The 142,717-nt window shown below is 43.0% G+C and overlaps 3 protein-coding genes across 13 annotated transcripts; 2 read left to right on the forward strand and 1 right to left on the reverse strand.

Moving 5' to 3' along the window:
• Nucleotides 1-355: 355 nt before the first annotated feature.
• USP40 (ubiquitin specific peptidase 40) lies at nucleotides 356-71,105 on the reverse strand. 10 transcript variants are annotated; one of them, XM_084819951.1, is made up of 32 exons: nucleotides 70,595-70,880; nucleotides 68,765-68,980; nucleotides 66,710-66,777; nucleotides 65,822-65,935; nucleotides 64,848-65,012; nucleotides 57,648-57,794; nucleotides 55,431-55,574; nucleotides 52,859-52,987; nucleotides 51,511-51,612; nucleotides 50,872-50,979; nucleotides 49,226-49,532; nucleotides 48,719-48,800; nucleotides 47,217-47,388; nucleotides 46,475-46,559; nucleotides 40,093-40,163; nucleotides 38,530-38,849; nucleotides 29,771-29,897; nucleotides 28,104-28,161; nucleotides 26,986-27,039; nucleotides 25,231-25,319; nucleotides 22,712-22,798; nucleotides 20,937-20,973; nucleotides 20,339-20,403; nucleotides 19,139-19,213; nucleotides 17,917-18,043; nucleotides 14,976-15,070; nucleotides 13,889-14,007; nucleotides 13,342-13,407; nucleotides 12,948-13,158; nucleotides 7,276-7,371; nucleotides 5,983-6,074; nucleotides 356-2,794 (listed from the first exon to the last, which is right to left on the reverse strand). In XM_084819951.1, exons 1-32 carry the CDS (start codon nucleotides 70,686-70,688, stop codon nucleotides 2,689-2,691), a joined length of 3,828 nt encoding a protein of 1,275 aa, XP_084676077.1. In that variant the 5' UTR covers nucleotides 70,689-70,880; the 3' UTR covers nucleotides 356-2,688. The 10 variants fall into 10 exon arrangements, 9 of the variants coding, with proteins under 9 accessions (XP_084676077.1, XP_084676113.1, XP_084676087.1 ...); XM_084819961.1 differs by lacking the exons at nucleotides 356-2,794; nucleotides 70,595-70,880 and adding exons at nucleotides 4,643-4,835; nucleotides 71,079-71,105; XM_084819968.1 differs by lacking the exons at nucleotides 356-2,794; nucleotides 70,595-70,880 and adding exons at nucleotides 4,643-4,835; nucleotides 71,049-71,105.
• A 14,194-nt stretch (nucleotides 71,106-85,299) lies between these two features.
• LOC146358784 (UDP-glucuronosyltransferase 1A1-like) lies at nucleotides 85,300-122,416 on the forward strand. Of its 2 annotated transcripts, none has more exons than XM_084820089.1 (5): nucleotides 85,300-86,176; nucleotides 112,273-112,404; nucleotides 115,839-115,926; nucleotides 118,438-118,657; nucleotides 120,418-122,416. In XM_084820089.1, exons 1-5 carry the CDS (start codon nucleotides 85,316-85,318, stop codon nucleotides 120,713-120,715), a joined length of 1,599 nt encoding a protein of 532 aa, XP_084676215.1. In that variant the 5' UTR covers nucleotides 85,300-85,315; the 3' UTR covers nucleotides 120,716-122,416. The 2 variants fall into 2 exon arrangements, with proteins under 2 accessions (XP_084676215.1, XP_084676225.1); XM_084820099.1 differs by lacking the exon at nucleotides 85,300-86,176 and adding an exon at nucleotides 110,256-111,119.
• Nucleotides 90,219-91,855, forward strand: LOC146358785 (UDP-glucuronosyltransferase 1A1-like). The gene is made up of 2 exons (XM_084829609.1): nucleotides 90,219-91,083; nucleotides 91,788-91,855. The coding sequence occupies exons 1-2, from the start codon at nucleotides 90,219-90,221 to the stop codon at nucleotides 91,853-91,855; spliced, it is 933 nt and encodes a 310-aa protein (XP_084685735.1).
• Nucleotides 122,417-142,717: the final 20,301 nt, after the last annotated feature.

The following is a 142,717-nucleotide window of genomic DNA, read 5'->3' on the forward strand; positions in this document are numbered from 1 at the left end:
CAAGGAGGTCCTTCCATTTTTCCTATGGCTTTATTTTCCCAATTTCTATCCCATTGACTATTCAAAATGTGTTGGTGATCAATAAAATAGTTCAGTGCACCTGGAGTTCTCCTGCCTTGTATTTGGTGCTCTCCTACCTTTCTTTTTCTTCCCCACTGACTGCATCACTAGTCCTTCTGCTAGCTGCATATAGTCCCATCCCCTTTCACAGTTAAGACCAGGGCTTAGGTTTGCTGCATGATTGTCTATGACAGGCAGAGCCCCCAATCCAGACTGGGAGTATGTCACACTGAGGGGGGAAATTTGCCCCTCCTCTGACCCCACTCTCCGCTGCTAATTTGTGAGAATACAAACAGACATTTAAATTCTTTATTCTATTTGGCAGTACAAGAAAGATCAGACTTATTAAAGACCAGACTTAATAAAAATTAAATATAAAAAAATTATTTGCTTTGCAGAACTGTGGGACCCAGAACATCCATTTCAAAGGTACTTTTAACAAAATTTTCCATTATACAGACTGTCCCATAAGTTTGTAACAAAATAAATCAAGCCACCTTCAGAAACAACCTGGTTTTGAATTGCTGCGGCCACTGTTGTATTGTTTTATTAAAGGCACATACTTTTTGAATAGAAAAAATTCTGAGCCACAGATCAAATAACTTCATTATTCCAAAAGCAAAACAAAACCTACAGGTTTTCTTTGTAAGGGCTACTTCCAGATTCTTTAACTAGTAGCCTTTTCTGACATGGATATATCTTTCTTTATGGGAGATATTGGGATTCCATAGTAGGGAATGAATACTGAACAGCTGAAACTTGCTTGAACGCCAAGTGATCACTACATCAGGAAGGAATTTTATCCTAGGGGCAATTCTACTATTTGGCTCTATTAAACTTGTTTGTATTCTCTAGTAGAGCAATATATCGAGTTCCCTTCTTGGGACACAGTATATTGTCTATTATGTGAATCACTTAAAACTAATCTTCTGTTTTGCATAGTATTTGGCTAGATGATAAAATTCCTTCCAAGTAATATGCTTTGGTTAATAACACAAACAGCAAAATGGCCAAAAAATCCCATGCACAGGAATAACTTACAAACAGTTACCACTTTCTCTCCATTAGTATACTGAAATCTTGGTAATCAATTTTGCTTGTACTAACACTTGTCTTTTCCTGCCATTCTGTTGCCCCCCCCCCAATCATCCGTTACTTCTCTCTTCCATTTACACACACTCTGTATCCTCCTTTAATGGCCCATTTATGCAAAGTATTCATCCCAATACCCACTGTAAGGTTAGACCCTCTATTCACTGGAGTTCATATTACAGCATAAATAATCTAAATGTACTGTATGTGTTGGGATAAATATTTTTGTGAAATGGCCAGGGAGAGAGGGAGCTAGTGACACAAAACCATTTGCTGGAACAGTTAAAAGAATGTTCCCTTTGCTAAGCCACTTCAAAATGAACAGTAGGTACATCTTATCCAAGACTGTGGGGGGATTCCGAAAAATTTCTACAACGTTCAGTAAGCTATGCACAAAAACAATGTTTTATGGTGGCTTTTGTTCATTCAGGATAATGTAGAAATATTAGGAAGCTTATGCTGCCTCAAAGACATTTCTGCAATTACATAAACAAAATGCATGTATTGACTTATGAGACATATAGGCTAGCTGCTTCTTAAGAAATGATATGCAAATGTCAGTAGGCATTCTGATACTAACTACTCTAATTTTCTGTTTCCAAGTTTTCCATCTCCATTTGTTCACTTTGGTAACATAGCACTTTTCTCAATGTTATGGGATAGATGCAGAGTTGTATGAACAGATGATATTCTCTTCCAATCCCTATCCTATCTGTGGGGAAGAGTAAAAGAACATCTTCCCCCATTGTCCACCCAATGCACCTACCCTACCTCTGATGCCCACTGTTTGAACAGGGTATACACGCATAAAATCCAACATGCCTAGGCCCAGACCATGCTGTCAATTCCCAGATTTTATCTGGAGTGTCGATAGCACTCTGCAGGCCTATCTATACAATCCATATTCAAACACTGCACCCACACATAAATATGGGACAGGCATGACTGGGTCAGGGAGACAAAAAGGCATGACCTCACCACCCACTGCACATAGCAAATTATCGAGTACTGCCTGAACCAAATGTATGGTAATCAAGAATGAGAGAACACATACCTAAGAACACATAGGGATGTGTGTCATTAATTCCCCTCTCTCATCTCAAAAAATGGCTGTAGACAGCAGGGCACCTTATAAAGCATCATTTTCCAGGGACATTCCCATATTCAAAATGTAATACAAAAAGTAGCCCCCCAATTCTTTCCAGTGTACATATATCTAGGAGGGAGAAAACCTTATAGCACAAAGATTAAAACACATGACTATTACAAAATAATGGTTGAGAGATTAAGCTATTCATATGTGTTCTCATTAATAAAGTGCTGATACCCACCCTGAGAGTAAGTGCTGAAACTATAACAGAACTAAAGTACTTCCCCACAATATAGGGAGACCCAAACCACCTTCAGTCATTGCCCAATGTCGCATCAAATATGCAGGTGCACGTATCAGGGAAGACGATTCCTTGGCTAGTTCAACTGAGGCAACTCCATTATAGTTCAGTAAGATACTGGTGAGGTTTGTCCAGCCCTAGTAAGTCAGCTGAAAGCTCCTACGCTGATGGACAGTGCTGCTTCGGGTTTATGATGCTTGGTCATCTTTTTTCCATGGAAACAGTCATTCTGCATACAGTCAGTTTGCTGACTATCAGAAAACAAAAACAGATACACTATTAAGTTACAATTTCCAGAGGTAGCAGCATTAGTCCGTTGCACACTTGCAGCAAAAACACTGAAGAGTCTGGTGGCACCTTAAAGACTAACAAATGTATTCTGGCATAAGCTTTCGTGGACACTCCACTTCAACAGATGCAGGAAGTGTTAACCTCAAATTCGCAGATTTCTATACACATGCTGGGGGCCACCTTAAGGTAACTGACAAGAGTGTCCTGGGCAGCTGAAATGTACCCCCGCTGGTTTCTGAACATTGCCATTCCAGATGTCAGATTGGTCTCCATTTATTATTTTGCATAGAGATTGGCCTGTTTGTCCTATGTAGAATGCAGTTGGGCATTGCTGGCAAATGATGCTGTATATCATGATGGAAATGAACAGGTGTATGAACCTTTGATATTGTGGATGGCATTATTAGGTTCTAATGGCCATTACTGAACAAAGGAATTTCAAAGACAGATATCAGTGTGAAATTACTGAAGGTTAATCACATTGCAGTGTAGTGTGGCTCATCATTGCAATGATGTCTATGTAATCACCCAATGTTTTGTGAATGGCAACTGTTAATTATCACAGTCTGTACTTTCTGCATTCAATTCCCTTCTGACAACCCAGTTTACATCTCCCTCCATTCTAGTATGTGTATATAAATCTGCCAATTTAAGGTTAACACTTCATCTACCTGATGAAGTAGACAGTGTCCATAAAAGCTTATTCCAGAATAAATGTGTTAATCTTTAAGGTGCCAGAAGACTCTTCATTGTTTTTACTATTAAGTTAGTCAGCTCAACTATTAGAAATCTATGCAAGGCAGATTTGAATTCGTGACATAAATTTCTTTGAGCAAATGTCAAAACATTACAGCAACTGGTATCCAATTGCAGAATAGCTGTCCCATATATGAATAAATACCACCATACAGCCTTATCAAATGCCTTGTTACAGTGGTTCATGGCCTTTAGGATGCAATCCGATGCGCACTTACTTGGGAGTAAGTTCCACTGAAATCAAATGAGGTTTATATCTGAGTAGACCTGTATAGGATTGCAATGTTAGAGACAGTCCCACCTTGAGAAGTGGAACAGTTAAGACTAGAGTGTCTATCGCATCTCTGCATTTGGTCAAGACTTTCCAAACAGAACTTATTTAAAAGAATGAAATTTGGAAATCAGCAAATAGATACAAACATCATGTACCAGCCTGACTTCAGAATATGTTTGGCAGAGTTTCTGATGTATTTGTGAAATATCAAAACATAGGTAAATTTGCCCATATTTGACAGGAATACAATTCTGCGCAAGGCTATTAGAAAAATATCCTGTCTTCTTTAAATATATTGTTCAATATGAAATTGCACGTACCATTTTGGTAACCAGGTGAAAAGAGAGCACAAATAATTTGTTGCCAGCAAATTGGTGCTGAGCAAGCTTTTATTGACTAAGGTCTAGAAATACATACAATTACCAGAACATGATATTTGGAAATGTTAAATGTAGAATACAATATCGATGAACACATTAACTGCATGTAAATACCTCTGGAGACATAAAACCTAATGCAAATGAGAAATTTCTGCAGGATTGGAACTCGTTTGTAGGCATGTGTTTTCCTTTTTCTTCTTTATTGCATATTTGCATTATGCAATCATTATAGTATCTCATAATAAAAAATAGAAGAATTGTAGGGCAATTGTAGCACAAACCTATGCATGTCTATTCAGAAGCAAGGCCCATTAAGCTCAGTGGGACAGGTAAGTCTCAGGTAAGTGGTATAGGATTGCAGCCTTAGGCACACTTACTTGGGAGTGAGTCCCCCTGATCAGTGGAACTTACTTGTGAGTAGCTGGTCTCCTAAATGTGGTGTAAAAGCTATACATTTGATTACTGCTGAACACATTTGAAGATTAGGTAGAATTGCAGCATATCATAGTAGATAGTTTCCATAGTTGGTTTCCAAAAAGGAAAGGGTTCCGTAGATCAAAATATCCCATTCTGCTCACTGAAGGATCCCTTCTGGTCACAAAAGACTTATTTCATGAATAGAATCTCCCTCAGCTTACGTAACAGAACATTTAGAGCCAATCAAATACTTTGTCCTATACCATCTAATACTCAAATACATACAAACAATAGGGTTTTTGTGGCATTAGTTAATGTTAGTCATGATTAACATTAACATGGTGGTTTCTATTAAACTCAGATTTCATTTTAAAATAGGATTTGTTTTTTAAGTTATTTATTATAATTTATATTTTTTAAAATCCAATATAAATTTTAAAATCTCATTTTAACACATTGATATTTATCTACCTTGCCACAGATAAAATGTACAAACAAGCTCAAATCTTTGAGATTATGACTTTAAAATAAAAAATAATAATTTGTTCTGCCTCTAAAAGCTTACTTTGGTGTGGACTATTAAACCTTTTGTTTGACTCACTGTGCATCATGTAAAAGTACTGCTGACTATTCTTCTCCTTAATGTGCATATATTTTCACAATTACCTTTTACTTGGTGCCAAATCAAAGTTATTGCCCAGCAATTTAAGGAGGTAGATGCTTTACAGCTGCAGTGGGCAACACATGGCCTCTGCTGCCCCAATGCTGCTGAAATTTGTAGAAGCAAAACACAATGTTTTGCTGCTGAATTTTGGTAGCAAACCACTACACAAAAATAAAAGGAACATTTTAGCCTAAAAGTTGGCAACAGTGGGAATGCAGCCTATGTGTGTGTGTGTTTGTATAATCAGAAATGGTCCCCAGACCCACCAACGTTGCCTATCCCTGCTTTACAATAGCCATCTGCAACCATAAACACTCTGGCTTACATTTACTGCTGACTTCAATAATATGTATTTATGAGTGTGTAGATTAAAACTGGAAATATACTATTAAAGATGTATCTGTAACAGCTAGCCTGTAAAAACATTAAATACTCCTATATTACAGGGGCTTCTTCAGTGGAATTTTAAAACAAGTCTCTCTTTTCTGAATACTTTATATATAACTCTTCTGTTAGGTACTCGACATACTTGCAACATTTGAGGACACAGCTGGATTCATTATGCTGCTTTATTTTGTTATTACTTAATTGTTTTATGGGCTTCTCAGTGAAGGAAAGGTATGGTATAAATTCTATAAATAAGTAACATATATTTACCTTGTTTTTTCCACAGCAAATTGCTTCTGCATTTGTTTTCCAATGTCATCTTTTATGGTACTGAAGTCCTTACTTCCATCAAGCAGGAGATTCTGTTGCCAGAAGTATTGAAATTATTATGAAAACAATTCCTAACAGTTTTCCACTTACAAGGGAGAGAAATTTTACCAGTGACCTTTTATTAATGGTATTAAACTTTAATAACAAGATTCATTTACTATTTTCATATTCTTTTGGTTATATTAATACAGTAAAATATTTATTTCCTAACTTTATTCACAGTAACATTTTATTCTGGAATAATTTGAGCTCTGCAAATTTCACATGACAAAATTCTTGCATGAGCTCTCTGCCCAATACAGAATTGGGAATCAGAGTGAAGTCATGTTATAATATTTATTTAAAAAATCTAACATTCTAAAATCAGGCCACAGCCTTTAGCAGCTAACAGAATAATTATAAGAAAACAGGCAAGAATGGCACTGAAAAGAGCCAGAATAGTTAAGGGGTTGAGGGGAGAGACGGGGAGCTTGATCTTTAACAGAGGAATCTTGTATCGTAATTCAAATCAAAAGCAAGGCAAGTATAAATGATGTGACCTCACCCATAGCTATAAGGTACACAGAGACATTTCAACGAAAGAAATTTTCAAAACCTGCTCAAAAGGATTGCAGTTTCTGCACACACACGGACACAACTGATTTCATCATTCACAACTAATTAATAAAAGGTTCCAGAGTTCTTATAAACACAGATATATAAACCAAGTAGAAAAGCTAGTAAGAGAATATGGACCACAATATGCAAATATTTTGAAAACGTATATCCTACAAGTGCAAGTGATTTAAGCTCCAATTCTATACCCACTTCCTGTGAGGAAGCCCCACAGAAGTAAATGGAACTTTCTTTGGGATAGATATGTATACGAATGTTCTGCTATATCATAAGCTCAAAGGAATTCCATTAAGAAACTCATCCAGGTAACCTCTATGCCTCTCCAGCCCTACCATTTGCTTTCCTCCAACTCTCTCCAGGAGAGCTACCACCTGCAAAACTCATGCCCTCCACTCATTACAGGTTTTGTTCTGACCCAATTCATCTTTCTATCAGGGAGCTGTTTTCACAAAACTCATATCCTATCCTGTCATGAGAGGTTGTGGCAGAACATGTTTGTATACCTTTCCTACTTGGGCGTGTGTGTGTGTGTAATTCTGCTATCACTGTGATAAAGTACATCAAAACCCTCTTGTTAATAACACGCTGTAACAGTGAATAAATCAATTAATTACTCACCTTCACACCAATAATATCTCCATCCTTCAGACTGTAAGGGTTCAACTGTAAGCTGTCACTTTTCTTCTTCCTTTTCTTCTTTGAAACTTGCTGTGTCTGAATAAATTAAGAACTGACATGACAAAAGCACCATAAACTAGCAGAGATTATTGTGCAGAAAGTGGGAGCATTTTACAGTCCCAAGTAAAAATGTATTATGTATTTTTATGCTTGAAAAGTAATTAGTAATTTTAAAAATAAAAACTCGTAAGAAGTTACATTATTGAGGGCTGTCTCCACATCTCAACCTGAATATTATGTTTTATGGACTTGCTCAAAGAAGACCTCAATGCAGCCATTTTCAGATGTATGTCTACAATATTCCATGAAATAAATGTAAGTATGCAGAAATTAGGACTACATCAAAAAGAGGCCTTGCTGGCCATTCTGTGACCAAAAGAATGTTACCATGTAGTATCTTGAAGGCAAGCCTCCTTGGTGGTGGCACCCATCCCCTGGAACACCTTCCCCCATGCAGTTTAGGAGGCAGAAAATGTGGTATGTTTTAAAGCCTCCTAAAAATGCACTTGTTCACCCAGTCTTTCTCTGGCTTGTAATTAATTGCTGCCCCATAAAGAACTATATCCCCTTCATGGATCACTGCCTTGTTGTGGCGAAGGGGCTTGTGTAACTCAGTGAAGCCATAAGCTATGCCGTGCAGGTCCACCCAAGACGGACAGGTCATGGCAGAGAGTTCTGACAAAATGTGGTCCACTGGAGAAGGAAATGGCAACCCACTCCAGTATTCTTGCCAAGAAAACCCCATGGAACGTATCACAAAGCTAAAAGATATGACGCCGGAAGATGAGCCCCTCAGGTCGGAAGGTGTCCAATATGCTACTGGGGAAGAGCAGAGGGTATTTCCAAGTAGCGCCAGAAAGAGTGAAGCGGCTGGGCCAAAGCCGAAAGGACACTCAGCTGTGGATGTGTCTGGTGGTGAAAAGAAAATCCGATGCTGTAAAGAACAATATTGTTTAGGAACCTGGAATGTCAGATCAATGAATCAAGGTAAACTGGAGGTGGTCAAACATGAGATGGCAAGATTGAACATCGACATCTTGGGAATCAGCGAACTAAAATGGACAGGCATGGGCGAATTTAATTCAGGTGACCATCATATCTACTATTGTGGGCAAGAATCCCTTAGAAGAAATGGAGTAGCACTCATAGTCAACAAAAGGGTGGGAAAAGCAGTACTGGGGTACAATCTTAAAAATGATAGAATGATCTCAGTACGAATCCAAGGCAAACCATTCAACATCACAGTAATTCAAGTCTATGCCCCAACCACTGAGGCCGAAGAAGCTGAGGTTGATCGGTTCTATGAAGACCTACAACACCTTCTAGAACTAACACCAAAAAAAGATGTCCTCTTCATCATAGGGGATTGGAATGCTAAAGTAGGAAGTCAAGAAATCACCGGGATAACAGGCAGGCATGGCCTTGGTGTACAAAATGAAGCAGGACAAAAGCTAATAGAGTTTTGCCAAGAGAACACGCTGATCATAGCAAACACTCTTTTCCAACAGCACAAGAGGCGACTCTACACATGGACGTCACCAGATGGTCAATATCGAAATCAGATTGATTATGTCCTTTGCAGCCAAAGATGGAGAAGCTCCATACAGTCAGTAAAAACAAGACCTGGAGCTGACTGTGGCTCAGATCATGAGCTGCTTCTTGCAAAATTTCGGCTTAAATTGAAGAACGTCGGGAAAACCACTAAACCGTTCAGGTATGACCTAAATCATATCCCTGATGAATATACAGTGGAGGTGAGGAATAGATTTCAGGGATTAGACCTGATAGACAGAGTGCCTGAGGAACTATGGACGGAGGTCCGTAACATTGTTCAGGAGGCAGCAACGAAATCCATCCCAAAGAAAAAGAAATGCAAGAAAGCAAAGTGGCTGTCTGATGAGGCTTTACAAGTAGCTCACGAAAGAAGGGAAGCGAAAAGCAAGGGAGAAAGGGGAAGATATACCCAACTGAATGCAGAGTTCCAGAGAATAGCAAGGAGAGACAAGAAGGCCTTCTTAAATGAACAATGCAAAGAAATCGAGGAAAACAACAGAATGGGAAAGACTAGAGATCTCTTCAAGAAAATTGGAGATCTCAAGGGAACGTTTTGTGCAAAGACGGGCATGATAAAGGACAAAGAAGGCAGGGACCTAACAGAAGCAGATGAGATTAAGAAGAGGTGGCAAGAATACACAGAAGAACTATACAGGAAAGATCTGAATGTCCCTGATAGCCCTGATAGCCATGATAGTGCGGTCACTGAACTTGCGCCGGACATCCTAGAGAGTGAAGTCAAGTGGGCCTTAGGAAGCATTAGTAACAACAAAGCTAGCGGAGATGACAGTATTCCAGCCGAGCTATTTAAAATCCTAAAAGATGATGCTGTTAAAGTGCTGCATTCAATATGCCAACAAATCTGGAACACTCAACAGTGGCCACAAGACTGGAAAAGGTCAGTTTACATTCCAATTCCAAAGAAGGGCAACGCCAAAGAGTGTTCAAACTACCGCACAATTGTGCTCATTTCACATGCCAGCAAGGTGATGCTCAAAATCCTACAAGCTAGGCTTCAGCAGTATGCGAACCGAGAACTACCGGAAGTACAAGCTGGGTTTCGAAGAGGCAGAGGAACTAGAGATCAAATCGCCAACATTCGCTGCATCATGGAGAAAGCAAGAGAATTCCAGAAAAACGTCTATTTCTGCTTCATTGACTACGCTAAAGCCTTTGATTGTGTGGATCACAACAAACTGTGGCAAATTCTTAAAGTGATGGGAGTACCAGACCACCTTACCTGTCTCCTGAGAAACCTGTACGAAGGTCAAGAAGCAACAGTCAGAACCAGACATGGAACAACCGATTGGTTCAAAATTGGGAAAGGAGTACGACAAGGCTGCATATTGTCACCCTGCTTATTTAACTTATATGCAGAGTACATCATGAGAAATGCCGGGTTGGATGAATCAGAGGTCGGAATTAAGATTGCTGGGAGAATTATCAACAACCTCCGATATGCAGATGATACCACCCTAATGGCAGAAAGCGAAGAGGATCTAAAGAGCCTCTTGTTGAGGGTGAAAGAGGAGAGTGCAAAAGCTGGTTTGAAACTCAACATTAAAAAAACGAAGATCATGGCATCTGGCCCCATCACTTCCTGGCATATAGAAGGGGAAGAAATGGAAGCAGTGACAGATTTTACTTTCTTGGGCTCCAAGATCACCGCAGACGGTGACTGTAGCCATGAAATTAAAAGACGCTTGCTCCTTGGGAGGAAAGCTATGGCCAACCTAGACAGCATAGTAAGAAGCAGAGACATCACCTTGCCGACAAAGGTCCGTCTAATCAAAGCTATGGTTTTCCCAGTAGTAATGTATGGCTGTGAGAGCTGGACTATAAGGAAGGCTGAGCGCCGAAGAATTGATGCTTTCGAACTGTGGTGCTGGAGAAGACTCTTACGAGTCCCCTGGACTGCAAGGAGGTCAAATCAGTCCATCCTAAAGGAAATCAACCCTGAGTGCTCATTGGAAGGACAGATAATGAAGCTGAAGCTCCAATATTTTGGCCACCTAATGCGAAGAGAAAACTCCCTGGAAAAGACCCTGATGCTGGGAAAGACTGAAGGCAAAAGGAGAAGGGGATGGCAGAGGATGAGATGGCTAGATAGCATCACGGATGCAATGAATATGAACTTGAGCACGCTCCGGGAGAGAGCGCAGGATAGGAAGGCCTGGCGTGCTATGGTCCATGGGGTCACGAAGAGTCGGACACGACTGAACGACTGAACAACAACAACAAAGAACTATATAGAAATCCAGGATTTTAGTGTAGCTGGGATTGGGCAGTAGTCCATCTATCCAAAAACAAAGGATAGTAGCAAAGACAGGAGTTCATACTCTTTCTAACTCAAGTCTTATTAAAAATTGTGATTTTTCCCCGAGTTTGTAAGCATTAAGAAAATTGCTCTGTCAGTGCATACAGATAGCCTATGATTACTATACCCCACTGCTACCTCTACACAGAGTATTCACCAATGTTTCCAAGATGAAGAAAATAATTCTTTAACATGGACATTGCATTCCTGATAAGTTATGTGATATTTTGGCAAAGGCAGAGATGCCAGAAAATCTGGATCATTTGTATGTGCACATACCAACAGTACCCTCAATCCACAGGACACGTATGAAGTGCTCTGGCCAAGTACTTGATAGCGTTGTGGTGAGTATGTGTTGGGTAAAATTCAGGGAAAGGATTTTACTGTCCAGGGCTTAGATAAGGCACAGTTATCTTTGTTCTGTCATACTTAACCGTTTGGGTTTAGGATGTAAGACAGCAGGCTCAGGCTTGGGCCTGGCTGACACTGTATCACTGTTGCCTCAGTGGGCCATTTGCGGCGTGGACCGATCTGGAGCTGAGGAACAAACAGGGGCTAACTGTATATTTAGTCATTTAATGCACCACATTTGGCTAACTAATTTCCTACCTAAGAGGCGTGCAACCTCTTAAGCCAGGATTGTTAGTTTGGGGCTCTTATCTAAGAGGCGTGCAACCTCTTGAGCTTCAGAGAGCCTGAAACTCTTTGAGATTTCTTTGTAACTAAGTTCGTACCTGAGAGGCGTGTAACCTCTTCAGCCTCAGAGAGCGTGCAACTCTCTGGGGAGGTTCTACTTTTGCTTATTTCTTTTATTTCAATAAATCTCCTTTTCTTTCATCTACACTGGTTGTGTGCATGTTCTTCTCCACCTCATAAGATCCCAGACTTCTCAGCCTGATCAACTGGTGGTCCTGGGTAAACTGAAATCCATATTTCACAGTATTCTTAACAGGGTCTTCTCTACTGTGTTTATTATTTACTTATTTTTAATTTATATATTTAAAGAACTTATTCCTCACTCTTCAGCTGGAGTTTATGCATCTGTTCTTTTCCTCTCTTGTTATTACGGTGCAATCCTACACATGGTTACACAGAAAAGAGTCCTACAATTCCCAGCATGGCTGGCTTGAGGAATGTTGATAGTTCCGGACTTTTTTCTGTCGAAACATGCATAGGATTGCACCCTTAGTTTCTTTTTATATATCCCCCACAACAAATACATTTTTTTGTTAAAGTTCATGACGCCTCTTGTGTGAATAAACTTGAATAAAACACTTTTCTGCATTAGTGCTGTCAAATTCCCAGCATCTTCTGCTGGCTTAGGTTTCTAAATGTCATGAAGTGTGAGTCTAAGCAACAAAGTATGTGCACACACACAAGGAAAATGTACAGGCGTATTGAAGCAGTATTTCCTATGCATGCAAATTACAATAACGTATCACTGTGCACTTAAATTTTTTCCTTTAAAACATGTCCGTGTGTGTGTATGTGTGTGTGTCTTATCCCACCCACCCCAGAAAACATTTCTGCAGGCACCCACGGTAAAGGGGAGGTCATGAAATTTCGCTCATTCCTGCACCCTTGCCCTCTCTACCCCCAACATTTTAATCGGTAAACATTTGGCATAGGTTTAGTATTCATAATCTTTTGTCTGGATAATGTGAAATGTTCTTTTGTTGAAGGAACTGTTGACAATATTATTTCATGTCCGACATATTTCCCCTGTCATCTCTTAGCTTACCCAACTGCATATTGGCATCCATTCAAACTTCTCAGGAGAATATTTAGCAATTTCGATTTTCTCCACTGGTAAGGAATAGTATGCAGCAATTCTTTGTCTCAATGCAGATGCTGTACACTCTTTGGAGATATCCCATGCCAAATCCACAGGGTGGTCATAGTCTCTCTTCCCTGGTATGCGCATCAGCATCCGCAGAAGCAAATCCTTCGGTCTGTGATCAGAAATACACACAATGCAATTCTTATTCTCAAAATACATGCCTACATAAACTTCACAGAGGCTCCATAAATTTCCTGGTCTTTTAAAGAAAGATTCTACAGGGAAAACCTAGAATATGATGATTGAAAATTCTCTTTTAAAATGTGTTTTGATGAGTAGTGGCTGTATATCTTACCCAAGATTCTCTTCCTTACATAAAGGCTCTATACAAATGTCCACTCTGTTTCCTAGTTTGAGTTTACTAGAAAAAATAGATAATATAAATTCAGTACTAAATATTGTATTAGGCGGGATTTAATTATTTTAAATTAAATTAAGAAATAAGTAAATAAATGAAGTTAGACTTTTAAATGCTGGGTATTTTAAAATCACAGATTGCCAGCATAAGTGTTGTCAAAAGTTTCAAATGCATGGATAGAGCTTTAATAGCAAGAAATCTCTATAGAAGAAATAAAATGCTTTCCTGAAACGTAAAAAAACACAAAAATTGGCCTATGCAGCAATCAATGACACTTTTTAAAAACATTATCAAACAAGCCTGTGATAGAAGAACTGAAAGAACACTTAAAGATAGTGGTAACGTACATTGTATTAACATTTAAGTTAACTTACATGAAATCCTATATGTCTACTCAGAAGTAAGCCCCACTAAATTCAATGGGACTTACTCCCTGGTAAGTGATTATAGGATTGCAGCTTTAATGTTGTAGTTAGGAACCTACTAGAGTTGCTCCTTGTTGTTTCTTAAAATCTTGTACGGGCGCTTATCTTCCATTGCCCAAACTCGGAGAAACCGAGGTAATGGAATACTGAACTCTTGAAAGGATGGCAAAGTCATCACCTGAAAAGGAAAGTGCTTTGCTAGCATTTTTAGAATAAATAATAGCTGAAAAACATAAAACTCCAATCCATGTTTGAGATGTATTTTCTCACTTACAGAGCTACAAACGTAAGCATCATTTTAACCACCTGTTCACATCACAATTTTTTTTTAACATATGTAATATTTTTCCAACATGCTTGAACCACAAACATGCCAGACAATCCAAAGTATTGTTCTTGTTTTTAAAATCTAAGAATGTATATCCTAGGGCCTCTTCAGAAAATACGTCCTTCCCATGCTGCCACCTATATGCAATGCGAGCATCCCATATAAAATGCAAAGATCGTGCAAGAGCTCAGCCTGGAGACCTTGGGAGAGCTACTCCCATTTGAAGCAAGAGAATTCTGGGCTAGATGGACCAATGGTCCAATTCAGGATAAGGCATTCCTATGTTAATTATAGAATGGTTTTTTTCGCCCCCACTTGAAAGCTTTCCCTGTTTGCTAAGTGTTGACAATCTATCCCAAAATTTCACAAATATTGCCACCAACCCCTTATATCCCATATATGAAAGACATCCCTTACCCCTTAATCAAGGAACAATGTGAAAATGCAACATGATTCTTCTCAACACCAAATATATTACTTTTGCATATAGCAAGATGAGAAAGTCCTGCAATCCCTAAGCAACTTTTCTGATCAAAGTGCAACATGACTCTTTCAGCCAGGACCACATGAAAAGAATGATGGCATACCACAGGAAGTTAATAGTATATCACAGAATAGTAGGGTTGGAAGGGGCCTATAAGACCATCGAGTCCAACAATCCCAAAGGTCCCGGTTTATACTTACCACTGAAAATGGCATCTAAGCAAATGCCATATCAGAACATACTGGAGATAGAGGAAAGGAAATAAAAATATATATTAATAGAACGTATTTAAAGAAAAGATGGTGGCACTCATTAAGAAAAGATAACGTCTAACCTGCATCTTCAGGTCTTCCAGGAAAGCTTCTCTTGAGATTTCTATATCACCCACATAACATAGGTCAACTTCACTTTGTAGAAATGTTGGCAAATCTTTAAAGGACATCAAGAGTCACAATTGAAAGAAATTTTGAGTTCTTAACTTACACAATTAGCAAAACAAGAGTTTAGTGATCGATCATTGAACTGTTTCAATCAGTCTACTGTTAAAACAAGTTCAGATGGGTCCCTTCATAATATCTAAGAAACAGCTTTACTCTTTGATCAATCCTCCAAGAAAATTTTGATGATACGCAGAGCTGAAAATAATTCAAACTAGATTTGTCGTCATTTTTCCTGAAAGTGGCCTGATTCATACGTAACAGCAAACACATTCCAAACTTGGAAAATTATGGTCATTAGTTACCAAACAAGGATATCAAACCTCGATCGGATCCTGGATTGTTTTTAAAACAAGTTTTTTGAGTTTATATATAATGAGAAACTGCAGGTTATTGAAAAAAGAAAGGTGAAGCTTTTAATCTGAAGAAGGAGAGGAAGTGAAGGAGGGAAGAAGCACTCCTTCCACACATGAAGGAGGAGAGGAATGGGAAGGGAGGGAATAGCATGCGAGTCCACAGGCCAGTTCGCACATAACCCATGGGCTGTTAGAGACTAGCAGGACAGAGCAGACACCCAGCCACTTCCACTTTTAATCAACAACCTATGATCAGCCATTAAGTCACTGAGTAAAAGTGGAAGTGAAGAGTGTGTGGGAAGCATAACAGTCCATGGGTTGTTTACACCATGGCCTATTGCTACGTCTGAATCAGGTCAGCAGCTCACTGTAGCATATTCTTGTAACAACAAAGAAGGGTCTGACCACGTCTGAATGGACCAATGAGTGTGTCCTTAACGAAACATTCCTTGCCCCTCCCTGGTCTTGAAATTCTTGCCTTATGTTCAGTTTTCTACTGAACATAAGGCAAGGGATAACATTCTATCCCACTCCCTTGTTCTTAGGTTTTTAAGGGCACACTCCCACACATGTTTAGATAGAAAGAAATCTTACAACATGTATGGCTGGCTGGGGAATGCTGGGAATTGTAGGACTATTTTCTGTCTAATCATGCACAGAATTGCACCCTTAATTAATTATGTGTAGAAAGGAGTTATGTATTAAACTCTTTTAGTGTACTTTTAGTCTTCTTTTGTAAAAAAGAAAACAAAAACATTTCAATAAAATATAAATAAAAAACCAGCTGCACAACATGCAAAAAATTCAACAGATCTTTTTGACATATCTGTTGAGTTAATCTGACATGTCACTCTTTTAAAGCCACGGAGCCTCTGTCAGGAAAATAGGTGGCGATCCTAATCCACACACCCATAGTAATATTTTAGGTCATGATAAGGAGGTTTTACAGGGATTTAATACTACTTGTAGACAATGAAATTGAACTGATGGAATTGTCTGAATCCAAATGCACACGCCCTGAAGTGTTCAAATTCCTTTACCCCTAATTATTATTTAAAATAGTTCTTGGTCAGCTTTCAAGGCAAGACACCCACCCAAGGCAACGTAAAGCATCAAGTACAAATTAAAGAGAAAGATACTTCAGAAGAGTTGTGTTTTGTGACTTGGGAGGAAATTCCCTCCCCTCTCTTTTGCCAACAATTTCTATTCCCATCACAGTGCCAGACGGGGCTCCTTCCCTCCTTTGAAAGCTGTCTACGTAAACAAAAACATTGTTTTTGTTTCTAAGTGGTATGCTCTTTCCTTTCCAGAGGTAAAGTATGTACAACCCAACTAAAGGGGGTGGGGCGAACCCTCTCCCAGTGCCTTACAGAGCTGCCTCTAGCAGTTGCACTGACTGCAAGCAGCTGCTGTTTCTCCTAGCAACATTTCTAGTGTTTTGTGAACCCCTGCCCACTCTCTACAGTTCCTTACATCTCAAAGCCCTCAAAGAAGAGTGCCTTGTTTTTCTACCTTTCAAATGATGCCCAGACCAGTAACAGTTTCCCTTAAAGCTACTCTTTTACCAATTCCCCAGCTTAGAGATTCTGTGGCTTCTGAAAGGGAAACTCTAAAAACAGAAAGCTCATGTCTTCTGTGAGCATCATCTTATTTTTACATATCAACAGTTTAGTTTTTACCCAGCTGAGGAGGTCAATAATTTCTCTATAGGTATATAAAACGGCTGTGTTTGAACATCACGCTAGAACATCACGCTTCCCTAACCTGGTGCCCTCCAGATGTTTTGGGCTAAAACTCCCAGCATCCCTAACAATAAGCTACGCTGGCTGGGACTGATGGGCACCAGGTTGGGGAATGCTATGCTAACCAACAGTTTAACGTGACATGAACAAGGCTCTTCCTGACCTCATGTGCTTCCCTCATCCTCCCGAAAGCTGAGTTTGGAAGCGTTCACTTCCATTTTTGGTTAACACCTCTTCCTGCATTGTTTATACTGGGAACTGTGGTTAACAGTTAACATTAACAATGGTTAGTTTCAACAAACCAGCTTCAGAAGCCACAATTTGAAGATGGACTGTTTGAAACTAATCATAGTTAATGTTAACCATAGTTTATTGGTCCGGATGACTCAGTAAGCCATGCTTAACTAAAAGTGAAAGCAAAAGCTTTCAAACTCCTCCTCCTTGGCCATGCAGGAAGAGGAGGGGGAGTGCACAAACCCAAGACTCACTGCAGTTGGTTGCTGTTTATACACATTGTGCTAAACCATGGTTTAGCATGTTATGCAAACACAATTAATAGCCTGCAAACCACAAAGTATGTGTTAGTCCAAGAAATGATTATTTATACTGACCTTCAAAAATGTGTTCAAATGAAAACCTGCTGCTGACATGGTGATATTGGGATGACCGGATAGCTATTTCCAGTGCTGAAAAATTCTTACAGTCTTTTTACCCTTTATGCTTGAGTATTTATAGCTTACCTCCAGATGCAGAGAGCCCCAAAGCTCCCACTTTTTTGCTAATGCAGTTCACTTGGTCTGGAATGTTCCTTCTGCACCTCAGTTGAGAAAAAGGTTTATAGCACCAGACAGGCACTTTCAAGAATCCCTTTGGAAATTAATGAAAAGTGTTATACAATGTACCACTACCAACGAACAAAATGTAATGGCTTTAGAACAGATACTAGCTCTAATACATCTGAACAGAAGATTAAACAAAAACATGCAGAGAGTGCATTGCTATAACAAGTTCATTTACTCAGCTACTGGCCTTTTTCCTGATTCCCCTGAGACATCCCAACACTTCAAACAGTTTTTCTCTACCTCTTTTATCCATCTTGGATGTGTCCATTGACATCTTTGGTTCACTTCAATGCTTCTATCCTTGCTGGTTCTTCTCTTAACTATACCTCCAATACTTCTCCTCCTATATCTGTCTGGCCCTTCCCCTTATATAGGTCTACTGTCTTGCCCACTAGGTCATAAATGAATAATCTACTCATGGTTCTTCAAGCCAACTCACCTTCCATCTCACAAATGAGCAATTTCACCAACAGGATCGCCTCACCTTTGTCCTTCCTTGTTTTGTGGATCACTGTACCATTGTCACAGTGTTCACCACTCTACTATTCAGCTATCTTTCTATGTTAGGCAAGCCCCATGCCAGGTCCGAGACACTTTTATTTAATAAATCAGTTTATTAAGCCAGTGTCAGGCCCACACACTCCCCTACTCCTCAAACACCATCTTTAGCACTTTGATACTAGTCTCTTTAAACCACAGTTCCTCATTATGCCCGAAATGAGGAACTGTCATTTAATGTCAGTTCACTAACCAGGATCTTAAACCATGGTTTGATCCTGGTTAGTAAACTGATATGAAACCACAGTTCCATGTTTGGAAATAACAGGGAACTGTGGTTTAAAGAGACCAGGTAACAAAGTACCAAAGCACCAAAGCCAGCATGTAGGAGGGGCAAATACACAGGCTTGAAGCTCATTCCTGGCTCATTAAACAATGGTTTATTAAACCAGGTATTACATCCAAACTGGCTCATAATGGCATAACTGAGGATAAGCATAATTCTACAGATTAAACTGTTTTTCTTTTCTATCCCCATGGTAACATCATTGCTATGCTGGAACCAAACCTAAGGGGCTAGCTTTCTAAATAGTACAGTTTAACAAAAAACTTATTATGTTACCTTTGGTGGAAGCTTCCCCTTGGCAACATTCAAGGTCTCTCCACTGCAGATATTAAGTTCTTTTAATGTGGCACTCTTGAGGAAACAAAGGTAATACAAAGAGCATTACACCTAATCAAATGTCAAACAAGCCAATTTTTTTAAAAAGAAAAAAGTATCTAAGCAGTAGAGCCATAGGACCTGTCTGCTTATAGCAGAGCCCCCAATAGCAGATTTCCTATTTGTAAAGACTAGCGCTGGGCTGAAAACAACAGAATGACATTTAATAGGGATAAATGCCCAGTTCTGCACCTAGGAAAAAGAAACCAAATGCACAGTTACAAGATGGGGGATACGTGCCTCAACAACACGATAAGCGAGAAGGATCTTGGAATTGTTGCTGATCACAAGCTGAATATGAGCCAACAAAGTGATGTGGCTGCAAAAAAGGCCAATGCTCTTTTGGGCTGCATTAACAGAAGCATAGCTTCCAAATCCCGGGAAGTACTAGTTCCCCTCTACTCAGCACTGGTTAGGCCTCATCTGGAGTACTGTGTCCAGTTCTGGGCACCACACTTTAAGAAAGATGCAGACAAGCTGGAGAGGGTTCAGAGGAGGGCAACAAGATGATCAGGGCACTGGAAACAAAGCCCTATGAAGAGAGCCTGAAAGAACTGGGCATGTTTAGCCTTGAGAAGAGAAGACTGAAGGGAGATATGATAGTGCTCTTCAAGTCCTTGAAAGGTTGTCACAGAGAGGAAGGCCAGGATCTCTTCTCGATCATCCCAGAGTGCAGGACACGGAAGAATGGGCTCAAGTTACAAGAAGCCAGATTCCAGATGAACATCAGGAAAAACATCCTGACAGTTAGAGCAATACGACAATGGAGCCAACTGCCTAGGGAGGTGGTGGGCTCTCCCATGCTGGAGGCATTCAAGATGAGGCTGGACAGCCATCTGTCAGGGATTCTCTGACTTCCTGCATTGAGCAGGGGGTTGGACTCGATGGCCTTGTAGGCCCCTTCCAACCCTACTATTCTATGATTCTATGAATACTAAAAATACTGTGAACTGAAGTAGTAATGGGTTTATAGAAATGTGCTATAGTTGCTCATACATTTTGGATCAACACATGTTTACTGCAACTAAAAGCTCATTATTTACTTAGTACTTTAAATGTAATATCAACTGTAGTACTTGTGTAAAAAAATAGCATTTTTACTTCCTCATTTAATGCTTCCCCAACTTCATAACACCAATCAATCTTTCTCAAATGCCAGCTGTCCCCTGCAAAAAATGCAGAATATGTGAAGTCACTTCATAAATATAATTCCTATACATTTATCAGTTTATAAAATACTTATACAGAAGGTCTTAGATAGCTTCAGTTGTCTACTTCTAATAATATACCCAATCTGCAAAGAAGAATTAGATGTGGGGGATTCTGAATTACATAACCTCCAGATTCCTGCCACAGCTTGCTTAAAACTGCCACCAATATTTTCTCATCATAAAAATCTGAGTATAGCACAACTGTTTGTTTACTTCAGAAATGTCACTTTATTCATCTTTAACAACATGCAGTATGCAAATAAATTATGAAGAACTGCAAATCTCTGAAGTCTCACTGTAAACACTCAAGATTCTTGTAACCTTTGAGCAACACCTGAAGGACATCATTATTATTCTTCAAATGTATCCAATCTTTCCCCAAGCAAAAGTGACAGACATAAATTATCAATGCATGGATGGAGAGATCAGGAAAGAAATCTTCTTCCACCCAAAAAACTAATACAAAATACTAATATTCTTATACTAACCTGCTAGGCCAGATTTCTTTAGCATTAAGTTTAGACACTGAAAAAAAACACATCATACGAAGTTAGTACAATTTAAGTACTGGCAAACAGCAGAATTGTCTTATCTAAAAAAGAACATACTTACACTTGCAACACTCAAGTCAGAGCATATCATGGCAATAAAATATGCACACACTTGAACCCTAGGATAGAAAACCATCTGTTTTTCATTTTTAACATGAAATTGGAAAACGTGTGTTATCCACTCTGCGCACTTAAGGCAGTGTTGACAGTGACTATGGAATTCCTTTCCAGTAGAGATTCAGCTATCCCCCACACTGTTGTCATTCAGGTAACAGTTAACGATGTATTTATTTGTTCAAGGGAACTGTTTTCTGGTGTTGTAGTGATAGTTTTATTGTATTATGTACTTGTAATTTTAGAGTTATGATTTCATCAGTTCATGTATTCTATTGATTTTATATGGATCATTAGCAGACTTCTTGCAAGGATAGGTGGGATATAAATATAAATAAATACATAAATATTATTATTCTAAACTAGTCAAGTGCCCACCACTTTAATGGGGTGAATAGTGGTCAGGCTGCTCCCGTTATAGTGGAAATGTGCAATGGCAGTAGATTTACAACTGACAGGGCTCACAAGAGTTATCCCCACTGCCTGACAGGAGTGATGCCACTACCACTGCAAGAAGAGAGAGGGGAAAAGATGGAGAAGACAATCTCTTCCAGCCCCTCACCCCCTGGCCAGGCAATGCATCAGATTCCAGAGAACCACTGCTTCCCCTCTTCTGAACACATGATGGATTTCCTATATGCTGGACAAGAGGTTGTATGAATGACATGGGAGGTCCAGCATGATGACAAGAGGAAGGCCAAGACTTTTATAAAATACAAATTATGGATTGCCAATCACATATCTTAGTTGATTAACCAACTGATTGTTTAATTAACTGATTACATTTAAATAGGTTTGCATATTATAAAAACCTCAATATAGGTGCTTTTTAGACATATACATATGTCAGTAAGATTAATAAAAAACCTAATACTTGGGCATTAAAAAGGCTATGCCTGGATTCAGACTTTGCTTCCACTGGTGGAAAAGGAGGAGTGACTTTTGCCGATACCCCTACAGGCCCTCACACCCTTCAAAAGTCTGCTCTGGAGGGTTGAGACACCTTCTGGAACAATGTGGGAAGTCGAGCTGGGGGCTGTAGAGAGAGGGGGGAAACTGGCAGAACTTGCCTCCACCCCTTCTGCTGATGGGTTTCTTCCACTGGATCAAAAGATTTCCATGGGTGGAAGGAGTCTCCCATTTGTGGGATCCAACCCAATGTTTAGTATTTTGTTTTTTATTCCTGATTACAACACCACACCAAAAAGAAATAGCCTCAAACAATAAATACTTGTGCCCTTGAATCATGGCCTCATTTTATTTTATTTATGAAGTTAGGGCCAAGCCCACACAGGACAGTTTAGAAAATAAAACAATATGACTAATACAATAAATATGAAAACTAATACCCCCTCTCCAATTAATCAACTAAAACTTAAGTTGACTGTGCTTTAATTAGACAGACTAAAGTGTGTTGCCCTAATAATCTACTTATTTTAAAAGGATAATTTGTTTCTCCAGACTTGGACATTCTATTTTAAACCACAGTGTACTGTAGCACCAGAGTAACACAACACAGTAACATAGTAGCCATACAACAATTCTGAAATGTTCATACAGCAGATGTTTTGCATGGAATGTATAGCTCCTGTATTTACCTCTCTTACAGTAGTCATCTCCTCCACCACTATCTCCATCTCTGGACTAGACTGAAGATCATGGCCCACAATAAAATGCAAGAAAAGCTAGGAGAAAGATAGCATACAGCTTCAATTAGCTTAAAATGCTCTACACCAGGAGTTGGGGAACCTGTAGGTGGGGGTTACTCCGACGCAAGTGTGTATAGGATTGCACACTTAATCTGAAAATATAGCAGAGGTTTGCAACCTGTGGTCTTCCAGATGTTGGAATCCAACTCCCATCTGCCCCAGCCAGCATGATTAGGGATGATGGGAGTTAGGAGTCCCATAACATTTGGAAGGCCACAGGTTGCAAACCCCTGCTATGCTTGCAGATTATGGAAGCAATCCTATACACATTCACCTGGGAGTAAGCTCCACCAAACCAAATGGTGTGTACTTCTGAGTAGGCATGCATAGGATTGCTCAGTAATGTTTTTTATGTACCAATAATTCAACATGTAACCTTGCAGATAAATCCAAGAGAATTACTAGCTCATTTGATAAACTATTTATGACACCTCAGTGGCCCAGAACGAAAACAAAACAGAAAAATAACAGTTTTCCAATTTTAAAAAAGCTTCCTTGCCTGGTCATCTGAGGAAGAATCTTACTCAGCCCAGATCAGGCAAAGATTTATTTAAACATCTGAAATATGTATATGTAGCTCTACCTCTCATTCAAATCTTCACCAAGGTTGGCCGTAGAATCCCTGTCCAAATGTCTGGAGACGGTGAGTGGCTGGATGGGGAGGAATAAGCTGAACCCTGACAAGACCGAGGTACTTTTGGTGGGAGACAAGAGGAGGCTGGGGGATGATGACCTGGTGTTGAATGGGGTACGGCTACCCTTGAAAGACCAGGTCCGCAGCCTGGGGGTCATTTTGGACTCCCAGCTGTCCATGGAGGCTCAGGTGTCAGCTGTGAGCTGGACAGCGCTGTATCAACTCCATCTGATACGGCGGCTGCGCCCCTACCTTCCCGACCATCTGCTCCCATCGGTAGTACATGCCCCGGTCTCCTCTCGTTTAGACTACTGTAATGTGCTCTACGTGGGGTTACCCTTGAAGACGGTTTGGAAGCTGCAGCTGGTACAGAACGCGGCGGCTCGCCTGATTAAAGGCAGCCACCGGCGAGATCACATCACTCCAGTGCTGAAGGAGTTGCACTGGTTACCAGTTGTTTTCCGGGCCAAATTCAAGGTGTTGGTTTTGACCTTTAAAACCCTATATGATTCCGGCCCAGCCTATCTTAAGGAGCGCCTCCAGCAACACCAGACAGGCCGCTTAACAAGATCAGCCTCGGATGGCCTTCTCTCTGTCCCATCAGCCAGGACAGCTAGACTGGTGGGGACGAGAGAGAGGGCCTTTTCTGTGGTGGCCCCCACTCTGTGGAACTCCCTCCCTAGGGAACTCCGTCATGCCCCCTCTTTAATGAGCTTCCGTCGTGCATTAAAAACGTGGTTGTTCAGGCAGGCATTTGGGGTGGGTTAGGGTATTTTAAAAAAAAAATTATGGTAGAGAATTTTATTGTTTTAAATTGTTTTATGGTGTGTTGTACATCGCCCAGAGTAGCTGGGTGACCAGCCAGATGGGCGATTAATAAATTTAATAATAAATAATAAATAAATAATAAATAATAAATATGAATACTTGCATTTAAGTATTTGTAAGGTGCCTTGAATTAAGATTTAAAATTGAAAATAAGTTTAAATTTAATTTTGCTACTGTATTCTTACAGACTGAGAGGCCATAGCTTAGAGGTGGAGCAGAGACTTTGCATGCAAACAGTTCCAGGTTCAAAGTCTGGCATCTTTACTTAAAGCAGGGATAGGCAATCTGTGGCCCTAAGATGTTTTGGTCCACAACTCCTATCAGCCCTAGCTAGCACAGCCAGTGATAAGGGCCAATGAGAGTTGTAGGGCAAAACATCTGGAGGACCTCAAGTTGTTCACCCGAGATAAAGGATTTCAGGTAGCAGGTTAGGAGTAATTTTTCTCTTCCCAAGACCATGGGGGAGTTGATGCCCATCAGAGTTTACAATACTGACAGTAAAAGGCAGCTTCATTTATTCTTATGTTCAACAACCAGTAAGCAATGGATAAACCCAACACTATAAAATTATGTAACTCTTATAAGAAAGACCACAGATCTTATAAGATCTTAAACCGACTAACTTCAGTTCAATGGGATTTCTGATTTCAGAAATGAGATTTCTAAGAAGGTTTGGTTGGGGGTGGGATTTAAAAGGATTAGTTATAACAGGACAAGCACTGTTACTTATGAATCTGAAAAGGAAGTATTATTTAGCATAACAGCTGTGAGCCAACACAGTCCAAGTGCATTAAAAACAGTGTACTAAACGTTTAGCATGACTTCGATGAGATGTGGACTTCAACCAAGGGAACATTAATTCTATTCTGTCACTTTCAATACTAACAAAATGATAAGAATAGTTACAAATGTTTAAAAAATAACACTGTGAAAAAGCTTATTTTACCTGAGTGGCTGTTGGAGCTTTTCCAGAGCACAGTCCTAGCAAGCTTCCCATTTTCAGCTCTGCTTCTTTAACAGTATAATCCTCAGGCACTTAAGGAGTCCAGAACAGGAGCGCACAAAGTTTAGTTTATTAAAGCAATAATATTTAAGCAGAAAATCTCCAAAATGCATTGCAACAGTATTAAACAGGAACCCCTCAAATGCATTGCAACACATATAAATTACAAATATTGGATCACTGGACACTTCATTGTTAATTCATTGCTAATTAGAACTTACATGGCCCAGTCGTTTTATGTGCTGGATATATACTTATTTATGGCCCGTTCCAAGATTGGAAACCGAGACTGAACTCCTTCTATTGCCCTGGCATCATTTAAACTATTTTACACTATTTTAGAGTTTTCCTATTTCTTCTTGCAGTCGTTCTCCATATATAGAATACACCAATCCATTTTGCCTACTAAAACATGTGTGTGTGTGTTGGGGGGGGGGTGTTGCTGTATAGATTTTCTGAATGTACGCAAGCACTGAGGTTCCCTCAAGCCTACTAATACCTCCCTCTTGTGTGTGGATAGCATTGTTTTGGCTACATCAGCACTTACACCTGAACATCAGAAATGGAGGTTATGATGATGCTGGACTACAGTTTTAAGCCAAACTCAGTAAAAGCTTGCCAGTGTATACTTCAGATATTAACAATACTGAGAAGCATGCATTAAGTATTAGATAGGAAAGCTTCCACTTTCATTTTGTCTGCAGAGAGGAAGCCTACACGCAAATAGCTGTGCACACATAGGCTTCCTCCCTGGAGATGTCCACACCAACACATGGACATCCGGGGGGTGGGCTAATGGTGTGCCTGATCCCAGGACTAACAGCACAGTTTATATGTTAGTAAGGAAACTAAGGCATATCCAACCTGTGTTTCCTCACAATACATGCAGAAGGGAGGAAGGGGTGGGTAGGTGGGTGGGTGAGGCACTTTCAAGGAAGAACTGGTGGGAAAGCAGGGTATGCTTTACCATTATCCTGCCCACCAGTTCTCCCTGCAAGTGACCTGTAAACTCGCCCCTAGTTTTTTTAAATGATTTTTTTCTCCACCTGGGCTCTGAAATCTGGCTGGTGGGGAAAAAACCAAGGGGGACTGGGCATTTGCAGGGGTGAATGAAGGTATGTGACAGGGATTAAGCCCACTGATCCTCCCCTACAGTGCTCCCTCCTCTCCTATAACTTATAAAATGTGGGGTTGGGACCACATATTTGTTCATATAATGTCTAATTCTGCTGGAAGACAGCAGTCCTCAAACACACCTACTCTGGAGTGCCTTACTATTTTTAGTGGGATTAAGAGGAAAAAGATGTGACCTGTTTGCAGGGTTGTTAAATATGTGGTGTGGGCTGGAGTCCATTGGATGACTTTGAGGTCCTTTTTAAGGGAATCTTCATACATCACATGTTTCTACATGACAACAATCCAATGCTACTTTCATCAGCTCTCTAAACTGTGTACTTTCAACAGGAAAAGTACATGTGCCACAATAGTCATATTTTCCAAAAGAGATTCTTTCCATTCTGAAAAATATAATATGCAATGCAACCCTAAGCCTAAAGAGAGAGGAAGATGCAATTAACATAGATAAAACAAATGGTTGGCTGACCACACAAAGCTACTTTGATCAGGGGGTGGGAGACAGAACATACATGTCATGTATCTGTATTAAATTTTACTTGGATGATAACTACATGACCTTACCCGGACAGAGAAGTTTTCCATTTTTGCTAATGGGTCTGAGACAGCTATTGTTCACTGTAACATGAGAAAAGGGACAACAATGGAATAAACGCAGCTATATGCAGTTTCATTTACCTTAGGATTAGCATAGACTTTTGTCCTCTACAGTAACAAGCCGACACACACACCCATCCCAAGACATACACACACTGATGCCCCGCACACACACTCACACAGTTTCCTCTCCCCACAATCCTGATCTCAGTGGGGAGAGGGCAAAGTTATAACCTCCCTTGCCACCCACAGTGATATGGGTGCATCAGGATCACTGAAGGGGGCAAGGTTAAAGCCCCCCCTGCCCCCAGTCGAGACCCTGATCAGGATTGCTGTTTCCCTGCTAGTTACAGCACCCGAACAGTTGTCTATTCCCCACGGTCCACCTGATAGTTGATCAACTGGGCAGTGGGGGAAAGTGGATGGGGCTCCGCAGGCTGCACCGAGAGTGGCCAAGTGCCACATGTACCAATGGCCTGCCCACCTATGGTGTAGGTTCTCTGTAACAAATTTCAGCTGGTTGGGACAGACTTTGACTTTATATTGAATAGAATATTTAGGCATTTAAACAGTAGAAGATTTGATCCCTGTATCTTAATCATACCGGTGCTCAATACAGGTGCCTGTACAATAACAGAAATTAAGAATTTCTTCTGTGCACACAAAACGTTTCCCTTTAATCATTTTTGTGCAATACTAATCTGTGCAGTAGACTAATAAATTATCTTTAAAAATGATAGAAACTGCCATGTCTTAATATTTTATCTACCATTAAAGAAAGGGGTAAGTGGGCAGGATTTAGCAGTGTTCTTCTCAGTGGAACGGCATTCACAGAATGTTCATGCTGGAGGAAACTGCTCTGGAACAATGTGGGAGGTGGCATGGGGGCTGCAAGCAGAAGGGGGGATTGGTAAAAATCACCTTCTGCCTTCCTCCACCGGGAGCCTCTACTAGACCTCTGAATCCACTCTGGATTGAACCCATTAACTTTTATCCTACCCCACTCTTTTATATTACTTAAAGTCTTCAACAACTTTGAAATAACAATTCAACTAAATAAAACAAAAGACGTAAACCTAATTTACCTAGCTCCTTGTCCAACTGCATTTCCTCTATTGCTTTAATTCTGATATCTGCCATCACCTAAAGGAATAATGCAGAGCAAGAAGTGATATAGCAAAGGAACACAGACTCTAGGTTGTATTCTATGGTTACAGGGGCAGAAAGCAGCTCGCACAATTAATCTTTCTCTTCCCCTTCCCCTTGCAGTCCCCTGAAAACCCTCTCCAGAGGGTCATGGGGCCCACCTGTACAGTGTGGGCTACACGGAACTGCAGTAAGAGCAGGGATCACCCAAAACTAGGCAGAGAAATCTTGCCCTAGGTTTTCAGAGGGAACATGGAGCTATAGAAGGGAGGAGGGGTTAGAGAAAGAACAGTTCTGTGAGATACCTTTCACTCACCCAACCACTGGATACAACCCCTACAACCCCTTTGCAGTTATTTATATACTCACCTCTCTCAATAGATGATAGAAAAATGTTAAAGCTATTAGCAGCCAAGAATTTCATTTTTGGCTGAGAAAACCTCTCTAATATATGTTACAATAAATAAGCCAAACAAAGAATGAGATTGTACTGAGGAAGATGAGAGGGAGAGCAAGGCCATTCTACCAGCCGTGCTGAAGAGCTCCCTCAGGAGGGCTCCTCCTCCCTCAACTGTCTCCACCAGCAGCCATTCCAGCATGCTGCGCTGAGGGAGATAAGAGGGTGAAAGACTTTATTTTTCCTCTTCCCTCCCTATTCCTTTTTCTTTGTGTGCCACATCTTTTAAATTGTAAGCCTGTCAGGAGACACTGCCTTCTTTTAATGATATGTAAGCTGCTCCAGGAGCCTTTTTGGCTGAGGAACGGGATACAAATACTCTAAATAAATATATAAATATATAGAAAAGCTTGGTATATCAAAAGAATACATATTTAAGTGTTTCCCTCACTCACACACAGCAACTATTTATATATCTTTTAAAAATCATCTCACATCTTATTTTTCTCCATAAGCTAATGAGTAGTTACTGAAACCATTTTTAACTTGCCCAGGGTTTTTTTGTGTCAAGCAATAGGTACCCAGTCATTTTTAATTGTACTTTAGTCCTTAAAAATGGTTTGGTGTCCCAAGATTATAGCTCACTTCCTATGTTTTATTTCCCAACTTGCACGCTAAAGATGCATGTAGGGAAACTGCTGGAATATACCCAATAACACATGCCTTGGTAATATGCAAAGAGTCAGCTGCAAATATGAAACATACTTGTGGCAAGCCTTCCTGAAGACTGTCATGTGTCCAAGTATAAAAAGTAAACACAGAAACACATGTGTACTGCAGAGAACCCAGCCATTTAACTATACACCCACCACTCAGAACAGACTGTACCACACACATATTCGCACTTTAAACTGGGGTATTTATTTGTATCCTACTTGAAAAATTGAGGTGTGAATCAGCCCTCAGACTCACAGCTGACAATATGCATGTTACAAACACATGCAGTCTTCAGGTAATTTCCTACTTCCCTATAACCATCTAAAAATACAAGCAGAACAAAGTAACAAAGGAAGCAGCTTTCTATAACTGGACAAGTTAGAAAGTAAAATAAAACAAAATAGCTGAGCTAGGCTGGGCTGAATGGAAGGAAATGAATCATAGGAGATGATGTCTCTCAGAGCCATGCACAATCACAATTCCTTTACTTACTGTTTCAATAGTTGCAGTAATTTTAACTTGCATCTCTTCAGCCTCCAAACTACAGAAATTTTTTACTTGTAACCAGCTGATATCATGCGTAAAAGCAGTCAAATTGCCGCCTGCCACATTCACCATGCTGCAAACAACACATGCTTAGAATGCATAATTGTGCACCACGTGTAAGACAGACTGCAGGAAAATGTGTTCTGAACAATTGTACTTATGTAAATAACTAAATGCCCAGCAAGATAGGTTCTTGTTCTTATACAATGAACTTTTCTTGCAAATATCAGTCACATATTTCATATTTCAGTCTTGCTCATGAAGACAACACTGTGATAGGCAGTGTATATGCGTCACAAATCACACCATCACATTTTAAATCTGGTTTTAGTCAATATCACATTCTTACCAGATTTTTTTCTTTTTTCCTTCTCTTCCTCTTGTTATTTAATTAATTATTAATCAATCAGATACTATGAAACAAGTTTATGTTTGAAGGAGATTTGGGCTTTGGGAGAATGATATATATTGAAGGGTGGTTGCACACAGACTTATTTTTATATACTTTAATCTTTGATTTTTTTTACCATTGCCTCAGGCAGTCATTGAGTGGAGGGGCAATCCAAAACTATTCTAAATTAAAAAATAAAATACACTTAAGACAAATTCCTACAACCCTTTCATCCCATAGGCCAGAATCCAAAGAACTTCACAAATAGTTCTGTAAGTTAAGCCCAAGGAATCTTTGTGTTTGAGATTGTTTGAACAGTATACTCCAGGGCCCCAGCCATACTACATAGCAATCTGTGTTGAAACGGCTGAGACAGCAATTTCTGATATGTTCAAAGGAAGGAGGTCAAAATCCCACTAAGCGTGCCCAAGTCCTTGAGTGAATCTAAAGTAGCTCTTCGGCGCCCAGCTATGGTTCCTTGTCCTTAAGTCAGTCTGTGGTGACTTTTAGCTCTACTGCTGTTGGTTGAGCTCACTGTGTGATTAATGCCACCGCTGGATTTGGGGCATCTGTTCTATTGGAGCTATGTGCTGAAAGCTAATGTGTACCATTCTTCAGCATATGATGCTGACACTCAGTCCATAGCTGATTAAATTAGCACAGTTGAGCATGTGTTAGTTTGTACAGTGGGACAGTTGCCAAGAGATATTTCTGAAAGCAGACCCCAGGAATACCAACTCCAGAGAAATCCATTCAGATGACTTAAATTCCAGTATGACTCTACATGATCCAAGAATCAGATCCAGTTAAAGACAGCTGTCATCATCTGTATGGATACTAATGCAAAGAGAGCCAACAAAGAAGCTCTAGCACTGAAGATATGCATTCCCATATCACACTCCATTTGTACTGTCAAGAGAAATGAAACTATAAAACTATTTTTAAAATGACACATAAGAACTGGGAACAAGAATGATTAAATATAGGTTTTCTCACAGAAGCAGATCTATGAGGCAAAACCTGACAGCAAAAATGGGGCATAAATTAAGCATCTTAGGAGAGAGCTCCAGCACTAAAGGGTCCAAAGGAAACATTGGAAAAGGAAACCAGATTCTTAACAGTCTGTTTCCCACCTCTCAGCTGAGCAGAGCAGAGCACAGCAGAGCAGAGCAAGCTGCTCCAGCTGGTCCAGGGACTACAGAAGCAAGCAAGCTCCCAGAGAGCGAGTGACCAGAGCAAGCCAACAGGGGGAGCAAACAGGAGTTGGCCAGGGGAGTTTGGCAGGGGAGTTCAAGGGGGAGGCCCCAAACTTTTTTTTTCTTTTCTTTTTTAACAAACTTTTTTCCATTTATTTGTCTTGTAACACACACTTCCACACCAGTGGGACACTGCTTTTAACCTCTAGTGAGTAGAGGAGCAGGCACAGGCTAGTCTAGAACAATCACAAAGCTAGACACAAAAACGGAAAAGAGGCTATGGAAGGACAAGACTCTCCAGTGGTGGTGACCTGCAAGGTGTGTGCAATGTTTGTTTTCTTGCCTGAGAACAACAAGGCCTACATCTGCAACAATTGCAAGTTGAACACGCTGCTGGAAGAAAAAGTAAGTGGACTGGAGCGGCGACTGTCGACCCTCCGGGGAATGAGAGAACATGAAGAGTTCTTGGACAGAATGGGGGAACTACAGCAGCAAAGGGAAGACGAGAAGCTTGAAGAGCAACAGCAAGAGGAGGCAGTGGGAAATGCTGAGGTGAAGAAAAATGGAGTAGAGGATACTCCTTGGAAAAAGGTGACAGTTAGGAGAAGAAGAACTAGACGACACTCTGTGCCAGTGGAAGCAGTGGAGCTGTGGAACCGATTCCAGGTACTTGCGGATGGGACTGGAGGACAGCCTGCAGAGGAAGAATCACAGGGGAACCTACATGAGAGTGAGCAAGAGGCTGAAGGTCAGTCAAACAGAGGCGATGAAACCCAGGCCTACAACAACAACAAGAAGAGAAGAGTGGTAGTAGTGGGAGACTCCTTGCTGCATGGGATCGAGAACCAAGTATGTCGCGAAGACCCGTGGACTCGCCAGGTATGTTGTCTCCCGGGAGGACAAATTAGAGACGTAACTGAAAGGTTGCCTACACTCATAAAGCCCACTGACAGGTATCCCTTTCTTCTCATTCATGTGGGAACAAATGATACCGCCAAGCGGAGCTACGAAGAAATCACATCAGACTTTGAAGCTTTGGGAAGGAAACTCATGATCTTTGGGACCCACAAAGTTTTCTCATCCATCCTTCCAGTAGTTAGAAGAGGGATAGAAAGGGAGTGAAAAATACTCCGGGTGAATGACTGGCTACAAAGGTGGTGCCGACGAGAGAGATTTGGATTCTGGGACCACGGGCTATACTTCATAGAAGATGGGCAATTGGCAAGGGACGGGTTGCGCCTCACAAAGGATGGGAAGAATGTGTTTGGCCACAGCATGAGGAACTTCATCAGGAGGGCTTTAAACTGAATCCTACGGGGAAGGGAGATATAATGTTGGGAGTAACAATGGACGTAGGTGCATGCACCGCAACAGAGAGAACAGCTCTGATAGCGCTCAATAATAGTCTTCAGACACATATAGGAGGAAAGCCAGACTATGAAGCACATGGTCTTCGATGTCTATATACTAATGCCCAGAGTATGGGAAACAGACAGAACGAACTTGAACTCTTAATACAGGAGGGAAATTATGACTTGATAAGTATAACTGAGACTTGGTGGGATGACTCTCATGACTGGAATACAGCAATTGAAGGATAGAACTTGTTCAAAAAGAACAGGAGGAACAGAAAGGGAGGTGGGGTTGCACTGTATGTGAAAAATACATATCTCTGCACAGAAATACAGGAGGATGAGCTTGGTAGCCCCATCGAGAGCATCTGGGTTTAAATAAATGGAGCAAAGAATAAAAGGAACTTGGTGGTCGGAGTCTACTACCGGCCACCCAACCAAAGAGAAGACGAGGATGAAACTTTTGAAAAGCAAATAGCCAACGTTTTAAGGAAGCATGATGTAGTAGCAATGGGGGACTTCAATTTCCCCGATATTTGTTGGGAGACAAATTCTGCAAAACATGGCCCCTCCAGGAAATTCCTGACTTGTGTGGCAGATAACTTCCTCCTACAGGAAGTAGAGGAAGGAACTAGAGGATCGGCTATCCTTGACTTGATCCTAACCAACAGAGATGACTTAGTGGATCAAGTAGCAGTTACAGGAACTCTGGGGGAAAGCAACCATATTGTACTTGAGTTCTTGGTTCTAAGGGAAGCAAAAGCCAAGTGTAGTCAAACGCGTACCCTGGATTTTAGGAAAGCTGATTTTAATTAACTCAGAACAATGATCAGCAAGGTCCCATGGCAAGCGACGCTAATGAGAAAAGGAGTCCAAGATGGGTGGGAGCTTTTAAAAAAGGAAATTCTCAAGGCACAATCACAAACAATTCCAACAAGAAGAAAAGGTGGAAGACAACAGAAGAAGCCAATGTGGCTTCACAAAAAGCTTAGGGATGACCTGAAAACAAAAAAGGACACATATAGGAAGTGGAAAGAAGGCCAAGTAACAAAGGAAGTGTACAGGCAGGTAGCACAGAACTACAGGGATGGCATCAGGAAGGCTAAAGCTGAGAACGAGCTGAGGTTAGCGTGGGATGCTAAAAACAACAAAAAGGCTTTCTTCAGCTACGTGCATAGTAAAAGGCAGAGAAAAGACATGGTTGTTCAGCTATTAAATAAGGATGGCAAAATGATAACAGATGACAAAGAAAAGGCAGAGGTGCTCAATTCCTGCTTTGGCTCAGTCTTCTCCCAAAAGACGGTCTATGACCCCCCTGGCAAAGGCAAAGTACAGGCTGAAGGGGCAGGATTGCAGCTTGGGATCGATAGGCATATGGTCAAGGAACACCTAATTACTTTGAATGAGTTCCAATCTCCAGGGCCAGATGAACTGCATCCTAGAGTAATAAAGGAACTGGCAGAAGAACTCTCAGAACCGCTGTCTATTCTCTTTGAGAAATCATGGAGGACGGGGGAAGTGCCAGATGACTGGAGGAGGGCTAATGTTGTCCCTATCTTCAAAAAGGGTAAAAAGGAGGAACCTGGGAACTACAGACCAACTACAGTCTGACATCAATCCTGGGGAAAATTCTGGAGCAGATGATAAAGCAATCCAACTGGAAGCACCTTGAAAACAATGCAGTGATTACTCGAAGCCAACATGGATTTGTCAAAAACAAGTCCTGCCAGACAAATCTGATCTCATTTTTTGATCAAGTAACCTCCCTTGTGGACCGTGGGAATGCTGTGGACATCATATACCTCAACTTCAGCAAAGCTTTCAACAAAGTGCCCCATGATATCCTGATGAGCAAACTAGCTCAAAGTGGGCTAGATGAAACAACGATCAGGTAGATCCACAGTTGGCTACAGAATCGGACTCAAAGAGTGCTTATCAATGGGACCTTCTCAAACTGGGGACAGGTAACGAGCGGGGTACCACAGGGCTCTTTCCTGGGCCCAGTGCTTGTCAACATTTTTATTAATGACTTGGAGGAGGAGGTGCAGGGAATGCTGATCAGATTTGAAGATGACACAAAATTGGGCGGGATAGCTAATACTTTGGAAGACAGAAACAAAATTCAAAGTGATCTGGATAGACTGGAGCACTGGGCAGAAAACAACAGAATGCCATTTAATAGGGATAAATGCCAAGTTCTGCACCAAGGAAAAAGAAACCAAATGCACAGTTACAAGATGGGGGATACGTGCCTCAACAACACGACAAGCGAGAAGGATCTTGGAATTGTTGCTGATCACAAGCTGAATATGAGCCAACAATGTGATGTGGCTGCAAAAAACGCAAATGCTCTTTTGGGCTGCATTAATATAAGCATAGCTTCCAAATCCCGGGAAGTACTAGTTCCCCTCTACTCAGCACTGGTTAGGCCTCATCTGGAGTACTGTGTCCAATTCTGGGCACCACACTTTAAAAAGATGCAGACAAACTGGAGAGGGTTCAGAGGAGGGCAACAAAGATGATCAGGGGACTGGAAACAAAGCCCTATGAAGAGAGACTGAAATAACTGGGCATGTTTAGCCTTGAGAAGAGAAGACTGAGGGGAGATATGATGGCGCTCTTCAAGTACTTGAAAGATTGTCACAGAGAGGAAGGCCAGGATCTCTTCTCAATCATCCCAGAGTGCAGGACACGGAATAATGGGCTCAAGTGACAGGAAGCCAGATTCTGGCTGAACATCAGGAAAAACTTCCAGACTGTTAGAGCAATACGACAATGGAACCAATTACCTGGGGAGGTGGTGGGCTCTCCCACACTGGAGGCGTTCAAGATGAGGCTGGACAGCCATCTGTTAGGGATGCTCTGACTTGGATTCCTGCATTGAGCAGGGGGTTGGACTCAATGGCCTTGTAGGCCCCTTCCAACCCTACTATTCTATGCTTCTATTCTATGAACTACATATTTTAGCCTTGTTCAGAGTTGTACACCATTTTTTTTATTTATTTTATTTACAATGTTTATATACTGCTCCACATCAAAGATTTCAGTCAAGTCCTTACACACCCCTTGTTCACATAACTTGTTTCTCAGAAGCAGAGATGTAAAATTTCCAGAAATTTTGAGGCCATGGGGGAAAGATACAGTTTTTTTTCCAGGGGGGGTGTCAGAAAAATTGGAAATTTTGGAAAAACTGAAAAATAAGCAGTACTTCTTTTTTAGAGGTATTTAGAAATCTAAAGTCACTTTGTCGCTTTAAGCCAGCCTTCCCCAACCTGGTGCCTTCCAGATATTTTGGACTTCAGCTCCCATCAGCCTCAGGCAGCACAGCCAATGGTCGGGAATGCTGGGCACTGTAGTCTACAACATGCAGAGGGCAGCAGGTTGGGGAGCGCTGCTTTAGGAACATAAAGGAGCCTTTCTGTTCCTAGAGTTATTTTATGTATGATTTAGAGTTTGCTCATAGAAATATTATTATATTTATAACTTTTAAAAGTAAACTCAGTTAGTACATTTGTAGTTAATGTCTGAATAAAATAGAACTATATTAAATAACTGCTATAGCATCAGAAACACAGGACTCTATAGAACTAAACCCAAGCTGTCAAGAATGTACATTTACCATCAAGAATGCACAACGGTGACTCTACTCGCATACTGGGAAATAAGCATAATGTCTGTCAGTAAAATATACTTTAGATCAATAATTTGATTAAGGAATGAAAGAACTACCTATGCTGGGAATCTTACAGAGAGCATTAAAAAAACATTTTCCCCAAGGCGTAATTATTTCCTGACATTTTACGTCTCTGGTCTTTCTATAAAAGTGTTATTACATAGTTTTTTAGAAATCATTTTTGTGGGAGTAAAGACTGGGTAACAATATATAAGCACTTTGTTGGAAGGAGCAATCCTATGGCCACTAGACACTGTCTAGAGGGCCACAGGATATGCTCTTTTCCGGGAACCGACCTCGGAGCCCACACTCCGAGGTTGGTTCCCAGAAAACTGACTTTCCTTTTTGTCCGCGCTGCCTCCGAGGCAGCGCAGACAAGCCCCATCCTCCACGCTCGTAAGAGGAGTGCAGAGTGACTGAAAAGGGGCGTTCCAGGGTGGGGAGAGTGGGGCTGCACGTACGACACATCCAATGTGTCGTACGGCAGTTTCCACTCCTGGTTGGGCCCCCCACCGCTAGACAGCTGAAAACAGATGTCTAGCAAAAAACAGCAAGGCAGAAGAGACGCGGAGAGAACGATCCCCCCATGCCTCTCCTGCCTTGCTTTGGACAGGCGGCCGCCTCTGAGGTTGGAGGTGGCCACTTACCTAGTTAGGATCGAGCCCTTAAAGTCTAAAAGAAAGTATTTTATACTCTAAAGCTGTTCAATTTTCCCAATTTTTTGGAAAAAAGACAAAAACGGTCCTCAGGGGGGAAAAAAGGGGTCTTCCTGAATTTTTCCAGGTTTTTTTTCCAGGTCTTCGCATCTCTACTCAGGCATACTACCTTTTAACTCATACCCAAACTAACATTTTCCGACTGCATCTACTTCGCCATATCTTCTCTCCCATAGATCAACATAGGTTAGTCATGCTCTGGAGCCAAGAGCAAGCTGGGAATGGAAAGAGAGGATAGAGGATGTCATTGACCCCTATACTATATTTGCCGGAGGATGGACCTTGCCATGTCTTTTTATGTTTCTGCTTGGAAATTATCATTACCAACTCTGAGCTCTTCAGATAGCAGGATAAAAGATCCCCACTTGACTTATGTGGACAGGTTTAGGGGGGAAATTAGGGGCTTTAGGGGGCTTCAAACACTGTTCAAGGTTCACTGGGGGAGTGGAGGGAAGGAAAGTGAGATGGGGGGAGAAAGGAAAAAAGGACATCTTTTCTTTCCTACTCTCCTGAAATCTTCCTTCTCTGCACTATATAGTGCTAAAGGGCTAGGTGTCAACCCTGAGCTTTATTGCTATATAGCAGGCCCAAGAAAAATGTTTCTGGGGAGTAGGAAAGGAAACCTACCCCACTGAACCAATGAAGCCTTCCTATATAATGCATGAAAAGGGAGATTTAAACCTCAAGGCACAGTCCCCCCACAACCTGAATCCCTCGTCGAGACACTTCAAGATACTTGAAGCTTCAGCAGACCAATCACTCCCTTTTTCTCCCTCTCTTCCCCCAGCTGATGCTCAACTGCCCTCAACATTCCTGGAAGCTATTGATCATGCTTAGTCCTCATTGGGCTGGTTTTGGTGTGCCCCTCTTTTCTTTTAAAGTTACAGCTTAACATGTTTCTGCATACCTGGCTCATCAACAAATATATGGGACCCACTACCTTGTTCGTGGGTGGCCCTATTTTGCTGCCAAACTAATAAGTATTGGACCACCAAGTTTAGTTTTGAAAGGAATTATGATTATGATACGAAGAAGCAGCTACTTTTATTTGTAGCAGGCTGAGGTTGTTCGGAAAAACCCTGTAGGGATATCACAAAAGAAGCAGACTGCCTAGGCAACTTGTGGAATCAGCTCAGATTTGTAGAGGTTTAATAATCTATCAAGAATGGTGTACATCTGCTGCCAGAGTTTAGGAGGTTGTCTCTGATGGCTCTCAAGGAACTTTAAAGGTTAAGACTCTATGAATTAAAGTACACATCAGTTTAAAAAACATACAAAAAAGAAAGGACTTACCAAATAGCCTTCCCGAACTGAATTACACAATAAAATCAGAAAGGAGAATTGCTATTTAATAGGAAACCAAGCTGCAACATTTACCTTTGGTCATGGCTATCTAAAACCAGTACTGAGCTTCCATTGGTCAGGCCAACATTTCTGAGAGTCTTCTTCATATCTTCTTCAGGGATGACTTTCCAGTTCTCAGCCTCTTTATTAGACCCTGAATGATTCTTTAAGATGATCCCTTTGGGTGACATTAAGGCTTCACGAACAATTCCAAGGCTTGAACTACAAGAAAATACATGCTGGGATTCCATAAATTGTTGTCCTTTCCGCCCTTCATTATGTCCAGCTAAACGAAGAACATTTATGAGAACAGGTTCATGGTCAATGCCAGTCTGAACCTCCACTCCATTCACCTACGGGAACAAAACAGAATTATTTGAAAACAGATTATGGGAGCACATTTCAGGAAATTAACTCTTCAACTGCAGAACTTGGTCACTGGTGAACTATGATCTTTCTTGTATACTGCATGGAGCACACTATGATCCAGTTTTCTAACTAATATATTATTTTTAATGAATATTCTGAAACTTTGTGTGGTGGTAGTAAAATGAGCAAGTCATAACCAATGAGCAGCTGACAACTCTGTCTGCCAAAAATATTAACCAATTTCAAAGCCAGGAAAGTCACATTTCAGATTACTGATGATTTCAGCAATCTCAGTTTAGCAACATAAGGGTTGCTTATGTTTCCCTTCATTTTGCTTTATTTCCTTCATTAAATGGAACTCTCACAGAACATGCAAAGCACAAAATCTGCAAGTCAAATGTTGGTGTACACACATATGCAATAGTTTTGAAAAACATAACTAAGGAAACCAAAAAAGTACTTATTTTCTGTCAGAGAAAAAAATTTACAAAGCTAATATTATATATTATTAAGACATACTGATGTGAAGCAGATGTTTTAATGCACTTCCTTTTTCTTTGGCTATTTGCCATTGGCATTTTAAGAATTTCATTTCGGGAAAAATCCTTCCTATCAGAAGAGCCCCGCTTCTCTTCTTCCTCTCCACTGGAGTGCACAGAGGTAGTTCAATAGGGACATCTGGGAAACTGGAGGTCTGTGACCGTCTCCTATATCCCCATCAAGTCCTCCCTCTCTGTGTGCTGCAGCTTACTCAAGATCCAGATTTCAAGTAAACTGCACTGTGCAGAAGGAGAAGGTGGGATAGGAATATGGGAAATGCACAGAGATCTCCAATTTTCTGGATTGCCCTGGTGTACTGCCACCACACCTGCCAGGGGAAGAGAAGTAGGTTCATGGGGATCCAGGTGTGGGTGCTGCCTTCTTGTGTGGGGAACTACTGTGGTCATCATTTAAGTTTTGAGCTCTGTGGAAATGGAAAGAATACATATTCAGTGGGCATAGTTTTTGCAAACGCCTATGCCACCAAGAAAAATAAATGACCCAGGAATGATTGAGGCAGAACAATGAGATCCTGCCACAAGGAAATAAAATTAGCACTTCCCATATGAATAATTAGATTCTAACTATTAACTGGCGTGGGGTATGTAATTTAACAGAAGGTTTAAATAAATTTTTAAAACCTGACAAAAATACATTTTCCCCATTTACAAGACCGAGGATTTTTACCTCCTTTCCATTCCACACAAATATATCCGCTCCATCAAAAAGTCCAATACTGCTCAAGGTAGAATCATCACCTGACAAGAACAAAAGAATTTTTAATCTCACAAAATATATCCCGAAAGTGAAAAGGCCCTTTAAAATTGCATCAGCCAATTACAGTATAAAAATCATCAGTAGCATTTGATTTGATTTCTAATATCAGAAAGTAGGACTGTATTAGTCAAGCCTGAATTATCCATGCTATTTGTTCATCTAAATACAGTGGCTTGGACTCAACGAAGGGGGGGTTGCCTATCTTGCCTCCAGCCTCAAAAAATTGGATCCAGAGAGTCAGGAAATCCTCCAGAATGCTATTTTGGGAGCAGCAGGACTGCAGATTGGGAGGTGGGAGGGAACTCTCCATGAGTGGAAGTGTTCATGTGGTCAGATCTTTCAACCCAAACTGTTTTCTCTCTGAAACTGAGAAATTCTGCTCTACAAAAATCCTGAACGACACAAAGACAAAACTATGCATGTGGAACAAGCAGTACAAATCAGGCAAAGTTACAACACTTAATTAGTGTATTTGTATTCTTCAGTTTGATTGCATAATTTGTTCTGGGATAGTTATTGTGCCTGAATTTGTTTTTTGTTTGTCAAATCCTTTTGCTACTTAAGAATGTTACAACCATCTTTACCCATTCAGGATTTAGGAAACAAGAGACAAATGTCTTCATCATGTCTTAAATCTTCAACGCTCTCCACACTGCTTAATATCCTAAGAAAAAGTGCCTCTCCTAGCAAATTCTTGCTCCTCAACTAGTTTTCCTTCTCTCCAATCAATCCTACCTCATTTCCATAAGTTTCAAATCCTGATACACTCAAAAATCAGTGCTGCTAGGAATCCCCATCCAGCAGATACAGTCAGATTGAGGAAACAGACAAGCAGCAACCTAGAGTAATAAAGGAACTGGCAGAAGAACTCTTAGAGCCACTGTCTATTCTCTTTGAGAAATCATGGAGGACGGGTGAAGTGCCAAATGACTGGAGGAGGGCTAATGTTGTCCCTGTCTTCAAAAAGGGCTAAAAGGAGGACCCTGGGAACTACAGACCAGACAGACATCAATCCCTGGGAAAATTCGGGAGCAGATGATAAAGCAATCCATCTGGAAGAACCTTGAAAACAATGCAGTGATTGCTCAAAGCCAACATGGATTTGTCAAGAACAAATCCTGCCAGATGAATCTGATCTCATTTTTGATTAGGTAACCTCCTTTGTGGACTGTGGGAATGCTGTGGACATCATATACCTCGACTTCAGCAAAGCTTTCGACAAAGTGCCCCATGATATCCTGATGAGCAAACTAGCTCAAAGTGGGCTAGATGAAACAGCTACCAGGTGGATCCACAGTTGGCTACAGAATCAGACTCAAAGTGTGCTTATCAATGGGACCTTCTCAAACTGGGGAGAAGTAACTAGTGGGGTACCGCAGGGCTCAGTCCTGGACCCAGTGCTCTTCAGCATTTTTATTAATGACTTGGAGGAAGAGGTGCAGGGAATGCTGATCAAATTTGCAGATGACACAAAATTGGGCGGGATAGCTAATACCCTGGAAGACAGAAATAGAATGATAGGCTGGAGTGCTGGGCAGAAAACAGAATGACATTTAATAGGGATAAAAGCCAAGTTCTGCACCAAGGAAAAAGAAACCAAATGCACAGTTACAAGATGGGGGATACTTGGCTCAACCAGACTGCAAGCGAGAAGGATCTTGGAATTGTTGCTAATCACAAGCTGAATATGAGCCAACAATGTGATGTGGCTGCAAAAAGGCAAATGATATTTGGGGCTGCATTAATGGAAGTATGGCTTCCAAATCACATGAAGTACTAGTTCCCCTCTACTCAGCACTGGTTAAGCCTCACCTGGAGTACTGTGTCCAGTTCTGGGTGCCACACTTTAAGGATGCAGACAAACTGGAGAGGGTTCAGAGGAGGGCAACAAAGATGATCAGGGGACTGGAAACAAAGCCCTATGAGGAGGGACTGAAAAAATTAGGCATATTTAGCCTTGAGAAGAGAAGACTGAGGGGAGATACAATAGCGCTTCTCAAGTACTTGAAAGGTTGTTACAGAGAGGAAGGTCAGGGTCTCTTCTCAATCATCCCAGAGTGCAGGATATGGAATAATGAGCTCAAGTTACAGGAAGCTGGATTCCGGCTGATCATCAGGAAAAATGTCCTGACTGTTAGAGCAATACGACAATGGAACCAAGTCCCTAGGGAGGTGGTGGGCTCTCCCACGCTGGAGGCATTCAAGATGAAGCTGGTCAGCCATCTGTCAGGGATGCTCTTAGATTCCTGCATTGAGCAGGGGGTTGGACTTGATGGTCTTATAGGCCCCTTTCAACCCTACTATTCTATGTTTCTATGATATCTGCTGCACTAGGTAGGCAAAGAACATGCACCTCAAGGGAGAACACTCCGCCTCCACCAGCTAGTATACCCCATCGGTATTTTCACATTACACTCTTTTCACAAACTTGCATCCTAGACACTCTTTTTTCTATCTTTTCCTGTCACACAGTTCTCCCAACCCATTCTAAGCATGAGTAACAGGACTAGTTCATACAAAAAGCAAATTTTAGGATGCAAGTGAAGGACTCTTATGACTGACTGCTCTTTCAGATTAAGAACTGCACATAAAAAATTAGAATTCAGTGAGAAGAACTCTAGCCTAATTTTCTCTGTGCTATATAAAACCTTTGGGCAGAATCTAATGGGGCACTTATGCCCCTACTGGTTCCCTTCTACAAGTGGTGGGTTCTGACAATTCTGTAACACAAGCAGGACCCAGCATGTACGCAAGGGAGATTTAGCGCTTCCTAGGGAAAGCCCCAAAACGAGCAGAAGCACTCATTCCTGGAAGGAGGCAGGTTGGCAGAGGTCCCTTATGCTAGTGCTACCGATATGCCTCCTTCCAGAAACGAGCGTTTCCACTCATTACAGGTTGCCCTGGAAGCGCTAAATTGCTATTATGCAAGTGGTGGGGGCTGCTTGCGCAAAGGAATTGGCGGGGCATAAGAGGACCAGTGGGGCCCTAAATGCCCCATTGGATTCTGCACAGGGAAATTTTTCATAAGAAAAGCTCTTAAAGGAGAATTATCCCTCAATGAATTTTCATGGCTCCCTGATTGAGGACACTGATGGATTGGTAGCTGAAAGTTTACAGTGTAATACTTTCTGCTTTAATGGTGAATATTGCAAAGAAACATGTCTTAGCAATGAGAAATCAACATGAGATGAAAGAAGCCATGCAACTTGATTGGTCGTTTAACACCGGTGCTGACTGTTAATTATTGTTACTCTCTGAGGCTTGTTTCTGGTCTCTTCCTGATTATTTTAGCTCCATTTATAAGTAGTATTATAAAATACTCTCATTTGTGATTGAAGCTAACATTTTATACTGAAACGTTTCAAATTCTAAATGCTTGTTTATTAAAAAAATAAAAATTATAAACTGTATGTGCGATTGCTGGTTATTCATTGTGGTCTGGAGTGTAATGTATATCACATCACCTATGTATTATTATTATTATTATTTATTATTTATTAAATTTATTAATCGCCCATCTGACTGGTCACCCAGCCACTCTGGGCGATGTACAACCCACCATAAACAATTTAAAACAATAAAATTTTACCATACATTTTTTTTTAAAAAAATACCTTAACCCACCCCAAATGCCTGCATGAACAACCACGTTTTTAATGCACGACGGAAGCTCATTAAAGAGGGGGCATGACGGAGTTCCCTAGGGAGGGAGTTCCACAGAGTGGGGGCCACCACAGAGAAGGCCCTCTCCCTCGTCCCCACCAGTCTAGCTGTCCTGGCTGATGGGACAGAGAGAAGGCCATCCGAGGCTGATCTTGTTAAGCGGCCTGTCTGGTGTTGCTGGAGGCGCTCCTTAAGATAGGCTGGGCCGGAACCATATAGGGTTTTAAAGGTCAAAACCAACACCTTGAATTTGGCCCGGAAAACAACTGGTAACCAGTGCAACTCCTTCAGCACTGGAGTGATGTGATCTCGCTGGCGGCTGCCTTTAATCAGGCGAGCCGCCACGTTCTGTACCAGCTGCAGTTTCCGAACCGTCTTCAAGGGTAACCCCACGTAGAGCGCATTACAGTAGTCTAAACGAGAGGAGACCAGGGCATGTACTACCGATGGGAGCAGATGGTCGGGAAGGTAGGGGCGCAGCCGCCGTATCAGATGGAGTTGATACAGCGCTGTCCAGCTCACAGCTGACACCTGAGCCTCCATGGACAGCTGGGAGTCCAAAATGACCCCCAGGCTGCGGACCTGGTCTTTCAAGGGTAGCTGTACCCCATTCAACACCAGGTCAACATCCCCCAGCTTCCTCTTGTCTCCCACCAAAAGTACCTCGGTCTTGTCAGGGTTCAGCTTCAGCTTATTCCTCCCCATCCAGCCACTCACGGTCTCCAGACATTTGGACAGGGATTCTACGGCCAACCTTGGTGAAGATTTGAATGAGAGGTAGAGCTGAGTGTCATCCGCATATTGATGACACTGCACCCCAAACCTCCTGATGATAGCCCCCAGTGGCTTCACATAGATGTTAAATAGCATCGGGGAGAGGATGGAACCCTGTGGCACCCCACAAGTAAGTGGCCATGGGTCCGAAACCTCCTCTCCCAGTGCTACCCTCTGGTACCTGCCAGAGAGGAAGGACTGGAACCACCGCAATACAGTGTTTCCAATGCCCAACCCCTCCAGGCGGTCCAGGAGGATACTGTGGTCAACGGTATCAAAAGCCGCTGAGAGGTCGAGGAGAACAAGGAAGGAGCATTCACCCCTATCCAGAGCCCTCCTCATATCATCCACCAAGGCGACCAAGGCCGTTTCTGTCCCATGCCCAGGCCTGAAGCCCGACTGAAATGGGTCTAGATAATCAGTTTCTTCCAAGTGTGCCTTCAACTGCACTGCCACCACCCGCTCAATCACCTTGCCCAAAAATGGCAGATTTGAGACTGGGCGAAAGTTGTTCAGAACTTGAGGATCCAAGGAGGGCTTCTTTAAGAGCGGTCTTATCACTGCCTCCTTGAGGGCTGATGGCATCACTCATCACTCCTCAAGGGAGGCGTTCACCACCGCCTTGATCCCCTCACCCAGTCTCTCTCTGCAGCTCATAATGAGCCAAGATGGGCAAGGATCAAGTAAGCAGGTGGTTGGCCTTACAGATGAAAGCACCTTGTCCACTTCATCAGGAGGAAGAAGCTGGAACCGATCCCACAAAACCGGTTTGCCACAGGCCGCCTCTTGCTCACTAACTGTATCCACAGTGTGCAGAGTAACACACCTAGTCTGATCAATTTTATCTGCAAAGTGCCTTGCCAAAGCCTCACAGGAGGCCTTAGAATGCTCCAGTGGTTCCGGAGCCACAGGACCGACCAGGCTCCGGACCACTTGGAACAGCCTCCTGGGGCAGCACTCTGCAGACGCGATGGAGGCAGCATAATATTCCTTTTTTGCTGCCTTCACCGCCACGTGATAGGCTGAAGATATAGCTCTAGCCCGTGTCTGATCGTCTTTGGAGCGAGACTTCCGCCACCGGCGCTCTAGCCGTCTCACCTCCTGTTTCAGAGCTCGTAACCGCGGATTGAACCATGGTGCAGTCCGAGCCCTGTTCAGGGGGAGAGGGCGTTTCGGAGCCACCTGATCTAATGCCCCAGTGATTGCGGCATTCCAGCCACCCACCAGGGTCTCGACCGAGTATCAGCTTATTCATAAGAAAAATATTCAACAAAGTGATAACCCATCCGCAATCTAGTCCAGGAACACTTATCTTGGGAAGTATCCAATACTGCCCTTGTGCTAGCAAGAATGACCACTAGTGCAACAGGAAGCTAACGCTTAATAGAACTGGAAACTAGTCAGACTATGGCTGCTGGAATGAAACAAGTCATCAGAGTTTGCGGAAGGGTGCACTAGCATGATTGGCAGTGATGGACTACCAGCACTGGATACTGCCCATTATCTCCTGCTGTTCATCTGAATTAGGCCTTGATCACTACGTTAGGCATACATTCACCAGCACATTAGATGATGTAATTATTATTTTAAAAGGTAGAGCTAATAGTGAATATTAGAAAAGCATCAAATAGAAGATTTTAAGTAAAACCTTAAAGTTGCTGAAATTAGTGAAGTTGACTACCACAGCAGTCAAGATTTTCCTTGATGCCTAAAGAGCTTTAAAGAAGGATTACCTGGTCACTTCCACAAAATCCAATAAATCTGTATTTTTCCTTCAAATATTCTGGATTAGATTTATAAGGTGATATTCTATGATACGTATATAATTTTAATCCCTGTTTCAGACATTTCTTACCCTCAAGTACTTGGTATATATGCAGTCCAGCTGGAAGAGATTTTGCAAGGCTGAGAACCAGGTCTTCTTCCCAAAATTCCAACATCTATTTGTGAAAAGTTGAAATATTCAAAAGTGCATATATGACTATTTTAATGGTAATTAAAAGTTACTGACATTCTTTATTTGCATCTAGAAGCTCAATTCTTCTTGTGGAATTTTACCTACCAAAGTATGAAATTCATTGCAGGCACAATGCCTGCAAAGAGAGAAAGAAATCTCTCTATCTAGTTTCTTTTTTTCTTTTTTTTAATGACCTTGTAAGCTAGTTGCTGCAGGACAGGAAGGCCTGGCATGCTATGGTCCATGGGGTCATGAAGAGTCGGACACGACTGAACAACAACAACAACAAAGCTAGTTGCTGAAACAAATTGCCTTGTTTTAAACACATTAACCACAGTTTGTTGGTTCACACAACATGACAAGCTGTGGTTCAGCAAACGCTTCCAAACAGCTTCTCACACCAGAAAGAAGTGGGGAAGTGTGCAAGCCCAAAGTTCATTCATTTCACACTAAACTGTGGTTTAGAATGACGTCCAAATACACCCATGACACTAATCCACTCTACAAGTTTCCAAAGTACTTAACATGAATAACACATATGTAACCAATCTAGTTTGTTGTGCACGGCATGCTAAAACCCCTTTTATTTTGAGAAAAGAACTCCAAGCCCAACAAGTTTGAAAAATATAATAGCCAATACCTGGAATAATGACTGTTGAAGATTTCCCAGCGTTTTTCTCTTATCAATGGTAAGATGCAGAACACTTTCTTTCAAGGAAAGTAACGGATGTAGAGCCCCATTGTAAAATTTATAGTGAGAATATACATGGAGATGCAATTCAATATTATTATCTGCCAAGTCACAATCTGCCCTTTAAAAAGTATAACAGAAAAAATATCTTAAGTATAAAGTCAGAGCACAAGTGAACAAAAATCTTACCTTCTCTTAGTACACATCTTCACAAACTTCCCACAGTAAAAGTGTGTTCTCATTTGTATTTTATTTTAGGAAATGTTATTCAAGCCTTTCATTGTTGACTGATCATGCACACTGTATTTTGCAGGATTTTTATAAGGTTTGTTATAAGGAATTTTATATATTCTTATGTGTATATATTTAGTGCTTATTTTCATACGTGTATACTATTTTGTAATTTGTTTTTTCACATATAAAGTTAGAGAGATCTTGAAACTTACTTCCTCTTACAGGCATAAAGACAGAAAATTCAAAACTCCAGACGCTAGCATGCTGATTGCAAATGAAGGGCAGTATCTACTGCTGTTACAGCACTAGCACTAATGATGTTGCTCCGACACAGGGAAGTGCTGCAACCAATCCAGCCCACAGAGGGTTAAGCACTCTCTGTGGAACCCACCCCCTGCCCTCTCCAAGCCCTGCCCCCTCCAAAGCCAAGCCCCTTGCAGAGAGAGGAATCCCAGTGGAGGGTGAGCAGCACACAGGAGAATCTCTTTCTTATCCCTCTAATTGGAGATAAGCTGGGAATTCCCCCACACCACTTAGGTCCTGCCCCTTTGATGTCATGCAGCCTACCAGCTTCATCCGGAGGTGTAAAGTGATTGCCTTCCCCTGCTCTTGCATAAATCAACCCCAGTGCAATGCTAGGCAAAGGGAAAAAGCAGTGATTTTCAACCTTATTTTGGTGGTGTGGTTTGCCACCGATTTTTAGCTGCAATCACCATTTTTTCCCCTTTGTGTAGCAAGTGCTAATAACATTGTGCTACCACTGGTTTGCGCTAATGCAACATCATTAGTACTAGTGCTGTGACAGCATTGGATGATGTTCAATATCCTCAATCAGTACACATTCAACACTGATCTTCTTAGCTGCATCCTTCGAAGTAGATATGAATGATGAAAGGCAATGTTCTTTCTCGCAGGAAAAATGCTTACCAAAGCATGACCTAGTATTACTGTTAAAGTATCATTTTAATTGAAAGAATTCCTTCAAAAAATTATTAATTTGCATATAAAAGTATGGGAAAGGCCACTGTAAGTGCCAGTGTACATCCTTGGACGGAGAGCCAGTTCTATACTTGGCTTTGCTGCCAACCTGCTATATAACTGCTAGTTATGACATTCTACCCAATACAGAATTTCCAAGTCTGCAAGATGATTGTATGAGCTTTGCATTCTGCTTTACAAAAACTACAGACTACATATTTGAGCTGAACGTAACTAACCTCTTCTTCTGCAGTTTGATGTTAGCAGTGTCCATTTCATTCAAGAGGTGGCTGGGGACCCGGTATCTTGGATTTCCTCGAGCTGTGTTCAGAAGAAGCTGATTAATTGAGCATCAACTGAAAAACAATTATATAAAAATGACTAGGAAGTGTTAGCTCAGGGCTCCTTGTATATCCTTTTGATTTCACTAGGGAAGTCTGGACTCTTCCCTTAGGTAACAGTATATTAAACTATACACTAAAAGAAATGCACTCGGTTTCTGGTAATCGCTGTTCTTTGAAAGAGATCTTAATTATTTCCTTGCTCAGATCAGAATGTCTGCTTTGTTAAGGTGGAAGTCTTCGTAACACTCACTGGGACGTTTTGCTGCTGAAGTCAGCGGACTACGCTGATCTAAGTTATTTCAACAATTGTCTCCTACATTATTTCTTTGTAAGCTTTTTGCAAACAGGTACTTCATGACCAATTAATAAAATAAGAAGCTATACACAGTGTACTTTTCATACCTTCAGAAGGTCGTGTCATTTGGGATTTTCGATAGAACAACATATAGGCACTTTCATTACCGTGAAACTGCTTCTCAATCTCTCTCTCTCTGATCGGCTGAACTTTGGAGTCATTCAAATCAAACCAATGAGATTCAGAAGAATGTTCCTTTAAGCCTGTTGATATTTTTTCCAATGGTATCTTCACATCTTTCTGAACGTGGCTTCGGGATGCTGATCCAAAATAATGCTTATGGCTTTGATCATTCAGCCTAACCTTGCTTTCATCAGAACTGAGAAGAAATGCTTGAGAATGACTCTGCAAATACTAAAGAGCAAAAGGGAAATGGGGTGGATAAACCAAACAGATGTTTTTAAGTCCAATTTAAAATGTGAGACTATTATCCATTCATTATACTCCCTTTTGATATGAAGGGATTTTTTTCTGCATTTGGCTGTGTCACACTAATGATAACCACTAGCATTAGGAGAATGACCTTCCCTCTCCTCCTCCAGTGCATCCGCAAAGAGGAATTCAGAAGGTTCTGCTTCCATTTTGATGAACCACATTTAAGCACTACATCTGAACCCTAAGCTCAGGCTAGTCTTAATGATATGATTTGCTAAAACAAGCCAGCCTCATAAAGCATGGTTTGAAGTTGGCTTGTTTTAGCAAACCGCAGTTAAGGCAATTTGTCCAAGTCTGGATGTAAGGCTAAAATGTGCTAATTCAAAAATGGAACTGAAAGCTTCTAAAATCCTCTTTATGGATATGCTGGAGGAAGGGGGAGTGCATAGACTTAGGCTTCTCCTCAAAACACTAAACCATGGTTTAGTATTAATGCGAATTTGGCCAAATTTGGATAGTTATAACTTAGCTTCCTGTCAGAACTGGGAATCTATGGTTAACAGCCTCAGAACAAAGTAGAATATGAAGCTATAGCATGAAACTAGCTTAATATCCTGGATTGTTCCAAAGTCGTTAACTATAGTTAACCAGTTTGGACATAACAGGAGGATATAGTTAATTGAAGGGTTCCTAGTTTGCTCGCTCCTGGCATGAAGGAAGGAGCAAAGGAACTGTGTGTATGTCAACAAGGTTGGTTCATATCTTGGCTTATTAAGTTGATATGTGATCATCCAAACCAACCCTTTTTCTGTAAACACCCAGCTGTTGCCATTCAAGTATTACCTGAAATAAAAGCTCTTTGTTCCCAAACACCATGCATTCATCATAATTTATTATGTCATCCTCCAACCATTTCCAGGATTTAGGAGGTAATATGGGAAGGTATATAGTATATTACTATATACTTTCATTTAGGTCTTCTAGCATAAAAATATATACTGCTACCAGCTATTAAAAATATTTATGCAATAGAATAGAACTGACAGCACTCGTAATCTATTTACAGATTAGAATTTCTTGTCACTTTCCTTAGGATTTATCTTTTACCATTAATGCCCCAATGATTGGCAAATGTGCAAATAGTAGGATAACCTAGAATAAAAAAGGCTCCTCATGTCAGGAGAAAAGCATTACAAACTCAAGTCATATGGTAGACAGGACAAGACACCCTTTGTATACTGAATTGTATAAAAGATGTTGTATACCTCAAAAGGAGTAAATCAAGTAGAAATAAAAGGGGAGTCGCTTCAGATAATACCTTCCGTATTGGTCCATACAGCTTACGGTATTTCTTGTTCCAGGACACACTTTTTTTCTCCAAAAATTTCTGTGCCAACCGATCCACAGCAATTTCCTCAGATTCTTCCTACAAGATCAGGTAATTACTAACTAAACCGCAGAAAATAAAGCTATCATTATCCAAAAACAGAACAGGCAAATGATTGCCCAGGGGCTCAATCAGGTCCCAAGCATACACTTCCCTTCATTATGCACATCAGCCACTCATTCTAAGACACACACAGCTCTTGAACCCTCTCCTCCCCAGTGTGAACAGCAAAAGTGGCTTTGACAGAGTTACCTCTTTATGCCCCTCAGTTCTGTCTCTTAATTCATGTATGAGAGTCAGCAGTAGATGGGCATATATGGAAAACTGTCAAAGACAGAAATCTTTGGTTTTGCTAATTTTTCTAATGAAGAAAATTATTGCAATAAATCTTCATAAAGACCCAGTGAATCTTGCTTGACATTTAACATTTAAAAACAAAAATCTGAAATGTTCCATTGCAGAGCTGCATTGAGATGTGGTTTCAATTTTGCACTTAAAATTGTAGTGCTGAAATATATAACAGTTAAAAATATTATGAAACAGCATTAGATATATTCTGACATACTCTACCTCTGATAAGATGTTCTTCAGTATTGTTAAAGGATTTTCCTTCTCTTTGGCATTCTCAGTATCTTTCAAATTCTTTTCTTCTTCATTCAGGTTGTCTTCCTCCTCCAAGAAAACAAAAACACCACCTTATTTAAAAGCTACAAAGACAGAACTGTACATTCTATTATGTTAAACCAGGGATAGGCAATTTGTGGCCCTCCAGATGTTTTGGCCTACAGCTCCCATCATTCAACGCCTTTGGCTATGCTGGCTAGGGCTGTTGGGAGTTGAAGGCCAAAGTATCTGGAGGGCTACATGTCACCTACCCCGTGCTACAGGATGATTAGCATTTTTTACATGTTTGCCTGTCTGCCTTCCAATAAAGAAAAAGGTATTCCTACAACATAGGATATGCACAGGACATAGGATATTTTGGACTTCAACTCACATCAGCCCCAGTCAGCATGGCCAATGGGCAAGAATGTTGGGGGTTAAAGTCTAAAACCAGGTTGGGGAAGGCTGCATTATGGGCTACATTCAATGTCATGTGAATGAATTTCTACTTCTCTCCTTCCCCCTGTCCTCCCCACAGATCTGGGGGCATTCAGGGAGCTATAGAGGGAAGGGGAATCAGTTCTACCTGCAATGTTTATTCTGCTGACAGAAGGACACCACTAGAAACAATGGATATGTTCACAAATTTTATTATGTATTTTCTATTGGTTATTAATTTATACCAATCCCAACTTTTACCATTCCCCTCCCTCTGCCATTTTATCACTCAGCTCTACTATGTAATGTATATCAGATGGCAGGATGCAGAAATGATGCTTTGGTGCTGAGGTTGTGTAAAACCTGTTGCACAGCTTCAGTATCCTATCAAAGGGCTCTGCTTGAAGTCATCTTTGCCTATCTAAATAATTTCATATGAGATAGATGCCTTATGTGGGAAGTAAATAATCAAATCAAAATATATGTCAAAGAACAAATCCTGACTCCAATTTGGAGACAAACTGGAAATTTGTTTGGATTAATCTCTTCATATGAACTGAGTACCTGAGAAATATGGCAAAGGGGAAACTCATATAGATACCATGACAGGAACTACATCCAACAGTCTTTCTGCATAGTTGTCTTCTCAATGATATTAAAGCTATGAAAGTATAATGGGATAACCTCATATATGCTGCCCTAAGCCCCTTCAGGGAAATGTGTGTGTGTGTGTGTGTGTGTGTGTGTGTGTGTGTACCCATACATACCCACACACACGAGATAAACAGATGCTTCACTCCCCTGTGTGTGTCCATTTTTTTGCAAACTATACTCATAAAGCAGAAATAAGAATCAGATGGAAATTAACTACACTTACTAGCACCTGCCAGTTTCCCAGTTCATCAATATCTCTGATATAAACATGATAATGTCCTCCATAGCAGCCGCCTTTGTGTATTATAACAGAAAAGAGCTCATACATATATTCCAAATCATCCAACTGAGTCTAAAAAGAACAATAAAAATGTACACACAGTCAAAGTCAACACAACTGAGGAAAACACATACCAGGACTGAGAAAGAAAAAAAGAATACATTGAACTAAAAGTGGCCAAGTACTGGCCATCACATGGATATTCCCAGGTTAGGGTAACACCTGACTGCACCCAGGCTATCTTTGAGAACTTGAGGCATGTTTTTCTAGACAAAAGCCAATTAAATAAGAAATATAAGAAACCAATCAACTAAGAAACCAGAGAACTATGTGCAACCATAGGACCTTTGCAGCTCTAAAAGGTTTGGGGCCAGGTTACCTGAAGGACTGCCTTCACCCACACAAACCTGCCTATACACTGAGTTCAGCTTTGGAGGCCCTGCTCACAGGCCCACTATGGAAACTATTAGATCCTTAGGCATGGGAGATGCCCATGTTTGTGGAACTCCTCCCATGTGTTATGCAAATTGCCCCTTCAATACAGTTGTTAAACAGGCCTTAAATAACCACTTATTTCAGCTTGCATTTTCTTAAAAGATTTATCATGTTGCTGCTTGAAATGGTTTTAAATTGCTTTTAGCTCAATCATAAAGGTGTACTGTTGGTACAACACCTGTATATTGTTTTAGACTGCTGCTTTTTAATGGTTGTTTTAAAGTGATTATTTTCTTTAAACGCGAGTTTGTATTTAGGCTAGCTATGTACACTGTGCTCGCTAAAACAGAAAAAAAACACCCCTATTTAGAACAATAATAAGCAAGAGAAATGAAAGAGGCGGTAATTAGATCACTCCTGAAAACGCCTAAACTGGACCCAGAGGATGTTAATAATTATAGGCCAGTGGCCAACATCCCCTTCCTGGGCAAGGTGCTTGAGTGGGTGGTTGTAGGACAGCTCCAGGCACTGTTGAATGAAACCGATTATCTAGATCCATTTCAATCGGGCTTCAGGCCTGGTTTTGGAACAGAAACTGCCTTGGTCGCCCTGTGGGATGACCTCTGCCGGGAGAGGGACAGGGGGAGAGCGACCCTGTTGATTCTTCTGGACCTCTCAGCGGCTTTCGATACCATCGACCATGGTATCCTTCTGGATAGGTTGTCTGGGTTGGGAGTTGGAGGCACTGCACTACAGTGGTTCCGCTCCTACTTGGATGGCTGATTCCAGAAGGTAGTGCTGGGGGATTATTGCTCTGTGCCATGGCAATTGTGCCATGAGGTTCCACAGGGCTCTATTTTATCCCCTATGTTGTTTAACATCTACATGAAACTGCTGGGAGAGGTTATCCGGAGGTGTGGGCTGAGGTGCCATCAATATGCGGATGACACCCAGCTCTACCTCTCTTTCTCATCAAGGTGAGGCAGTGGCTGTTCTGAATCAGTGCCTGGGCACGGTAATGGACTGGATGAGGGCCAATGAACTGAAACTCAATCCAGACAAGACAGAGGTACTGTTAGTGGGTGTTTCGTCTGCCCGGCTAGGTGATATTCAACCTGCTCTGGAGGGGGTTGCACTCCCCCTAAAGGAGATCTTCAGCTATTGGGCGGTATAGAAATGAATGAATAAATAAATAAATAAATAAATGAAGGATTGTAACTAAAATTAGAACAAAAACTTACAGAACAATCCTATACTTGAGTTCATGCAGTTGAGGGTTTGGTGAAAGCCCTGCCATGTCAATGGAATGCCAGATATGCCACAACCATTTAAAATATATATTATTTCATTTATTAAATTATAGCATGCCTTTCCACTTATCCCTTCCTTTCCCAGGCTTTGGTTTAGGATATGGTGGCCTTTCTACCAGTGTAGCAATGGCATAGCTCTACCCCCTACATAACTATTGCTCGGTCAGGATTTTGAAAAACACTTTGAAACTATCACAAAAAAGAGAGGCTTTTAGTAATTAATTTGTAATTGATTAAAATGGTGCTGTGATTAAAAAGGCAGCAATCTTTATTAAAAAACAGCAGCAGTGCTCCTTGGTTCAGTGTGTCGTTCTTGGTTCAGAAATACTGTAAGAAAATTTAATCAGATTCCAACCCCACAAAAAAATTGAGCACAATTTGGCTTATGATAACTAGATGCAAGCCTCACTGATTTCAGAATAATTTATTTCCAATTATATATGTTTACATATATGTATATATGCTTAACATCAGGATGAAATATATGAACTGGAAAAAAGCTCTCTTAAACTATTTGGGCATAGTGCTCTAAGGGACATTGTTGTAAAGTCTGTACCTATTTTAACCTTTGCACTAAAACTGGATATGGGCCCCTAAATCAGTCCAGGACATAGGATTTAGTGATGATTGTACTAGCAAACATAAGAATAGGTTGTGCAATTGCCCAGAAATTATCCAGCACAAACATTGATAATACAATGCAATGCAATTTGGAGATAGTTGTATGAACGAGCATGAAAAGTTCAGACACCAAAAAAAAAAAGTTCAACCTGCTCACAAAAAGGCTGGAGGTTTATCCTGATTGGGAACGTATAGCAGCTTGTCTCCTTGTATCTTTCACACTTCTCAAAATTGAAGTTAAATCTCAAGAGGGAGACCGTGAGAAATGGAGGCAACTTGCGTAGTTTTGCAGACTGTAAAATGATCAAAATGTTTTTAAGAAGGTGTTCATATTTTAAAGACACAGTAATATATGTATTTTTTTTGCTACCCGATTTGGCTTCAAATTGACTTTTGTTACCTAGAATGGCATGAAAAATGATCTCCTGCTTTGTTAATATAAAGACTGCTTAATTTCTCTATGTGATCCACCAGAAAATGGAGCCCGTGTGCTTTGATCAGAATAGAAAACCCTTCTGAGAGTAGCTGGACTTTAGGGACAGAATCCAACAGGTCTCTTACGCCTCTGCCAATTCTCTTGCACCCCACTAATTCTGTTGTGCAAGCGGTGAGTCCCACTGATTCCTTTGTGTGAGTAGGACCCACCATTTGCGCAACAGTGCTTTAGCACTTCCTGGAAGAAACCCTGAAATAAGCAGAAATGCTAGTTTCTCGATTGGAACAGGTCAACAGAGCTCCCTTATGCGAGCTCTGCTGACCTGCCCCATTCCAGAAATTAGCATTTTTGCTCATTTAGAGTTGCCCTGGAAGCACTAAAACTGTCTTCCGCAAGCGGTGGGTCCCACTAGTGGACAGGAAATGGCAGGGCATAAAGGAATCAACAGAGGAATAACTGCCCTGTTGGAGTCTGCCATAGATTCTTCCAAATGGAGGATACAATATTTCCCTCCACCCCGATCCTTCGTCACACCGTAACCAGGGGCAGCAGGTTGAGCCTAATTTGAATATCTGTAGATGTCTCCTCCCACACTATACCTTGCAACTAATCTGAACTTGCAGAAAATGTGACTTCAACATCTAGTGACTTTTTTTCTCTCCTTGTCCCACCTGCCTTTTATAACATCTTGCCTGATGAAGATTGGGGATTCCAATCTTTTGGTCGGCCAAATACAGGTATTTCAGCAACATAGATTTTGCAAGTAATATATTTGTTTTTCTGCTATTTATTTTGTATTTTATTGCTGTTTTATATTTGCATTTTAATGCTGTTAGCCAGCTCCAAAACCATTTGGTGGAAAGGTAGGATACTAGGAATAAGACAGAATGCACAGCAAAAATAGCAAAAGAGAAATCAGCCTAACATGCATTTTGCAACACACAAGTAGAAATAAACAAGCAAACTCTATAAACCAAAACTAACAGATTTTGTTTCCAATCATCAAAAATACTTTGTAAGAGAACATCTTTAGAATGTACTGGATATATCAAGTTAAAATCAAACCATATTTTTACAACCAGGTAAAGCCTCATTGAAAATAATAGTTTAAAGCAGGCCAAAACAGCCTGTACTGTGTTACTAAACAAAGTCTGCAGGAAGGTTAAAGTTCACTTGTAATTTACCTCATGCAGCTCCTTTAAGGATCTGCAAACATCAAGAGGACTTTCACAAGTGCACTACAGTACTTGCTCCTCCCATGATCTATATGCAGGCTGGGAGAAAGCTGTATGGCTCAGAACATAGTTATAAGGCACTGCTAAGGGCACAGAAGTACTTCTCCACAGGAGAAGGAAGTCACTTACCTGAAGGCAGTGAGAACGTTTTAGGGAAATAAAGTTTTGGAGCACAGGCTACACAAATAAAAAGAAAGCAGTAACATCTGCCCTTGATTTACAGAAGGGTGGGAAAGCCCAGGCAAAACAACTGGCTGTGTTGCCATTTTTAGGATTAAGTACATATACTCCACACCCTCCAACGAAGAGAGATAAATAATTAATGCTACCCTCAGATGCAGAAGGTTAGATTTTTTTCTTTTTCTTAGAAGAACAGAGTCGCACACAGCAATTAAGAAAAAATAATCTTACACTGATGAGAGGAAAGACCTTAGATTACATATCACAATAGTTTCCATAAAAGAAATAGCATCCCACTACTGAGTTTCGATATTATAGCTTGTTGCCTCACGGACATTTTTTCCACTATAGCAAGGAAGAGTTTCAATCATCTAGTGTGCAACAACCTGATGCTGTAACACAATGAACCGATTCCACACTTAAATGAATTTTGCACAGAACAAACCTAAATGGCCTTATTTTAAGATGCTGTACTATAAAGTACACTTGTGGAGATGATACATGAAAAATAGTACCTTTGTGGCTTCAACCAATTTATCGCATGCTCCACATCGATACAGGTTCTCTCTCTCAAAATGTTCTTCTTCCACATACATATTCCACAAGGCTTCCTCCAAGCCAGATACATCCTTGACAGCAACTGTTAGGTCCAAGAAATCTTCCTACAAAGTGGCAGGGGAGGGGAGAGAGACCTCATTTAAAATATTCCCCCCCCATCTTTTATTGTGAATGTTTACAAAACAAAACAAACTGAAAAAATAGCAAAACCTAAAAAAAAGAACAAAATAAAAATAAAAATACCACAACATGTTCAAAAATCCTCAGTTTCAAATATTACAATATTTGAGAAAGAAAACAAAAGGAAAAAAATAGGTTACACATACACATCAGTAAAAGCAGACCAAATATCCACACAGAAGTCCATCTGCAAGTTACGCCTATATACCACTCTTTCAAATGTTGCAAGTGTTGTTTAGTCTTCAGTCCATTGCATTATAGGTGGTGCACTTTTATCCTTCTAATATTGTAGTATCAGTCTTTTAGCAAACAAAAGGGCGCGAAAAATCCATTTACGCTGACCATGTGTTACATTCCAAGAAGCAGGTAAATAATTTAAAAGAACATTTACATCAGTAAATATTAAAGAGCTTTCCAATACAAAATTTATCCATACAATAACTTCCTCCCAAAAAGAGGCAACCATTGAGCATTCCCAAAACATATGAATAAGAGAAGCATTGACTGCATTACGCTGCCAATAATTAGCCATATTTGAAAAGCCTTTACTAAAAACACGTTGTGGTGCTTTTTTTCCTCTCCTTCTTTTGCTTTCCTCCCCCCCCCCCCCAGAATACTGTAATGTTGTGAACTGAAGATTTTGACTATGTTGTTGGTATTGTTTATTTCACTTATAAAAAATAAAATAAATATAGATTCAAAAAAGGAAGAACAACAAAAACTCATCATCAACCCCCACTAACTGATCTAGAGTAAAGATCATTTTATCTGTCCAGGTCCGCCATAAAAACATTTTCTTGCCAATTCTTAAATCTGGATTTCCCCATAAAGTCAATTTAGCATGGGAAAATGGATCAAACTGTAACTGATGTGACATTATCCGCCAAATTTCCAGAACTGTCACAGGTGAACTCAGTGGCACGGAGCACTTTTTATCAGCTTAGGCTAGTATACCAACTACGCCCTTATCTGGACAGAGATAGCCTAGCTACAGTTATCCATGCTCTGATAACTTCTCGTCTGGATTACTGCAATGCGTTATACGTGGGGCTGCCTTTGAAAACGGTCCGGAAACTTCAGCTGGTCCAAAATAGGGCACCAAGAATGTTAACAGGGACTGGCCTGCGAGCTCATATTACGCCAGTACTTTTTCAGCTGCATTGGCTACCAGTCCATTTCCAGGCCCGATTCAAAGTGCTGGTATTAACATTTAAAGCCCTTAACAGCTTGGGGCCAGGTTATCTGAAGGATCGCCTCCTCCCATATGTGCCTGCCCAGACCTTAAGATCATCGTCACCAGCCCTTCTCCGTGAGCCCCTGACAAAGGAAGTGAGGCGGGTGGCTACTAGGAGGAGGGCTTTTTCTGCTGTGGCACCCCGGCTCTGGAATGAGCTCCCTAGTGAGGTTCGCCTGGCACCTACATTGTATTCTTTTCGGCGCCATGTGAAGACCTTTTTATTTTCCCAGGCATTTTAGCATTTTAGCTTTCTAAACTTTTAGCTCTGCTGTTTTAAATTTGTATTTTAAACTCCTGCACTGCTGCTAAGTTTTATTGTGGTTGTATTGTTATATTGTGGTTTTAATGTTCTATATATTTTAAATTGTTTTATTGTGTGCTGTTTGGCTTTAATTTTTGTGAACCACCCAGAGAGCCTCGGCTATTGGGTGGTATAGAAATGAAATGAAATGAATAAATAAATAAATAACTGCCAAAATTATGGGAGGAGCTCTGTCTACCTTAATATGCCGAGAACCTAACACCATCCATTTAAAGAGAGGCTCCAGACAAGAAGATTCCAATACTGACCAAGGCAGAAAATCTAATTTGAGTGGAAAAGACCAAAATTTAGTAGAGGTCAGCAAATAGGCCCGATGGTACATAGCTATATCCGGAAAACCAAACCCACCTTCATTAATTGGAAGTTGCACCCTTTTTAAAGATATTCTTGGTGGAAAGGAACCCCAAAAGAATTTACGGAACAAAGCATTGAGTTCTTGGAAGTATTTGCCAGGTGTAAGTATAGGGATCCCACATATAACATAAATAATTCGAGGTATGGTATTCATCTTAAGTGTATTCACCTTACCCCATACACTCAACTTTAAAGATGCCCATCTATCTATACCTTGTGAAATATCATTAATCAACTTGTTTAAATTTAAACTAATCATTTGAGATATCTCTCTAAGATTAATTACTCCCAAGTAAGTAATGAACTTTGGGCACCGTCGAAATTGCCAACTGGCTAATACTCTATAGCCACGGTCCCCAACCTTTTTGGCGCCAGGGACTGGTCCAATTTTTCACGACCGGGGGGGGGGTCCCGCTGGCGGCCGGAAGTCCACTAGCGGCCGCAGTCGGCCAGCAGCTCCGCGGACTTGCCGCGGAGCAGAGCTGGCCAGGCCGGTGAGGATTCCAGGGGGGAGGGAGGGACGGATCACCTCCCCCCCACGGACCCCCCGCGGACCCAAGGTGAGGGGGTTTCGCACACCCCTGTGGCCCGGTTGCTGACAGGCCACGGACCGGGACCGGTCCGTGGCCCAGGGTTGGGGACCCCTGCACTGTAGTATATCCTATCTCCAATCAGCATTATTTCCAACTTTGATCAATTGATTGAATAGCCGGATTCACTTAAAATATATTTTGAAGAAATATTATATGCAGACATATGGCTCATAAAAACAATGTCAATATTAAGATGTTATCAGCCAGAGCCTATGCAGTGCCAAGAGACTTTGGTCCAGGTGCATAAACCTGAGTCTCTCATAGGAAGAGGCCTCAATGCAATACTTGATCTCAGATGCTAGAACTGGGGTCAGAGGTGGAAGTGGTAAACAGCTACTTTAAAAACAAAACAAGCCTTCTCCTTAAAGTGTTTTAAATATTTGTTTTAGAATGTTTTATTATAAAACAACAGCACATTACAGTAGCTATTAAGATTCCCACACAGTTGTGCAGACACTATGCTCAAGTACTGACAACTCTAACATTTATTTTATGTTACATTTATGTCCTGCCAAGCGGCCTTAAGATTGTCAACTGCAGCTGAATTAATTAAGAATGCAATCCTGTGGATTGTGCTCCTGATAGACAGAGGGCGTCACCCATCCTATGTCATACCAGCAAGTCAGGCAGGGAGAGAGGAGGACAGAGGCGAGTTTGCCTCCATTTCTCCATTCAAAACACAAAAAAGCAGCTAGCCAGGCCTCTGAGCCCATCTAGCTGACTTACCTTCCGGTAATATGATACTGCAATTCTTGGTCTCTCCTCTTCCCACCCAGCAGCACGCCCCTTTTTCTCCCTCTCCAACTTCTCTTATGACCTTGTAAGAGAAGCTTTCCACCAGACCTGGGAGGGGGTGGGGAAGGGAAGATCCACAGGCGAATCTCCTTCTCTATGCTCGTGGCTCTGGCTACAGGCATAGAGGAGGAGATATCCAGGACCTTAGGGCACCCCAGACACTGTCTAGGGGCCATAGGATCACTCTCTAATTTGCTGAAAAACATTTAAACAAATGTAGCTGCTATTTTGGAATTAGGACAAACCATTTCCAGAGACTTAATTCTAATTAAATGTTAAAATAAGATGTGAAAGAGTCACTGCATTTTTCTGAGCACATAAAAACAGTCTGCGGGCATCCAGAAATTTAAGAATACAAAATAGCTTTATGCCTACACTAACCTGCTCTTCAGCCCACTAAAGTGACAATCGGAAGGCTGAAAAGAAGGCTGACTTATAGTGCAGTCTCAAAGATTCAGTCATCTTTGTGAACAGCAAATTCACAATGCTTTCTCTTATCGACTACATCAGGCAGTTCCCATTTCATCAACTATAAATGAAACTGACTACAATTGCAAAATAGAATAGATAAGGGAGAAATTTTAAGATACCCCGCCTTAGCTCCTTCAACTTTCAGCCTGCTAAGCTGGTCACCAGATAAATTTTTAAAGTTGGAAGCACAAAAACATGTAAAGAAATGGGAACATGGTCCTGTTAAAAAACACAGAGCAAATTTTAGCCCTCTTTAAATTTATCCATACAGCTATCTGTTCTTCAAAATTGCATGTGAGCATAAGAACTGATATTTTTAAATACTGTATTATCCAATGATTGTGTGAGCAGAAGGCCGCTCATGTAAACCGATCTTAAAATCCTTCCGCCCAATTCTGGGAAATTTCCCCTTGTACTGGAGTCCTGTATGACAAACTGTTTAGGATGCCCCGCCATAGATCCTCTAGAGAGATCTTTCAGTGGTACGGGGGAAAAGAGAAACTTGGTTGCATGAGCTGCCTTCTGTTCATGCAACCACTGGATATGATCCTAAGCATGAGACACTAAATATAACCTTAGAAACTATAGTCCAGTTTTCTTCATAACAGTTCCGCAAGTGAACAAACCTATCAATACTTTCCAAACGTTCAAGAATTTACTGGGGGACTGTTATTGTTCAATTTTCATGAGTCTCCACAAAAAATTACCTTATGCGTCTGGCAAGGGAACGAGGTGAGCTCCGGTGGGGACCAGCAAATGACAAGATTATGCTCTTTCATGATTATACTAAAGAAATTGCTGACAGAAGAAGGCAATTTGCCAAGGCAAGAAGTCTGGCAAAGCAAATTAACCTGCAATATCACATTAAACATCCGGCTACATTTTGTGTTCTTTCTGAAGATCAGATGAAGAGATTCTTGGATCCTGACACTGCAGAAACATTTTTAATTGGTATTAGAATTAAATCCAGGGAACCAAATCTCTCAGCCTCTGGAGTTGGAACTTACTAGCTGATATACCCGGCGTTGCCCGGGATGTAATTTTGTCATAGGCACTATTTGTTAGAAACACATTAAGATAGGTTTACGTTTCTCAGAAAGGCCCCATAAGGAAGGTGAAAAGTTGAATCCACCAGACTTGATTAAAAAAGCACAACAATTATAATGAGCAGATTGAATTAAAAAAACAATATAATCCAGACTGAATCTCATACCACTATTAAAATGTTCAACAGAGGCTTCCTTGCTGGATATTGCAGGATATTGCAGGAACAGGGGAGAGAAACTAAATGCTCTCCACAGTCAGAAAAGAAACCATGAGTAAAGGGGAGGGAACAAACGGCAGCCAGCCAATCCAAGGTGAAGGAAGTCAGACTGAATGGGAGAAAGACCAATAGAATGAAAGATGGCCAATAGGATGACTGGTAGCTGAAATCAGAAACCTGGCCTGTACCATGATTGAGAGTGTGTACTTGTTAGTAAGGGAAAGTATAAACAAAGAAATAATGTAACCCAGTGACTCCTGTCATACACTCCAGAAAGTGAGAACGTGAACTAAAAGCGGCAGGAACTCCAGGGCCCAAATGGCAGGCTCAGTGGCCCCTGCGGTGTGATTAGGCCCAGGGCAGCTCCCCCTTATGCCCTGTCTTACAGATGGCCCTGCAGCCAGCTACAAACACACAAACCCAAAAATCTTCAATTCAGCTACGCATAAAACTCCACTATTTTGCCCTTCATTTTGCAATTGCCTTCTCAATTCCCCCCAGTTCACTCTTTTATGAATAAAGCCCCAAGCCTCCACTCCACTGTGTCATCCCAGCCCCTCAGACAGCCGAGCACACACCGCACCACATTTCAGATTAGTGTTAATCACACACTACTAACAGATACATCTGGCATTGAAAGGGGTAAAGATATTTAACACTAACTTGCTTGCTCGCTGGATATTGCAGGAAGAGGGGAGAGAAACTAAATGAGCTGCACAGTCAGAAAAAAACCATGAGTAAAGGGGAGGGAACAAACTGCGGCCAGCCAATCCAAGGTGAAGGAAGTCAAGAGTGAATGGGAGAGAGACCAATAGAGTGAAAGATGGCCATAGTTGAAATCAGAAACCTGGCCTGTACCATGATTGAGAGGGTGTACTTGTTAATAAGGGAAAGTATAAACAAAGTAATAATGTAACCCAGTGACTCCTGTCATACACTCTGGCAAGTGAGAATGTGAAGTAAAAGCGGCAGGAACTCCAGGGCCCAAATGACAGGCTCAGTGGGCCCCTACAGTGTGATTACACCCAGGGCAGCTCCCCCTTATTCCCTGAGTTACAGACGGCCCTGCAGCCAGCCACAAACACACAAACCCACACACAATTTTTTACTTTTATATAGAATATTGTAATACGGTGCATATTGGTGTGTATGTGTGAGTACACATATAAATCTATTTTTAGATATACTACCTAATATATACAAATTATTTGTTCCTGTTTTTGTCTTTCTCTTAAACTTCTCTTTTTTCCCTATTATTATTATTATTATTATTAATATCACTATGGGATTATTGTTGTTGCTGTTCCTTGCTGGCTAAACCTTTCATGTTTATTAATACATATTAACTCAATAGTAATTTATGGCTAATGGAAATGGATTGTTTGCTTCTATTTCTGTGCTATAAGGCTGTTTGGATATTTGGTTTGTTCTTATTGAAGTTTAATATAATTCTGTTTTTTCTTTTTCTTTTTTCTCTTCCTTCTTTTGCTATCCTCCCTTTCTTTTCTTTTCTTTTTTTTTTTAGAATACTGTAATGTTGGAAACTGAAGATTTTGATTATATTGTTGGTAGTGTTTATTTTAACTTGAGCACGCTCCGGGAGAGAGCGCAGGACAGGAAGGCCTGGCGTGCTATGGTCCATGGGGTCACGAAGAGTCGGACACGACTGAACGACTGAACAACAAAGTGTTTATTTTATTTGTAAAAACAAAATAAAAATAGATTTAAAAAAAAAGAGCATACTGGTCCTAGGTCAGAAAAGCTGCCTCATTTTGACAGAGCAACTACTTAGATAGTCTTAGATCAGACCTTTGAAAATCCTCCATGGTTAGGCATCACATGTAATTCAATTAAAAGAGGCAGCATAGTATATTCAGGGAGTCATTGGTTACTTCTGTATCATAGAGGGAACACAGTTCTGGAATTTGCCTATGGATTTACCTGTCTCTCACTGACATTCTTGCACTCTTTACAGACAACCTGATTAACAACAGTCCCATGGTATAGCTGGTTTATAAGGTTATGGCCAGAAGTCCCCACAAGGGAGGTTTCTAAAGCACTGAATAGAATCCGATTTAACTCCTGGACATCATGTTGCCTCATTTCCTGAAAGATATCAGACACAAACAAAACTTAACACTGCATTGCTTTAAAAAAGTTGAAAATGTTTTAAAATGAAGGCTTTTCCTCTTCATTTTAAAAGACAATACATGTTACAAGACAGGCATCTGCGACACAGCCTACTGAACACGTTGTTTTCAAAAGTAACATCTGCCTCTTGACAAATGATTCATTTAAATGTAACTGACCTGGTGGCTTTGATCAGTTAGCAATATAACAGATGCCTGCCCATCACAGTGCTTCCATTTAGGGAGTAATGAGGAAGGGTTAAAAGTCACACTGTTATATAATGATTCAGACTATATACAAGATGCTAGGAAACAGAATGAAATGTGGCAGATATCTACAGGTACTTTGAAGCCTGGCTACAAAATCATATATGCACGGAATTTTTTCAAGACAGGCCTTAAGACACCTGGACTCTAAGACAGTGCTCCTCACTCATAGATACCATTGCTATGTCTACTCTGCAGAGCCTTGTGACACGTCTGCATTTAACACTGTCTTGTAATTGTCATGTGCCATGCCATACAGCTTCCTCTCAGGTTGCACACACATCATGGGAGGAGCAATTACTGTAGTGCACTTGTGGAATTCCCCATCTTGATGCTTGCAGATCTTTAACAAACAATCTTTGCCAAAAATTATTTCTTAATTGTAAAAGAAACATTTATGAAATAATACAATGGTGTCAAGTCGGCAATTTTAATTTTCTTTTCTTAAAAGAAAAACACAGAAAAAAACATGTTATGAACTACGCTATATACTATATAGCATTGAATACTATATTGTACCTCATTACTATTCCATCCAAAACTATCAGTGAGGTCTGTTGTGGATGCAGCATGTTGATCTAAGAGTAAAAGCTGGGCAAATAACCGTTGCAGCTGTAATGGGATTATTCGAACCTAAACAAAAATGACAATATACTTTAAGAAGCTACTTTAATTATTAAAACCTACCTATTAATTAGCATTTAGCGCTGAAATGGAAACAAAACAACCTCCCCAAAACATGAATAAGCCAATGTTCAACACTTTCATGTCACATCGGGCAGAATCCAACATCACACAAGTGGTGTGTGACACATCGGAGGCGACCGCCTATCCAATGCAGGGCAGAAGCATGGAGCAGATTGTCCCCTCCATACTTCAGCCACCCTGCATTTGTGGCTAGACAGCCGATTTCGGCTGTCTAGCTGCAGGAATTCGGAGCGGGGGAAGCAGTGGCCGGACAACACATTGAATGTGTCGTACCAGCATTTCCAAGTTCCCCGCCCCGGCATGCCCCGAGGAATGCTCTGTTTTTGCCGCTCTGCACTTCTCTTCAGAGCCCGGGGCTCTTCAACGCTGCCTGCGAGGCAGCGGGGGAGGGGATGAAGGTTGGTTCTCAGGGAACCAACCTATCCTATGGCCATCTAGCCGCTGACTAGCAGCCATAGGATTACGCCCTAATAGAACAGAAAAATGTAAATGCATCACTGTAAATTCTTTTGATACTCCAGAGCTGGTTCTAAAAACTACGTTGAAAACAATGCACCAGAACCATACTGCAAGATCCTTGCTCTGTGGCTTAGATGAGCACATGAAGTAAAATGCATATCACATGCTTTCTGTAATAAAAACATACTTATTATTTATGAATTGATTAAGGCTGAGAATAATTCAAGTAGAACTGAACACCTTTGACTCAGGCTTACTGCTGTCCTCCAAAGAACCAAGTTCTTCAGGGCCTATGGAAAACAGTGCTTCTGTAATGAAAAAGAGAAATAGCAAGATTGTTTTTCATATAAACATTTATGCACAATTGCACAAATGATACAATTTTGGGGAAAACACACAATGCATTAATTTTTCTGTATAAATCAGGAAACGTGTCTCTCTCTCTCTCTCTCTCACACACACACACACACACACACACACACACTTTGGATACCATATTCTCCCTGGTCTAAATGGGATAACCGTATTAAGAACTACGCCTGATTGGAACCATATTGTTAAACAAAGGAGGAAAAATTGAAAAAAATGCTACTCTAAAATTTCAGTAGGCATATTTGTCAATATCTAGATATGTAGGACTTAGCTACACCACTAACTGATAATGAATCAGTATCCAAATTTAAAAATCTCGGAAGCTATGTGCACAGCAGGCGCACACGTGGACATGGTTCAAACTGTACCATTCCAATGAGGGACAAGTCTCCTAGCAATAACACAATAAAAAACATGTAAACAGAAATATTGTGTCAAATCTCTGGATTATACAAGAGCTGTTGCATATAAGCTGAACCTGTCTTTGTGCCTTACTTTTTGTCATGCTGCTTTTGTCCATTCCCCATGGCACAAAAGATGCTTATAATCAAGCAAGCCTATTTCCCCATCTGATAAGTGGCTTTTGTTGTTGTTGCCCCTTGCACAATTTGGTGGGGTTTCTTTTTAAATATGAATATGTTCTAACTGTGATACTGTATGGTAAGAATGCAAAATTTCCTGTTTCTTCTAAGAGATTTGAAAGAAAATGAAAAGAACAATTTTTTAAGAGTGGAAAACAAGCAAACCCTGCTCATGCATCTGTAGAGAAATATGAGAAGTTTTAACATAACCCTGAGGTCCACAGACATGAAAGAGAACGTTCTGCCAAGGCTAAGGTGCTGATGACCAACTGCACATTATGGGGCAAGAGCTCACACCAAAGCAGAATGAATTGCCATAGCCTGCGATACACACATGCCTTTATTGCTTGTAGATCTTTGCACTACTTTATCTATTTTGTGCTCCTGCTGGTTTTTATATGGTATTTATATGACTTGTTTTATTGTCTTATAGTTATTTTGTATTTTCATGTTTTTAATTTGTATACCCAGAGAATGTAAGTGAATGGGTGATTTCAAAATATATCAATAAATAAACATTGCGTCAATACTTGGCCATTTAAGAGAGCAATCTTATGGTCCCTGAGCAAGTGTTCCAGGGACCATAGGATGGTTTGGAAAATCCCTCCTAGGTTGGAGACAGTACTCAGTACTCTGACCTTGGAAGGGGGAGTCAGAGATCTGACTCTAGGCCCCTGCCCCTCACAGCCAGCGCACAGAGAACTGTACCAGCGACCTCAGAGGAGGAAAAAGAGGTTCCAGTGGGTGAGGAGGGGAGGAGACTGGAGAAGCCAGGATACAATTTATCCTGAGCTTTTCTAGCCCCTTCCTTCCCTTTCCCAAGTACTCTCAGTAAATGGGCTAAAAAGCCCGTCTAGCAAAAATTACCCAAGACAGACAACAGGGAGGTGAAGATCAGCCTGGCAGGGCATAGGAAACTCAGAAGCCTCTGAGTTCAGGTGCTTCGAAGTGACAAGGGTGCAATCGATAGGACTGCACGCTAAATATCTAAGCCAAGAAAGAACTGATGATGCAAATACACATACCATCTCAGAATGTTTTCAGACTATACATTTGTTAGCCTTTGTTGTACAACCAGGATTCTTTTTGTTGTTTTCAAATCAAGGCCTTTGTACCTTTCATTTTGGTAAAGTTACAATCCTTAGACTCCCTGGTCCACAATCCATTCCAAACAGAAAAAAAACAATACACAAAACACAACATAGGAATTCTGAAACAGATTTTTCTTTATTAGTTAATGAGTTCAATAACTAGGAAGGTAAGATAGATTACTGTGTGTGAAATAACAAACACCTGGCATTTAGTTAAGTATATTTTTACAGTTAATTTTAAAACACTGTACCTCTAAATTCTGGTGTGAAGAGCAAGGTTTGAAGAAGTGAATTAAGATAGCAGGTTCCACCCTGATTTTTTATTCCACTTAAATTGGTGTTTTCCCGAGGAGCTGGTGGCTCAACATCTTTCAGTTTCGACTTGGGCTTCCCACATTGATTGTTTGACAAAAAGGAGAAGTCTTCATCAAATAAGTCCCCAAACATTGTGAATTTACAACACAGCCCTTTAAAGAATAAAATATTTGTTTAAAAAAACACTTTTACTACAGTACCTTGTATTTCCATAAATTATGTCATGTTAGTGCTGTCTAAAAATTAAAACCACAGGAGAGACACTTATGCAATATATGCCAATTGAAAGTACTCAATGATAAAATTAGATATCTAGAAATGAATACATGTCTTTGTTAATCCGCTTGTTAATGACCAATGGACATTATTACCATTATCTCTGATTGGAAGACATCAACCTCCTATCAGACATTGCCAAGAGACTCTCTATCTTTCTGACACTTTTTACACACATAAAAAAATCTTCCAAAAATTTCAATTAGACTTACACAGTAGTTATTTAAGATAAAAATTAGCAACAACAAATAGTCAGTGAACAAACCATTTAAGAGAGGTGATTTGGCAACACCATATTTAAGCTGTATTGGAATACTATGAATCAGAGCAAGTTCAGGCATAAAAAAAACCCACCAGCATTCATATGTGGCATGCAGATGGTGTTTCAGAAACATGTTTCCTATTACAAAGTTTAGCAATGTATGGTTCCACAAAACAGGGCCACTCTGTGCAACAAGCCTCTTACATGATGGCAATTACACAGAGCCCCCACCATGTAGAAGCAAACGGATTGGTAAATATTGTTGTTGTTGTTCTTTTAACAAGTGGTAACTTACAAAGGTGTACTTGGTAAATTAATCACCTGTAACATTCCACAAAATGGCAAGAATTGTACTGCTATCATCCTCAATAGATTAACTGCAGATGCAAGTCCCTTATTTATCTGCTTATTTGTAAGACATTACATATAGCAATTATCACAAGGTAATTAGCTGTCTGGAAAGCCATCGGTATTCACACTATGAAGTAGCCATTTAGCAGGCAGGCAAGCTAAACGGGGCAAAGAACTAGGCCAAAGACAAGATACTGAGCCAGTTCACATGAAATGACAGCTCATGGGTTAAACAACCTATGGACTGTTGTACACAAGGGAGCGGATGTGCTGCCTATAGCATCCTCACCACTTCTGCTTTTACTGAGCAACCCACAATTAGCTCCTTCATAGGTCGTTGAGTGTATCACCTGAACCCAGAGCACTATATTGTTTAGGGGCTAAACAACCCAGTGGCTAAGCCAATAACAAATCCTATGCAGATGTGAGGTAGGGGAACAATAAGCAAAGGCGAAGCACTTGTTCATATACATATTCTGCATTCTCTCATCACATATAAGCATGCTTCTCACATGAGGTGCAAGTATTTGTGTCAAATTAACAAAGAAAGTGCCGGAGAGAAAACTGGGGTGCTAAAAGAAATCTAAAAAGCTGACCATTTTAACCCAGAGAAACTATATTCTGCCTCTGTTGTCACTGAGTTGGCCAATACGTGCTGGGCTGTATCATTTCAGACTGAAGGTGGGTGTGCACATGATTGAATGCTACTCCAGACACACACAAATCTTCCACACAGAAAACTAGATGGCACGGAAAAGGCGTGGGGCAGAATTCTCCTCGTTAACGTGCCAGCTTTATGAGCCCCGCTACCAGGCTACAGGGTATTTCGCTATAGCATATATAAAAAAGTAGCATCACCGACGCAATGAATACGGACTTGAGCGCGCTCGGGGGAGAGCGCAGGGCAGGAAGGCCCGGCGTGCTGTGGCCCGTGGGGTCACGAAGGGTCGGACGCGGCTGAACGAATACATGAAACAGAGCCAAATCTCTGAACATACGAAACGCTGCCAGGGAAAGGGTGAGGCCAAGAGCCCCCTCCTGACACGCCACTTTTCCACGCGAAGGGGAGCGCCTCCTCAGGAGGGCGCCCAGCCACACGAGCCCCGCGCCCAGCGTGAGGCCCTGGGACGGACTGCGCGCGCAGCGGCCCCCAGTCTCCGTCCACGTGCCCGCGAGGGGGGGAGGGAATCACTCTCCGGGCCCCGCCCGCCCCGCTCCCTGGGCGGGCTGCGGGGACAAGGGACGCCCGAGGCGGCCATCCACCCACGTCCCATCGCGCCCCTCGGCGCCGCCGGCTCTCGGGCCGCCCTCCTTGTTCCTCTCGCACTCACTGTCGGCAGCGCTTCAAAAACAAAACCCACCAGAAGGCCGCTTTGCTTCCTCCGGCCGCCCTCGCCTAGAGAGGGTGCTGGGAATTGTGGTCCTTCGTCGAGCGCAGTCAAGCCATTGGCTTTGCTCCGGCCCGCCTCGGCTCGGGCGACGGCTGATCGCAATGGCTTGTGGGAATTGCAGTTCTTTCGACTCTCACAAAGTTACCTGCGCCGCACATCGAGAAGGGCTTTACGGGCGCAATTGTTTCCACAGAAAAAAAAAAGTCCTACAGCTCCCAGCATTCCCCAGATAGCGTGGCAGGCAGGGGAATGCTGAGAGTTGTGGGCCTTTTTTCTGCCTAAACATGCATAAGATTGCGCCCTTAGCAGTGGTGATGATGAAGGAGAGGATGATGCAGATACAGAAAATACTCCCTCTTCCCCGGTACCTGCCTTTGTTGTTGTTCAGTCGTTCAGTCGTGTCCGACTCTTCGTGACCCCATGGACCACAGCATGCCAGGCCTTCCTGTCCTGCGCTCTCTCCCGGAGCGTGCTCAAGTTCATATTCATTGCATCCGTGATGCTATCTAGAAATCAACCTGCCTTTACCTCCTGCTTTGTTTGTCCCTTTTTCTTTCTTTGCTCTTCATATATATTACAACTCCAGGCAAATAACTAAATGTGTAAGCTGTACAAATAAATGAATAAATTAACAATTACTTTATAATATATTACAATAAACATAGTATTGTACACTATTAAGCCCTTTCAAACAATTTCAGAATTGTTATGGGATCATGCACAGCTTTAAATCCTTTCTTTTCTATTCAAAGTATCCTCTCTTCGGCAGTTAATCTTCCTCACCCTACCTTCATTTGCTTAAATCAATAAATGCTTCACTTTTTAGTTTTATTTGCCTCCTTCAAGGACTGCTCTGGATGGAGCCTTGCAACTGGACCTAAATGGGGTGTTCTCTTGGGCTGTGCTAACTGGGGAAGCTCAAGTAGCTGTGGTGCCTAGGAGAGCTTTTTACCAGCTTTGGCTGGTACATCAACTGTGACTGTCTGGAGAGGATGGACTTTGATTCAGTTATCCATGCTCTAGTACTATCCAAGCTGGATTACTGCAATGCACTTTATATGGGGCTGCCTTTAAAGATGGTTCAGAAACATCCTAGGTGGCCAGATCATAGGGTACCTATATTATACCAGCTGCACTGGTTGTCAGTGTGTTTCCAGACCCAATTTAAAGGCTAAGAGGGCTGCAGTGGCTTAGTGGTTAAGACGCTGAACTGCAGACTGGAAGGTCGGCAGGTCAACAGTTCAAGACCCGAGTGTTGCCTGACGGAGTGAGCTCCAGTCTTCAGTCCCAGCTCCTGCCAACCTAGCAGTTTGAAAGCAAGAAATTGCAAGTAGATAAATAGGTACCGCCTCGGCGGGAAAGGTGACAGCATTTCGTGCACCTCGGTGTTCAGTCATGCCGGCCACATGACCACGGAAGCGTCTTCGGACAGTGCTGGCTCTTCGGCTTAGAAACGGGGATGAGCACCGCACCCTAGAATCGGACACGACTGGTTGGGGACACCTTTACCTTTTTTTTAATTGGCCTTTAAAGCCCAAAATGGTTTGGGTACAGGTTAGTTGAAGGGCTTCCTCCTGCCTATGCATAACCGACCACACTTGGAGATCAGCATCAGAGACCCTACTTGTGCGTCCACCTGTAAGAGCAATTAGGCTGGCAGGCACAAGGGACGAGGCATTGCTGGTAGTAGCCCCCACTTGTGGAACTCTGTTCCAGCTGATGTTCACCAAGCCCCGTTGTTATAGGTCTTCAAGAAGGCCCTAAAGACTCACCTGTTTACCTTGCCCCATAATTGAATTAGGATTCTACTAGGGCCATTATGTATATGGTGCTATCTGAGTCTAACTTTCAGTTTTGATGTTACCGTTGTTCTTCTTATTGTTTTGTTTTGTTTGTTTATTTCTTTCATTTCTATACTGCCCAATAGCCGGAGCTCTCTGGGCGGTTAACAAAAATTAAACGACAAAGTACAATATAAACATGAAAGCTTAAAATGACAACATAAAAGTACAACCAGAATAAAACCTAGCAGCAATGCAGAAATTTAAAATACAAATTTAAAACAGCAGAACAAAAAGACTAGAGTGCTAAAATGATGGGAAAATAAAAAGGTCTTTACCTGGCACTGAAAGGAGTACAACGTCGATGCCAGGTGAACCTCTCTAAGGAGCTCATTCCACAGCTCGGGTGCCACAGCAGAAAAGGCCCTCTTCCGGATAGCCAACCACCTCACTTCCTTTGGCAGGGGCTCCTGGAGAAGGACCCCCGAGGATTAACTTAGAGACCGGGCAGGTACATATGGTACATTATTATGATCTTGTCCAGGAAGGTACATTATTATGTTTTATGGTTGTATACCACTTAGTATAAAGCTTATAAATAAGTAGATACATAAATAGCTATGCTAGTCAGTCAATTAAAGGTTTTATTGTTTCAAAGCTCACCCGTGAAGGGCAAAAATTTAATGTGGAAATAAAATATATTTAAACAAGGGATCAGGATTATATACAATTATTTGCAAAGCAAGGAACAGGTATCTCCCTCATCATCTTGCTTCTAAGATTCTCAGATTTAGCAAATAGTACAATTCTACATGTTATATACACATCTATGTCTTCAAGAAGATAGCACATGTTCTGGATCTCTGCAAAGCCTAGTCATTTAATTATGAGATCTAGGATGAATTCCTGTCATATCTGTGTGCTTAATGTGTAGCTCTTTGCAGTACAATCCTATACATGTTTATTCTGAAGAAAGTTTTATTGTATTTACCGGGATTCCTCCTAAGTAACTGTGCATCAGGGCCAGCCCTAACATTAGCCAGAGTGAGGTGACTGCTTCAGGCAACAGATGCTGGGGGGCAGTGGCAGCAGTTCCCTCGGCTATTGCTCCTGAGCCCCTGGCTGTTCCCCTCTCTTGGAGGACAGAGCTCTGTATGCCATACAGCCTGTACTGGGGCCCCTAAACAAGCTTGCTGCCCTCTGGTGTAGAGAAAGATACTAGCCCACTACCAATATTGCAGTAAGATTGAACTGCCAGACCAGCTGGCTTCTGTACATGGAATGGGGAGTGGGCACCATCTTGTCCTTTGCCTCAGGCAGCAAAATGTCTTGGACTGGCCCTGTACCAGGGATGCCATTAGGAAGGGGCACCTGGGCACAGTTCCAAATCTTTTGAGCTATGCCCCGGATCTTTTGAGCTGACCAAATTGCCATTTTTTAACATTTTCCCATTGACTTGCATTGGAAAACAGAAATGGCCATAACATTTTTAGTGTGTATGAAAAATACATGGCGTTTGGAGAACTGATAGCCTCCATGGATCTGATTAAACCTGTCCAATTTTAGAGAGTTGGGTCCAGTGGCTTTTGTGCTAGTCACAGGTAAAATTTGCAGTTTTCAAGAAAATCTGTCAAAGCAAAGAGCAATACTTTTTTTGTTCTTCCACATAAGTGCATGGAATTTGGGGGCCTGACAGCCCCCACGGAGCAGATTGAACCTGCATGGCTCTTCTTATGTTCTTAAATGGAAAGTGCCTCTAAGTATATGCAGAATGCTTTTCTTTCACCATTGAGCACTTACATTCTCCCCCTACCAATTCTATTCCCCTCCATGCAACCATCCCTCCTCATCCTACCATCCTCCAGCAACTCTTCATCAAAACAGATGTCTTGTTTTGTGCAACTCTCCTCTACCTCCTTCTTGTTATGCACAAGCTCTCATTGTATCTTCCTCCCCATACCTTAATTTGTGCCAAGACTTCACCAGGATTCAGCCAATGAGTCTGTTTTCAAAACTACGGTTAAGTTATGAAGAAACCCTGAGCGTGTACTAAATGCCTTTCCCTCACCACTGAAGCTAGAGTTCATGCAAAATAACACACACACACACAAAACATTTGTTTTGGCAGCTGACATGTAATGGCATTAGTATTTACTGTGTTTGGTAGTTGACATGTAATAGTTTTTGCTGATCACCTAAAAGCTTTCAGGGTTGGACCCAGTCTAACTTCTTTCAGGAGGGAAGTCTATAGTCAGGACTATAGAGCAGGGAAAGATTCATCTGTCAGTTTCGCCTTCTCTTGCATTCAGGTTTTTTTAAATCCCAAGTTCTTTCCCTCGTGATTATGAAGAAATGTATGAATTTGGGTAAATTCTTAACAAAAATGAACTGAAACTAAATTCTCACCCATCCTCACTGGCCAGATTCAGTAAATACAAACATTCCCAGCATGGAGAGGACCATGTTGTGCCTGCCTGCCTGCCATACAGCTGTCAGATATGAGGAGCCTGTAAAAAAAAGAGAGCGCTCTCAGACCTAATCCAACACTAACATGGCTGAATACAAAGGGATTCAAACGCAGACTTTTAAGAGTTAGGCACTTAAAGCCCAAGGCCTGGATGGACAAATTTGTCCATTTTCGTTTCTCCCGCATTCAAATTTTTAAATCTCAAGTTCTTTCTGTGCCATTAATGAAGAAATTTGTGAATGTGGATAAGTTCTTATCAAAAAGGAACTGAACAAAATCCTCACCAATTCATACTACAGAGAACACCTTGTTCCATGTTCCCACTATTTGAGCTTCTTTTGGTGGTTGGACATAAAGCACAGCCTCAGAAGATGACCACAACTTATGGACAGGTTCATATGGGAGGAGGAGGTCTTTCAGGTATCCTTGTCCCAAGCCATTTAGGGCTTTGTGGATGAGAAACTGCACCTTGAACTGGGCCTGAAAACCAGTCAGAGGCCAGTGCAATTGATATGGTCTGAGAAATGCACAACAGAAACATGCTGGCTGTAACATTTTGCACCAGCTACATTTTCTGAACATCCTTCAAGGGAAGCTCCAGGTAGTAATCTAATCAGCAGCCTAATCTGGAAGTGCCCAAGACATATGTCACTGTGGCCAGGACAGTCTTCTTCAGGAAGGGGCGCAGGTGGCACACCAGCCAAAGCTGAGCAAAGGCACCCCGGGCCACAGCACCCACATGGGCATCCAGGAGCAACACTGGATCCAGGAGCGCTCCCACGCTACGAGCTTGATTCTTCAGAGGGAATGCAACCCCATCCAGAACAGGCCGCACTCCCAACCCTGAATCAGCTTCTCTACTGACCAGCAGTACTTCTGTCTTGTCTGGATTGAGCTTCAGTTTGCTAGTCTACATGCAGACAACAGCTCAGCACTCCCACAGCCTCCTTGGCACCAGCTGAAAAGGAGAGACAGAGCTGGGTGTTGTCAGCATGTTGACAGCAGCCGGAGCCAAACCCCAGATGACGTCTCCCAGCAGCTTTGTGTAGGTGTTTAAAAGCATAGGGAATAAAAGAGTCCTGAGGACCCCACGGGCCAACAGCCAAGGGCAGAGCAATAATCCCCCAGCACTACGTTCTGTGAACACTCAGCCAAACAGATCCAGAACCACTGGAAAACAGTCCCCTCCTCCAATCTATAGCAGCCCAATGTCCCAAGAGGTCCAGAAGAACCAGCAGAAATGCATCCTCCTGTCTAGTTCTCAGCATAGGTCATCCACCAATGTGGCTAAGGCTGTTTCAATCCCAAATCTAGGCCTGAAGCCAGCTTGCAAAGGCAAGCCATAGGATGTCTCTACATTAAAGGAAATTCCACAGCCTTACCAGGCATTTGGCTTCCATTCCCTTGGCGCAATGAGGGTGTGCTCTTTCACAAGGCAGAAGTGAAAACACCACTTCCCAGCGGCTGTTCTGGGGTTCCCATTGTTTGTAATGGAACAGTGCCATCTAGTGGCTGCCAATTCCCTTTCTTTTAAACTTCCAGCTTATTTCTGTTTTTTTTTTAATGGCATGATTACCCAGGGAAGGAGCGGGAAACATCATGGAGGTTGACAACATCATGTAATGGACCTCAAACTTCTGTGAGCGGCCAATCACAAGCACTCAATAAACGGCCATAGTCAAGAGCTGCTTGTCTGTTTAGCACTGTAGTTTCTAGGCGAGCTATAGTTTCTACAGTGAACTAACAGTCAAAACTATGGTTTGTCAATTCAGACATCACATGCAATCATAGTTAACAAAAACTATGGTTTAAAAACTCACTTCAAATGATGGGTTCTGATGTTTCCAATCACAACTGATTCCGCCGCCCCCCATTCAGACACCACACCAAACCACAACATAATTTTTGTGAACCGTCCAGAGAGCTTCAGCTATTGGGTGGTATAGAAATGAAATTGGTCAATTAACTAAATAATAGTTATGCTTCTGTAGCTACATTCTGGTGTGGTATCTGTATTGTGGTTTTTATCTCATCCAGAAGTGCAGCTCTCTCTGTATGCACCTTAAATTAGCCTTTTCACTTTCCTGATCCTCTCTAGTTAGCTGTTGCATTATTGCAGTAGCTCATCATTCAGTGCTCTTTCTCCTGATGTTAGTTTGGCAAGGCAAACAATATCATGGGGCTGTTCTGGCTCCCGGAATCACACCAGATCAGGATTAACAAATGATTAACAAGAACTTGGGATCAAAGACCAGAAAGATAGCACAAGTTCTGCTTCACATTCTGTATTTCAAAGAAAACGGCGCAAACACAAGGCACATAAGGGGTTCCTTGCATTGATGACATTTTTCTGAACAGAGCAATGGCGTTTGTTTTTCATCAGCCTGACAGCTTGATCGCATGGCTTGTCTCTTTGCTCGCCATCTTCATCTTTGCTGAAAGTGAGAAACTCCTAGTGATACCTCAAGATGGAAGTCACTGGCTGAGCATGTATGATGTTGTGGAGAAGCTCAGTGAAAAAGGTCATGAGATAACAGTGGTGGCACCAGAAATTAATTTGCTCTTAAAAGGGGCAAAGCATTACAAGCGGAAAACATACGCAGTGCCATACACACAGGAGGATCTTGATGCTGAATTTCAGAAGTTTGCAACAAACCTATTCCATAAGGTTCCTTTTCTTTACACAGCTCTTCAAGAGTATCATAACAACATGTATGTAATAAATATGTTTTTTGACAATTGTGACAGCCTTCTGAAGAACAAAAAAATCATAAGGTACCTGGAAGAGAGCCAATTTGATGCACTTTTTACAGATCCAGCTTTGCCATGTGGAGTCATCCTAGCTGAATATCTTTCCATCCCTTCTGTGTACTTCTTTCGTGGATTCCCATGCAGTTTAGAGCACGCAATCTGTAAGTCTCCAAACCCCATTTCCTATGTCCCAAGATGCTATACCAGGTACACAGACCAAATGACTTTCATGCAACGCGTGGTTAATCTATTTGTTAATTCTTTAGAGACATCGCTTTTTAAGACTCTATATAACAAGTATGAAGATATTGCTTCAGAGTTTCTACAGCGAGATGTTCATCTACCAACACTTTACAGAAATGGTTCAATCTGGCTTTTGCGTTATGACTTTGTTTTGGAGTATCCCAGGCCTCTGATGCCCAACATGGCCTTGATAGGAGGCATAAATTGTGAAGAAGGAAAAGTCCTGCCACTGGTATGTCCATTAATTTTCATTGTAAAAATTTCATTAAACATGGAAAGGAAGTGCTACATCTGAATTATCATCATAATGACTGTAACATCATCCAAATAATATTACAAAACACATTAACAGATTTAGAATAAGAGCTTTGGCCATTGCGCGGTATAGAAATGAAATAAATAAATAAATAAACCAACTGGAAGACACCACTGTTAGGTGGCCAAAATATTGCCAGGTGATGAATTGTCTCTTTGTGGGACTAAACAGGTCAAAGTCTGGATGGGAGACCACATGGAAACCAATCCACATTGCTCTATGTGCCTTAGGTTGCAATCTGATATCCACTTAATTAGGAGTAAGCCCCATTTAACTCAATGGGAGTTCATGGGAGTAATTTAAAACTCCATGGGACTAGCCATGTATAGCAGTATATATGCTGGAGTGAGAACAGGATGTAAACATACATTTTGCTTGTATAAAATACAGCTAAATTCAATAGATGCATATATGTCAAGCTTCAGTAATGGTTCTACTTGTCCATTTCCAGTGCCCTTGGAGGTGCCTCCATGAGCGACTTACTCCGAGCTGGCTGCATTTGGATGTCATAAGGGATACATGACACCATGGCCATCTCGCAGCCATTCCAGAGTTTTGTGCTGAAAAAATGGTTTTTCTGAGACTACTTTTAGTCCGATTGTTTTCCTTAATTCGGCTTGTCCTCACTTCTGTTGTGGTGTGCACCACGCTCCGCATTTACTCCAGCATGATAGCCCTGCCTGGGGGTGTATCTTTCACCTCACTGACCCCAGTCAAGGGGTGTTTCCCCAGTGTTTTCCCCGCCTGTGTTTCCCCGCTGTTTCTGCCATTTCAGGGCTGGCCATCAGAGTTCTGCGCTACCTCATGGCATTTACTTCACCTTGCCTACCACTAATCTCTGGTGGCCATCCCCACAAAGTATAGGTGTGCTCTGACCAGCCTCTAGCTTTTTTTTTTTAAATTAAAGAATTAAACCGAAATAGTGCTTTTGTCAGCAGTATCTACACTTCCCCCTGTTTTTGCTATCTCATTTTGTCACTATCTCACATTTGTCCAGCAATAACTATACCCCCTATCTCACTCCCTCTGGGACAAATGCGTGATAGTGACCTACTTACATTAAAAAAAAACCTTTTGTAGCTGTGATTTTTTTAACCTTTTCTGGATGGGTGATTTCTTTCATGTCTCTATGCCTCTATCATGCATTTGCTCTATCACACAGGTGCTCTATCGTGCTATTGTGCAATTGCGGTGTCATGCCAATCCCTTGAAATCCCTTGAGAAGCACTTCCTTCTCCTTCCCCTTCCCTTGCCTAAAGACAATCAAATGTAGCTCTGGGCAGTCAGAGAGGGAGGGAGAGGGGGCAGCTGTAGGCATTCCCACCATCATTTACTGACAGGTCCCAGACTCCACAGTAGGAAAAGGATGCTATACACTTTGCCCACTGGAACAGAAGGCACCTTAGGGGCCTATACTTTGGTGGAATTGGGGGCAGGCACAGCATCAGTTTTCCCACTGGGGATTGGGACTCCCAATCATAGCGTGTTGAGTTGGGCAAGTGTGGGGATCCCCGCTTATCCATGACCATGTTCTTGTGTAGAAATCGCATGTATTTTACTTATGTAAATCACAATTTCTGCAAAATTGAGCCGTTAATAGCCCTATTTATACAAAGTAACAGGCATAAATTAGACCATTTACAACTGTAATCTTGCGTAAATGGGACTATGTACGACCACCATTTTGTAGAAATCACAGTTTACATAAGTAGCTTACTCACAATTTCTATGCAAAGTGCTGGCTTGCAGGACGAAGAGGGGCCACTCACTGACCGCCCACAGATCATCAGGCAGCTCGCCCAGCGCACTGAACAGGGGCAGGTAAGTGGTTGGGGTCCATGAGCGGTATGCAGGGCAGGCATGGGGGGGGGTGCCCATCCCTACCTCCTCTTCACCTCGTTCTCTACTGTCATCAGATTCAGGAGCATTTGCTTCCTCCTTGGACTCCGCCACTTCCTCTTTGTCAGGTTCAAGGGCCTTGTTCTTTGGTTGCACCTCATTGTGCTGTTTCAGGTCTTCATCTTGGTCCATATTTGCTGCCACCCCTTCTGTAGGTAGAGTTTCTGGCATGACCTTTTTCAAGCTGGCTGGACTCAGGCTGCTGTCTGCAGGGCACTTGTCACAGTGCACACTGCAGCTTATCAGCACTTGGCCTCTCTTGAGGTGGGGCTGATCTCCACTGCGCCCGCCATCGCAATGAATTCGGTGTCCCGTCGAGTTAAACGCTCTCGCATTAAAATGTGATGATTCACACTCACCCATTTTCCCCGTTGCAGTGCTTCATCGAATGCACAAGTTCGGTTCACACTCAAGCGCTGTGCTGTTTTCCTGCTGTTTTCCTGCGCGTGCTTGTCTGATCTCGGATGCTAAGTGGGGTCGGCCCTGGTCAGTAGTTGGATGGGCGACCGCCTGGGAATCAGGCTTCCTGCATTGAGCAGGGGGTTGTTGTATCCCCTCAAATGAGGCTAAGTTTTATCTCCTCCTATCCCCCGCTCCAGATGTTTTTTTAAAAATTCAGGCGTTATCCTCGCAGATTTGGGGCTTCTCCATGATGTTTTTTTTTCTAATTGAGGCATGATCTTCGAAGCTTCAAAGTTGTGAAGCATGTCTTCTTGTCTTCTTCCGGCTAGTTTCACAACTTCGAAGCTTCGAAGATCATGCCTCAATTAGAAAAAAAACATCATGGAGAAGCCCCAATTCTGGGGTAAAACTTAATCTCATTTGAAGGGATACAACAGCCCCCTGCTCAGTAAATTCCAGGCGGAATCCCTCTCCCATCCAAGCACTGACCGGGACCGACCCTGCTTAGCTTCCGAGATCAGACAAGCGCGCGCACATCCAGCCCTTTGCTTGTTCTGAGGAAATGGGGGCTGCTGAGGTAGCTATGTGATCAGTAGCCAGAAGAAGACATGGGGCCATCGAGAGCTGTGATTGGACAGGAGGGAAATACGAACACCGCTGCATATGGACAGGCGGGGGAGGGGACTATGACTGGATATTGTAGTGAAGGCGGAAAATCGGAGCACATCAAGGGGAAATACCAGGATATTAAGGTATTGAAAGCGGGAGCACGGAAGTGGGAAATTCCAGTTCCAATTCGAGGCGGCTACTGCATAGTGTGAAAGGTAGGCGGTGAAATCTCATTGGAAGCGAAAAAGGGTGGTATGTGTAGATCCGAGCGTGGAGAGTGCCGTAGCCTTTGATCTGGCCACTGTATCCCACCAACACTCCTTCCATTGCTCTGTCCCCCAGTTTTGACCTTTTCTCACCTGGAATGTGTGCATAGGCTTTGCACCCGAAGACTTGCAGGTGACTCACGCTGGGCTTCACACCATGCCATTTCTCGTATGGCATGACCTTGATTGCCTTTGATGGCACTCTGTTTTGCAGGTAGGTGGCTGTCATGATTACCTCTCCCCAGTACTTGTTTGGAAGACTGGAATCCATGATCATGCACTTTGCCATTTCCACGAAGTGCTATGGCGCTGTGGTCTGATGCTAAATACCTTGTTGTATCAGATAAGCTTCAGCCTTTATGTTAACGTTAAGTGGAAAGGGTCTAAACAATTGGTATTCGGAATTCCTACTGGGGGTTGCAAATAGAAGGGAGCAGGGGACTGCAACTAGCCTATCGGCCTTATGTTGTCTAGGCCTGACTTAAAGATAGATCCAGTCCCTGAGTCAAGAGATTTGGCTAAAGGATGCCTTTGAGATGTTTCCAGCTCTTTGTTCAAGGGTGGCTGTCCCAGGTGATATGGTCCATATTCCTTTGACAAGAATAGTTGTGGACAGGATTTTTGCTTTAGGTAAGGGGTAGAACAGTTGGATGATAGCTCAAGGGATTTTTTCCCATGGGCATCTGCAGGAAGGGGGCAAGGATAGTGGATAACCTGCCATTAAATCTGCATTTTACCTATGTCACTGGGACAAGCAAAATAATGGGGTCAGAACTGGTTAATCAGCAACCTCATATTTAATGCTAACCATTAACAAAGGCTGGGTGCGAGAACCAGAAGGTTACATCATGGAACCATGACCTGTTCTTCAGCTTTTTAGAAGAAGCAATACATTTATGTGTAGCAAAGAGATATATTCTGCCCTTGGAGATGGATTCTTCCTTTCGGCCTTTCCTCACCTTCACTGGTTTGCTGTATGTGTTTTCTTCGTATCTACTTCGAAAAGGGGAGGAGGCTGTTAGTGATACCTCAAGATGGAAGTCACTGGCTCAGCATGCATGTGGAGAAGCTCAGCAAAAGAGGTCATGAGGTAGTTGTGATGGCCCCAGAAATTAATTTGCTCTTTAAAGAATCAAAGTATTACACCAGGAAAACATATGCAGTGCCATATACACCAGAGAATCTTGCCCACATTTCCCACTTGTTTGGTAACCATCCTTTTGATGAAGTCTTTTTTCCTGCCTTGATTAAAGGAATATATATGAGCATGATGCATCTACTTGAGATGTTTTTCACTAATTGCAAAGGCCTTCTGAAGAACAGAGCAACCGTGCAGTACCTGGAAGGGAATCAGTTTGATGCACTTTTCACAGATCCAGCTTTGCCCTGTGGCAAAGATATCCTTGCTGAATATCTTTCCATCCCTTCTGTGTACTTCTTTTGTGGATTCCCATGCAATTTAGAGTATGCAATCAGCAAGTGCCCAGACCCAGTTTCTTGAGTCCTAAGATGCTATAGCAGTCTCAAAGATCATACAACATTTGCTCAGCGATGGTTTAACCTGTTCATGGGCTTCCTGGAGACACCACTTTTTATGGTTCTGTACGCTCAGTACCAAGAGCTTGCTTCAGAACTTCTTCAGAGAGAAGTACACTTACCAACACTTTACAGAAATGGTTCTGTTTGGCTTTTATGATATGACTTTGTGTTTGATACCAGACCTGTGATGCCAAATATAGTCTTCATTGGAGGAATAAACTGTGAGGTAGGGAAAATCCTGCCACAGGTAGGTGCTATATATCAGCAGTTTTAATCTTAGTTTTCTACTGCTATGCTCCTTGCTACTAACAAAGAAATGCTTGAAGATTTGTAGCAGTGAAGCTCTAATATCCATAGGGTCACAGGACAGAACGCTTTTGGCTATAGACAGGCAGTTATGGTACATTTTACTTAATGAAATCTGCCTGGTACCGTTGTTCTGTGTTTTTGGAACATGATGATCTTTTATTACAAGTGTGTGGCAGAATGTGTGTTGATTCTTGTTGTTGAAGGCTACTGTATGCAGTATGGCTACTGCTTTCGGATTCTTTTGTTGTGATTTTACATTTTTATTTTTTTTAATTGTTATTATATACTTTATTAGGGTATATAACCTGGCTGGCTTTGGTACTATGCACCATGACTTGGGGAGGGGACACCATATGCTGCTCCACCTCAGGCAACCACATGTCTTGGGGCAGGTGATAAGGGTCCAGCACTCAGTCCAGTGAGCTTTACAAGTGCTCAAGAGCTTCTAGCCACAGCCCTACCCGGCTGGTCTGGCCGGGCCTGAGGCGTATTGCTGCCTCATGCTGGTGCTGGTGCCATGGTTCTACTGGGTAGTAGTGACTATGGTGGGTGGGCAGGCAGGGGCTTCCCCTTCCCCTCCACGGGGAGTATCCAAACAGGGCTGTGAGCATGCTGTCTGGCACTGGTGCACCCGTGCACAGTCCCCATTTGGACTACCCCCCCACCTGCTCACTGGCCAACCAGGCGGCCAGCTGCTCCCACCTTGTGCCCAAGCTGCAGGGCTCCTGCAAGAGTTGGCCAAAATATTGCAAGAGGTCCTGTTGTGATATTTTGGCTGATTCTTGCAGGAGCCCCTTGGCTGGGGCACAAGGTGGGAGTGGCAAATAGGAGGGAGGGAGGGAGGAAGGAGGAGGAGCGGCTCCCCCCCACCTGGGATGGATCCACATGGGGTGCTGAGCACACTCTCCGGCACTGGTGCACCCATGCTCAGCGCCCGTTTGGATACTATCCCTCCTCCCCACCTACCTGCTCGCTGGCTGACCAGCTGCTCCTAAGCCCCATCCACAAGGCTCCTGCCAGTCGGCCAAAATATCGCAGGCAAATAGGAGGGAGGGACGAGGAGGCAGCAGCACCAGCTACAGCAGCGGCGCAGGTCCTTTGGGTGGGGAGAGCAGCCAATTTGCCACTCTTCCCACTCCGCCACCTGATGTGGGCGCATCATGGTAGGGCTGGCCCTGCTGCCTGCCCCTATACTAGGTCTTGGCTTAGGGAGACCAAACTTAATAGTTGCTCATCTACATAGCAGATATTTGAATTTAGTGTTATTCACTGTATTTTTCATAGCTTACATTTCCTTTTAAACAAAAATGCTGCCCTGGAAGTAACAAAACGTGCAGTCAGTAAACATTCTGTCCCCAACAAAGTATAAGCAGGTCTCATACATCATTCTAGGGAGGCCTGACTCTCACTGGCAACAGCTCTCCCCTCGGGCCAAGATCTGTCCTGGCCCCTCTACCTGGGATCCTTTAAGTGGAGAAACTGCAGATTGGACAAGGAACTTTCTGCATGCAAAGTACACGCTCGGGGCTCCAGCCCCTCCCTAAAGTTAATGATTCAGGATATAAGGGGTTGAGATAAGTATATAGCTGCTAGAACATGCTCCATCTGCAGAGAGAGACGGAGAGATGGCTCTTACGTTCCACTCCCGGGAGTATGTTGCAGTGCGCATTCTTCTCCTGTCTTTGAACGCTGTTTCTGGCGGGAAACTCCTGGTGGTACCCATGGATGGAAGCCATTGGCTTAGCATGCAATCAGTCCTGAACCAGCTCAAGGAGAATGGACATGAGATCGTTGTTGCTGCACCGGACGTAAATGTGCACATAAAACCGTCAGATAATACTTATACCTTGAAGTCATATCCAGTGCCCATCACCAAGGAAGAAATGGATAAACATCTTCAAGATTTTGCAAATGGTGTTTTTCAAGAACTTCCTTTTCTCGTTAGATTTTTTAGAACATTTGAAAGACTGAGGAAGACATCAGCTATCTTTCTATCTGATTGTGCACACTTATTACACAATCAAGAGCTGATGGATTCTCTTAAGCAGAGCAAATTTGATGCTCTTTTTACAGATCCTGCAATACCTTGTGGCCAGATAGTTGCTGAGTATCTTGGCATCCCCTCTGTATTTTTCTTGCAAGGAATTCCATGTGGTTTAGACACTGAGGCTACGCAGTGTCCAAAGCCACTCTCTTATGTCCCAAGACTGTTTACAGCACATGCAGATTGTATGACATTTGCCCAACGTGTGAAAAATCTTCTGTTCCACATGTCAGAGTTCTTCCTCTGTAGTTTTTTCTACTCTGCTTATTCAAGTCTTGCTTCAGAGGTCCTGCAAAGAGATATGACTGTCACTGAACTTTTGAGTCATGGATCTGTTTGGCTGATGAAAACAGACTTTGTGGTTGATTACCCCAGACCGCTAATGCCTAATATGATTGCAATTGGAGGGATCAACTGTGGTTGGAAGAAGCAATTATCTCAGGTTTGTAACTCTTGCTATTTTGGGGGGAGGGGGGCAATCACGATAGCAGTCAGAATTCTAGGAAGTTTTTTTATAATGGGGAGAATGATGATTTAAAGGCTTTCGAGTCAATGACTACAGTTCAATGCAGTTATGTTTATTTAAATCCTAGGGAAATCAGCAGAGATTACCTTTTCTAAGGTGGATTGCAGACATTTTCTATGAAGCTTTTCAGGAATGTTGTTTCCAGTATTTTAATAGTTGAAGGACAATTCAGATTTCAAAGTTTGTCATTTAGTAATAGATGGGAATGATATAAAAGGTTTTCCAATCACAGAAAAGTGAACTCATGGAAACAAAAAAAGAAATAACTGCACACCAACTTCATAACACACTCTCCATATCCTTTGAATTGATGTTACTTTTAAAAATAGTAATAATACTTAGCATTTATGTAGTGAGAACAAAAATATAGATTCGATAAGAGCAAAAATATACAGAATCCTTCTCTTGGATTACTTGACCTAGCACCGTCTCTTCCAAGTCTGTATTCTTTTATGATGAAAGAGTAAGAGGCCTTTTTGAATGAAACCTAAGATAGACATTAGGGCTGTGCACAGGCACACACCCCCAATCTGCTTCAGATGCCGCTTTGGATCATCTGAAGTGACCTTGGTCAGCCTCAGACCGATGCGGAGCCCTTCCAGTCCAACTCGGATCCGAATCCGAAACAAGATTCGGATACCTGGATTGTGCAGTTTTGGTGTTTTCCCCTTGACTTGCATGGGAAAACACAAATGGTCATAACTTTTCCAGGGTTTAGAATACAGGCATGAAATTTGGGGGGCTCTCTATCCCCCTGGAAAGGAGGCCACCTACACAATTTTAGACAGTTTGGCCCAGTGGTTTTTGTGCTAGGCAGAGTTAAAATCTGAGGTTTTCCAAAGAAACTCTCCAAGGAAAGCGCTGTAACTTCTCCTTGTTTCCCCAGATGTGTGTGATACCTGGGCCTCTCCCAGCCCCCCTCCGGGGTATTGCACCACTCAAAGCCCAGGCAGTTTGGCCCACTGGCGTTTGTGCAAAGTGCTGGTGAAATCTGAGGTTTTCCAAAGAAACTCTCCAAGCAAATAGCTGTAACTTCTCCCTGATTCCACACACGCACGCGACACCTTGGCCTCTCCCAGCCCCCCTTGAGGGCATCGTTCCCCCAAAGCCCAGGCAGTTTGGCCCAACGGCTTGCATGCTAGGCGCAGGTGAAATTTGAGTTTTTCCAGGAAAACTCCCAAAGCCAAGAGCTGTAAGTTCTCCCTGTTTCCATGCATGCATGTGATATCTGGGACCCTCCCAGCCCCCCTCGAGGGTATCCCATGCACCAGAGTTCAGGCACTTTGGCTCACTGGCTTTTGTGCAAGGCGCTGGTGAAATTTGAGGTTTTCCAAAGAAACTCAGAAAGCAAAGAGCCGTAACGTCTCCCTGTTTCCACTGATGTGTGTGAAACCTGGGCCCCTCCCAGCCCCCCTTGAGGGCAACCCACTTGCCAAATTCCAGGCACTTTGGCTCACTGGCTTGTGTGCAAGGCACAGGTGAAATTTGATCTTTTTTCCCGGAAAATTCCCAAAGCAAAGAGCTGTAACTTCTCCCCACCTCTGCCGCTGCAAACACCCCGAAGATGCCTCATATAGCACTGAATTGCTTTGCCACCCAGTGGACTGTTCTTGGAATAAGAAGGTAATTAATATAACTACTATGTGTCTCGTGCTTTTTCAACACTGCCTTGAAATTTGGATGTATAGTGTTGGTGGAACTACAACCTAGCACGCACACAGACACAGACACACAAGGGCTAAAGAAAAGCAGAACTACCTAAGCAAATGACGGGTGTCTTTAATTTATTGTTTTATATTTCATGTTCTTTTATAGAAGGCAGGTTAACTTCAAGAAATACAGGATGGTAGCGTAAGCGATTAGGTAACAGCCAAATCATACCCCTTTTTTTTTTTTTAAGACCTTCTTTAATTTCTGTTTTGGGAGGATCAAGACAGAGAAGAAACAGACAGTTCACTTCAGTATGGCAGGGTGGGGGACACAAACACTACACACATAGGCTGCTATAATATGTCTTTCTTTAAGGATTTAGAAAGAAAGAAAAAACTAAATGCTTGAATATGACTTAAGGGGGGGCGGGTAGGAACAGGCCCAGAAGTCTTTTTTTTTTTAATTCTAAATAGGACTGGGTTTGTAAAAATCTAACAGAGACACAGCTGACTGACAAAAACAAGAAAAAATAATGGAGAAAGCAGAACTAAGGCTTGACGTTACTCAACAAATGCAGCCTTTTCCGGAGTCCAAAATCGAGATAAACAAACAAACACAGGAATGGTGGGGAAGGGGAGAATGGCAGTAACTTGCAAGGAAAAGCTATGTTAGTTGAAAAAATATGGAAAGGAGAGATGAATCTAATCAAATACAAATAACAAATGAGTTGGAGGTACAATGATATAGGAGAAAGCGGCTGGAAGAGGTGCTGCAAAAGACACCATCCCAATGGGGACAGACGATCAAGGAGAGAGGGAAGGGTACAGTACAACCAAGCTCTTTCCTTATAAGTTAAATTCTGAGGAAAACCTAATGGTGATCAAAATTGAATACATTGAAGGAACAACTCCTAGGAATGCATGTGTGCACACACGTACAAATGACCCACACCAGCCTTCTCTCCCAAAGACACAGCTGGCGCAATGACCGAAAGCACCCTTTCGCCACAGTATATACCCTTTCCTCCAAGGCTCTCTTTGATCGGAGATGGCTAGCGTTGGTTCTGGCTGAGGGTTCCTATTCGCGGAAGCACACTCCTTCCTCCTCCTGCGCTTGCCTCCCCGCCTTCCCCCACCTTCCCGCGTCTGCTCACCTTCTCCCTCCTTCCTCCTCTTCCTCCTCATGCCCCTCCACGTGAGCATTGAGAATTTGATACATTTTGGAGACAGCCTGTCTGGACTGCTGAGGCATTCAGCAGAGCTCTGAATATACGAGGCAGAGGAGGCACTTCGTGGGCGGGGGGGGGGACTTTGCCCCGGGGCGCCTCGGTACTGCTCTGAACTGCCTCGTATTATGAGGATTTTGCTCCGAAACAGCCCGCTTTGCCTCGTTATTTGGACTTCGTAACTGGGCAGTGCACACCCTACTAGACATGCCGTAACACAGGAGCATTTCTAGGCCAGGGCCCATGAAGCTCAATCCTAAAATCTATTTCCAGTTGTCCTTTCACTCCCCACTCCATCCACTGTCACAGACCAGGACATATAGGGAAAGACCTTAGGTAAGCCTCCCCAAGTGTGCACTATGACCTCCACCCAACCCCCCTCCCCCAAACCATGGCAATTATGCTTAGAAAAAAAGCTTCCATTGGTACCAGTGGAATTTTCATTTGTAAACTAGCATACGCAAAGTTAATGCAAAATTGTGACCATGGGCCTGTGCCCCAAATGATTTAAGCACCCACTAATGCCTCTGCCATTACATATTCCACATTACTTCAGTGGAAATCCTTTGTAATAGTAAGGCCCTAAGATCCACAGAATCGCATGATAGAATCCTTTTGCCGATAGACAGGAAGTTATGGTAAACTTCACTTAATGAAATCTGCCTGGTACCGTTGTTCTGTGCTTTTGGAACATGATAATTTTTTATTACATTAAAAATGTGGCAGAATTGTATTTCAGGTGCCCTGCAAGTAACAAAAGCAGTAGTGAAACAATAGGAAGTCTCATAAGGAATGTACATTCTGTCTCCAACAAAGTATAAGCAGGTCTCATACATCATTCTAGGGAGGCCTGACTCTCACTGGCAACAGCTCTCCCCTCGGGCCAAGGTCTGTCCTGGCCCCTCTACCTGGGATCCTTTAAGTGGAGAAACTGCAGATTGGAGAAGGAACTTTCTGCATGCGAAGTACACGCTGTACCTCTGGGCTCCAGCCCCTCCCTAAAGTTAATGATTCAGGATATAAGGGGTTGAGATAAGTATATAGCTGCTAGAACATGCTCCGTCTGCAGAGAGAGATGGAGAGATGGCTCTTACGTTCCACTCCCGGGAGTATGTTGCAGTGCTCATTCTTCTCCTGTCTCTGAACGCTGTTTCTGGCGGGAAACTCCTGGTGGTACCCATGGATGGAAGCCATTGGCTTAGCATGCAATCAGTCCTGAACCAGCTCAAGGAGAATGGACATGAGATCGTTGTTGCTTCACCGGAAGTAAATGTGCACATAAAACCGTCAGATAATACTTATACCTTGAAGTCATATCCAGTGCCCATCACCAAGGAAGAAATGGATAAACATCTTCAAGATTTTGCAAATGGTGTTTTTCAAGAACTTCCTTTTCTCGTTAGATTTTTTAGAACATTTGAAAGACTGCGGAAGACATCAGCTATCTTTCTATCTGATTGTACACACTTATTACACAATCAAGAGCTGATGGATTATCTTAAGCAGAGCAAATTTGATGCTCTTTTTACAGATCCTATGACACTTTGTGGCCAGATAGTTGCTGAGTATCTTGGTATTCCTTCTGTATTTTTCTTGCGAGGAATTCCATGTGGTTTAGACACTGAGGCGACGCAGTGTCCAAAGCCACTCTCTTACGTCCCAAGAATGTTTACAACAAATGCAGATCGTATGACATTTGCCCAACGTGTGAAAAATCTTCTGTTCCACATGTCAGAGTTCTTCCTCTGTAGTTTTTTCTACTCTGCTTATTCAAGTCTTGCTTCAGAGGTCCTGCAAAGAGATATGACTGTCACTGAACTTTTGAGTCACGGATCTGTTTGGCTGATGAGAACAGACTTTGTGGTTGATTACCCCAGACCGCTAATGCCTAATATGATTGCAGTTGGAGGGATCAACTGTGGTTGGAAGAAGCAATTGTCTCAGGTTTGTAACTCTTGCTGTTTTCGGGGGAGGGGAGCAATCACGATAGCAGTCAGAATTCTAGGAAGTTTTTTATAATGGGGAGAATGATGATTTAAAGGCTTTCCAATAACTACAATTCAATGCAGTTATGTGCACTCAAATCCTAGAGAAATCAGCAGGGCTTACCTTTTCTGTTGTGTATTGCGGATATTTTCTATGAAGCTTTCCAGTATTTTACTATTAGAAGAACAACTATGATTTGAAAGTTTTTCTGTCATTTATTAACAGCCAGTAATGATTTAAAAAGTTTTCTAATAAAATTAACTCAGAGTGCAGTCCTAAAGGACTGGCACTGTTGAAACTAAGGGTTTCGAGATCAGAGCCCCCCGCCCATCCAAAGCTCCGCTGGAAGGAGACAGACAAGGTGGTTGGAATCATGGAGGTGTTTTTGCCTCCTGTTCACCTTAAAAATAATTTTAAGCTAGGCGGGCCTATCTGCCGATCTAGCTGACTTTAGCGATGTTGGAGAAATCTGCAGAAGATTCAAATGAGATCAGATTTCTGTGAATCTGACCTGTGGTTTCTGCCATTTTTTCCAAGTGATGTGGACTTGTGGATGTTTTTTTTTTTACTTTTGGGAGGGGGGATATGCACAAATGCGCAGTTGCGCAAGTGCACATTAGCTCAAGTGCACATTAGCGCTAATGCCCGTTTGCATTTTCTACAAAGTTCTTGTAGAAAAATCCAATGCTCTCAATGAGTGGACAACAGAGCGAAAGACACCTGACAATCCTTGAAACATGGATGGGACGCATTTAACAAAATCCATATATCTCTAGGTATACGGAAAATCCATATACCTTGCTGTGGGCAGTATGGAGGATGAACAGGCTTGTAGATTCACTGGATCCATGTCTTTCTTCCTGTCCCCCTCCCACCATCCCACCTTTCCTGACCCTCTTTGGCGGTTGCCATTGTGACCTCCGAAGAGGAGCTGCTGCAGAACTTTCCACTAGGTGGTAGGAGTGGAGTAGGGGAAAGCCCTGCTTGGATTCCCTACCCCACCCCCAAAGTCATAGCTGCGTCTATCGCCTCAGGGAGGAGGGGAAATCCACAATATCCTATGGCTCCTGGGACACGCTCCCAGAGACCATATTGCTGCTTTATTGGCATGTCAGTGGGGGGGAAGTAACTACACACCGACTTTATAGCATACTTCACGAATGCTTTGAACAGATCTATTACTTTAAAGAGCAATTAATAATACTTAGCATTTATATAGTGCTTTTTATTATTTTATTAGCATTTATGTGTTTATTTAAACGTTTTATATGCTGCTTTTCATTTGACTAAATTCCAGTTTGGTTCCCAATTACATAAAAATACAACAATAAAATAGAATATGTATTATAAAGCCATAAAATAAGCTATAAAAGGCAGATGAACCAATAAATAATTGTTGTAGGGTGCTTCCAGATATAACTTTTATTGTGCAATTGACCTGCTCCATTCATGTAATTATGGGAGGTCCATATGTTGTCCTCTTCCATTTGTAACTCTCCCATGTTTTCCCACTGATTCTTGCATCTTTCTTCTTACCACAGAAAATTAATTAATGAGGAAAAGACAGAATAGTTGCAAAATCTCTTTTAGTAGTGCTAGGAGCATCTGGGAGCACCCCTAATAACACATCATTGACTGTATGTATAATTCCTGGGTGAATAAAGATGTTTTTGCGTGGTGCCTAAAAGACAGCAATGGTGCCTGGCAAGACACCCTGTGGAGGGCATTCCAAAATGGTGCACCACACCTGAAAATGCCCTCTCTGTTGTTGCAGGAGGCACATGGAGGATACAGTATCTCAGAAATCCTTATAAATCACATACAGTATCTCAGAAATCCTTATAGTAACTCTATAAGGAGAACAACACAGCCGCTTATTGTAGTAGGGGCTGATTCTCAGTGGCTTTCCTATAGCCACCCATTGAGTTGGTGGGTGAGGTGAGATTTGAACGAAGGACTTCCTAGCTTCCTAGTTTAAACCAGGGGCGAGGTACCTTTTTCTGTTGCGGGCTGAATTCCCTCAAGGGTAATCTGTTGGAGGTTACAGGCAGTGGGTGTGGCCAGAGCCCAAAGTGGACAAGGCCACTCCTTTTCTCTTTGTGCCGCCCCATTTCCTTCCTCTCTTTGTGCCACCTCCTTTCCTCTCGCTCTTTCTCTTTCCTGACATACCCTTCTCTCTCCCTCTCCTTCTTCCTCCCTGCCCAGTGGGCTGCTGGGCTAGGGATAGATCACTCTTGCTAGAGGTCAGTACACCAAGCTGTTATCTCTACTAAGCTGCTAAAATGGCTCTCCACTCCCATCCCCATTATTTTTAATGAAAAAAATGCTTAACCTCAGTTTCCCTATTTCAGGGACATTTTTTTTTTTATAATGGCACCCTCCTCTTTCAGTGAGATTTCAGCAATGTCTGTGACTCTGTTTACCTATTATATGAAGCACAGGGGAGATGTGCCCGATCTTGTCTGATCTCGGAAGCTAAGCAGGGTCAGCCCTGGTTAGTACTTGGATTCAGGAGACCACCTGGGAATCAGGCTTCCTGCACTGAGCAGGGGTTGGACTTGATGGTCTCATAGCCCCTTCTACCCTATGATTTTATGATTCTATTTGGTGTCTTTGGAAACAGCTGCATTTACTCTGTACAGAGTGTTATTCTATCACTCCACGCACAACAGAATCCAACATATGACTGATTCAGGCAGCATTTCCCTCACTCCCAAAAGAATGTTGGCCCTCTTTGACATCATCATATAGTCAAATCTGATTGGCATTGTGTTTACAACGAGATCCCTGATTGGCTGGGAAAATCCTTGTAACTAATCCAAGAAGCAAAAAACAGTAACTAGAAGGAAAGCCCGGTTACTGATGCAGCAGTAGACAAAATAAACAATGGCAATAAGCAGGATTTTAGAAACGTGAATATTCTCACAATTAAAGTTTTTTGGGTGGAATAAATATTCTTTCCCTCACCCAAAGCAGCACTTTGGCCTGAAATTCAAATTGGAGATATTTGTATTATATGGATTTAGATTCTAGATTCATAATAAGATCCAAGGGTAGTTTACAATTAAAAACCAATATAAACCATGGGCAGCATCCAATGGGGTCCTGCACCCCCGCCAAGTCTGTTCCACAAGCGAGAGCCACCGCATGTGCAATGGAGGTTTAGCGCTTCCAGGAGCAACCGGAAATGAGCAGAAACGCTTGCTTAAGAGAGCTCCGCGGCCGCCAGCCTGTCCCAATCCAGACATAAGTATTTCCACTCATTTCGGGGCTTTCTATAGGAAGCGTTAAAAACCTCCATTGTGCAAGTGCTGGGTCCCCTTGCATAATGGAATCAGCAGGAGGGGCTGATTCGGTGGAAGGGGCCTCTTGTGCAATGGCCCCATTGGATGCTGCCCATAAACATAAAAGTTCAATAAAACAATATTAAGACAGAAGAAGGAAACCAAACCAAGGGATGAAAACGTTTAAAACTTTAAAAGCTTTTAAAACCTGAGAGAATACAAAGGTCTTCACCTAGCACCAAAAAGATAGCAGTGTTAGGTATCAGCCAGACCTTCGTGGGGAGGGAATTCCACAAACAGTGCATCACAACCAGAAATGCCTTCTATCTTCAATGCAGTCCTACTTCTTGCTATTCTAAAACACCCTTTAGGGCACAATCCTATGCTTATTTAGACAGAAAAAGCCCTAGAACTCCCAGCATTCCCCAGCTAGCCATGCTGGCTGGGGAATGCTGGGAGTTGTAGGACTTTTTTCTGTCCAAGCATGCATAGATAGGATTGCATCCTTAATTACTCTTGTGTTCACACTGAAGCATGGTTGAATAGTTGTAAATGGTTCCAAAGAGCACAGAAAATATGAAATAATTATAATGCATGTAATGACTGTAAAACAACCACAGGTTAAATAATCCAAAGAATTATCCATACCTCATTATAAATTTGCGAGGAAGTTCCTATAAACATGAACCTCATCTGCAAGGAGATGCTTTCTGAGGCGATTTTATTTAAATCCGGATTTTCGTGAATTTGGGTTTGCTCCTCCCACTGGCACACGTAGCCAGTAAAGTGGTGTATACATTTTTAAAAAAACAACAACCCTGCTTTCACGGGGCAAACAGCACCTGAAACTGTAGTAGTTCAGGGTTGGGTGGGCAGAGTCCCGCGAGTAGAATAGAAGGTCATCAACTGTGTAGGTGCAGGGCAGCACAAGAGTGGAGGCTTGCTCGCCTCCCCTCTCCCCACTCCCATGCTCAGTGAAGTGCAATGGAAGACAATGAGTTACTTCCGAGTAGATATGTTTAGCCTACTCCTCGTGTCCACCCTTTCTTGTGGAGAACAACAGTCATTTGGGGGCAATCAGCTTTTGAAATCATTAAAGCTATGCAGTCCTTCACTCTTCCTTAAGAGCGGAGGTTTAAAACAACAGGTGTGCTCCCCGCCCCTCTCCTCGCTCGTGCGCTCAGTGAAGCGCAATGGAAGAGAACGAGTTACTTTCAAGTAGACATGTTTAGCCAACACCTCTCCTTGTTTCCTCCCTTTCTTGGCAGGAATAAGGGCCATTTCAGGGCTATCAGCTCTTAAAGTCATTAAAGCTACGCGGACCTTTGCTCTTCACCCTCCCATTCATGACCTTAAAGTGACTTGATTCTCTGTGCAATGGGAATTGTTGCTAGAACAGGAGACTGTGGGTCTAAAGGAGTGCTTTTATGTGGCAGTGTGGATTCCCTCCCCCCACACTTGGCACTCATGTGCTTCAGTTTCCCCTTTCTGTGGTATGGGTTGCTGGGAAATCCATCCCTGGTGACCCGCCCTCCACTCCAGTGGGCACCAGCAGCCAAATGATATTCCAGGATGGAATAGCAGAACTTGGGGACAGTCACACTGAGCATGCCAATCATAGGCCTAAGACATACATGCATCTAACATTCATACTCAATGCTCCTTCACCTGCCTCTGCCACTTCACTGCTCTTTCAGTGCAGCTCTAACCTTGGAACACTTTGCTTTGCATAGATGTGCAAAGGGCACCAGGACGATGCCCCCACACTGATCCTGAGACTGTGTCTACCTAGGGTGCTACAGTTTGCTGCTCTTGCCTCTGCCTGCCTCTCTGCCTCATGTGAGGATGGCGTAGCTGGGCCTGGTGATTGTCACACTGGCATCTGTCACTCACATTTCATTCTGCCTCTTCCTGCCACTACTGCTGCCTCTGCCTGCCTTTATTTCAGTATAGTATCTCAACTCTGAAGTTGGAGTGGACACTCTCCCCCAGGATGGTATCTCTGCAATGATCCAAGAACTGTGCCTGGTAAAAGCTCATGTCTTGTTCCTGCCTCTCTCAGGGTGTCCAGATATACTCCCTTGCATGCCTCTCTGGTCAGGCAATAGTATCTGGTGCTGGTAAAGGTACATGCATGCATTGCCCATTGTCTGTCCACCCTACTCTTATTTTAGGACTAGACTGGTGTAGCATAGCATTGGAGCTTGGTCATCCCATGCCTAGATTCACCTCTCTCCTAATCAGCTTTGCACTTTCTGTAAGCTTGGTGCCAATACCGAGCAGAAAATGTGCGAAAAGACCTCATGTATTGCTCTTCTTTCATCATAGCTACTTATCCTTCTGAAAATTTGAAGGGAACTTACCTAAGGGCACCTCTGTGTTGTATCTTATGTTCTGCCCACAAACCACAGAGAAGACAGGACTCTTCTTCTTCTTCTTCTTCTTCTTCTTCTTCTTCAAATAAGAATGCACAACAATCCCTGCACCCATTTTGGCTTCACCACTTCAGAAGAAACTACCATGCCTCCAAATTTAATCCAGTTCTGACCCAAAATGTAAAAGGTTATATTTTCCCAATGTGGAAGAAATCTAAGGTCTGGGGGAGGGGGAGACTGCCTTGCCTTGTGCCCCCGCCCCAAGCCAAGGCTGGCTGGTTGGTTGGTTGGCTGGATCAGGGAGATGCTTGACCAGTGAGCAATGATACCACCAAATAACAGAGACTTAAAAACTGTGTATCAAGGTTCAAAAGCTCCTGAACTAAATGGATAAAAAAATCCAGGTGGTATCAAATGTGCCCTTACAATTTACTACTTCTATTGTGAGGAAAATAATCCATGTGTACAAGCATGCATTATTGTATTTATGATTTCTATCTCTTTTTACTGCTCTATATATGGCAATCTATCAGTCTGGGCCACGAAATGGAAAGAATCCCAGCTGAGAAATGATTCTGAGCTCCCCAAGGTCTCTATAAGATAAATTCCCAAGTGGAGTACTGGATGCATTTTGTCTCTACTGCACATGCATGTAAATGAGTCCACACAGTAATGCAATACACATATGACCATTTTACATGCTACAGAGGCGTATTATGAACACATTGTAAGACAATTATGTTTTTCTAGTATAGAATTATTTACTTTATTATATGTATGATTAGCCTTTCCTCTAGGAACTTAAGACCTCCCCATTTTTTTACTCTCACAACAATCCTGTGAGGTACCTTACGCTGAAAGGTAGTGACTGGCCCAGATCATCCAGTGAAGAATGGGAGACATTTGCTGGTGCTCCTCAGGCAGCAAAATGTCCTGGGCCAGCACTGGATGTGTAAGTGTGTCTCCTGCTTGACTGTTGTGTCTGAATGAGACAGTGAGTCAGTCTATGTCTCTTTCTTAAGAGTGTGTGTGTGTGTGTGTGTGTGTGTGAGAGAGAGAGAGAGAGAGAGAGAGAGAGAGCTGGTTTCAATGTATGTTTATGTTTTCTGTGCCTGTAAAGGGGAAGTTTGTGTTTGTATCTGAATTCTCTTTCATGGACGAGATATTAATGTTTTGCTTCCCAGAAAGCATGGAAAATGATTTCCACTAAAATAGATAGTAAAACATGTTTTTGTATTATTATTATTATTATTATTATTATTGTACATTGTTGACTGTGTGTGTATGCACAAATGTCATGTGTGAGTTCAGTATTGGGGGCAGAGTAAAGATGGCCCTGGGGCACATCATGGCTTTGATCCAATCCTGAGGATATCATCATAGGATATCCTCATTAGCAATGGTAGCATCATAATTTTGTGTGGTTTGTGAATTCTCTATTCTGCCTATTCCACTCTATTCCCCCCACCCCATGCACTCATGATCTTAAAGTCATTTGATTATCTGTGGAACGGGAGTTGTTGCTGGAACAGGAAAATGTGGGTCAGAAGGAGTGCTTTTGTGTGGCTGTGTGATTTCCCCATGCCCTCCTTTGCACATATGGGGCAACTTCACACTGAGCTTTTATCCTGCGATTGAGATTGCTCCTTCACGGACGTTTGCGGGCTCTTTACATGACGCCGTGACTCTCCAGGGCGTCTCCGGCACTAAATGCCCTTTGTTCCATTTTTAAACAGATCGCAGATAAAGAGCAATCAAATTACCCTGTTATGTTCTGCTTGAGTTCCCTCTGTGAAAAGAGTAAAAGCGGCAAGAAGAGGAGCGAAATCAATGAAAGATAATGGAAGACTCAGATATGGGGAGAAGGAGGGGGAAGGGGGCGGGGGGAAAGGAAGCTGGTGAAAAAGGGAGTCGTTGTGATTCTGCTTTTAAAACGGAAGCAGAAAGCTGTGTTTTAAATGCAGGATTTTAGACTGGTGTAGAGATGCCAATGATCTTAATGTTTATGCACCTCAGTTTTTCCTTTTTGTGATGTGGATTGCTGGCTGTTGCAGATTCAAAAGTCTGTTCCACCTCTGTTGACACCCTTGGCTCTGCCTCTCCTGACCCTGCTCTCCACCCCCCTGACCTCAGTGAGCACTGCCCCCCACTGAATGGCAGGGTTGTGATTCTGTTTTCTTGCAATCTATCCAAGAACCACATCAAAAGGGAGATGGAGCAAGGATCCTTTGAATCAGGTAAATATAAAAGGGAGACAGAAAGAGGCGTTTGCCCAATAAAACCTTGCTTTATTAGGCAATGATCACTGAATGAGGGACTACAGAGACAGGCACTCAGGGTCTCAAGAATCAGCCAGGTTGAGTTCATGCCAGTAAGACTGCTCTCCTGAAATCACACTGAGTTTAGAGGTCTAAGGCCAGTTCCAGTTTCAGAAAGACAAAATTAACAAAAGACTAGGGTGGCAACTGGAAGAAAGATTTCCAGGTGCATGAAAGGGAAGGATGAATGACCAACTTTCTTGACAAAGGAGGATGCTTGGCTAGGTGGGTGCTTTTCAGTACAAGCTGGAAAGTCACACAATAACTTGGAACTCTCAGTAGTGAGTTGAAAAGTGGTACGGTGTTGTCTTGATTGAATTAGAATATCCAGGCCAGCTTGTAGAGGGCTGGGATACCCCCTTCTCCATTTCAATACAGAGTGATGACAGAATGTGTCAGTGCATCATGTGCTAATTTGTTAGCCCTTGCCAGCTAACCTTTCCAGTCAAAACGGAGAGTTTTGAGCCAAAGACGACCCAAAATGGCGGCAAAATGGCGTTACAATGCCAGTACAGGGAAGGTAGGGCACTGTTTTCCTACTAATAGATTTGCCTGCCTACAACTTGTAATAGCGGGCCACACATGAGCTCCAGGCAGCTAGGGAGCGTAGCTGAGTGGCGGGGGGAGCATTCTCCCCCTGCGTAATATAAATCCCAGTGATGAGATCACTGGCTTGTTGCTCTGAAACAAAGAAGGAGAAGGAAGTCTCCTCTCTTCCTGAAAGAATATTGGGGAAGGGGATGCTGTGAGGGCCTTACAAGCAAGCAGGATTTTATGGTGGCACCAAACACTTGTGTGTTCAGGGAAGCCAGATTTTAAACTCCTGAATAGGGCCACAGTCACACAACGAAGAACACAGCAAATTGCCCACAAAGAAGGCAATGCCTTTTAAAAAAATACCCCTGATCTTAAAGGCTCCCCTTGCACTATACATTGTTCACGCAAGTTCTACAATGTATGCTTTCATATATTTTCTCAATAAAGTATCCTTCCACTCCAAGGATGGAGCACTTAACATTTCTATAACTTTGGTGCTATCAACTGAGCAGAAAACAAAAACAAAACAAAAAAGCAAACACTGTTTTTCAGTCATCATAATTCCCTAACCCCTTTCTTTCTGAATTTTTGCAGGTTTCTTACTTAGGGGCACCTCTATGATGTATGCATAGAAATTGCTCACAAAAGCACAGGGGAAGGAAGCAAACCCACTCCCCAAATCAACTTTTAATGCACCTAGCACAACCCCCCTGAACCGATCTTTCTGGAATTTGGCAGGCTTCATCCCCTCAAAAGGAGATACAATGCCTAAAAGGCTCATCCACAAATGTCAACAAGCAATAAAAGGTTATAGCCATTTGTTGGTTTCCAGTGACAGTCAATGGGAAGGCCTGAAGCTTCAGAATTCTGAAGCAAAATTCCCGGTTGAACTGGGCAGGCTCCAAAATGGAATTGCCAAATTGGAGGCAAGCCAAATCCTGTCATTGATGCATGTTGTTACTGTAGTGTATATAGCCATATGTTGGGGATGCTGTAGCTCTGGATGTTTTGCATCAAATGGGGTTGGACTAGATGGCCCTCAAGTCCCCTCTCAGAATCTGTGATTTCCACTTGATAGTTAACCGAGGTTGAAAGATGGCAAAGACCCATGAATGAAGTCAAGTACAAACCTTGGCCTCCCAGTTCAATACTCCATCAAACGTACTGTCCTGGCTCTGTTATTGCCTTGTCAATAGCATGCACTGAACCCTAAACCTTTGGGCATTCGTTAGTCTCCAAAGTCCACTGAGGTCACAAGAGGTGTTTGGATGTTTGCAGTTCAGGTTAGAAGGGACTGAAGATCAAAGCTACTCTCTGCAGAGGCCTTGCCTTGGTGCCAGCTAATGTGCAATGTCTATTGCACAATTCACTAAGCAAAAAGACTCGCTGTTGCTCCACTGCTAGTCCTGTTTATTTCAGATGGTTTACCTTCCTTTGGTCCTTTGTCCTGGATACCAGTGCAGAAGAGCTGGAGCCATTCATTTACCTGAATGTGCTTGGCAGAATGAGATTTGCTAGTACTAAAGGCAATGACTTGAGAAAGATCTGCTACTTTGGGCACTATCCTATGGGAGGCTTACAAGTTACAACCATCCAAAGCAGAGTGGGAGGCACAGCGGAGGTGACCTTTGCCTCCATGCTCCTCCTGCTCTATATTTTTGCTAGATGGGCTTCATCTCCCATCTAGTTGAGGCCTTGGGGAGGGGGAGAGAAGGAGGCTGCGGAGGCCTGAGGCAAGCCGTTCCCTCTCCTCCCCGCCCACTGGCATGTTCCTTTTTACTTTTGTGACCATGGAGAGGCATTTTCAGAAAGTCCTTTTACTCCATAATTTTTACTTAAAAGCAGCTCCTAGGCAGTTCCCCTGCAGTGTGCTCCATCCCTCCACATTAAATTCTGGGCATGCATGCCTAACAAGGGGTGGGGCCGCCCCACTCCATCCTCCACTCCTTTTCCCCACCGGCACCACTGTTCCCAGGGAGAGTAACTAGCCTGCCTTTCCAACTCATCAAAGTGCTAGAGTGCTCTTTCGAGCCTTCAGAATTGCACTGTACTTCCTTTTCACAGTGGGAGTAACTAGCCTCCATTTCCCAGCCCATCCCTCTTGAGACCTGAGATTATGCTCTTCTCTGATGCTTGTGTAACTTCAGCACTTCTCTGATGCTTATTTAATTGTGTCGCTTCTCTGATGCTGGTGTTACTTTGGAGCTTGAAAAGTGCGCATAAAGGGAATAAAGGGGTGGGTGCTATAACTCCCTGACAGTTTGCTGGAATTAGTCGATATTGCACAGGTGGGGTGCCCTCAAGGTGCTCCTCCAAATGTTCTAGTGGATAATAGCAGGATTTAGCTTCTTCATTGAGAAGTGGGCATAGAGGGGAAAACATAGGAGCTCTAACTCCATTACTGTTTGCTGGAATAGGGCAAAATGGTGGTTGTGGGTTGGTCTCAGGGGGAGCCTTCAGATGCTGTACTGGATAATTGGGGATTTTAGTTCCTTCAGTGCAAAGTGTGCATAACACTTCAGAATTGTGTAGTAGTTACTTTCCCATTCATAATAACATAGTGGCAGGGGGGAGCCTGGACAGGGGCAGGACACAAGCCTCTCTCATTGGTTGAACAGCACCTGCCAGGTTGATGAGGTTCAGTTCTACTCCACCCACTCAACCCAGAAGTACTGATTTCAACCACTGTGTGATCCGTGAAAAGTGGGGGTTTAGGTATGGTATACGCCGCTTTTCTTGCTTCGTCTGTCCCTGATGGACCAGAGCCGATTCCGTGAAAATTTATTTTATTTATTTATTTCATTTCTTAATCACCCATCTGGCTGGTCACCCAGCCACTCTGGATGATGTACAATGGTACAATTTAAAACAGTAAAATTATACATTAAAACATTATTTAAAAATACCCTAACCCACCCCAAATGCATGCCTGAATAACCAGGTTTTCAGTGTGTGGCGGAAGCTCATTAAAGAGGGGGCATGGCGGAGTTCCCTAGGGAGGGAGTTCCACAGAGTGGGGGCCACCAGAGAGAAGGCCCTCTCCCTCATCTTCACCAGCCTAGCTGTCCTGGCTGATGGGACAGAAAGAAGGCCATCCGAGGCTGATCTTGTTGAGCGGCCTGTCTTGTGTTGCTGGAGGCGCTCCTTGAGATAGGCTGGGCTGGAACCACATAGGGTTTTAAAGGTCAAAAACAACACCTTTAATTTGACCTGGAAAACAACTGGTAACCAGTGGAACTCCTTCAGCACCGGAGTGATGTGATCATGCCGGTGGCTGCCTTTAATCAGGCGAGCTGCCGTGTTCTGCACCAGCTGCAGTTTCCAAACCGTCTTCAAGGGTAACCCCACATAGAGTACATTACAGTAACCTAGATGAGAAGAGACCAGGGCATGTACTACCAATGGGAGCAGATGGTCGGGAAGGTAGGGGCGCAGCCGCCGTATCAGATGGAGTTGGTACAGCGCTGTCTGGCTCATGGTTGACACCTGAGCCTCCATTCACAGCTGGGAGTCTAAAATGACCCCCAGGCTGCAGACCCGGTCTTTCAAGGGTAGCCGTACCCCATTCAACACCAGGTTAACATCCCCCAGCCTCCTCTTGTCTCCCACCAAAAGTACCTCGGTCTTGTCAGGGTTCAGCTTCAGCTTATTCCTCCCCATTCAGCCACCCTCCGTTTCCAGACATTTAGACAGGGATTCTACAGCCAACCCTGGTGAAGATTTAAATGAGAGGTAGAGCTGCGTGTCATCTGCATATTGATGACACCACACCCCAAACCTCCTGATGATAGCCCCCAGCGCCTTCACATAGATGTTAAATAGCATCAGGGAGAGGATGGAACCCTGTGGCACCCCACAGGTGAGTGGCCACGGGTCTGACACCTCCTCTCCCAGTGCTACCCTCTGGTACCTGCCGGAGAGGAAGGACCGAAACCACCATAATATGATGTCTCCTATGCTCGTCCTCTCCAGGCGGTCCATGAGAATACCGTGGTCAACAGTATCAAAAGCTGCTGAGAGGTCAAGGAGAACAAGGAAGGAGCATTCACCCCTATCCAAAGCCCTATCCAAAATGTGCTTCTCCTTCTGTTGTCATGTAAATGCCACCTAGTTTCCAGCTTTAGTCCAGAAAATTTGAAAGTTCAAATACTTAAAAAAAACACAGATAAAAAAGGATGAGAGGAACCTCATGAATTAATTTGGTAATATTTTAGACAGATTTAAAGGAAAGAGCTAAAGTAGTAGCAATGTTACTATCCATATGTAATTCCACATGTCTCTAACACAGGGGTGGACAAATGTTTGGGGTATAGGAGGTAGATTTCATTCATTCATTCATTCATTGCATTTATATCCCGCCTTTTTTCCTCTTGCATGGAACCCAAGGCGGTTTACATTATCCTCCTCCTCTCCATTTTATCCTCACAACAACAACCCTGTGAGGTAGGCTGGGCTGAGAGTCTGTGACTGGCCCAAAGTCACCCAGTGAGCTTCCATGGTCGAGTGGGGACTACAACCCAGATCTCCCGGGTCCCAGTCCAGCACTCTCACCACTACACCACACTGGCTGTCCTAGACTTTATCCCTAGACATCGCCTCCAGGCTGAGCTGACTCAACTGGAAGGCAATGGAGGAGCAAAGGGGACTGAGACAGCTTTCCTCCTCCCCTGCTGAGGTGCCATATAGAGGCGTGCTCTTCCACCCGGGCCCAGCTTGGGTGTGAGAGGCTGTGGGAGATTTCTGGCTGTGGAGAGCCTGCATGCACCAATGGCTCCCTGGCTGAGGTGCCAGGTAGAGTCCTTCCACTCTGCACCTTGGTCGGGTGGCCTTGCCTGCCCCATGCCTTTCCCCATTAGGGGAGGATGCAAGGCAGTTGAAGCACTAGAGGACAACCCCACTGTTATCTCCAATCAATGAAGGGGAGCAGGACTTGCAGAGGGAGCGCAGGCCCCTGTGGGCCACGTGGGGAACCTCATCCCTGCTGAGGTTCCCCATCCCTGCTGTTAACGTTTATTTATGTGCAAGATTGTAAGATATATCTCATGTACAATTTGACATTTCAGTGGAAACCCAGGTTCAAACGTCTGCTCAGACATGAGTGACCTTCACAGTTGTGAAGATAAAGGGCAGGGGCAGGAGAGAGAACCATGCATCCCACCCTCAGGTTCTTGGGGGAAGGGTGGGATAGAAATATAAAGAAATAAATAAATTATCATTATCATCGTTATTATTATCATCGTAGTCTCTGAGCCTAACATAGCACAAAGGAGGGACACCACCATTACACCACCATGAACTCCTTGGAGGAAAGTAGTGATAAATATGAATATATATTTAAATAATGTCAGCTACACAAAAAACTGGAGAAGGACCAGATGAATACAATCTTTTGTAAGCCCTCAAGGAAAAGAGAGTTGAGCAGGATGGAATATTTGAGAGCGTTGGTGTCGGACAACGGAATAAAAATAAGAAAAGAGGCCCTTATATCTGATTGTTCAAGGAGGACAGCCTTCTTAAAAGGAGATGTTTAGTATCAGTGAAATCTTTTTTTAAAAAATCATTATTTTAAAAAACATGGGTAGGCAGCTCACAGGTGGCTCTCTACCACTCTCCATGCAATGCAGAAGCTCCAGGGAGACCCACCCATGTTTCCTTGCCACCCAGCGAAAGACTGCTGTTCCAGTGTTATTAGCTTCACCGGGGCCCCATCTACATGAGCCATTTGCCCCGGTGCCACTTCAAAGGGAAGATCTTTGCGACAGATGACGCAGTCCCTGCTTCGCAGCCCAGTCGTGGCTCTCATGGAGAAATCTGGGTTTTCTCAGAGTCCATTTGCTGCGACGTTTTCACTTGCTTCGGGTTCACTGCGGGGGGTTGAGGAAAGGGGCTGCCTGCCCCTGCCTCGGACTGAACTCGCAGCGTCGTCAGTGAGGCCCCTCCTCCTTCGCAGCTCCGCAGTTACAGAGGCACGAAGAAGCGGGCTGGTGGAAGCCGCGCCGATGGGTGGAAGGAAAAGTAGGCGGGGCGGGAGGAGAGCAGAGGGGCAAACACGTCTACCGGGAAGTAACTCATTGCCTTCAGTTCCACGTTGCTCCCTCTCACTTTAAGTAGTCGAACGTGAGAGTGGAGACGTGCAGCTACAAAGGAACACGGCTGAGAAACGCTGGATGCCGGCGGATTCGCAGCTGCGAAATTGAGAAGGGGGGGGTGCAGGGAGGATGATTGTCATAAACATGTACACAGAAGCACTTCATTGAGCCTGTGTTTGTGCGGGGTGGGGGGGAGCCTGTTGACTGGGCAGTTAAGAGACTACATACTCCTCGCTCTCTCCTCCTCCCTAGGTCCGCGCACTCTGCTCTCGGCGCGGGTGCAATCTCCTGAGGCAGCGGCGGCTTGTTTGCCCGCCTCAGAAATGTTTGTGTGGGGTTTGTTATGAACAAGCAAGTCCTACACGCTAGTCACGCACCCTCCTCCCCAGCTCTGTGCTCTGTGCTCTCCCCAGCTTGGGAAGCCCGCTTCAACCCCCCACCTACCGCCCCCGATGTTAATTCGCAGAGCTAATACTGCGCAGCTCTGACGGACGGAACAATGAAATTAGCACCATGTAGATGCAGCCTGGGACAACAAGCCCAATCACTCTCACTGGGCAGGAGAAGAGGCTTTAGCCTCCCCACCAGAGAGAACCCAATGCACAGATGATGGTAATGGAGGATTGGCAGTCTCAGAGTAAATTGCTCTGGGGTGGGAGAAGCTTTAACCTTGCTTGACTGTGATCTTAGTCTTGTTAGCATCTTCAAAAGGTGCTTATGAACTTGTGTGATCCCCATATGGCACAGAATCAAACCACATTACTATGCTGAATCATCCCATATAACTCTTGTTGCTGAAGAGAGTTTTATTAATATGCAATGTAAAGTCAGTTGGCTGTCCTTAGAGATACAAACAGAGATAGCCTTGATAATTAACTTTCTAGGTTCAGTGGAGGATATTTATTAAACATTTACTTGATAGAGTCAATGATTTTAAGGCCACATAAATATTATAGTCTGCAATATCTACTTTCATACATTATATACAAAACATGTAACGAGTTCAGGGTCCTCAAACCCAGTTTAGGGTCCTCAGTACTATGATGGCATGGCTGAATTCAAGTTGCCAAGCAGCTGTGGGGCTTACCTTTTTGTTCTATTTGTGGCACTTTGCTGGGAGTGAGAAGCTGTTGGTTGTGCCACAGGATGGAAGTCACTGGCTTAGCATGGAAATGGTACTAGAGAAGCTCACACAACGGGGACACGAGGTTGTGGTAGTAATGCCAGAAACCACTTTCCTCATGCAGAAATCTGAGCATTTTACTATAAGAACATATTCGGTGCCTTACACCCAGGAATACTTGGACAACATTTTCCGTAAAATGGGTGAGAATCCTTTTCTAAATTTTACGTATCTGGAGGTGATTTTTACAATATATACAAACTTTTCGCAAACTATTGCCCTGCATGCTACTGCTTGTAGGCATTTTTTATATAACACAGAACTAATCAAATTCCTCCAGGAAAGCAACTTTGATACATGTTTTCAGACCCTGTGTTGCCTTGTGGTCCAATCCTTGCTGAATATCACTCCTTGCCTACGGTGTACTTCTTGCGTGGACTTCCGTGTGCTATAGACTTCCAAGCTGCTCAGTGTCCAAGCCCTCCTTCTTATATCCCGGAGAGTTTTACAACTTATTCTGATCATATGACATTTACTGAGCATGTGAAGAACGTCTTAGTCATGCCCTTAAATTTTTTATTGTGTCACTTCTTTTTTGTAAGTTATGAGCAACTTGCGTTTGAGTTTCTGCAGAAGAAGATTACAGTCTTGGAACTTTTTAGTAAAACATCCATTTGGCTGCTGAGGTATGACTTCATATTTGAGTACCCGAGGCCGGTGATGCCCAACATAGTCTTCATTGGAGGCATTAACTGTGCACAGACAAAACCGTTATCCAAGGTTTGTAGCCCTAGATTGTAGTGTTATTGTATATTTGCTATTTTATAGGACTTCTGTCACTGGCATTACCATATTCTTGCATGAATGATATTTCATGTTGTGCATATGCTTAACTGTGCTTTCAGTCTCTCTGTGAAGAGAGACTGAAAGAACTGGGCATGTTTAGCCTTGAGAAGGGAAGACTGAGGGGAGATAGGATAGCGCTCTTCAAGTACTTGAAAGGTTGTCACAGAGAGGAAGGCCAGGATCTCTTCTCGATCATCCCAGAGTGCAGGACACGGAATAATGGGCTCAAGTGACAGGAAGCCGGATTACAGCTGAACATCAGGAAAAGCTTCCTGACTGTTAGAGCAATACGACAATGGAACCAATTCCCTAGGGAGGTAGTGGGCTCTCCGACACTGGAGGCATTCAAGAGGAGGCTGGACAGCCATCTGTCGGGAATGCTCTGACTTGGATTCCTGCATTGAGCAGGGGGTTGGACTCGATGGCCTTGTAGGCCTCTTCCAACCCTACTATTCTATGATTCTATGTGTCAGTAGTGCATGGACATTAGGATTGCTCCAGTGGCTATATTATGAGGCTGTATTATGTACTTCATCTCTGATGATTATGCACACTAACAGCATGAATGTTGTTAGAATTAAGAATTTAAAACCCTATACTTTATTAGTGTTCGGCATCAGACTTCAAACTGATCCTAGCTTTAGTATGCAGATGAAAGACTGGGACAGAAAGACCAAGGAAGACACTCCCCAGCTAGTCTGTTTCTGTGTCTTCTGGTTGGCAGTGGTTCTCAACCGATGTTGAAATCCTCAGAGCTGATGCAACTATGAAGCAGTGAAACTTACTGTCATGTAACTATGCAACTATGGTGTACTGGACAGAGTGCCTGGCTCAGTGCTTAATTTTTAAAATGAGATATGTTGGGGGCTAGTGGTAGTTACACGGTGTTGGATGAAAGGCAGTTTGGCCATGGTTAGAGGCATCCTCTGTATTGATAACATGTTGTAGTGCTGAGTTGTAGCACAGAAAACTGGTCTGGGGGACTAAACCTTGGTTCAAATCAAGCTCTTTTTGTGTTTTGCTGTGAGGGACCCAGGGGCAATGTCTTTTTCAGGTCTGCTTCATACTGTTATGTGTTGGTCAAGATGACCACACACGTCCCCTTCCAAGCCCTGTAATTCTTCACTCTGGCTTCATTAAGCTGGGCTATCAATGTGGTGCCCTGAGATAACACCTTCCAGAGATCTGACAATGAACAACGTATGGCTGGTAACATTTTGATTATGTGTCTCAATCAGAGCTAGGATGGGCCAAAAATTCAAAGGTGATGGGCAGACGTGACTTATCTTCGCTTTCTCCCACTAGACAAAAGGAGAGGGTGAGTGAGGTGTGTGTGTGTGTGTAACAGTCTGTGCTGGAACTGGATCTGGAAAGGAGCCAGAGAGCTGACTGGAGAAAATCCTGTGGCACTATGGTTCTCCTAGGCATCTGATGGGGAACAGGAATCTGTCAGAGTGCTAATGCTGTGAACCACCATCTTAAACTCAGCCTGTCTATGTGCGTAAATAAACCTTATATCAGAGAAATGACATAGGTCTCCAGTGACCTACTTTTAAGGAAAATGAATCCTGGGTAGGTGCTGGAACCTCTGAAAGTGGCGTGCACACATGTAAGCAATACGTTAGCAACAATCCAACCCATATACATATAAGAAGAGCCCTGCTGGATCAGACAAAAGGTCCATCTTGTCCTGTATAAAGGAGCAATTGTTTAAAGTTTGCCTATATTTTACCTAATGAAAAGATGTGCCTGGTCAGACATGGGCAGCAGGTTTGTCCAGTGTTAAACAGTCCTTCTGGCCCATAAATGCCTCCTGCCCAACCCCACTTGAAAGTGATATGTGAATAATTATTTCTTCTTACCATTTTTATTAAAAATTATTAACATAAAATGATTGCAGCTACCATATAATTAATTGGACAGTATCCAATGGGACACTTACACCCTTGCCAGTTCTTTTGCGCCCTGCTGATTCCCTTCCGCAAGCTGTGGGTTGCACTGATTCTGCTGCACAAGCAGGACCCACCACTTAGGCAACTGAGATTTAAGAAACACTTGTTTCTGGACCAGGACAGGTTGGTGGAGCTCCCTTATTCGAGCTATGGTGACCTGCCCTATTCCAGAAACAAGTGTTTCCGCTTGTTTCAGGTTGCCCCCGGAAGCACTAAATCTCCATTCCACAAGTGGTGGGTGCCGAGTACAGAAGGGAATCGGCAGGGCACAATAGAATTGGTGGGGACTTAACCACCCTGTTGGATACTACCTAGTGTTTTTATGAAGTACCATGAAACTGAATCTGGCCTCTTTGTTTCCGACGATATTGCTGAATGTGTGGCAAGCCAAATGAACCTGTGGATTCCTTGCCATCCAATCAAGTTTGGTTTACACAGCTAACCTTTGACCAAGTTTTAAAACTTAGTTGTGCCTTTGTCAGAGGAAAATAAATATTTACTAAAGAAGAAAGGCCTGAAGGCTCACAAAAGACTCGGGCTTCATGTGATGTTTACAATGGGGATTTTACACTCTTTAAGCTTTGGATTAAACCACAGCACAACTGGGAAGAAGACTTCGATGTGTCAAGGCATTTTCCAACTACCTGCATGGCTTTTACTTACTTTCTTTTTCTGGAGCCTTTCAGATGGAGGGAAGGTATTGGTAATACCTGTGGATGGCAGTCACTGGCTCAGTATCCATCCAGTTATGAAACACCTTCAACAGAGAGGACATCAAATAGTCGTGGTTGCCCCAGATGCAGGCTTGTGGATTAAGCCATCTGAGCATTACACAATGAAAACATTTCCTGTACCTTACACAACAGAATACTTGAAAGCAGAATTCCAAAAGCTTGGCCACAAGATTTTTGCACACCAACCTTTCCTGGCAAAAATTACTGAGAAGCTTGCAAAAATAAGAAATATTACAATGCATTTCTTCAATACCTGCACGCTGCTTTTGCACAACAAAGAGCTGCTTACTTACCTGGAAGAAAACAGATTTGATGTTGTATTTATGGATCCAGTGTCTCCATGTGGACAGATCTTGGCTGAGTATTTATCCCTTCCTTCTGTGTACTACTTACGTGGAATTCCATGTGGTTTAGAATTTGAGGCAACTCAGTGTCCAAGCCCACATTCATATGTCCCCAAATTCTTCACAGGCAATACAGATCACATGACATTTACTCAGAGAGTGAAGAATTTTTTCATCAGTTCACTGGAATTCATGATATGTTACCTTCTTTATTCACCGTATGAAATCTTGAGCAAGGAATTCCTGTACCGAGATATGACGGTACCAGAGCTTTATAGTCAAGCATCCATTTGGCTCCTGCGCTATGACTTTGTATTTGAATATCCCAGGCCTATCATGCCCAACATGGTCTTCATTGGAGGTATAAATTGTGCAAAGGAGAATCCACTAACTCAGGTTGGATCTTTTTCCAGTTATATATACTTTTCAAAGCTTCATCTTAAAAAGTGGAAGGTTGAGAGGGATTAGGATTGAGATATTTGAGCAGATTGGAAAAGTTAATGGCAAACCTTTGAGACAGTATTATAGAGTTATGGGATGCAATGTGATAACTGGGCAACAAATTTAAAAGAATGAAAGAAATAATGGAAGTGAAAAATAGTCTTCTATCTTCATACTCTAGACTGTGAGCCCTTTGGGGATAGGAAGCTGGGTTTTAAAAAAATATTTTAAGCTTGTACAGAACAGGTACATTGCTAGCTTTTTAAAAATAAATCCGTACTAATAATTAGGCAGGAGGCTCCTATGTCTTCATACTCATACAGATCCTAATACCTTGATGCCTAATATCTTGGCAGGACTTGGAAAACTCACATAACATTATATGCTGTTAGGAATCTTGAAACACCAGGCTCTTACCAATATCCAAGACAGAGTGTGAGGCTGACTGGACCATTTGTTTGACCTAGAACAGTTGTTCTTTTCTATTATGAGCTGAAGAGTGTTGGTTCTTTAAGGAAATTACAGCACAACTGAATTTGAATTTATTGTGTGTTTGTATAAAAAATGTAGGTAAATAATTTTAATATTCTAACAAAAGTGGCATCAGGAAGTTAAAGTTAATATTACTGAGCTGTAGAATATAGCTGTGATGCTTGCAGTGTAGTCATTAAAATATGCAAGTCTTGATAGCAGTGAAAAAACAACAACCCACCTCACCTCTTACAATGCTGAATTGTTCTGCTGATCTAGAAAATACATAACCCTTTTTTAATAAGTCAAAGTGGAGTATTCTACATTTACAATTGCACTGGAGTGAAACATGATCTAATACCTACCTAAGAATACTATGGTCACATACTATTACATTGTAATTTATATTCCAAATCAGTATTATAATTTTCTTTCCTAGAAGTGATCTAATTGTATTAATTTATGTAATTTTTTCCAGAATAGAACAGAGGAAATCCCTTACTGCTGAAATATCTAACCACCAAATGGTTCTTCCTAGCTGCCTGTCAAGATGGGAGATGCTGCTTAAACTGAAAATCTACTCAGGTTATGTGACATATATTAAACAGAATTTTGACTGGGTCTTATTTTTTTGTAGGAATTTGAAACCATAATTAATAAATCTGGTGAACATGGCATTGTGGTATTTTCCTTGGGCTCAATGGTCTCTGAAATTCCAATGAAAAAAGCCATGGAAATTGCTGAAGGATTGGGAACAATACCTCAGACGGTAAGAAAAAAAGTAATAACATCTGTTTAGAATATTTCTTTAGAACATTAAATATTATGGTTCATTATTCAGATGTCACAACCTGCTTTAAGACAGACTCTGGAGCTAAAGTGTCTCCTGTAATTTAAGCCATATCTTAAGTTCTTCCTTGGAATATCTCTCAGTCAAGGGTAGTCACACAACCCTCTGCCATTGACACAGAATGCACTGGGAAGCTATTCACATACATGACTCTGGAAATAATATCACAATGATTTAGACACCAGTAGCTGGTTCAGAACTATTCCAAAGCTGCAGAGAGCACAGCTGCTGATACTGCTACAACAGTAAACCAAGGGAACCATATGAAAACAATTCCTTGACAGTGGCCATGTTTGGTTGCATTCCAGATAAAGTTGCCAGGTCCAGGATGCGAGACGAGAGGGCTCCTACACCATTTAGTTCTCCTAACTATGGGCATCTCTACACCAGCCTAAAATCCTGCATTTAAAGTGGGGCTTTCTGCTTCTGTTTTAAATGCAGGATCACAATGACTCCCTTTTTCACCTGCTTCCTTTCCCCCCTCCTCTTCCCCTCTCCTTCTCCCCGTATCTGAGTCTTCCATTATCTTTCATTGACCTGGCTCCTCTTCTTGCTGTTTTTCCTCTTTTTGAGGAGGGAGCTCAAGCAGAACACAGTGGGGTAATTTGATAGCTCATTATCTGTGATCTATTTCAAAACGAACAAAGGTCATTTAGTGCAGGAGATGCCTTGAATGATCATGGCACCATGTAAAGAGCCTGCAAACTTCCCTGAAGGAGCAATCTCAATCACAGGATAAAAGCTCAGTGTGAAGGAGCACTGAGTTTGACATGCCCTAAAAGTGAGAACATTTTTCATTTGAAAGCATGGTAAATCTAACAGTAACTCCAAGTGGAATGATGCACAAAACCCTGCTGATCTTTATAATGGTCAGTATGCCAATTAATCTTATATAGTATTGACTAACTCTTCTTTGCTTAAGTTGGGGTGGAGGTGGGCTATATCATTCATGATGACCACCTGGAATCCAGAGGCTAGAAACATGAATAATGTGAGACTGATCATCGTGTAACTAATCAAGGTCAACTCAATCCTTTTCCTGCCTAAATTATGGAAATCACATCTGGTGAAATCCTGCCTTCTGCGCAATACTTCAGACCCATTCTTATGTTAGCTCAGTGATTTCCACCCCCACCCCCAATTTACTCTGAGAATGTAACTCCCCCACCTCCAAGATCACGTGGAAGGAGTCCATGACGGATTGACTTCCGACATCTGCATCATCCTAGGAGGTCTGGCAACACTAGTATACGAAGTAACTGCATTAACATTGGCAGCACCTCCTAAATTGCCCTATGTTATCAGAGTGGAGTGGGAGGAGCCAAATTGCTGCAGTAATATAAAACAAGTGCTTTAGGGCGCAATCCTATGCATGTTTATACAGAAAAAAGGCCTACAACTCCCAGCATGCCCCAGCCAGCATCGCCAGCTGGGGCATGCTGGGAGATGTAGGCTTTTTTTTCTGTCTAAACATGCATAGGATTGTGCCCTAAAGGTACAGGAGCTCTGTCAGTGTCTGGATTATGATGACCCTAATTTGATATTACTTTGACCTGACCTTAGAAGGCCACATATGATCATACGCAGATGTGGAATATTATGGACTTAGTCATGATTATATATTTCATTTTATTAAGCATTGCCACACTGATAGGACCAGTTTCTTACATGGTTTGTTGTTGTTGTTCAGTCGTTCAGTCGTGTCCGACTCTTCGTGACCCCATGGACCATAGCACGCCAGGCCTTCCTGTCCTGCGCTCTCTCCCGGAGTGTGCTCAGGTTCATATTCATTGCATCGGTGATGCTATCTAGCCATCTCATCCTCTGCCGTCCCCTTCTCCTTTGGCCTTCAGTCTTTCCCAGCATCAGGGTCTTTTCCAGAGAGTTTTCTCTTCGCATTAGGTGGCCAAAATATTTCAGCTTCAGTATCTGTCCTTCCAATGAGCACTCAGGGTTGATTTCCTTTAGGATGGACTGATTTGACCTCCTTGCAGTCCAGGGGACTCGTAAGAGTCTTCTCCAGCACCACAGTTCGAAAGCATCAATTCTTCGGCGCTCAGCCTTCCTTATAGTCCAGCTCTCACAGCCATACATTACTACTGGGAAAACCATAGCTTTAATTAGATGGACCTTTGTTGGCAAGGTGATGTCTCTGCTTCTTACTATGCTGTCTAGGTTTGCCATAGCTTTCCTCTCAAGGAGCAAGCGTCTTTTAATTTCATGGCTACAGTCACCGTCTGCAGTGATCTTGGAGCCCAAGAAAGTAAAATCTGTCACTGCTTCCATTTCTTCCCCTTCTATATGCCAGGAAGTGATAGGGCCAGATGCCATGATCTTCGTTTTTTAATGTTGAGTTTCAAACCAGCTTTTGCACTCTCCTCTTTCACCCTCAACAAGAGGCTCTTTAGATCCTCTTCACTAAATAAATAAATAAATTAGGGTGGTATCGTCTGCATATCGGAGGTTGTTGATAATTCTCCCAGCAATCTTAATTCCGACCTCTGATTCATCCAACCCGGCATTTCTCATTTGTATTAAAATGTTTAGAATTACCCATAGTATTTTTTTTTCTAAGCAGAGAAACGGCTTCTGAGGATTGGAATAAGAGACTGATTTTCAGTTAGCATGGTATCAAAAGGATTTGGCATTGGAGAAACTATCAATGTTCACACGAATACTTAGGTTAAAATTCAGCAGAACTTAATATATGATGCACAGTAATACCTGATGTAAAGTGTTTATGAAAAATTAAAAAAACACAATATTCTTGGTTCTTCTTTATCCATTTGCCTAACTCTGAACAAGCATTTATAATGATTTGTATGTCATGTCTAATCCACTGACCTTGATTCAAATCCCATCTCAATCATAGCCTCACTGGCCCAGTTCGGATGATTATATCTTGGCTTAAGCTGCTATATAAATGCTCACACATACTCTGCCCTTTGTGGTATGAGCAGTCAAACCGGGAAGTCTCTAATTAACCATAGTTTACTGTTCCATCCATACTGGAAAACTATGTTTACCACCATCAGAGCAAGCCAGGATATGAAACTACAGTTTGAAGATTATTTAAAATCCTTGCTTTTCCAAAACTGGTAAATATAGTTTCTCACTTTTTGGGAAACTATGGTTGATTAGGAATTGGGTTTAAAAACAAAAACAAAAAAAACAGGCAGAGAGGGGAGAGAGAAATAAAAATATTGCTCCTCTTTCTCTTCAGCCCTCTGGGCATGAGCCTGATGAAAGACAAATACAGGTATCATTATGGGATGTATTATACAGCAATGTATGGGTACTTGAACTAGCAGAAGACACATATTTCTTCATATTTATTCTGTATTTTCTTGAAGGTGCTGTGGAGGTATACAGGAGAAGCCCCACCCAACCTTGCCAAGAACACAAAGCTTGTTAAGTGGCTTCCACAAAATGATCTACTTGGTATGTCTGGGCCAGAAATTAAGGTGTTGTCTTTAATCAGTATTTGATGCTACTCTCACACCGTTAGTATGTTAGGTATACTGTTACGAAGAAACAAGTATTTCACTTTATATTAAAAAAAATCCAAGTAAATGCAAATACTATATAAAAAGTATAAAGTTGGATGGAAATGTTCTCAGATTAATTCATGTGAGATACACTCACAAAGGCCTATAGTTCTAAAAGGTCCAGGAGGTTGTAAATTCCTCCTTGAGAGAGGGAGTGGTGCCTGCCACTTTAAAAGAGGCGGTAATTAGACCACTCCTGAAAAAGCCTGACCTGGACCCAGAGGATGTTAACAATTATAGGCCAGTGGCCAACATCCCCTTCCTGGGCAAGGTGCTTGAGCGGGTGGTTGTAGGACAGCTCCAGGCACTGTTGAATGAAACCGATTATCTAGATCCATTTCAATCGGGCTTCAGGCCTGGTTTTGGAACGGAAACTACCTTGGTCGCCCTGTGGGATGACCTCTGCCAGGAGAGGGACAGGGGGAGTGCGACCCTGTTGATTCTTCTGGACCTCTCAGCGGCTTTCGATACCATCGACCATGGTATCCTTCTGGATAGGTTGTCTGGGTTGGGAGTTGGAGGCACTGCACTACAGTGGTTCCGCTCCTACTTGAATGGCCGATTCCAGAAGGTGGTGCTGGGGGATTACTGCTCTGTGCCATGGCAATTGTGCCATGGGGTTCCACAGGGCTCTGTTTTATCCCCTATGCTGTTTAACATCTACATGAAACCGCTGGGGTAGGTTAGCCAGAGGTGTGGGCTGAGGTGCCATCAATATGCGGATGACACCCAGCTCTACCTCTCTTTCTCATCAAAACCAGGTGAGGCAGTGGCTGTTCTGAATCAGTGCCTGGGCACGGTAATGGACTAGATGAGGGCTAATGAACTGAAACTCAATCCAGACAAGATGTAGGTACTGTTAGTAGGTGGTTCGTCTGCCCGGCTAGGTGATATTCAACCTGTTCTGGATGGGGTTGCACTCCGCCTAAAGGATCACGTTCATAGTTTGGGGGTGCTCTTGGATCCAGAACTGTCTTGGATCCAGAACTTGGATCCGGAAACTTCAGCTGGTCCAAAATAGGGCAGCAAGATTGTTAACAGCCTGCGAGCTCATATTACTCCAGTACTTTTTCAGCTGCACTGGCTGCCAGTCCATTTCCGGGCCCGATTCAAAGTGCTGGTATTAACATTTAAAGCCCTTAACGGCTTGGGGCCAGGTTACCTGAAGGATCACCTCCTCCCATATGTGCCTACCCGGACCTTAAGATCATCATCAGCGGCCCTTCTCCGTGATCCCCTGCCAAAGGAAGTGAGGCGGGTGGCTACTAGGAGGAGGGCATTTTCTGCTGTGGCACCCCGGCTCTGGAATGAACTCCCTCGTGAGGTTCGCCTGGCACCTACATTGTATTCCTTTCGGTGCCAGGTGAAGATCTTTTTATTTTCCCAGGCATTTTAGCATTTTAGCTTTCTAAACTTTTAGCTTTGCTGTTTTAAATCTGTATTTCCTGCACTGCTGCTAGGTTTTATTGTGGCTGTATTGTTATATTGTGGTTTTAATGTTCTATCTATTTTAAATTGTTTTATTCTGTGCTGTTTGGTTTTAATTTTTGTGAACCGCCCAGAGAGCTTCAGCTATTGGGCAGTATAGAAATAAATAAATAAATAAATAAAAATAAAAGCTGCGTTAGAAAAGTGAAATCATGTATGAAACATTATGCCAGCACCTTACAACAGCTCATGGGTTATTGGAAGGTTGTTTCCCCCTCCAACAAGCCATGCCACCTGGGTTCAGATGACACGACAAGCTGCACCTGGCAGTGAATATGGAAATCGTGTTCTGCACATGCCATGATTTAAATAAGTGAACCACATCATTGTCTGAAGAAGATCCATGTCTGTTTGGCTTAAATTCCTTCTCTCAGTTCATATCAATTTCAGACCTGATTACACACATGCAAGCCAGTTTGATCCTTCCATCCTGTGATCGTGCTCCAGAATGCACAAGAGATGAAGGTGACCATGACTGAAATATTGCCTTCCTGACCTTCAGGTTGCTGGCTGCTATCTGGGATGAAAAGAGAAAGTAGCAGAGGGGATAGTGGTGGAAAAGCCTTGCCTCTGTATTTGGCTTCCCAGGTGGTCTTTTGGGCTACCACAACAGGGCATCTGGAGTAGGAGTCCCAGACTAGCTTTTGCCACAACCTACAGTGCTGGTGGCCTAGATGGACTATGAGGTGGCACCCTCCTCCACTCACAGTTCCCCTTCATCCTGCTGGTAGACATTTTGCTAGTCTATGATTAACACTACAGAAGAGGTCCACTTAATCGTATTGTTGAATTTGGAGTTTAATTGGCTCCATCTATAACAAGGCAACTTTGATCATACATGCTAGTCCAGATTCTTGGCACTAACATAAACCTGTTTGTATTTCTCCACCTCTTCTCTCCCATCCTCTTTGAATAGCTCATCCAAAAGCCAGAGCCTTTATCACTCATGCAGGCTCCCATGGGATCTATGAGGGAATCTGCAATGCAGTACCAATGGTATTGATGCCACTTTTTGGAGACCAAATGGACAATGCAAAGCGTGTGGAATCTCGAGGGGCAGGAGTGACTCTGAATGTACTTGAAATGACTTCGAAGGACCTGTCTGATGCACTGAAGGCTGTTATGTATGACAAAAAGTGAGTAATGAAAGGCATTTTATTTATGTATTTATTTTGGTGCTACCAAACTCATCTTAGGGTTGTTCCTAAGTGCATTTAAAATTAAAAACCTCTATGTACAAGCTAGTGAGATAACAATGGAAATTTGCATCTTCCTCCCTCCCTCCCTTCTGTCTTTCTGCAGTTATTGCTGCTATCTCCAGAAATATTAAGAGTCTCTTCTAAACAACCCTTTGTTTTTACTGTGTTGATTCATCACCTGGACTCCGGATCCTCTACACCAGGGGTGCATAACTTGTGCCCCTCCAGATAGGCCTCCCATCATCCCTCAGCATTGGCTATGCTGGCTAGGACTGATGGGATTTGAAGACCAAAACATCTGGAGGGCCACAGGTTGGCCACTCCTGCTGTACAGTGATGGTTCTAAAACTGTGTTCTCTGGGACCATGGGGTTCCTCGGAAACCTATCAGGGCATTATCAATGAGAAGATCAATAAAGGTGGACAATGGTCCCTAAAAGGGAATCTGGCAAACCAAATCCATTTTTCCCTGCCATGAGCAGTTGAAAGAGAGTTGCATTTTGGAGTGCACCCTTAGCACACACAAAGTGACAAGGAGGAAAAACAGACTTGCCCACTGCTCCGTGTGAACCACACATATCCCTAGGATATCCCCCCAAATCCGCTACAATGCACAGAACTTTTATGAAAGGCCAACAGGGGTTCTTTGGCTGACAGGTTCACTTGGAAAGGGTTCCCCAAATGTCAAAAAGTTTGAAAACCGCCCTCCTACACAATGACGTCTTCCCTACTCCTCAGTTATGCTGTTCTTAGAGAGGTGTATGGTCAGCCATTTTGTTATTAGACTCAATGCTGCCTCACGTGATCATATTTGTGGAGGCGGCTGGTCAGCTGGTTTGCTGGCAGGAATCACCAGCCATTGCTGTGAGGCAATTGAGGGGAATGGAAAAGCCCACCTTTACCTGTAGTCATTGGGAGATGGCAGTGGAGGCAGGGAGCATCTCAGTCAACACTTTGAAACTGTACTCTTGCTGACTAGCTACCAGGCCCCGCTGACAGCAGCAGCCCACACAGTCAGCAACGGTGCTTTTTTTCCATTGACCTGGTGGAGGTGCTCCCTGCCTCCACTACCACCTCCAGATGGTTACTAGTAAGGGGGAATATTCTACACCTTCAGTTGCCCCACAGCAGCTGTGCGTGGTTCCTGCAGGCTAGAACAGCAACTGTCACATAGCTGATTTTTTGCATAATCAGTACTATCATAGAGTTAGGGTACAACTGTTAACAGCACATGAACCCTGGCTTCTGTTGCATCTACTCACTCTACATAAGCCCTGCACAGATAGCCACAAAGTGTGCACAGCTGTGCACATGGGGAGAGGGCTGCACAACCATGCATTGGAGAACCCATTTGCTCAGGGGAGGTACATTTGTACATTCCCACATGCCTAGGGCTCTGAGCAGGCCATCTGTACCATCCAGTTTTCATGGGTACAGTTCATGCATACAGAGCCTATTTGCCTTAGTGTGTTCATGTGGAACTTCATTCTGTTTGAGATTGAGCATTTTCGACATATAGAAGCATGCTTGATATTTGGGAAATGTCTTCAGTGCTGCAAACTGGAGCAGAATATGGACTCCACCTGCATTTCAAAGGCTGGTGAGTCTCCAACCATGCATTGGTATGTTTTCTTTCTCTGCATATATAGTTCCCAGAGATGTTCTAGATAAAACTTCACTTCTTCCAAATGCTTTCAGGTATAAAGAGAACATCCAGCATCTCTCAGATCTTCACTTGGACAGACCCATCCACCCTATTGATCTTGCCGTGCACTGGGTGGAGTTTGTGATGAAGCACAAGGGGGCTCCCCATTTGCGGCCCGCAGCCCATGACCTCAACTGGATCCAGTACCACTCGATCGATGTCATTGCCTTCCTCCTGGCTGTAGCACTAATTGCTCTGTTCATCTCAATGAAGTGTTGTCTGTTCTGCTGCAGGAAGTGTTTCTGCAAAAGTGGAAGATGGAGCAAGAAAAGCAAATCAAAATCCCAGTAAAGCGAGGTAGGGTGTGGAAGAGGAAGGGGAGTATAAGGAGACGGACCTTGCTCAAGGAGGTCATAAGACATCACTCTTAGTATACCTACGTCCAATTTGCAGATCTTTCAAAAGACAACAACATACCCAATGATTTACATGAGTCATTCCCATGCCTACATATGCATGCAAACCATTTTGACCAGCAGCAACTCTTGACAAAAACGGCTGTGTGTTGACCAGTCCAGTAGCACACCCCACCCCCAGCATAATTGTCAGGAGCGCCCTAGCTGCCTCTTAAGGACCCGACCAGTAGCCAAAACAAGACGCAGACAAAAGGGATTCTTTCCTAGGCTTTATTCCTTTACTCCTTTACAGCTTAATGACTCAGATGCTAATTGCCAGCGACTAAGCAAGGAACTGCAATGGGATTCTTAGCAGAGTAACCTAAGCTCCATGTACACAGTTGGTCCCCGTTTGAAGGAGAAGGGCGGGAAAGCCCTGAAACTTATTGGCTAGGAGGGGAGGCTCCCCCCCTTACCCGTGGGGCATCGGCACGTAGCCGTTGCCGTAGCGCCAAGCAGGCTGAGCGCCTCCTCTCGGTGCCCTCCACCTCACGCCTCTCTCTGTGCCGGCGCCTTGCGTCTAGCAACAACCGATCTCCCGCTCTTTCGCTGCCAGGGTCACTATCTCTCTCAGGAATGCGAGCAGGGGGGCCCTCTCCCTGCAGCTGCGCCTCTGAGAGATGAGCGGGCTCCTCTCCCACGGGTTGTAGCTCTTCCTCAGAATCAGAGCTGCTTTGGGGCTCTATGGGCTCAGTTCCAACCCTGACAATAATTACTGTTCAGATTATTCTTTCTCCTAACTGTATTTGACACACCCTCAAAGTGAGAACATTTTTTCAAATGTGAAAGTGTTCTCTAGTTAGCACCATGCAATTATTGTGTAACTCTAAATGGAACAGTGAATTAACTCAGCTGATCTTTGTAGCTGATATTCTGCAAATAAATCTTCAGTAATATTGAATGGCTTTTATTTTCTTCAGTTGAGGTGGATGGGACAGATCACATGTGCCACTACCTGGAATTTGGAGGCTGGAAATGTATGACTGAATATGGCTGAATAATGTGGCAAGTCACTTTGTAAATATGATAACCAGATCTACACCTCATGTCATATTGATATGATCCCATCATGGGGACATGATATCCCTCTTGCGGATTTATACCTCATAGCTCACACAGTGACTTCTGTTATAGTATTTTGGCATAAAAAGCAGGAACTAACACTAGAAAGGCAGCACAGTATGTCGAGAGGGTAATATGCCCCAACAGTTATCACTGCACTTCAATACCAATAAGAAGCACTAGTGTAGAGCTAGCCAAGGTCAGCCAGTCATTTTTCTGCAAGCACTATGGAACCAGAGACTGCCAAACAAATGCATCCTATAAATGTTACATAAACTGTTGATTGTTTTTAACTGTTTTTGTTAACTGCCAGGAGGACACTGTTAATTGAACAGTATACAAATTATATAAGTCATGTGTAACTTCAGTTGTTGCAGGGGTTGCAAATACTAGCTCATATGTTTACAAAAAAGCTTGGGAAGCTATGTCCCTTTCCAGTTTAGAGTGCTATATGCACAAATGTTACAGAAATGTTATTGTGACTGCTTGGCTAGTCTCAGATATACTGCTGGTGACTCATGCCCATGCCACTTTAAGACTTAACAAAAAAAAAACCCTTCCTCATTTTGTTTGTTTTGTTTGGTCCTTGAGCAGTCAAAACTAGAACAAGAAAAACAAAAACAGTGAACAGATATTGTGTCCCTGCAGTGGGTGAAAGCAACAAACCGGAGACACCAACTTAAATGGGTTATTAAATTGGCCAGAACTTTATTAATGTTGAATAAGATTGGTGGAGGCATAGGGCAAGGATCTTGCCACTGGGCAGCCCGACTGCTGTCCGATTTTCCTTCCTGGCCCGCCTGCCAGGAGTGTTGGTGGTGGGTGGAAGGGTCAGAGGCCCACCACATTGCAGGCCAGTAACATGAACCCCTTTCCCTCCACCCTGGATGTGGCACGCTTGGAGCCGCTGTGTTGGCCTGGTCTCGGTCCTGCACTGACCCAGATGCCACAGGGAAGTGGGGAGCCCAGTCCCTCTCTCCCTCCCCAACGGATCCAGCCCAGTGCCTATCACTCACGCCCCATGCAGGTGTGGCATAAACAAGACAGGCAGGCAATTCCACCAAGACAGCACACAAATAAATAGTTGTTACGAAGGAGCTCGCTTTTGAGTGAATGGTGCTGACTCCATTTTGAGACACAGCCAAAAAGCCAGGTGACTTCGTCCCCACCTTCAGCAGTGGTGGGAAAAAGCAGAGGAATGGGGTTGAGAGCAATCATGCAAGACCAGATCAAGCAACTCAGTTTCTAAGGGACTTCCTAAAATGCATTCCCCAAAGGTAGGGGTAAAAATTGAGCAAGAAAAAGACATGAATGTGCTGGAGAGCAAGAGTGTTACCTGGTGAGTTACTTGGTCAACTACCTGCAATGTACTCCTGTTGTTGCACTCCAGCCTTGACACCTGGCTTTAAGACAGTCATTAGCATGTAAGGTCATATTTTGTTAAAAGAATAACGATAAGAAGAAGAACCCAGTAGGACTTTTGACTGGAAAGTACAGCCATCATCCCCAAGCACCTTCTTTTGTTATACGGGACAGAAGGCCAACTCAGTCTTTATCCCATAGCAAGTAGCACCATTTCCAGTGCCAATGAGTGTTGTCTGGTGATGTCACTGCTTTTCTCTGAACTGTATAAGAAGCGTCAGGTTGGGGCAGTCCTGAGTTCCCCTCTTCCCAGAGCTGTGGGGCCATGCTGCTGAAATCACTAGGTGCCTCACCCCTGCAGGGGCATGGTGCCACACTGCTGCTGAAATCACTCAGAGTCTCTCCTCCCAGAGGAAAGGCTCCATGCTGAAATCACTAAGCTCCTTGCTTGCCAGAGCAAGGTGCCAGCAGTGGGTGCTTTGCCTCCCCTGGTCAAGGCTCTCTGCTTTCCTTCCTCTTCACCTAAGACCAGGAATTGCAATGCACACTAGTTCCTGTTGGCAGGAAGGGCTTCAGCCCAAGGAAAAGTATATCGCTTTTGGAGGGTCTTAGTACAAATTGTAGCCTCCATCTCTGCTTTCTCTCTCTCTCTCTCTCTCTGTGTGTGTGTGCTTCAAACCTCAGGAAGACTCCTTCCCACAGTCTTGGAAACTACTTTTAGGCCTGGAGCTCAGCTTCACTAAGAATGCAGCTACTTTCCCCACCAAAGCATAACTTGGCAAAGGCTGGAGCATCTCCAATTAGCCTAAGTGTTAAAATCCATTTTGCTCAACCGCTGCCAGATACCACAGGGCCCAGTGCTCTTCAACATTTTTACTAATGTACACTTGGAGGAGGAGGTGCAGGGAATGCTGATCAATTTTGCAGATGACACCAAATTGGGTAGAATAGCTAATACTCTGGAAGACGGAAACAAAATTCAAAGTGATCTTGATAGGCTGGAGCGCTAGGCTGAAAACAACAGAATGAAATTTAATAGGGATAAATGCCATGTTCTGCACCTAGGAAAAAAGAAACCAAATGCACAGTTACAAGATGGGCGATACTTGGCTTAACAATACTACAAGCGAGAAGCATCTTGGAATTGTTATAGATCACAAGTTGAATATGAGTCAACAATGTGATGTGGCTGCAAAAAAGGCAAATGCTCTTTTGGGCTGCATTAATAGAAGTAAAGCTTCCAAATCATGTGAAATACTAGTTCCCCTCTACTCAGCACTGGTTAGGCCTCACCTGGAGTACTGTGTCCAGTTCTGGGCACCACATTTTAAGAAGGATGCAGACAAACCGGAGACGGTTCAGAAGAGGGCAGCGAAGGTGATCAGGAGACTGGAAACAAAGCCCTGTGAGGACAGACTGAAATAACTGGGCACGTTTAGCCTTGAGAAGACTGAGGGGAGATATGATACCACCCTTCAAGTCCCTGAAAGGTTGTCACAGAGAGGAAGGCCTGGATCTCTTCTTGATCATCCCAGAGTGCAGGACAGGGAATAATGGGTTCAAGTTGCAGGAAGCCATATTCTGGCTGAACATCAGGAAAACTTCCTGACTGTTAGAGCAATACGACAATGGAACCAATTACCTAGGGAGGTGGTGGGCTCTCCCACACTGGAGGCATTCAAGATGAGGCTGGACAGCCATCTGTTGGGAATGCTCTGACTTGGATTCCTGCATTGAGCAGGGGGTTGGACTCGATAGTCGTATAGGCCCCTTCCAACCCTACTGTTCTATGATTCTATGAAGCGCCCCCCCCCCAAAAAAAAACCCCAGCCTGTACATTTTTTGTAAACCTCAATAAATGTGCCATTGTGGTATTATCCTCTCCAACAGTGTCTGAGTGTGGATCTCTTTGGGTGGGATTTGCCTTCTTAGCCATAGATGCTCTATTTGCCAGTGTCTAAAGGTTCCTTGCTGTATATACTGCATTCTCAGAAGTAAATTGGGAAAATCTGGTGGCTTGAAAGTTGCATAAAGGTGGAAATTTAGTCCATCAAGATTTTATATATATCTATTAGGGCTGTGCACCACTTCAGCCCAAAGCCTGAGTTCCAAGCCAAAGCGGGGCGCTTCAGGCTGCTTCATGCCGCTTCAGAGGTGAGGCAGAAGGGGCGTGATGCAGCATGAAGTGGGTCGGGTTGCTCCGAAGCACTTTGGCAGCACTTCGGAGTTGCCGGAAGCCCGGCTGTGCTGCCGCCACCCAGCCCTCAGCTCCTTACCTGGGCCCTCGGCGCACACGTTGGCAGCTTTCTTCCTGTTCCGGGGAGTCACCACTTTCAAAATGGTAACTCCCTATATTTCCGGAAATATATCCCGTGCAAATTGAGCAGGGTCTACTTCTGGAAATACAGGGAGTCGCCATTTTGAAAATGGAACAGGAAGAAGGCTGCTAGTGCGCATTCCAAGCTCCCAGGAGCTGGTGGCAGCAGTGGCGGCAGCAGTGACTCCCTGGAGCAGGAAGATGCCTGCTGGTGTGCGTCCTGAGGGCTCGGGTAAGGAGCTTGGGGCTTGCGTGGTGCAGCGGTGGGCAGGGAGCGGGATTTAGCCGTCTGAATCCTGCTTTGGTTCCAGATGCCAAAGTGCATCGGGGGAGGGGTCCCGAAGCAGCCCAAGGTGAATCAGAGCTGCCTCGGAACCCCTGAGGTGGCCTCCGAGGCGAATCAGGGGGTCCCTGCACTGCATATATATATATATATATATACACACACACACACGCGTGCACACGCGCGCGCACACACACACACAGAGTGATTTTTCCCACATGGTGGGAATCAGATGGAATGAGGTTGATCAAGGCAGTTCAACACAAACTGGTCTCTTCAATTGTTGCTCATTGTCAAAGCCCAACAAGTGTTTGTCCATCATGTACTGGACTCCTTTTAGAAATTGTGAGTCTCATGTGAAACCTCTTTACAGATACTGCAATGTCCTTTTTCCCAAAGGGGCACATTTCAAATCTTCTATGAAGGTCTGACAAGGGCCTGTTGCTGTACAACATTTTCAGTAATGTCTTATGATTCAGAAAAACCGCATGTTAGTGTTTCTGCATCTCTCTTGGTTCCCTATTATCTTCCACAGGCATAGTTCAAAGTGCTGGTTTTGTCCTGTGGAGTGCTGAGTGCCCTGTGTCTTCCAGACCTTTGACTGGGAAGCATTGCCAAGATATACCCCGAAGAGTCTTGCTGACTATTTTAGTAGTATTACAGTGAAATCCATCAGTGAGACACATAAGGCGATTGTACACAGGAAAGTCAAAGAAAAAAAGGTTGGATGGAGAGGGAAGGGAGCAAAATATTTGGCTGAAAATGAAATAAAAGGATAGAATACAACAAGCTGAATGTAAGTCAGTTGTCACTGCACCAAACAAATAAAAAACACACACCAAACAGCAGGAAGCCAGTTTGGTTTCCTTAACAGAGTGATATTCAAAACATGGAGGCAATTGGATCTACTCAGGCGCCACGTGGATTAATGTATTCAAACTGTGTAACAACATCTGAAGAACATGAACTGTAGAAGAGCCCCCAAAGGGTGCATCAATAATTGTGTGCCCAGATCCAACTCTACTTACACATGTTAACAACCAATGGCCTCAAGCATTAAGATGGGAACAAACATCCAGAACAACAAACATGTCATCACCTTCAGTTGGGCCAGATGAGCATTAAGATGAGGATATTTGTATGCACATCAGCTGTGTATGGGGATCTTCCTTGCTGGATCTGGGTGACAGAGTTTGGGACATAAGATCCATGGGAAAAAATGGAAGGGACTAGGCTTGTGTAACTGGGCTGAGGAAGGAGAGGGGATATTATGGCACTTTCCTGATATCTAAAATGTTGTCATGTGGAAGAGGATTACAGCTTATCAAGATCATGAGGAAAAGAACAAATCTTTTTATTGAAATGATGGTGATGTGATTATATCCTTTAATTAGAACAGTTTTCATTGAGTTGTTCTTGTCAAGTAATGTATGTTATGTACTGAAAGCCACTTCATACACAACTAATTTCCTACACAGATATCATTTCTGTGTAGAAAACTGTATGTACCCCACATATATACCAACATGTGATGAATACAAGCATACCTACCTGTTTGTATAGGAGAAATATATGTGTGTGATGGGGGCAACATGCAACTTCTATATGGTAACGATACCTCACCTCTGTAAAAAAAATCATCATACAGTTTCTCCAGTTGATGCATTTGTCATTGAAAACTAATTTTAGTTTTGTAAAACGAATTTTACAGTATTCACTATTTCCAATAGGTGGAGCTGCAGTGTTATAAACACCCTCCTTGCTTTGTACCTCCCCCCCCCCCATTTTGTAAACCTGGCTTTTATAAAACAATTAGGGCTGCTTCAAATATGTTTGAAATATATCTTTTTCCCTGCATGTATACAGACTGAGAAATGTACCACATGTACACAACACAAAGCAAAATTGATGCCTGGGTGCACCCTTTTCTGCACAGAAGTGCATTCAAGATCAGAAATCGTTATGCTTGAGACAAGGACCAACTCTATCCAAGGCAGGACACTTTTATTTGCAAGTGAATGCACACTGCCTAATTCTTACTCCCATAATCCATAGCGAAGACTCTAAGCCAAGCTACAAACCTACCACAATTCTCTGGCCCATTAAAAGAAAAGGATATTGTCAAATAGAATGGCTGTAATTCTAAGTACACTTACTAGGGAGTAAGCTCCATTGAATTAATGGGGGCTTAATTGTGAGTAAACCTGCTCGGGTTTACACTGCATGCCACCAGTATTAATGCCTGAAAAGCTATGACCATCAAATTCAGTTATTTCCAGCTCAAAAGGATGCATATGTACATTTAGACAAACCATCTGATTTTAATCTGTATTTCTGAAACAATGCAACCTGCTTCTTGGTAAAGTCAGAGAACCTTTGTCATTCCCCATTTTGTCCCACAGTGGTCTCAGGTGCATGTACATGGAAAACTTGTTTTGGGATCTCAAACCTCTAAGGTAGATGGGTTATAGTTCTTTCTCCAACTGTGCAGAGGTACATAGGCACAGAGATATAGGAAAGAAAGATCAAACAATTAAGAGTCTTGTGGCACCTTAAAAGATTTAACAAATTTGTTACAGCAGAAGCCTTCATGGATTAGAGTCCACTTGATCAGATGCATGACATATTATATTCAATCAGTTGCAAAACCTACGGTGGTTCATGAATTATGGCTGAACTGAACAAACAAAAGCTGGGAAATCAGTTTTCCAGCCACAGCACTGGCTGCCTTTCAAACCACAATGCGCCTTGGGCAAAGGGACCAGCACATGTGTGACACGTGACGGAGGGCAGGAGGCCACTGGGATGCACACGGGACTGTTGACCCACAGGGCTCTGGGACCGATCCCAGATCAGTCCCAGTCAACAGCCTGAGTGCAGACCCATTTCACACAGAGTCAAACTAAGGCAGTAAGCAATTAAAGTCAATGACTGCAAGAGAGAGAGAGAGAGGGTTACATAATCACAGAATACAAAATTCATAGAACCAACAGAGAGCCGGCTTTTTTAAAAGTGCCTTAAAGATACCCCGATTTATCCAGAGTATATCACAACACAGAGAAAAGCAAGCCCACTTCTCCAGAATGTAAATTAAAGGGAGATGGGAGACCAGGAAACCCATTTCACACAAAGGCAAACCGAGGTGAAAAGAAAATCCGATGCTGTAAAGAACAATATTGTTTAGGAACCTGGAATGTCAGATCAATGAATCAAGGTAAGCTGGAGGTGGTCAAACATGAGATGGCAAGATTGAACATCGACATTTTGGGAATCAGCGAACTAAAATGGACAGGCATGGGTGAATTTAATTCAGGTGACCATCATATCTACTATTGTGGGCAAGAATCCCTTAGAAGAAATGGAGTAGCACTCATAGTCAACAAAAGGGTGGGAAAAGCAGTACTGGGGTACAATCTTAAAAATGATAGAATGATCTCAGTATGAATCCAAGGCAAACCATTCAACATCACAGTAATTCAAGTCTATGCCCCAGCCACTGAGGCCGAAGAAGCTGAGGTTGATCGGTTCTATAAAGACCTACAACACCTTCTAGAACTAACACCAAAAAAAGATGTCCTCTTCATCATAGGGGATTGGAATGCTAAAGTAGGAAGTCAAGAAATCACCGGGATAACAGGCAGGCATGGCCTTGGTGTACAAAATGAAGCAGGACAAAAGCTAATAGAGTTTTGCCAAGAGAACATGCTGATCATAGCAAACACTCTTTTCCAACAGCACAAGAGACGACTCTACACATGGACGTCACCAGATGGTCAATATCGAAATCAGATTGATTATGTCCTTTGCAGCCAAAGATGGAGAAGCTCCATACAGTCAGTAAAAACAAGACCTGGAGCTGACTGTGGCTCAGATCATGAGCTGCTTCTTGCAAAATTTCGGCTTAAATTGAAGAACGTCGGGAAAACCACTAAACCTTTCAGGTATGACCTAAATCATATCCCTGATGAATATACAGTGGAGGGGAGGAATAGATTTCAGGGATTAGACCTGATAGACAGAGTGCCTGAGGAACTATGGACGGAGGTCCGTAACATTGTTCAGGAGGCAGCAACGAAATCCATCCCAAAGAAAAAGAAATGCAAGAAAGCCAAGTGGCTGTCTGATGAGGCTTTACAAGCAGCTGAGGAAAGAAGGGAAGCGAAAAGCAAAGGAGAAAGGGGAAGATATATCCAACTGAATGCAGAGTTTCAGAGAATAGCAAGGAGAGACAAGAAGGCCTTCTTAAATGAACAATGCAAAGAAATCGAGGAAAACAACAGAATGGGAAAGACTAGAGATCTCTTCAAGAAAATTGGAGATCTCAAGGGAACGTTTTGTGCAAAGACGGGCATGATAAAGGACAAAGAAGGCAGGGACCTAACAGAAGCAGATGAGATTAAGAAGAGGTGGCAAGAATACACAGAAGAACTATACAGGAAAGATCTGAATGTCCCTGACAGCCATGATAGTGCGGTCACTGAACTTGAGCCAGACATCCTAGAGAGTGAAGTCAAGTGGGCCTTAGGAAGCATTAGTAACAACAAAGCTAGCGGAGATGACAGTATTCCAGCCGAGCTATTTAAAATCCTAAAAGATGATGCTGTTAAAGTGCTGCATTCAATATGCCAACAAATCTGGAACACTCAACAGTGGCCACAAGACTGGAAAAGGTCAGTTTACATTCCAATTCCAAAGAAGGGCAACGCCAAAGAGTGTTCAAACTACCGCACAATTGCGCTCATTTCACATGCCAGCAAGGTGATGCTCAAAATCCTACAAGCTAGGCTTCAGCAGTATGTGAACCGAGAACTACCGGAAGTACAAGCTGGGTTTAGAAGAGGCAGAGGAACTAGAGATCAAATCGCCAACATTCGCTGCATCATGGAGAAAGCAAGAGAATTCCAGAAAAACGTCTATTTCTGCTTCATTGACTACGCTAAAGCCTTTGATTGTGTGGATCACAACAAACTGTGGCAAATTCTTAAAGTGATGGGAGTACCAGACCACCTTACCTGTCTCCTGAGAAACCTGTACGAGGGTCAAGAAGCAACAGTCAGAACCAGACATGGAACAACCGATTGGTTCAAAATTGGGAAAGGAGTACGACAAGGCTGCATATTGTCACCCTGCTTATTTAACTTATATGCAGAGTACATCATGAGAAATGCCGGGTTGGATGAATCAGAGGTCGGAATTAAGATTGCTGGGAGAATTATCAACAACCTCCGATATGCAGACGATACCACCCTAATGGCAGAAAGCGAAGAGGATCTAAAGAGCCTCTTGTTGAGGGTGAAAGAGGAGAGTGCAAAAGCTGGTTTGAAACTCAACATTAAAAAAACTAAGATCATGGCATCTGGCCCCATCACTTCCTGGCATATAGAAGGGGAAGAAATGGAAGCAGTGACAGATTTTATTTTCTTGGGCTCCAAGATCACCGCAGACGGTGACTGTAGCCATGAAATTAAAAGACGCTTGCTCCTTGGGAGGAAAGCTATGGCCAACCTAGACAGCATAGTAAGAAGCAGAGACATCACCTTGCCGACAAAGGTCCGTCTAATCAAAGCTATGGTTTTCCCAGTAGTAATGTATGGCTGTGAGAGCTGGACTATAAGGAAGGCTGAGCGCCGAAGAATTGATGCTTTCGAACTGTGGTGCTGGAGAAGACTCTTACGAGTCCCCTGGACTGCAAGGAGGTCAAATCAGTCCATCCTAAAGGAAATCAACCCTGAGTGCTCATTGGAAGGACAGATAATGAAGCTGAAGCTCCAATATTTTGGCCACCTAATGCGAAGAGAAAACTCCCTGGAAAAGACCCTGATGCTGGGAAAGACTGAAGGCCAAAGGAGAAGGGGACGGCAGAGGATGAGATGGCTAGATAGCATCACGGATGCAATGAATATGAACTTGAGCACGCTCCGGGAGAGAGCGCAGGACAGGAAGGCCTGGCATGCTATGGTCCATGGGGTCACGAAGAGTCGGACACGACTGAACGACTGAACAACAACAAAACCGAGGTAGCAGACAATTAAGAGTCAATAGCTGTAAGTGAGAGAGCTGGGTTACATAAGCCAGGGTTTTTTTTTAAGTGTGGCCCAGCAAATATTAAACAGGTGGAATTTGGCCAAGAATATGTAATAATTCACACCACCAAAAGGAAAGGAAAGATTTTTAAAGCCACATGTTCACAATGTGACTCAGATGCATTATATAGCAAGACAAAATGGATTCAAATTTTATAAATTTAAGTTTACCTATTTGCCTATTGTGGGTGGCCCAAATTCACAAACAGTTCAATCCACAACCCCTCCCCTCCCCTCCCCAGCAAATGTATCCAGAGTAACAGCACAGATAAACCAATTTCTAGCAGAACTGACTTCTCCAACACTGAAAGCAAATGCGGGGGGGGGGGGACCCATTTCTCACATACATACCCATGCTTACATGGGAGCAAGTCCCATTGAATTCAGTGAGACGTACTTCTGAGTACACCTACATAGTCCTATCATTTAAAAGCACTTGGCACACACAAGCAAATAATGCCAATGTGTAATGATGATGATGATGATAATAATAATAATAATTATAATAAGGCTTTATATTAAGGATAGAATCCACCCACACCAAGCACTATATACAAACACAAACATAAACACACATGTAAGAATCTATCAGTCTGCAAAACGCCCCCGCACATACACCAAGCCCAAATACATGTTTACTCAACATAGCAGCACAGACTTCAATGCATTCCTCTAACCCCTATTTATTCAGATACAGTCCCACAGAAACAAAAGATGTGAATCAGCCACCCTTCTGCAGGGACAGGGCATAGCCCCTGTAATTCCCTCTCCCTGCCTTGAACCTTGATTGATTGACCTGGACCAAGTTGCTCTACCCTGGGCTCCAGAGGGCCCCTTTAAATCCCCCCCAGCCACATGCCGCAGCTCAGCATGAACACTCCGAAGCCTCCAACCGACTTCCCTCAATACAAACAAATAGGGGTTGGGGCGGGGAAGCTCATATCTCCCCCAATCCTTGACTGATTTTGCTGGATGTTGACCTCGCTACTAAGTAGCCCATTCTCTCCCAGCCTGGCAAATTTGGCAGCTTTCCATCCATATTTCACGCGAGCGGAAGTAGGTCACGCTTTTCCACTCTTTTGTGCTCAAATTTTCACACACACCCCCCCATAACATATGCACCAGAAGAAATCCTCATGGAACTGTATCTCAAAGGGCAATGCTAAAATCCATCCATGAGGCCCTACAGGAGGAGTGAATATTTCGTCCCTATAACATGCCATAATAAGCTTTATTATGCACCAAACCTAGCTAATCTGCTAGAAAATTATGTAGTCAACTACATGGAAAATCTGGGGCAGATTGGACAAGGGGGAGCTTAGGTATGCCCCCCCAAAATGACTTTTTTGCCCCTATGGGAAAAAACATGCAAATGGTGTTCCCAACCATAACCACTTGAGCCACCCACAATAGGCAAGTAGGGATACCTGGGCTTGGAGGATAAAAATGTAAAAAGTGCTGTCAGGTGGAAATCCAGTGCAAAAAAACACAGGGTAATATCCAACATCACTGCTCACGCAACAGGACTTCTTCCCCCAACCCTCTAGAGCATCAGATATTGGGGGGGGGGGGGAGACTGCAAGGGGAAGGAAAAATCTCTTCTGCCAATAGTGTCTGTTGTGCTGCCAGGCAGACACTGCTAGATTTCACCCTCTGTCTGTGACAATCATGTGAAAGTTTATACAAACGTATACAAAACAAACAGAGTAAACTATCTGAAATAGCAATAACTGGTGATAAACACGCATTTTCTCTCTGGCTATACCCACACCTCTGAAGAATGAATGTTCTGCATGAAGTTGCCATATGGTGAGAGAAAGAAAAACCAGCTTGGTCTGCTCCTGCCATTTAATAGGGATTTGATATGCAGAAATCAGCAGATGAAGCTTCACAGTTGTAAAGAGAATGTTAGTCTTTGTTGCCTAACCACCCTATCATGTTTATAGAACAGAGAATACCTTTTCCCCTCCTCTTTTCAATAACATGGAGGTGACTTAGAATTCTATAGGATGTTGTTTTCATGGTAATAGAAACAGAGTTGACACACTTACTGTTTTATTAATCCCATTAACTATGAACATTCTCAGAATAGTGAGGTTTAAAAGGGTTTTGTTTGGGAAAGAATATTAATATACATTATTTTGTACTGAAGTTCCCTACACATTTTTACATAATAACTGGACTAACTCATATGTAACATTTTAATGGTATAAACTAATGTTTGCATATAATATTAAAGTCATACATTTTCTGTCAGATTGGCTGAATTTCCAGGATGTCTTTTTAAAGTTGTCTCTGACAAAGAGTGCTTACACTCAAAATGCATTAGCCATAACAGCAGACAGCGGGGATGCTTTTAGGAACAGTACAATTTATTTCATTCAGCACCTTTGTCTTTTTCTGAACTGGGATTGGTGCGGCCCGCCCGTCCCCCTAAAGCTGCTACTTGCTGCTGATCAAACTGCTGTAAAAGGGGCAGCTACAACAGGTGGTTCAAAAGTTGGCAACCCAGGTGGACTTACCAGGGCAAAAAAATAGCCCATTTCCAAAGTCATATGTTTTCAGATAATCCGGTCAGGATGCATACCTTGATGGTTAATTTTGCGGTGAATTCATTTCTTCCTACGTATATCCAGTAGGGTAGCCAGGGCAGGCATCAAGGGCAGGCATGGCTGAGTACCTGCCGAGGGCTCACACCTAGCAGGGGCCCAACAGCCCCCTGGAGTTGCTCCTGCTCTTCTCCATTGAAACCGGCCTCTCGCTCAGGCCCAGAGAGGGGAGGTGATGGGGGCAAGGAGGAGCAACAGATGCCCCGGCCTGCTTGCACACTGGCTCTCTTCCTGTCAAACAAGCAAGTGATAGCAAGGAGGAGGAGGAGCGATAGCCGTGGGTCACAATGGCTGTGAGCAGGTAGACTCACGGAGAGGGGAGGCCCATGGAGGGTATCTTGCCCAAGGGCCCTCAGAAATCTGGAGACAGCGCTGAGCGTAGCTATACAGTAGCAAACAGGGATCCTCTCACAGAAAAGAAAAAAGGTTAATGGCATAGCGCTGCAGGGACAGAAAAGCTGCACCACCCAAAATCCTGTCTTTTTACATAACTCTTAAAAGGTCCAAGACCCTCTCTTCCGAGGCAACCTGATGCCCTAACTGTCCTATGCCTCTCTATTCAGAAGTACGTCCCATTGAGTTCAATGGGGCTTCTTCCCAAGTAAGTGCAGCCAAAAGAGTGCAAAGGGAACAGTTACCCCAGTGAACTGATGAAAGCACATATTTATGGTAAAGAAAACAATTCAAGATCTACATAAGTTACTAACCTGAAGGAAGATAGAGGTACATAATGGATGAGGGGGAAAGCCCCTTGATTCAAGCTCAAAGCAAGCAATACTTAGTTTTCATTTGAAAAGCAAAGATGCCTGGAAGCCTATGGGCCTGTTATTAAAACTGTTCATTATTAAAAGTAGAACCCCATTTTAGATATTTTTGTTTAATCTGCTGGATCAGTTTCCATGTTTATGCTATTGTTTTATTTCTTTTATGGGATTGTTTTGTTTTAAATTATTGCAAGCTGCACAGAGGGGGCAATCCTATGAAGGACAGTGTCTTGGAGCCCATAGGAGTTTTTGGATTTCTGGATCCGAGGTCAGAGAGACTGCTCCTGCCCCTTCCATAAACCAGTGTTTTTGTGTGCATGCATTGGGGCTTGCCCCTGGAAGCGCTACTTATTTTATTTTATTTATTAATTAAATTTCTTAATCGCCCATCTGGCCGGTCACCCGGCCACTCTGGGTGATGTACAATAATATAACGGTTTAAAACAATAACAATCCACATTAAAACATCATATTTCTAAAACTACCCTAACCCACCCCAAATGCCAGCCTGAACAACCACGTTTTCAGTGTGTGGCGGAAGCTCATTAAAAAGGGGGCATGGCGGAGTTCCCTAGGGAGGAAGTTCCACAGAGTGGGGGCCACCACAGAGAAGGCCCTCTCCCTCATCCTCACCAGCCTAGCTGTCCTGGCTGATGGGACAGAGAGAAGAACATCTGAGGCTGATCTTGTTGAATGGCCTGTCTGGTGTTGCTGGAGGCACTCCTTGAGAAAGGCTGGGCCGGAACCGCATAGGGTTTTAAAGGTCAAAACCAACACCTTGAATTTGGCCCAGAAAACAACTGGTAACCAGTGGAACTCCTTCAGCACCGGAGTGATGTGATCACGCCAGCAGCTGCCTTTAATCAGGCGAGCCGCTGCGTTCTGCGCCAGCTGCAGCTTCCAAACCGTCATCAAGGGTAACCCCACATACAGCGCATTACAGTAGTCAAGACGAGAGGAGACCAGGGCATGTACTGCCAATGGGAGCAGATGGTTGGGAAGGTAGGGGCACAGCCGGTATATCAGTTGGTATTGGTACAGCGCTGTCCGGCTCACAGTTGACACCTGAGCCTCCATGGACAGCTGGGAGTCTAAAATGATCTCCAGGCTGCGGACCTGGTCTTTCAAGGGTAGCCATACTCCACTCAACGCCAGGTCGACATCCTCCAACCTACTCTTGTCTCCCACCAAAAGTACCTTGGTCTTGTCAGGGTTCAGCTTCAGCTTATTCCTCCCCATCCAGTCACTCACCATCCCCAGACATTTGGACAGGGATTCTACAGCCAACCCTGGTGAAGATTTGAATGAGAGGTAGAGCTGCGTGTCATCCGCATACTGATGACACTGCACCCCAAACCTCCTGATGATAGCCCCCAGCAGCTTCACATAGATGTTAAATAGCATTGGGGAGAGGATGGAACCCTGTGGCACCCCACAAGTGAGTGGCGAGGGGTCCGAAACCTCCTCTCCCAGTGCTCCCCTCTGGTACCTGCCAGAGAGGAAGGACTGGAACCACCGCAATATGGTGTCTCCAATGCCCAGCCCCTCCAGGTGGTCCAGGAGGATACTGTGGTGAATGGTATTAAAAGCCACTGAGAGTCAAGGAGAACAAGGAAGGAGCATTCACCCCTATCCAAAGCCCTCCTCATATCATCCACCAAGGTGACCAAGGCCATTTCTGTTCCATGCCCAGGCCTGAAGCCCGCTGCAATTGACCTAGATAATCGGCTTCTTCCAAGTGTGCCTCCAACTGCATCGCCACCACTGCAACGCTCAGTCACCTTGCCCCAAAATGGCAGATTTGAGAATGGGAGAAAGTTGTTCAGAACTTGGGGATCCAAGGAGGGCTTCTTTAAGAGCGGTCTTATCACTGCCTCCTTGAGGGCTGATGGCATCACTCCCTCCTCAAGGGAGGCGTTCACCACCGCCCTGATCCCCTCACCCAACCTCTCTCTGCAGCCCATAATGAGCCAAGATGGGCAAGGATCAAGTAAGCAGGTGGCCGGCCTTACAGATGAAAGCACCTCGTCCACTTCATCAGAAGGAAGAAGCTGGAACCGATCCTACAAAACTGGTTTGCCACAGGCTGCTCACAAACTGTATCCACAGCGCATGGAATAACCCTCCTAATCCGATCAATTTTATCCGCAAGTGCCTGGCCAAGGCCTCACAGGAGGCCTTAGAATGCTCCAGCGGTTCTGGAGCAACTGGACTGACCAGGCTCTGGACCACTTGGAACAGCCTCCTGGGCTGCTACATCGTGGCCATGTGCGGACCTGGGCTAGTGAGGTGGGGAGCATGTGCGGCGGGGCTGGCCGCACACACACCGCCCTTGTTGGCTGCTACCCTTGGTCAGATCCAGCATGGCTCTTCTAATGTTCTTAAGCAGATTTAGAGATACAAAATTGCTTAAATGATGGCTCTGATTCGGGCCTGCTTCTATAAATACAGTTGGAATTAGCGTAACGTCATTCAGGTTGCTCTTTGCTAGTCACAATGTTTATGTATTTGTTCAGCAGAAAAGACTGTTTCTAGCCATTGTTTTTACCAGACGTATTGTACTAATCAGTTATGGAGGGCACAGAGGCTTTTTACTTGCAGGGTTTCCCTCATCAAAATATTTGTTAGCAATGGCTGGGAATGGATTGGGCCCCCATTCACATTTGCTTGGAGGAGAAAAGCCAGCATTCTTATCTATTGTTGTTGTTGTTGTTCAGTCATTCAGTCGTGTCCGACTCTTCATGACCCCATGGACCATAGCACGCCAGGCCTTCCTGTCCTGTGCTCTCTCCCGGAGCGTGCTCAAGTTCATATTCATTGCATCCGTGATGCTATCTAGCCATCTCATCCTCTGCCGTCCCCTTCTCCTTTGGCCTTCAGTCTTTCCCTGCATCAGGGTCTTTTCCAGGGAGTTTTCTCTTCGCATTAGGTAGCCAAAATATTGGAGCTTCAGCTTCATTATCTGTCCTTCCAATGAGCACTCAGGGTTGATTTCCTTTAGGATGGACTGATTTGACCTCCTTGCAGTCCAGGGGACTCGTAAGAGTCTTCTCCAGCACCACAGTTCGAAAGCATCAATTCTTCGGCGCTCAGCCTTCCTTATAGTCCAGCTCTCACAGCCATACATTACTACTGGGAAAACCATAGCTTTGATTAGACGGACCTTTGTCGGCAAGGTGATGTCTCTGCTTCTTACTATGCTGTCTAGGTTGGCCATAGCTTTCCTCCCAAGGAGCAAGCGTCTTTTAATTTCATGGCTACAGTCACCGTCTGCGGTGATCTTGGAGCCCAAGAAAATAAAATCTGTCACTGCTTCCATTTCTTCCCCTTCTATATGCCAGGAAGTGATGGGGCCAGATGCCATGATCTTAGTTTTTTTAATGTTGAGTTTCAAACCAGCTTTTGCACTCTCCTCTTTCACCCTCAACAAGAGGCTCTTTAGATCCTCTTCGCTTTCTGCCATTAGGGTGGTATCGTCTGCATATCGGAGGTTGTTGATAATTCTCCCAGCAATCTTAATTCCGACCTCTGATTCATCCAACCCGGCATTTCTCATGATGTACTCTGCATATAAGTTAAATAAGCAGGGTGACAATATGCAGCCTTGTCGTACTCCTTTCCCAATTTTGAACCAATCGGTTGTTCCATGTCTGGTTCTGACTGTTGCTTCTTGACCCTCGTACAGGTTTCTCAGGAGACAGGTAAGGTGGTCTGGTACTCCCATCACTTTAAGAATTTGCCACAGTTTGTTGTGATCCACACAATCAATCAAAGGCTTTAGCGTAGTCAATGAAGCAGAAATAGACGTTTTTCTGGAATTCTCTTGCTTTCTCCATGATGCAGCGAATGTTGGCGATTTGATCTCTAGTTCCTCTGCCTCTTCTAAACCCAGCTTGTACTTCCGGTAGTTCTCGGTTCACATACTGCTGAAGCCTAGCTTGTAGGATTTTGAGCATCACCTTGCTGGCATGTGAAATGAGCGCAATTGTGCGGTAGTTTGAACACTCTTTGGCGTTGCCCTTCTTTGGAATTGGAATGTAAACTGACCTTTTCCAGTCTTGTGGCCACTGTTGAGTGTTCCAGATTTGTTGGCATATTGAATGCAGCACTTTAACAGCATCATCTTTTAGGATTTTAAATAGCTTGGCTGGAATACTGTCATCTCCGCTAGCTTTGTTGTTACTAATGCTTCCTAAGGCCCACTTGACTTCACTCTCTAGGATGTCCGGCTCAAGTTCAGTGACCGCACTATCATGGCTATCAGGGACATTCAGATCTTTCCTGTATAGTTCTTCTGTGTATTCGTGCCACCTCTTCTTAATCTCATCTGCTTCTGTTAGGTCCCTGCCTTCTTTGTCCTTTATCATGCCCGTCTTTGCACAAAACGTTCCCTTGAGATCTCCAATTTTCTTGAAGAGATCTCTAGTCTTTCCCATTCTGTTGTTTTCCTCAATTTCTTTGCATTGTTCATTTAAGAAGGCCTTCTTGTCTCTCCTTGCTATTCTCTGGAACTCTGCATTCAGTTGGGTATATCTTTCCCTTTCTCCCTTGCTTTTCACTTCCCTTCTTTCGTGAGCTACTTGTAAAGCCTCATCAGACAGCTACTTGGCTTTCTTGCATTTCTTTTTCTTTGGGACGGATTTCGTTGCTGCCTCCTGAACAATGTTACGGACCTCCGTCCATAGTTCCTCAGGCACTCTGTCTATCAGGTCTAATCCCTGAAATCTATTCCTCACCTCCACTATTCATCAGGGATATGATTTAGGTCATACCTGAAAGGTTTAGTGGTTTTCCCGACGTTCTTCAATTTAAGCCGAAATTTTGCAAGAAGCAGCTCATGATCTGAGCCACAGTCAGCTCCAGGTCTTGTTTTTACTGACTGTATGGAGCTTCTCCATCTTTGGCTGCAAAGGACATAATCAATCTGATTTCGATATTGACCATCTGGTGACGTCCATGTGTAGAGTCGTCTCTTGTGCTGTTGGAAAAGAGTGTTTGCTATGATCAGCATGTTCTCTTGGCAAAACTCTATTAGCTTTTGTCCTGCTTCATTTTGTACACCAAGGCCATGCCTGCCTGTTATCCCGGTGATTTCTTGACTTCCTACTTTAGCATTCCAATCCCCTATGATGAAGAGGACATCTTTTTTTGGTGTTAGTTCTAGAAGGTGTTGTAGGTCTTCATAGAACCGATCAACCTCAGCTTCTTCGGCCTCAGTGGTTGGGGCATAGACTTGAATTACTGTGATGTTGAATGGTTTGCCTTGGATTCGTACTGAGATCATTCTATCATTTTTAAGATTGTACCCCAGTACTGCTTTTCCCACCCTTTTGTTGACTATGAGTGCTACTCCATTTCTTTTAAGGGATTCTTGCCCACAATAGTAGATATGATGGTCACCTGAATTAAATTCGCCCATGCCTGTCCATTTTAGTTCGCTGATTCCCAAGATGTCGATGTTCAATCTTAATTATTCATAATCAACATCAAAAGTCTACATTTTGAAGTGAATCTGAGTTTGCCCAGGTTTCCCATTAGTCTTCATATAATTTCTACAGGTGAGCTGGGAGGCTTTTGTTGTTGTTCAGTCGTTCAGTCGTGTCCGACTCTTCATGACCCCATGGACCATAGCACGCCAGGCCTTCCTGTCCTGCGCTCTCTCCCGGAGCGTGCTCAAGTCCATATTCATTGCATCGGTGATGCTATCTAGACATCTCATCCTCAATCAATCAATAATAAGTACATTTGGGCTCTAAGATTTGTCAGGTTCAGCACTAGAAAACAGAAGCCCCATGTGCACAGATAGGAAATACAATTTTGTCTACAACCTTGTCTGTTTTATTGTGGGTACTCAGGAGTGGTGTTCTGTGTCCTTTTCTCCGTAATTTGAGTTCTCTCATTAGGTACATCAGAGTGCAGAGCTAAAATTATCTCTCCTGCCCCTGTTTTCCAAACCTTCCCCTACAAAGTAAGAAGGTTTGGGGATGGTTGTGGTACCAGGGATAACTTGGTATGGCAGAAGACAATATTCCTTTGTGCTCCTTCCTCTTCCAGTTGCTGGGATGCTTTAGCTGTCCCCTGTTTACTAGGGAGAGTTCCTCTTGTCTAGTCCCTCTCCTTGGAGCATCTCTACTAAAATCCTGCATTTAAAATGGGGCTTTCTGCTTCCATTTTAAATGCAGGAGCAGGATCACAACGACTCCCCTTTTCATGTGCTTCCTTTTCCCCCACCCCCTTTTCCCCATATCTGAGCCTTCCATTATCTTTCATTGATCTCGCTCTCACGGAGGGAACTCGAACAGAACACAATGGGGTAATTTGATAGCTCATTATCTGCGATCTATTTAAAAACAGAACAAAGGGCATTTAGTGCAGGAAATGCCTTGAATGATCACCGCATCATGTAAAAAGCCCACTAACTTCCGTGAAGGAGCCATCTCAATCACAGGATAAAAGCTCTGTGTGAAGAAAGCCTTGGTCAATCATTTTCCCCATTTTGTCCTCATTGTCTTGTTTTTGTTTTCCTTTGAGGAATGCCTTGTAAAATTTGTGTTAGTGTGTGTCTCTAGCATTGTCATTATACAAGGTTCAACTGCCATTCCCCATGCTGCACCTGCTGAGGTATATTTTGAACTGCTGATAGTATATCGTAGCAGGACGGTGATGTTTTTCTGGTATATCTTTAACCACAAACTCAATCACTCACTTTTAAATCAGTGGAGGCCAGGCAGTCACAGAATAAAGAAAACCATCATACAGCTGGCCCTACATGTGTAACAGAGGTTAAGGGGATATTAAAACATTCCCTATTATCATCTGAGAAAAAATGTAAGGTCTGTATTACAGCCCCATGTCAAAGGGCACCAAAATGCTGCCAAGGATGTTTGGTGCTGCTCTGCAGGCACTGCATGAGATTGGGACAATGTAGGTGATAAAGGCCTCTCAACTGTTATGTCCACCACATAGAAGTGCTTTCCAGCTGCTTCCACACAGGCTCTGCAGTGTTTAAATTGGCCTGGAAACCTCAGACTGGGAGCCTTTCTACAGGATGCATTTATTATGTGCTCGTGATTCCTCAGTAGCCGTAGTTTGCAAGTGTTTTACATGACATACTCACCCTCCAGGGCCTCTCCTATTCTTTGCAACCATTTTAGCGGGGATATTTTCTATCAGGGAAAGTGTGGTATATATACAGGAATGGCAGCGTGAAACCCTAGTATATTTGTGCGATTCTGCAATACCACAGTGCAACCTAGAGATTATGTAATGGACCAAATAGAAAGGCAGAGAAGGAAAAAAAAAAAACCTGGGGAAAAACATGTACAGAATCCCACAAAAAATCCCACACTTAATCCCACAAAAAATCCAGAACCAGAAGCCTCAGTAAAGTGGCAAGTTAAAAGCTTCATGTAGCAAAA

The sequence above is a fragment of the Heloderma suspectum genome, chromosome 1 (genome assembly GCF_057233095.1).
Source record: "Heloderma suspectum isolate Gila_16-S chromosome 1, 16-S_ref, whole genome shotgun sequence".
Lineage (NCBI taxonomy): Eukaryota > Metazoa > Chordata > Lepidosauria > Squamata > Helodermatidae > Heloderma > Heloderma suspectum.

What these genes read in the sequence shown, in the direction of transcription:
- USP40 (XM_084819941.1), bottom strand. Translation starts at nt 70,688, where the DNA reads ATGTATTCGTTCAGCCGCGTCCGACCCTTCGTGACCCCACGGGCCACA. An exon ending in TTGTGTGGAATGGAAAGGAG is followed by an intron (nt 38,850 to 40,092) that starts GTAAAAATCCTC and finishes TTGTTCCCGTAG; the next exon opens with GTGAATGGAGTGGAGGTTCA. An exon ending in AACAACAAGGAGCAACTCTA is followed by an intron (nt 13,408 to 13,888) that starts GTAGGTTCCTAA and finishes TATTTTTTCTAG; the next exon opens with TAAACTCAAACTAGGAAACA.
- LOC146358784 (XM_084820089.1), top strand. Translation starts at nt 85,316, where the DNA reads ATGGCTCTTACGTTCCACTCCCGGGAGTATGTTGCAGTGCGCATTCTT. An exon ending in TCCACAAAATGATCTACTTG is followed by an intron (nt 115,927 to 118,437) that starts GTATGTCTGGGC and finishes CTCTTTGAATAG; the next exon opens with CTCATCCAAAAGCCAGAGCC. An exon ending in GCTGTTATGTATGACAAAAA is followed by an intron (nt 118,658 to 120,417) that starts GTGAGTAATGAA and finishes AAATGCTTTCAG; the next exon opens with GTATAAAGAGAACATCCAGC.
- LOC146358785 (XM_084829609.1), top strand. Translation starts at nt 90,219, where the DNA reads ATGGCTCTTACGTTCCACTCCCGGGAGTATGTTGCAGTGCTCATTCTT. An exon ending in GAAGCAATTGTCTCAGGTTT is followed by an intron (nt 91,084 to 91,787) that starts GTAACTCTTGCT and finishes TTTTCTACAAAG; the next exon opens with TTCTTGTAGAAAAATCCAAT.